Below are 137,755 nucleotides of genomic sequence, written 5' to 3'. Positions count from 1 at the left end.
CCAGCCCTGGAGGACGTGTAGACGTTATTTATCGAAATAGCCTATTTCGATGTCGCAACATCGAAATAAGCTATTTCGAAGTTGGGTGCACGTGTAGACGTAGCCACAATGTACACTGAAATCACTCATAGATGTCTACTTATACCAAAAGGCAGAATTTGGCTTTAAAATTGTGCCAGGATGTTAGTCCTTCATATTTCAAAACTGGAAAAGGTCCCTCTTCTCATGTCAGATATTATTGTGTAGATTTTTGATTGAAGGTCCAATCCTGCTTCCACCTAAATAAATGACAAAATTTCATTCAGTGTAAGAATAGGCCACTAGTGAAAAAACCTCATTAAGGAGTAGATTGCAGTGATATCTGGCATTTGGCCATGAACATTTTCTAGACCTAGAGTCCTAATTTCAGCAGGTATTTGGGGCATACAGGAATACAGGTTCAGTATGCTAATTTGGAATGCTTTTGTTACTCACTGAGTCTCCTATCCTATTGTACAGAAGTGAAGGAAGCAATTTCCTCAGATGTCATGAGTGCTCCTCAAATCATGTGGTTAAGATATAACTGTTCTCACTAGTAAGAAAATGTTATGGACCCACAATTCAAACCACGGAGGTGACAAGTATCACAAAAAAAAAGAAATTACAGTGATTTTTTACCCCTAAAAACAATTGGATGGGTCAGTAATAAACCACAGCAAAGAACAAACAAGGGGTCAAAAGAACATATTCTATCTTTGGTTATTATTTATCTGCATCAAATTACTTTTTAAAGACTCTTACCACTTCCTTGGACATTTATACAAACATTAAAACTGTGTGAAATGGGGTTCTATATTCCCAATAGTAAGACATTGACTCTGTATTTCACTTTGTGGTTAATGGGAGTTGTACATGTGTAGTTGAAGGGAAAATTTGGTGGAGGTCAGTGGCTAACAAAACCAAACAGTAGCCTGGGGAAAGAAGAGCATTCCAATATTTTGAGGCCTATCTTTCACAACTGTCACAGTGACTTCGTCTGTCCGGTGTTCAGCTATCTGAGAGTGTGGCATTGTGGTGTGGTCGGTCTCATTCCTGGGCTCCAGGCCCTCTGTTTAGTCCACCTACAGGGGTATACCTACAGGGTGAAATTCCGACCTTATTAAAATTCCTGAGAATTTTGCTATTAACTTTAGTGAGACCAGGATTTTAATTCTAGTATGTGCCCATAGTCCCTATAGTATGTGGCTATGTCTACACTAGAGGGTTTTGTTGACAAAACGCTGGAAGCATCCAGATTCCCAAGGCATTCTGTCGACAGTAAATTGACAGAACACAGCACTTTTGTCAACAGTCCTATCTCGCGCCCCATGAGGCGTAGTGCCTGTGTCAAAAAAGATGTGTCGACCGAAAGCCAGTCTGGATGTTCTGGAGTCCCTCTGTCGAGAGACAGAGCTCCTGGGACACATGGCAGCCCTGTTGGCTGTGCTTCCGGTGGACCATTTTGTCAAGAGAGCGGCTGGGCAGTCCAGCTGCTCTCTGTCAACAGAGTGGATCGCGCTTGCAATCCACATGGCAGTTTGTCTGCAATCTGTCAACAGAAGTTTTCTTGGAAGATATGTTCTGAGAAAAACTTCTGTTGACAAATCCCTGTAATCAAGACATAGCCTGTGTGTGGTATAGTAACTGTATTTTATTAAAATTATTTAGAAGGTGTTTCCCTGTTTTTCCATAAAATTTCCCTATTTACAAGATGGAAATATTGTGAAGTATGACAGTCTTCAACTGCTTTTTTTTTAATCTAACAGCAATTTTTCTTGAAAAATTACAATTTTTTTGTCAAAATTTAATAAACACATGTAATCACTTTATTTTCAGCTAAGGAAAATTTCGCTTATATTTTTACCGTGAACATATTTCAGTCATTTCTACTTTTTTAACTTTTAACTTTTCCCTGACAGAACTGGGCCTCAAGTTTTGTATCTGCATAATTATTTGTTTTAGTTGTGTGTGTTCAGTTTTTTTCCCACCTAGGTTGCTTCAGAGTGTAAGACAATGATTTGCAGGCTCAGTCCTGTTCTTCAATATCCAAAGCCCCGATCCTGCAATTGGATCCACATGTGTATCTTTGTGCATAGATGGAGTAAAACTGAGCTGTAAATGCAAGGATTTGTCCATGAGGATCTGACTTCAGGCTTGGAGCCTCAGAAACTTAAATTGCAGGTGGCAAGTTCTGTCCAAAGTTGCCAAATATAAAAAAGGAAGTTGGGCTTTCAAAATCGAACCATAAATACATACATAATGGAAGTAATTATTGTTTGTTATCACATACTCATAAGCATATCCCAGTAACTACATGCAATATTGCATAGCTGCTATAAAATACAGAAGACATGGCTGGATGTTGTAAAACATGTCCATACTGGAAGACCTAGGGAAGGGACAGTCTACAGCACAAGCTCCCATTCAAGCTGGTTGAAAATTTTCTGTCAGAATTATTTTCCAAAAGAATATGTAGTTTATGAAAAATTTACATAATCTGTGGAAAAATAATTTTTTTCCTGAAAAGTATTGATTTTCTATTTGGAAAAACAAAATAAAATATTTCCTTTCTGGTTGATTTAACCTGAGTCTGAGTATTTCCTTTTTAACTGACTCAATTTTTTCATTTTGAATAAGTTCGACAAAACATTACACTTCAATTCCCTAACAGCATGTTGCCGTACAGAAGTTGTAGTTCAGGTCCCCAGGGTTTCCTATAGGATGGGCTACCTGGAGGATTACATCTTTCTACACTGCCGTGTGGCTTTCCCTCTGATCAAGCTGCATGGTGCATCAAAGAAGTGAGTGCAAGAATGCTCTGGGTGCATTTTAGGACATGTAGTCTGCCCAGGCAGAGTAGTCTTTAGGGAGAATTGAGACAACTTCCATGATGCAATGCACTGCAATGGGAAAATGCAGTTTAATATTGAGCTGACTTGAAATAAAGTTTTCTGGTCTGTTCAGTAAACCAAAATGAAACATTGCAGTTTTGAGAATGTTGTGATTGAAAATAATGAAATTATATTGACATTTCCAAACTGAATTTTTAGATTTTCCATTCAATGAACAATTACAGCTTTTTGTCCTGATCTGTGATTAAACAAATGTTGAAATTTTGCTCCACTGTAACTTTCAGGAACATTTCTTGGTGACCCAGCCAGAACGCCTACTGAGGAGAACACACCAGTGTACTGACTACATCAGCTTTCAAAGTGCACAATGTGCTCTCAACATGAAAGTCCAGTTCTGTGGGATGGGGGGGTCAGTCCACAGCCTGTTCTTAACATGCAGGTGCAGTTGGGTTAAGCTGCTGCTTTGGTACAGAAGTGTCATAGGTTCAATTCCCTCTTCTACCAAAAGCTTCCTATGTCACCTTGAGCAAACCACATAGCAGTTTTCTACCTCAAAAGGGAGGTTGTAAGGATAAATATTTTGAAGTACTCAAGTGTAATGTTGATGGCACTGATCCTTGGACAACAGGGAACAGTGTTTGTGTCTCCCAGGAAAATTACACAGGGAGAGAGGAGAGTACCTATGTCCTCTCCTTACAGAAGCAGACAGAGTCAAGCCGGACAACATCTTATAATTAATTTGGCAGTGCTTACATAGTTATAATATGTACTATTTCCAATTCAGCATGCATTGATGATTATGCTGAGACTGTGGGTAAATTTAGCTGCTTTTAATTCCCAGGAGGCTGTATTGTGGGAGGTTTTCAGGACAAACACAACTCACCTCCACCACCCTCAGGAATATGAACATATACAGCCACTTGCTTCACTGGCACATCATGTGCATTAAGCAGGCAACCAAGACAGGCATGCGAAAGGCAGAGGACTAAAAATAACTGGCAACCTGCAATACTGCCTTAAAAATGAAAAATCAAAGAGATGCTCTAAGGAAGCTAAATCGTAGATTGCAAGTGAGAAGTACAAGCACCAAACAACTCAGAAGCATAAGTTAATAACATGGCTTTTCTGAAAAGGTCTGAATCACAATCTTGTTCTTGTCATTTCCTCAGTGTTATGCAATTGCGCTTCTTTTAAAGAAGCGGGCACATCATGGCTTGCGTAACTGGATTAGCCATAATGTAAATTTTTCTCCAGTGGTTGCATTAATGATCAACATATTTCCTGTTGTACTCCCACCATGCAGAATTCCAGCTTTTACCTATTTTTAGTTAGTGCATTTTATGTGCTGTTACGGGCTGATACTCCATACTGGCACCTTGGCAGCCCCAGCCACAGGATCCCCAGTGGGGTAGCAGAGAGACCCCACCAGCCCTGCAGCTCTAAGTTGGCTGGGATGCAGAGCCTCGCTGGCAGCTCCAGCCCCAGGGACATCCAGCTGGGGGACAGGGGTCTCCAGCAGCCCCATGGTGGGGAGCTGGCTCAGGCACAAAGCCTTGCTGCCAGCCCTGACATGTGAATCCCAGCAGGAGCCGGAAAGCTTGCTGGGCACTGGCTCCTCACATTTTACAAAAAAAGCACTGTTTTTAGTAACAGTGACCTTGCTTTAATAACAGCCGTGGTGTTCAAGTGTAATTTCTCCAAAATGATGCAATATAATTGCCACAAGTTGTAGTTTCTGGGACAGTTGTTGTCATACCCCCACCTCACTGCCTCCATCCAGCACCAGGTGGAGCTGGCTGAGCACCCGCTCCATTTTGAGGAGGGAGAGGCCAGAGGCCTGGGGTTTGTTTCTGGCCATGTTCCAGGATGTGATGGCCTCCTACCAGGCGCTCCTGGCCCGGCTGCCCCCTCCTGCCGTCCCCCCGCTGCCCTGCCTGCTGCCTCTCCTGCTACTTCTCCTGCTGTGGCCTCACCTGCCAGCCCCCCAGGACAGGACCCTGTTGGCTCAGACCGCCGGCCCAAGGCCGATCCCCAGCCCTACCTCCCTGTACTTCCCCACCCCAGCCCTACCGAGGATCCTAGATGGGGGAGGGACATGGGACCTGGGGCCAGCATGGGTTGTGCTCTTCCACCTCTGCCCTGGAGTGATGGCACACCGGGCAGGACACCTAGATCTCCCTCCCCCTGCAAATAGCTAGCCCCCTCCGTAAATAGTTAGCCCCTCCTGTATGTAGTTAGCTCCCCTCCTGTAAATAGTTAGCTGTACCGTTATGTTTAGCAGTAAGTATTACACACACTGTTGTTGCACTTACCAATAGTCCAGTTTATCTTTCAAAAACCCCTGTGTGCTGTGTGCAGGAGGTGGGGAGGAGTGTGTGGGAGGCCTGCTGGGGGGTGCTCACTAGAGCTTCTGCTCAAAGTACCGGCGCGGGGCCTCCTGGACGCAGATGCCATCCTGGTAGGCCGGGTGGCTGGGGCGGCAGCTGGCTGGGGGTTGCCCATGCCGCCCTCGGCTGCCTGCCCCTGCACAAAGGCCTGCCCCCTACTCTCCGTGATATTGTGGAGTGTGCAGCAGGGGCCCATGACGCGGGGGACATAAAGGATGCTCATGTCCAGGCAGGTGAGGACACAGTGCCACTGCCTCTTCAAGTGGCCGAAGGTGCACTCAACCACCTGGCGAGCATGGTTGAAACGGCCATGGAAGCGCTCCTGGCTGGGAGTGGGGTGGCCCATATATATGCGCAGCACCACATCGAAATAGGCACTGCGAGGGAACGTCTACACGCCAAAGTAGCACACATCGAAACAAGGGTGCCAGGCACAGCTGCAGACAGGGTTACAGGGCGGACTCAACAGCAAGCCGCTCCCTTAAAGGGCCCCTCCCAGACACAGTTGCACTAAACAACACAAGATCCACAGAGGCGACGACTGGTTGCAGACCCTGTGCATGCAGCATGGATCCCCAGCTGCAGCAGCAGCAGCCAGAAGCCCTGGGCTAAGGGCTGCTGCACACGGTGACCATAGAGCCCCGCAGGGGCTGGAGAGAAAGCGTCTCTCAACCCCTCAGCTGATGGCCGCCATGGCGGACCCCGCTATTTCGATGTTGCGGGACGCGGATCATCTACACGTGCCCTACTTCGATGTTCAACTTCGAAGTAGGGCGCTATTCCCATCCCCTCATGGGGTTAGCGGCTTCGACGTCTTGCCGCCTAACGTTGATGTTAACATCGAAATAGCGCCCAACACGTGTAGCCTTGACGGGCGCTATTTCGAAGTTAGTACCGCTACTTCGAAGTAGCGTGCACGTGTAGACATGGCTGTAGAGAGCAGAAAGCAACTAGCTAAGTCTGATGTCTCCCCATGTGATCGGGGGTGGGTTCCATTATCCATTAGTTGTGCTCAGAAGCTTAGGCTACGTCTACACGTGCACCCAACTTCGAAATAGCTTATTTCGATGTTGCGACATCGAAATAGGCTATTTCGATGAATAACGTCTACACGTCCTCCAGGGCTGGCAATGTCGATGTTCAACTTCGACGTTGCTCAGCCCAACATCGAAATAGGCACAGCGAGGGAACGTCTACACGCCAAAGTAGCACACATCGAAATAAGGGAGCCAGGCACAGCTGCAGACAGGGTCACAGGGCGGACTCAACAGCAAGTCGCTCCCTTAAAGGGCCCCTCCCAGACACACTTTCATTAAACAGTGCAAGATACACAGAGCCAACAACTAGTTGCAGACCCTGTATATGCAGCACGGACCCCCAGCTGCAGCAGCAGCAGCCAGAAGCCCTGGGCTAAGGGCTGCTGCCCACGGTGACCACAGAGCCCCGCAAGGGCTGGAGAGAGAGTATCTCTCAACCCCCCAGCTGATGGCCGCCATGGAGGACCCCGCTATTTCGATGTTGCGGGACGCGGATCGTCTACACGTCCCTACTTCGATGTTGAACGTCGAAGTAGGGCGCTATTCCCATCCCCTCATGGGGTTAGCGACTTCGACGTCTCGCCGCCTAACGTCGATTTCAACTTCGAAATAGCGCCCAACATGTGTAGACGTGACGGGCGCTATTTCGAAGTTACTGCCGCTACTTCGAAGTAGCATGCACGTGTAGACGCAGCTTTAGAGTTGTATTGGTACTGCTGATGCTGTTGGATTATTTTACAGCAGCATGGTCCAGGAAGGCATTAAAAAAGTCACATGAGCCTGGCCAGAAGATTGCAGCCACTTCTTTTAGATATGGAAGTTTGTACAATTATCCATTCCTTTCTCACTCCAAGACTGGATTACTGCAATGTGCTTTATGTGGAGCTACTCTTCAGATCAACCTGAAAGGTTAAAACTGGTGCAAAATGTGTGGACCAAGAAACCCCGCTGCAGGAAGCTGAAAGCATGCAGGCAGCAGCCATCACATGTGGTGCCCCTGCATGCCTCAGTGCGACTCTCAGCAGCCCCCAGAGAGTGATGTCCACCAGCCAGGCATGCGAGGACCCTCAGGGCTCCCCCTCCAAGTGTACCCAGGGCTCCCAAGGGTTCAGCTGGGGTGTGGCGGGAAGCGTGTCCGCTCCTGGAGTGAGCATGAACTACAGGACCTGCTGGGGCTCTTGCAGGAGGAGGAGGTGCTCAAGGTCATGGGGAGCAAGCAGCGGAATGCAGCTGCCTTCGCCTGGCTGGCCAAGGACCTGATTACCCGGGGTCACCCTACCCACACTCCTGACCAGGTCAGGAGTAAGGTGAAGGAGCTGCGGCAGGGTTACACCTGGGCTCAGGACTCAGCCACCCAGTCAGGGTCCACCCCCACTTCCTGCCCCTATTACAGGGAGCTCAGGAGAATCCTAGACCCCCAGGACACCTCCTCCGCACCGGCCCTCCTGGACACCTCGGCCAAGGAGTCCCAGCTGGGAGAGGAGCAGGAGTCGAGACCAGGAGCCAGCCTCACACCACCAGTGCTGGAGACGGAGCCAGCCTCAGCTGGGGACTGGTCCAGCAAGGCGGAAGAGCTGGCCATAGACCTCCCCTCCTGCACCTCCAGCTGGGCATTGGCCAGATGGCCATCCTCCGACCTCAGCAGTGGCCCCTCAGGTATGGACCCAACAGGGCACACAACCCGGATCATGGGGCAGGGGCATCATATACGACTGGGGGCCCCCCACACTCCTGGCAGACCCCACCCTTTCAAGGGGGAGCGTCTACACACAGTCTGGGGCTGGCACCATCAGTGAGTGCCATTGAAAGGGCCACATGCCACATTGAAAGGGGCCATCCAGGACATCGAAAGAGAGCGTCTACACTCACCCCAATGGCCTGTTTTGAAAGAAAGGGACAGGAAATGCTGTGACAGGGTCACAGGGCAGCCAAGCCCTTCCAGGGCCGCAGCAAGGCACTCCTTTAAAGGGCCCCTCCCCAACACCCTCGGCCTCTGCAGCACGAGGCCTGCGGAGCTGCCACAAGCCCTGTGGACACAGTGCCATCAAGAACAGACATGGAGCAGCAGCAGCTCGATGCCCTGCTAGCTGCCACCAGCGGAGTGGGTGCCCTGCTGGCAACAGCACTCAAGTGTTGAGCCTATGCTCAATCAGGGAGGATGAAGATTTCCTTGACGGAAGGGAGTGTTTAATCTTGCAAGCAAGGCAGGCAGAAGAACCGGGGAGGGTGGTAAGGGATGAAGCGGAGAACTGGCAGCATGTAACTTCTAGAAGAAGAAGAAGGCCGGTACACAAGTCCCCCATTGATATGGAGATAAGTAATCACTTTCAGTTACTCTCCACTGGTTCTGCGGTGGTGAATGCTTTGGAAGGATCCTCACAGGAAGAAAATCGCAGGAGAACTGCTTCTACTGAAGGACAGGGGATGTGTAGTCCTAGGGGTGAGGGTTCAATGACAACCATCCCCAGAAGAAAAAGATGGGTGGTGGTGGTAGGGGACTCCCTCCTAAGAGGGACTGAACCATCCATCTGCCAACCAGACCTGCAATCTCGTGAGGTGTGCTGTTTACTGGGAGCTCAAATTCAGGATGTGACTGAGAGCCTTACAAAACTGCTCAAGCCTTTGGAATACTACCCCTTCCTACTTCTGCATGTGGGAACTAATGATACAGCCAAGAATGACCTTGATCAGGTTAGTGCAGATTATGTGGCGCTGGGAAGAAGGGTCAGAGAATTTGGAGCGCAAGTGGTGTTCTCGTCCATCCTTCCTGTTGAAGGGAAAGGGCTAGGTAGGGACTGTTGAATTGAGGAAGTAAATGCATAGTTACGCAGGTGGTGTCGGAGAGAGGGCTTTGGATTCTTTGATCATGGGATGCTGTTCCGGTCACAAGGATTATTGGGAAGAGATGGGGTCCACCAAACCAAGAGAAGAAGGAGCATTTTCGCAGGTAGGCTTGCAAACTTAGTGAGAAGAGCTTTAAACTAGGTTCGCCGGGGGAAGGTGACCGAAACCCTGTGGGTAGAAAGGAACGTGGAGGCTGGCAAGGAATGCAAAGAGGAATGTACAACAAAAGTGGATCCTTGGTTCGAGTAGCGAGGGCGGGGAGATCGACTGTTTATCTAAGGTGTTTGTACACCAATGCCAGAAGCCTGGGTAACAAGCAGGAGGAATTAGAAGCCCTGGCTCAGTCCAAGAACTATGACTTGATTGGAATAACAGAGACTTGCTGGGATGACTCGCATGACTCGAGCGCTGCCATAAAAGGGTATAAACTGTTCAGGAAGAACAGGCAAGGGAGAAAAGGAGGAGGGGTTGCACTGTATGTAAGAGAGCACCATGATTGCTTGGAACTCCAGTACATACAGGGAGAAAAGCCTGTTGAGAATATATGGGTCAAACTTAGTGGTGTAGGCAGCACTGGAGATGTGGTGGTTGGTGTCTGCTACAGGCTGCCAAATCAGGATGATGAGGTAGATGAGGCTTTTTTTAGACAACTGAGAGAAGTTTCCAGATCGCGGGCTCTTGTTATCATGGGGGACTTTAATTACCCTGACATCTGTTGGGAGACCAATACCGCGGTACACAAGCAGTCCAGGAAATTTCTGGAGAATGTCGGGGATCACTTCTTGGTACAAGTGCTGAAGGACCTGACCAGAGGTTGTGTGCAGCTCGACCTGCTGCTTACAAACAGGGAGGAACTAATAGGTAAGGTAGAGGTGGGGGACAAGCTGGGAAGCAGTGATCATGAGATGATAGACTTCAGGATCGTGACCAAAGGAAGGAAAGAGAGCAGCAAATTACACACCTTGGACTTCAGAAAAGCAGATTTTTGACTCCTTCAGGAACCTGATGGGCAGAATCCCCTGGGATGCTACCATGAGGGGAAAAGGAGTCCACAAAAACTGGCAGTATTTTAAGAAAGCCCTATTGAAGGCACAGAAAGAAACTGTCCTGTTGCGCAGCAAGAGAAGTAAATATGGTAGGAGACCAGACTGGCTTAATGGGGAAATCTTTGGAAAACTTAGGCACAAAAAGTGAGCTTACAAAAAGTGGAAACTGGGACAGATGTCTCGGGGGGGCGGTATGAACATATAGCTCAAGAATGTAGGGCAGTTATCAGGAAGGCGAAAGCGCAACTGGAATTGCGAGTCATGAGGAATGTGAAGGATAACAAGAAAAGTTTCTACAGGCATGTTACCAAGAAGAAGGGGATCAGAGAGGGCATGGGGCCCCTACTGGAGGTAACCCAGTGACAGATGAAGTAGGGAAAGCTGAAGTACTTAATGCTTTCTTTGCCTCTGTCTTCACAGACAAAGGCAGCTCCCAGACTAATGCGATAAGTGATGCATTGTGGGATGAAGGTGGACAGCCTTTGGTGGGGAAAGAACAGGTTAAGAGCTATCTAAAAAAGCTAAATGTACATAAATCGATGGGCCTGGACCTAATTCATCCTAGGGCTCTTAGGGAGTTGGCGTATGTTGTTGATGAACCCTTGGCCGTTATCTTTGAAAAGTCATGGCGATCGGGAAAGATCCCGGATGATTGGAAAAAGGCAAATGTAGTGCCCATCTTTAAAAGAGGTAAGAAGGATGATCCAAGGTACTATAGGCCAGGCAGTCTTACATCAGTCCCTGGAAAAATCATGGAGGGGCTCCTCAAGGAGGTCATTTTGAGGCACTTGGAGGAGGAGAGAATGATCAGGAATAGTCAGCTTGGTTCATGAAGGACAAGTCATGCCCAACCAATTGATTAGTTTCTATGATGAGATAACTGGCTCTGTGGGTAGGGGAAAATCAATGGATGTGATTTATCTTGACTTTAGCAAAGCTTTTGATACGGTCTCCCACAATATTCTTGTCGGCAAGTTAAAGGAATGTGGGTTGGATAAATGGACGGTAAGATGGATAGAAAGCTGGCTAGAAGGTAGGGCCCAGAAAGTAGTGATCAACAGCTCAATGTCAGGATAGCGGTCAGTTTCTAGCGGAGTGCGCCAAGGTTTGGTTCTGGGTCCTGTTCTGTTCAACATATTTATTAATGACCTGGATGAGGGGTTGGATTGCACCCTCAGGAAGTTTGCGGGTGACACTAAGCTGGGGGAGAGGTACGCTGGAGGGTAGGGACAGGGTCCAGAGTGACTTAGACAAATTGGAAGACTGGGCTGCAAGAAATCTGATGAGGGTCAATAAGGGCAAGTGCAGAGTCCTGCACTTGGGCTGGAAGAATCCCAAGCATTGTTACAGGCTGGGGTCCGACTGGCTCAGTAGTAGTTTTGCAGAAAAGGATCTGGGAGTTGTAGTGGACGAGAAGGTGGACATGAATCAACAGTGTGCTGTTGTAGCCAAGAAAGCAAATGGCATATTAGGTTGCATCAAGAGGAGCATTGCCAGTAGATCCAGAGAAGTGATTATTCCTCTTTATTCGGCTTTGGTGAGGCCACATCTGGAGTACTGTGTCCAGTTCTGGGCCCCCAATTATAGGAAGGATTTGGATACACTGGAGAGGGTCCAGCAGAGGGCCACCACAATAATTAGGGGGCTGGAGCATATGACTTATGAAGAAAGGTTGAGAGAATTGGGACTGTGTAGTCTGCAGAAGAGAAGACTGAGGGGGGACCTGATAACAGCCTTCAACTTACTGAAGGGAGGCTGCAAAGAAGATGGAGAGAGGCTGTTCACAGTGGTCACAGATGGCAGAACACGGAACGATGGTCTCAAGTTGTGGTTGGAAAGGTCCAGGTTAAACATTAGGAAAAACTTTTTCATTAGGAGGGTTGTGAAACATTGGAATGGTCTACCCAGGGAAGTAGTGGAATCTGCAACCCTGGCAGGGCTGATTTGATGGGTTAGGTCCTGCTTAGAGCAGGGGGCTGGACTCAATGGCTTTTTTAGGTCTCTTCCAGCTCTATTGTTCTATGTTTCTATGATTCTATGAAAATAATGACACATGGGCTATTCCACCCTTCTCACCTTTTGGGGGTTCTTATAAAGAAAATACTTTTTTTGTGGGAAAATACAGGTGGATAAAGGCAAAGCGAGCACAAGTGAAAGGAGGATCTAACTTCACTAACATGGATGCCACCCCACTATCACGTCAGATCCACAATACATCATTGGCCTTTCTGATCCTGCTATCATGACCAGACAAGGCCAAGAGAGGGATCCAAATGACTTCACAACCGTCACAGGTCTGAACATCACCGAAGGTGAGAGATTATTGTCTCTGCTCCTGACCCTATGTTCTTTTCCTTCCCTTTTTCCTATCTCTCTCCTTTTTGCTTCTGTCTGATAAGAGTCTGACTTAGCCAGGCAAGACTGTGTATATTGTGATCCTGTGATCAGAAAGAGCCAACTGAAAGCAATGCCCTAAACCGCACACTGCTGATACAAGTTTGTGTGGTCTTGAAGTGGCTGATATAACCATGCACTGTTTCTGTTTATTCCAGCAGCAAGGTTGCAAGTGAGTGTTGACACCAGAAACAGAAGCTTCATTTTCTCCCTGTGCTGTTATTTTCTCTGTTCTTGTGTGTGTTTGTTTTCTAGGAAATGGGATCAGACATTAACAACAACAGATACAATCCATCTCAACTAACTTTAAATCACCAAAGGGACTACCAAATATGCAGCATTTTCCTTCTAAAAACTCTCTTCCACTTAAAGGGAACAAGGGATGCTGTGAAATGAAAGCCTTACTTAATATTTAACTGTTCGAATGCTTTAACCTCACCCTTTTATTTTCTGTATCTTTAATAAAAGGTTTAAAAGATGTCCAATATTGTATTTGCCATAGTACCAAGCAGAGTGAGATCTCTGTATACCAAACCTTGTTTAATATGGGCTGAACCCTCCAGGATTGTCCTGAACTCTCTAAGAATTGAAGATTAAGCTTATGTCATGAGATGAAACCTCCAGGAACACAGCCAAGTAGAACTACTTTTTACTCCAGGTACAGTCTTCCACAGGCCAGATGTCTCTTGGCCCTTCAGTTACAGTCATTTTGTTTCCGGGGTTTTTCAAGTATCTCCTTGGGGTGGGGAGGCAGAGGAGAAGGAAGCTTCCCCCCACCTCGTAGAATTTCCATCAGACAGGAAACCTTTGTTTGATTCCCTGGCACCAGAAGATTGTGTCCACACACAAAAAAGCCAATCAAAAGAGCAATCCGTGCTTTCGAAAGAGAGCATCCACATAGCCCCTGCACTCTCGTGAATGAATGGGCCAGAGATTGACAATTCCAATGCCATGAGGACCACTCTTTCGGAAGAAGGGGTCACTCAGTGTCTACACATGCTGTTTGCCAGAAGAATCTTCTGGAATAAGGCATTCTTCCTGGTTTGGGAATGGAGTAAGGACTCCAGAAGAGGCACTGCATTCTTCCAGAAGGAATTCAGAAAAGCGCATTTTGTGTGTGAACACTCTGCGTGTTCTTCCAAAAGAGCCCCAACTAGTCTGGAAGAACTTGCTAGTGTAGACATGGCCAAAATGCATTTTGAAGTAGCGCTCAGCTATTTTGAAATCCAGCGTTTACATACAATGGAGCCTATTTCGAAAGAGAGCCACTGGATGCAAGATGGCTTACTATTTCGTCTACATAGCCCCTATTCCTTGTACAATGAGGTTTACCAATTTCAAAATAAGGCATCTACTCACATAGGTATTTTGAAATAGTGGCTGCTATTCTGAAATAAGTTTGCTGTGTAGACATACCCTAAGTCTAGGGCTACACTATAGCTGCAACTGGAAATAACTTACGCAATTAGTGCAATGCAAACTAAGCAGCTATTTCGAAGTTTCCACTACCCCTTATATGACGAAGGGTACCGGAACCAGAATACTGCACTTGAAATAGCACTGCCGCGAAATAGCAGTGCTATTTCGAGCATGGTACTTAGCATTGTACTTGTATCCCAAAATAGCAACTGTAGTGTAGCCATAGTCTAAGTGTCCAGTGACAGGGGCTGGATACTGCTAGGTGGTGCTTCAGAGGAGCTCAGTGACTGGGGGCCAGTTGTGTTAACCCACAAGGTGATTTTAGAGCTAACAGAAGCCTAAAGGCGATTGACTGAATGATTGAAGGACTGGCAGTGTCAGGGAGATGCCATTCACTTATCACAAGCACAACTCACTAGGTGATAACAACAGTCCTGGGTTTCCCAAGCAAGAGCCAGTGTTAAAAATAGCAGCGTAGCCATCGTAACAAGGGTAGTTACATGATCTAGCTGTCCAAGTACGGCCTTCCAGAACCCTGAGGGTACATCCTTGGGTGGCTAACATGAGCCACAGCCCATGCTATCTACTCCTGCTACACTGATATTTTTAGCATGCTAGCTTGAGTTAGCACAGGGGCATCTTTTTGAGTGTGGACTGGTGCCTCCCAGCCCAAATGTAGACCAACTCTTTGACTCCATATGTTATTCCTCTTACCAGCACTGTGCCACAGAGTTCTGGGAATTACAGGTAAGTTTCAAAGCACAATCCCACTGGATGAGAGAAGGAAGAAGAGGGTGCAAGGTGTTGAACCGGGAGGGTGGGATGGAGGGGGTTGGGAATTTGGTTTAGAATGTTGTTTTGGGTGTAAATTCATCAGTCTGACCTGGGAATCTCTACGTTCACCCTCCATCCTAGACTACAGATGTTAGGAGCTAAAAAAGCTCTGTGTCTGGAGGTAAGTCTCGAGACCTGCAGCAATCACACTTACACAGTGAACAATACAACTGCAGCACAATTTTTATTGCAATCAATATTGAAATCGCACAAAGTTATATGGTTAGGGTGATGAACACAAATATGGGTTACATGACTCATAAGATTGATGTTTTTAACATTGAGATTCTGCTGCACAATTTTTCTTGTCTATCATACAAAAGGCTCCAGGCTGCCATCCTTAACGAGGCCAAACTATCCATTGACATTAATGGGGACTTGGCTACATGAAAACCACAGGATTAGATCTTCATTATTGTTACAACAATGACAAAACCTCACAGTCAATGGAAGATCAACATGAGTTTGAAGACTCAGAACCAGCTGAGAAATAAGGTGGGACATCATCAAAACACATACCAAGAAATTTCCCTGTTCTTTTTCCTACTCAGTGTCTCTCAAGGCTTCAGAGTGCAGTAATATACTCCACTCTATCTGCAATGTTGCTAAGCCATCTTTGAGCCACGAGTCATGTTTATTTTAGAAGACCTAGCACTTGATGGTTTTCAGTTGTGTCAGAGCTAAGAGAAATCATACTTCAGGAGTTACTAGAGCAGTAAATTATTCTGTTATAAAATAGTAATTTTTATCAGTCTTTTTCACAGATATTTTATATTACTTATCTCTTAAATACTTTGCAATTATAAAACACTGTGGTAGACTCCATTCATTCAATAGCACTAACATGATCTAATCTTATCTTGTTTTTATAATTATAATACTGTAATTAGGAATTTGTACAGCTTCTGTTATTGTAGGGCTTAAACACCTCACAATCTTTAATATGTTTATTATTGCAACACCCTTGTGAGGGCAGTGTTATTATGCCCATTTGACAGATCGGGAACTGAGGCACAGAGAGATTAAGAATGTGAACCACAAAAGGAGTTAGGTGTTGCAGTGCTGAGCATCATAGCATGCCTGACTTTTTAGGTACCTAGGAAACCGCAAAAACAATACTAGGACCCACAAAGCTGAATCAGATGCCTAGATTCCGTATACAGTGAATGGGGAAAGATGTGCACCTTAGAAATATGATCCACAAAGCCCAGCATGTTAGGTAGGGAGCTGCCTAAGCGAGCAAAGGGGAGATGCTGACTAGGAGTGCGAATGCATGGGGTAAGCTTCACCCATATCTCAGAGGTAGGTGACTGTGATGGGGTATAAAAAAAAATCCCATACTGGCATTGAAGGGAGTAAGGACCTGTTCTGGGCCCACATGACTCTGCCCCTGACCTCCACCCCCCATACACACTACACACATATACCTGCAAAGCTTGCTTCAGAGGAAAGAGGAGCTGAAAAAGGAGTCAGATAGGCCAAAACGGGGATTAGCTCTATCCTGAGAGCTGCAGGACAGGGGCCTATAGATGTTGCTGCTGACAGGAAGGGGCTGAGCACTGCCGGTCTCAGAGCTCAATTATTTTCTTTTTGCTGTCTTATGCAGGACTTTGAGGAGGAGATGAATGATAGCAGGTGGCTCTGGGAAGCAGCCTTGGGGCACTCCAGAGTGCCTGATACTGTTGACTCTTAGGGCTCTGCATTGGAGACTTGTTGCACAGGAGGGCCCAGGCTTCCTTGCCAACCATGTGACTGCTAGTTGTCTCTGACTGCACCTGGATGAGGGAAGAAGTGTTTATTCTCCCCAAGACTTGTTGGGTTCAAACACATTTTTGTAACACCCTACAAAGGGACTTCATAACTTCACATGTAATGGTAATAACTCATTGATTTTTCATAATGATTGATAACCAGCATGGTGAAGGTTTTCAGATGATACCTCACAGGACATACGTTGTACAAATGATTGCAGGAGAATGTGAATTCAGGAGTGCCTAAGATCATAGGTGCCCAATGGCCTAGTCATTAGCTGATGCCACAAGTAAGTTTTAGTGCCTGGCCTTAAAGAAGTGCCTGTCTGTTAGAGATCCACAAATGTGATCCAGTTGTCTGAGCTGCTTGCAGAAATGAATTAGGCGCTGGCCTCACTCCATTATACAATGGCCAGAGGAATCCATCTTATAATTTTGAGCTCAGTGCTAGAGTATGCATCTTGGATGTTGACCATCAGCTGGGAGAGGGAGAAAGGCTTTGTACAGGGATGTCTCACTTCTTCAGCAGAATGTTCTGACCACCGAGTTTGGTGATATTCCAAGGGGCTCCTTCCATTTCTCCTGTTGAAATTGCTGTTCGTTGGATAAATAATGAAGTGATTGGAGCAATGGTGCTGACCCTGGAGTCTCCCACATGTGTATCTTACCTATGGGATTGCAGAGTCACTTGCTCTCTGGCCCAATGATTGTTCCATGGTGGATAAATACTTAAACAGGCATTGTCAAGTTATTTCAAAAGTACCTGATGCATTATAATGCATTAGGTTTCATAAGAGGCTTGTTAAGTAGGTATCATTATCCTCATTTTGCAAGTGGGTAACTGAGGCATAAAAACTCTGCAGTTTGACTAAGGTTGAAGCAGAGTCAGACTCAAATCTCCTAATTTCCAGTAATAACTTATCCACAAGACTGTCTTGCTTTTCCTGACTGTTTATTCACCTGCTCCCTTTCTTGTCCTCAGGCTCTTGGTATAGGTGGTCAGTTTTTCTCTGAGAGTCCCCAGTCCTGCAAGCATCTATGCAACTACTTTCATTTGACCATCTCAGTAGCCCTATTGACTACACCACATGCTTAACCGAAAGCACATGCATAAGTGTGTGCAAGACCGGGGCCAAAATATTCCCAGAACATATCCCTTCAAGATCCCTGACTGTCACCTTGCAAGCTAACGGTCTACTTTAAGTATAGTTGGCAAGAAAAATAATGAAAATAAAATTGACCAACTAGGAAATACTGTAGAATTAGCATTAATATTGGTTTGAAAAAATTACGGAAATACTTCAAAAATTAGGCTGTTTATCATTCATATTTGGTGATGTAAGTTAGCGTGAAAATAATCAACTAATTAATGAATGTACGGAATTACTGCTCACTTATTGGTATAAATGTCAGAAAAAAGGTGGGGAGGTAAAAAAGACTGGAAAAAAGCAATTGTGTCACTGAATGAAGGGTGAGTCCGGTCATTCTAAATTCAACCCATAGAATAATATTGAAGTGCCATTGTCCTAACTCTGCCATGAAGCCACTGTGAGCTCTGCGCCAGTCCCAAGCCTGGATGAAGGAAGAGGGTTGGTCAGATGTGTGTCAATGTGCTGACTGTCAGACAACAATACGAATGAAATCTGATGCCAGTACAATTAAATGCTTAGAGATGCCAGCTTGGACGTCGCCCGGGTAAACAACGTCCGCGATACCAATCGAGCAATCGGGGTTGGGTTGATAAGTTGGCTACCAAAAGAAAATTACAGATAACACATATGTTATCCATTGGAACATGGAACATCCAAACACTGTGGGCAACTGGAAAATTAGAGCTGCTTCATAAGAAGATGGAGAGACACTGATGCGATATACTTGGACTGGCAAAGGTATGTTGGACGGCATCAGGAGAGATATGCCGTTGTGAAGTCATTTGGTCAGGAAATGAAATGAAGCCTGAAGCAGGAGTTGGACTCCTTCTTAGCAAAACAGCTAGAAGAGCATTATTAGGATACAAACCAGTGAGTGCGAGAATGATGGTAGCGAGATTTGAAGCAAAACCCTTCAACATCTCAGTCATTCAGGTGTATGCACTCACGTTGGACAGTATGGAGGAAGAGATCAAGCTATTCTATAAAGACTTGACAAAGACAGTGGAGGAGATACCAAAGAAATATGTGTTGATCATCGGAGGAGATTGGAATTCGAAGGTTGGAACAGATAATGAAGGTTGGGAGAGAGTCATGGGAAGGTTTGGATATGGAGAAAGAAATGAACAAGGTGAGAAACTGCTAGAGTTTGCTACAGAGCATGAGATGGTGATCTGCAACACGAGATCCCAACCAAAGGACTGTAGGAAGTGGATGTGGTGATCAAATGATGGGAAGTCCAAGAACGTGATAGACATGATTTTGAGAAGAAGAAGATGGATAACACCAGTACAGCAGTGCCAAACTTTCCAAGAAGCAGATATAGACTCAGACCACAGTCTAGTGATCACAAACATCAAGATAAAACTCAAAAGAAAATATGAGACACAGTTTAAGAAAACAAGAGACATGGCGAGGCTATGTGAGGAAGAAACGGGGAATGCATACAGAACACCGCTCGAAGAGAAGATTAAGAATATCACTGCACAGAAAGTCCTAGATAAGAGAGTCGCAGGGATAGCCATCGCTACAGAAGAGGCAATTGAGCAGACTGTTCCAGAAAAAGAAAAGATCAGTAAGAAGTGGGTTACCCAGGAGACACTGAAGTTGGTTCAAGAGAAGAGAGCGTTGAAGATCAGAAGAGATGTTTCTGAGATGTCAGAACAGTAATATGGGATGAAATGCAGTGAGGTAAGGAAAGCAGACAGAAAGGATAAGGAGAAATGGTTAGAGGAGCTATGTGAAGATATCGAGAGGTATTATGGCGAATTTAAGACCAGGGAGATGTATAAGACAATTAGGAAAATTAATAGGAAATGGCAACCAAAGCAGATGACAATCAAAGATGAGAACAAAGAAGTGCTCATGCACAGGGAGAAGATTGTGCAGCAATGGACAAGATATTGCATCGATCTGTGCAAAGCACAGTTGGACCCAAATGTCTCAGAGAGACTGATAGAAGAATTGAAAGAGATAGCTCCCCCGAGCATTGAGAGCAAAACCAACATTTCAAAGGAGGAAGTAGAAAAAGCAGTGAAATGACGAAAAGAACAAGAGCCCTGGAAATGATAAGATCATGGAGAGAGATCAAATACGGCAGAGAAAGCATGATTCAGGAAATACACCGACTATGTAATATAGCATGGAAAGAAGGGAAGGTGCCTAAGGAATGCACAAGATCTGTGTTAGTGACAATACCCAAGAAAGGAAGTACATTGGAGTGCAAGAACTACAGAACGATTGCCCTAATGAGTCATCTAGGTAGGATGCTGATGATGATACTGACTGAGAGACTAAGATTACAGATAGATAGATAGATAGATAGATAGATACCAGACGAGCAAGCGAGGTTCAGAAAAGATAGAAGTACCACACAACAGATATTGGCACTAAGACTGCTAGCAGAGAAAGCTCAACAAAAGAACAAGACTGTACACGCTTGCTTCGTCGATTTTCAAAAGGCATTTGACAAGATAGATCAGAAAGTGACTTGGGTGGTGTTGGAGTCATACAGAGTGGATAGCAGAGTGATACGGTTGTTGAAGAATATCGATGACAATGCAGAGGCAGCAGTGAGAACATGTGGGGAGTTGGGAAGTTGGTTTAAAACAAGTAGGCCGCGTCCATACGTGCCAGTTACTTTGAAGTAGCAGCGCCAACTTCGAAATAGCGCCCGTCACGGCTACACGTGTTGGGTGCTATTTCGAAGTTGACATCGACGTTAGGCGGCGAGACGTCGACGTCGCTAACCCCATGAGAGGATGGGAATAGCACCCTACTTCAACGTTCAACGTCGAAGTAAGGAACGTGTAGTCGTTGCACGTCCCGCAACATTGAAATAGCGGGGTCCGCCATGGTGGCCATCAGCTGACGGGTTGAGAGACGCTCTCTCCAGCCCCTGAGCTCGATGGTCGCCGTGTGCAGTGGCCCCTTAAAGCTCCCTGCCCCCTGCCTTCCTGTGCAGGAAGCTGAGAATGCGTGCAGGCGGCAGCACAGCCACGAGGCTGGCCTGCATGCTCCTCCACGCCCACACACTCCCACCCGCTGCGATGGCCGCCCCCCAGCCCCCTAAGCGCCCCGAGGGGACCCCCCGCAAGGGGAGCCAGGGCTCCCAGCCCAGCAGCCAGGCGGGGAAGCAGCAGCGGGGCCCCTCCTGGACGGAAGCTGAGCTTTGGGACCTGCTGGGGCTCTGGAGTGAGAAGGAGGTGCTCCAAGTAATGGGGAGCAAGAGGCAGAACGCGGATGCGTTCACTCGGCTAGCCGAGGGCCTGGCTGCCCGGGGTCACCCTGCCTGCACTCCGGATCATGTCCGGAGTAAAGTGAAGGAGCTGCGGCAGGGTTACGCCCGGGCCTGGGATGCGGCCGGCCGATCTGGGGCCGCCCCCTTCACTTGCCCCTTTTACAGGGAGCTCAGGGACATCCTGGGCCCCCAGCACACCTCCTCCCCTCTGGCCACTCTTGATACCTCGGCCGACGAGCCCCAACAGGCCCCAGAGTCGGAGTCCGGCCCAGAGGTAAGCCCTGCACCCCGGGGCCCCCCCCAGAAGCCCACCCCTGGGGCACCAGAGGAGGAGGAGGGGGACTCCTCCTCGAGTGACGGGGGCCTCCAGATCGTCCTACCATCCAGGAGCTCCAGCCGGGCATCCGCCCACCGGGTGTCCCCCGACCATGGGAGCGGACCGTCAGGTATGTACCCCCCCGGTGCGCACCCCCGGGGTTGAGGGGCGGGGACAAGAGACATGACCATGGCCCCAAGGACAGCAGTGGCATGTCCCTCACAGGAGTGCCTCAGCCCCTGCCCCCGCAGCACGACAGTGCCATGCCCCAACCCTGGGGATGGGGGGAGCGGAACCTAGGCTCCCCCGGGGGGAGGGGGTGGGACACCCATCATCAGCAGCAGCACCATCTCCCGGGGACGGGGATGGGGAACCTGCAGCAGAGGGGTGGGGGGACAAGGGCCACGGCTCGGGGCCCGCACTAACGGCTATCTCCCCTCTTCTTCCCCCCCACCCCGTCTTCCACAGCTGCACCATCGGAAGGACTGGAGAGCACCGGCGAGGTGTCAGTGGTCCCGGACAGCCCACCAGGGCCATCACTCCAGGCCAGCCCCTCGGCGGAGCCCCAACCAGCCCCACGGCGGGGACAACGGCAGAGCCAGCGGACCCCCAGCTGCTGGCCATCCATCGTCAGCAGCTGGAGGTCGCGGAGCAGCGGCTTCGGGTGGACGAGCGGCGCCTCCTGCTGCAGGAGCGGGCGCTGGCCTGGTGCCAGGAGGCATGGGGGACCTTCATGCGAACGTTCAAGCGCATAGCTGACGACCTGGCCCCCCATGCCGCGCCGGCAGCTGCTCTGCCCGCCCTGCCTGCTCCACCCGCTGTCGCACCGCCACCCGCCGCCGAGGGCCCTTCCGCCGAGGGGGACCTGGGGCCAGCTGACACCCGCCGGCCGTATCTCCCTGTCCGCCCGGCCCCCAGCCAGCCCCGGCGAGGGCTGAGGCCGAGGCGCGGGACGCAGCCGCCCACCCCCAGCACTGGACATTAGGGGGTGTGGGGGCCAGGACGTGCCCCCCCCTTTGTATATATTCCTCTCAGTTGTATGTTTGTGTTTGTAAATAGTTTCTAGTAGACCTCTGTTGTTATATTTTGTTGTTATGGATGCTGATACCTGCCCCCCCATGTACATAGTTCTTCCCTTCCTTGTCTTCCCCTTTTTTTCTTTCATCTTATTGGAGTTGTAATATATATATATATATATATGTAATATTTATCCAGCCTGTACATAGTAGTTAGTTAAGAGATTAATCATAAGGAGAGTTCTCTGCAGAGATTTGGTTTCACAAACAAATGTCTGGTTTTATTTCTTTTCAAGAAAGGTGGGGGGGGTGTGCTCTTGGGTGCTCTGTGGTGTGGGCGTAGGGGCAGGGAGTGTTGTGGAGGATGGGGGGGGCAGTGGGGGGCCTGCTAGCGTTCACCCCGCGGCCTCATCGAAATGGGCCCGCAGGGCCTCCCGGACCTGGGTCCCTTCGGGGTCCACCTGGTGACTGGGGGCATCGGGTGGCTGCACATCGGCTCTGCCGGCCTCCACAGCCCAGCTCTGAAAGAAGGCTTCCCCCTTGCTCTCCACGAGGTTGTGTAGGGCGCTGCACGCGCCCACAACCTGGGGGATGTTGGTGAGGCCCACATCCAGGCAGGTGAGGAGGCACCTCCAGTGCCCTTTGAGGCGCCCAAATGGGCGCTCCACCACCTGCCGCGCGTGGTTCAGGCGCAGGTTGAAGCACTCCTGGCTGGCTGACAGATGGCCCGTGTAAGGGTGCATGAGCCAGGGCTGGAGGGGGTATGCCGCATCTGCGATGACGCAGAGGGGCATGGTGGTGTCCCCCACAGGGATCTCCCACTGGGGGATGTAGGTCCCTGCCTCCAGCCGGCGGCACAGGCCCGAGTTCCAAAATACCTGGGCGTCGTGGGTGCTGCCAGGCCAGCCCACATAAATGTCCAGGAAACAGCCCCGGCTGTCCACCAAGGCCTGGAGGACCACAGAATGGTAGCCCTTCCGGTTTAAGTAGCGTCCTCCACTGTGCTCCGGGGCCCAGATGGGGATGTGGGTCCCATCCAGAGCCCTGAAGCAATTGGGGAATCCCAGGGTGGCAAAGCCCGCGATGGCTGCATCCGGGTCCCGAAGCCTCATGAGCCTGTGGAGGAGCATGGTGTTGATGGTGTGGACGACCTGCAGGGGAAGCACATGGGAGAGCACCAATGAGGGGTGTGCAGGGTGTGTGTGGCCCTCCCCTGCCAGGGCTCCCCTCCCCTGCCAGGGCTGCCTCCCCCTCCCCCCGTGGGTCCTCTTACCTCCATGAGGACAGCCCCGACAGTGGCCTTGCCGACGCCAAACTGCTGGCCCACGGATCGGTAGCTGTCTGGAGCGGCCAGCTTCCAGACAGCAATGCTGACCCATTTCTCCACAGTGAGGACACGCCGCGTAGTGGTGTCCTGGTGCCTCAGTACGGGGGTGAGCCACTGGCATAGCTCCAGAAATGTCTGCCGGCTCATGCGAAAGTTCTGGAGCCAGCGGTCGTCGTCCCACTCTCTAAGCACCAGCCGCTCCCACCAGTCGGTGCTGGTGGGGTAGCTCCACAGCTGGCGGCGTATGAGGCGGGTGGGGGTGCTGCAGGGTTGGGGGTTGCGTCCTCCTCCCCTGCGGGCAGCTCCTCCTCTGTGGCAAGGAGGTGCTCAGCTGCCTCCCGCACGGCATGGATCAGGGCGAGCACTGCTCCTACAGGGGCGGCTGGGTGGACCTCTGGCTGCTGCTGCTGCTGCTGCTGCTGCTGCTGGGGGTCCATGACTGCGTCGCTCGAGGTGTGCGTGCCTATGGCTCTGCAGACTGCGTGCTGTGCAGGCTGAGTGTGTCTGGGAGGGGCCCTTTAAGGGAGCGGCTAGCTGCTGCCCCGGAAGCACTAGTCCGCCCTGTGACCCTGTCTGCAGCTGTTCCTGGCACCCTTATTTCGATGTGTGCTACTTTGGCGTGTAGACGTTCCCTCGCTGCGCCTATTTCGATGTGGTGCTGCCCAACGTTGACGTTCAACATCGACGTTGCCAGCCCTGGAGGACGTGTAGACGTTATTCATTGAAATAGCTTATTTCGATGTCGCTACATCGAAATAAGCTATTTCGATGTAGCGTGCACGTGTAGACGTAGACATAGAGGTGCGAGACAAGGAGATCCAATATCGCCAAATATCTTCATCGCACATCTGGAGAGAGTGATGGACAAGATAAAGGAAGAGGCAGAAGGGATATCTGTGCATGGGAAAAGGATTAACAACTTGAGGTTCGCAGATGATATAGTTATCATTGAGAAAGATGAGGAGAAGCTAGCGAAAACGGTGCAAGTGTTAAACGAAGAAGGGAGGTGGTATGGACTGATTATGAACATCGATAAAACAAAAACAATGGTATTTGGAGATAAGGATAGAGGAAGGAAGATCAGTGTCGATGGTGTTGAACTAGAAAATGTAGAGAAGTTCACATATCTGGGGAGCAACATAACGTATGATTTAGACTGTAAAAAGGAAATAGCAACTAGAACAGCGAAGACTGTAGGAAGTGGACGTGGTGATCGAATGACGGGAAGTCCAAGAGCGAGTTTGAAGGTGATGGATAAGATTTGGAAAAGCAAAGCAATTAGCTTAAGAACGAAGCTGAGCATCTTGAAAACGTGTGTATTCAGCAGCATGTTGCACGGATGTGAGACATGGGTGATAACGAAAGATTCGAAAAGAAGAATATTGGCGTTTGAAAGGAGTTGTTGTGGAAAGATTCTGAGAATAGGATGGATGCAGAAGGTCACCATCTGAGGAATTATACAGGAAGATACAGCCAAAAGAGAACCTGATGCAGAAGGTTATAAAACAGAAGCTACAACTATTTGGACATATTTGCAGAGTGAACAACAAATGAAAAATCAAGAGTCTAGTATTTCCCTCATGAGTTAATGGCACTGAGAACAATACAGTTAGGCTGAGAGTGCATAAAAAGGAAGGTGGTCTCTTTGGGGGGCATTTAGTACTTCTTGTCAGTCCTTTTACATGTCAGTGTGATAGAGATTGGCATCTACCTTGAAAGGATCTAGAATGGTCTTGACTGGGAAGGCAATTCTTGACGAGGAAGAAGTCTGTAATATGTGCAGCAGTGTGTGGGGAGAGGCCTTTCATCTTTTTCAAAGGGGATTTGCAATGTATCAGCAACCCTCTTAGGCTATGTTTAGACTGCAGGTGCTATTTTGGGATAGAAAGGTATCTCGAGATATGAACCCCCACTGCTTTTTGCAGAGCCTGAAATAGTGATGCTATTTCATGCGCACTATTCCAGTTCCTCGACCTCTTGTCACAAAAGGGATAACGGAACTTTCAAAATAGCCCCTTATTCCAAACTTCCGTGCCATTTGGATAGCACCAAACAAGTTATTTTGAAATAATTTATGCAATTTGCATTGTGCAAATTGCGTAAATTATTTTGAAACAATGACACAGTCTAAATTTAGCCTTACTGAGGTACTATAAATCCTTAAAATCATCTGACAGCAGTGGCGGAGGGGGCATCATCTTACATGATGAAGGAGAGGAGTGTTTCCCAGTAGTGTTGCCTCCTTTTCTAGTCTGGCCTCCTGCTTCTCAAAAATTTCCTCCTGAGGGCCTAGGAAGTGATTGTCTATAGACTCCCTGAAGGAAACAGTAGATGCTTTGGAAGGATTGTGCCTGTACGTACATATCGCACTATGACCTCTGTGGGGAGGGAAGGAAATGGTGGCACCCATGTGTGGCCACACCAGGAAGGGTGGGGATGGCAACATGGGTGTAGTTGGAAGGGCCTTAATTGTCATAATGACCAGGCATGATGTGAGGCCAGGAAGATGTTGTCATCTTGATTTCCTGTTGAAATCAGGTGGAGCTTAAAAAGGGGCCAGAGATAAGTGCTCTGGTGCTGAGGCCCCGGTTTTGAGTATTAAGGATTCTTGGTGTTTCTGCAATAATAAAATCCCTGGAAAAGCAAAACTCCTGTGGTACCACAGTCGTTATGGTTACATTCCAGGGGCTGATGTTTCAGGCTTCTCTGTACTGATGATATTTTATGGGCGGACGAAGTTGCTTTGAGGCAGTTGGTGCCATAGTTTCCTTTATCGGTACCAATTTCACAGAGCTGGTACAGTCTCTACTTATGTCTTTGGAAGGCAGTACTGCTGCTTCTGCACCTGTCCTCTTCAAGTCTTTATGTCTTAAAAGGGAATTCAGGGTTCCTGTGTGTTTGGGGTACCATACTTGGGCACTGTCCACGCAGAGGTAATCAGCTGCATCAAAGATCTCCTCTGGCTGGTCAGGAGCTCACTTCCAGGGCTCTTGTTATACGTTTTGTGATGGAAGACAGAACAATTTTCTCCTCAGCTCTTCCTCCTGAGAAGCAGAAGGATCTGGGGACTGTCTGTGCTGCAGAGGGGTGTCAGGATTGGGATTCGATTTGGATTTAAGAGCAATTTCAGCTTTAACTCCTAGTTCTTTCTGGGTCTAGCCTTGAGTTGTTGGCAGAAGGTACACTTCATCAGGATATGAGCCTCTCAGGCTACGTCTACACGTGAAGCCTACATCGAAGTAGGCTATTTCGATGAATAACGTCTACACGTCCTCCAGGGCCGGCAACGTCGATGTTCAACATCGACGTTGCGCAGCACCACATCGAAATAGGCGCAGCGAGGGAATGTCTACACGCCACAGTAGCACACATCGAAATAAGGGTGCCAGGCACAGCTGCAGACAGGGTCACAGGGCGGACTCAACAGACAGCCACTCCCTTAAAGGGCCCCTCCCAGACACACTTGCACTAAACAGCACAAGATACACAGAGCCGACAACAAGTTGCAGACCCTGTGCATGCAGCATGAATCCCCCGCTGCAGCAGCAGCAGCCAGAAGCCCTGGGCTAAGGGCTGCTGCACACGGTGACCATAGAGCCCCGCACAGGCTGGAGAGACAGCGTCTCTCAACCCCCCAGCTGATGGCTGCCATGGAGGACCCCACAATTTCGACGTTGCGGGACGCGGATCGTCTACACGGTCCCTACTTCGACGTTGAACGTCGAAGTAGGGCGCTATTCCGATCCCCTCATGAGGTTAGCGACTTCGACGTCTTGCCGCCTAACGTCGAAGTTAACTTCGAAATAGCGCCCGACGCGTGTAGCCGCGACGGGCGCTATTTCGAAGTTAGTGCCGCTACTTCGAAGTAGCGTGCACGTGTAGACACAGCTTCAGAGGCACTGGATGCAGCAGAAGTGTCCCTCTGTAATCAGTATTGCCTGCTTGCAGGACAGGCACCATTTAAATACAGAAGAGACAAGCTTGCCCCTGCGTGGTGGACGAGCACTCCTGAAAAAGAGAGAGAAGGGGTATCAATCAATCAATCAATCAATCAATCAAATGTGTATTTCTAACAAAGTAAACTCTAAAAATGCTATAAAATAAACAAACTCTATGAGAAACCATAAACTAAACACTACTAACTCTAATAAAGGTTAAGCAAACTGGACCACAACTTGCTCCATATTAAGCCAACAGTGACTGAGAAGGAACTGAGGATGGTTCACCCATGTGGCACCAGATCACCTCAAGGCAGACCGCAAGGGACAGAGGGCGCTTGTTGGGCCTGAACAGACAAGCACAGGAGCACAGACACTTCTGCAGTGGTGTACCCACAGGGACACAGCTCACGAAAGAAAATCTGGATCCCAGCCCTGCCCGAGGCCTCTGGGAACTGCTTTAAATATTAATGCTACCAATAATGATTGTGTACACACTTTGAACTTGAGGAGTACTATAACATGGCTAAGTATTAATCCTCCAATCTGAGTACTATTATTCCATCCTGAGATCCTTTGTTCTTTTATATTGTTTGGGTTTATGTCTCCTAGCTGTTGGTGAGAAGTAGAACAACAGACGCATCAATGGAATGAATGAATGTATTTATTATTCTTTCCTACTTAATTGGAGTGTTGTGAAAATCAATACATACATACTGTGAGGTACTCAGATACTATGGGGCTGGAGATAATAGAAGTAGCATAGATCACCTGGGGAGGAAAAAGGAAATTGTCCTGTGGAAAATGAGCAACACCCAATCAGCTGGGGGAGTCTAGAGCGGGTGGTGTCCAGAGGGATGCTTGTGGAGAAATGCTATGAGTTTAGATGGACAGCAGGATCAAGATGTCAAATCACTAAGGCTATGTTTATACAAGAGGTTTTTGTCAACAAAACCCATGGGGTTCCAGATTCCCAGCAGTGTTCTGTTGACAGAACGCAGCACTTTTGCTGAGAGCTGTACCCCGCTTGCCACAAGGAAAAACACATCTGTTGACAGAAAGAGCTTCTGGGACACCAGGCAACCCTGTCTGCTGTGGTTCCAGTTGGCTGTTATGCTGATAGAGGATCTGGGCAGTCCAGCCGCCCTCTGTCAACAGAGCAGTCTGCTTTGCTGTCTGGACGTGATCTGTCGATGGAAGTTTTATCGCAAAATATACTCTGACAAAACCTCTGTTGTCAAATCACTCTAATCTAGACATGGCCTAAGAGTTAGGATTCTCAAATCATACTAGGGTTATATAGGAACCCATATGCCTAATCTGTGATGAACACCATCCTACCACATCTTGAGGTATATTAAGAGAAAAAGCTATCACCCCAACCTTTAACCAGTAGATTACCATGGCTGATTCTTGAATGCTTATGTAAAAGGGTAAAACAATTCTTTTCAAAACAAACAAAAAAACTCTGTTACAACTCTGGCTTTTCCAGAGCAAACAGAGAAGACCATTCTCCTGACCCGCTAATATTGCTATTAAAGGTGTCTACATCCCCACAGTGATTCTTTGTAACACAGCATACCCTGTGTTCAAAAATCCATACCCTAGTAACGGTCAGATGGCAATTCAGATAGATAATAGATTCAAGATAGTGGCTATTCAGGGCTGTTAACAATCAGATGGGCATTTCTGAAATAACTTAGGATATGTCTGCCTCTAAGGGCACTCAACAATCTCCACAACCTGCCTGTTGTACTCCAAATAATATCTGTGGAAGCAGGGATGAGATGTTTGATACACTAAAAGAGGAGGCCACAGGACTTGAAGCAAAACATGTACAGCTGGAAAATCAAGTTGGTGCCAGAAGATTTAACTTATTTCAACACACCCTGCTGGTGGCATGCACACCAAACCCAATATGTTCTGTGCACAGGTTTTGCAGGTGTAAGGTGCAGGTAAAGGATTAAGGTGTCTCGTATAGATTGATGCTAATGTTAGAAGTTGTTGGAATTAACTGGGATTGTTTCATGTGGTAGATTTATTCTTATAATACAAGTAGGGTTCTCTTCAGTGACTGGTGTGGAATTTACAGTCAAATCTTTCAAAAGTGACTCATGACTTTTGGATACCCAAAATAAGACTCTTTTGAAGGGGTTTGATGTTTTATTCAGGGTTAGATGCTCAGCACTCTCAAATTAGAGAAACCATAATCACTAGTCACTCTGGAAAGCTTTGTAATACACTTGACACAGATGTCAAAATCAACTCACACACTTCCAGGCCAGCTACAATACATAAGTGCGGTACTGAGTGGTGATGGTGGAAAACAACTTGTGGTAAACATTTCCACATTATCCACATGTAACCCCTCCTGTTCACTAGCACAGTGTGAGGTTAATCAGCATAGGGGAAGCCTTGCAATTTCTTACATAACTTGGGAGACTAGGCCTAAGGCTCCTTGGTGTACTCTGTGTTATGTATTAATGTGTGTGTACCTCAGACCAGACCCACTCAGACAGACCACCAAGAACAGGCTCCCCAACTGAACTGACTTGATTTGTGCTCTCTTGATGTTCACAACTCCACATGAAAAGCTTATAATGGGCCACGTCCTCCGTGACTGAGAAGAACTTGTCAACTCTGGCCTTCCTCTTGAATGAGACTCCCACTATACACCCTCCTCTGAAACCCCCACACTCATACATCTGACGAAGCGGGTCTTTGCCAACACAAGCTTATGCTCCAAGTTATCTGTTAGTTTATAAGGTGCCACAGAGCTTCTTATTGTTCTTGAAGATACAGACTAACTCCGCTGCCTCTCTGAAACTTGTTTTCTCTGTGTATGCTTATTAAAGAGAGACGAGATGGGTGAGGTACTATCTTTTATTGAACCAGCTTCTGTTGGTGAGAGAAACACACTTTTTAGACACATAGAGCTTCTTCTGGTCTCTTGGAGTTGGAGTCATACACAGTGGTCAGAGGGGTACAGCCTTACACCATTTATGCCATTTGCTTGCTTTCTGCATTTCTCTCAGCTTGGACAATGGAAACGGACTAGTCTGTACTCAACAAGAGTCTTGTCAGAGTAAGATTGTATGGAAAGGACAGATTATGCTGACTATTAATTGAAAATTCTGATGCATAATAGCTACGTCTACACGGGTATGCTACATCGAAATAAGCTATTTCGATGAATAGTGTCTACACGTCCTCCAGGGCTGGTGCCGTCGGTGTTCAATGTCGACATTGGGCAGCACTACATAGAAGTAGGCACTGCAGGGGAGCGTCTACACACCACAGCGGCTCACAACGAAATAAGGGTGCCAGGAACAGCTGCAGACAGGGTCACAGGGCGGACTAGCACTTCTGAGGCAACAGCAAGCCACTCCCTTAAAGGGCCCCTCCCAGACACACTCAGCCTGCACAGCACTTGGTCTGCAGAGCCACAAGCACGCACACCCCGTGGAAGCAGCATGGACCCCTAGCAGCAGCAGCAGCAGCAGCAGCAGCAGCAGCAGCAGCAGCAGCAGCAGCCAGAGGTCCACACACCCGCCCCTGCAGGAGCAGTGATTGCCCTGCTTAGTGCCATGCAGGAGGCAGCTGACCATCTTTTATTTGTGGAAGAGGAGCTGCCCCCAGGGGATGAGGAAGCAGCCCCAGACCTTGCTGCCCTCCGCTCCCGCCCCCCGCCGCCACACACGCCGCCGGCTGTGGAGCTACCCCACGAGCACGGACTGGTGGGAGCAGCTGGTGCTTGGCGAGTGGGACAATGACCGCTGGCTCCGGAACGTCCGGATGAGCTGGCAGACATTCCTGGAGCTCTGCCTGTGGCTCACCCCTGCCTTACGGCACCAGGACACCTCCATGCGACGTGCCCTCACCGTCGAGAAATGGGTCGGCATCGCTGTCTGGAAGCTGGCCACTCCAGACAGCTACCGATCCGTAAGTCAGCAGTTCGGCATGGGCAAGGCCACCGTCGGGGCTGTCCTCATGGAGGTAAGAGGACCCGGGGGGGGGGACATACCCTGCACACCCCACTGGTGCTCTCTCATGTCCTTCCCCTGCAGGTCATCCGTGCAATCAATGCCCTGCTCCTCCACAGGCTTGTGTGGCTTGGGGACCTGGATGCCGCCATCGTGGGGTTTGCCACCCTGGGCTTCCCCAATTGCTTTGGGGCTCTGGATGGGACCCATATCCCCATCTGTGCCCCGGAGCACAGCGGAGGATGCTTCCTCAATAGGAAAGGATACCATTCCGTGGTCCTCCAGGCCTTGGTGGACAGCCGGGGCCGCTTCCTGAACATTCATGTTGGCTGGCCTGGCAGCACCCACGGTGCCCGGGTATTCAGAAATTCAGGCCTGTGCCGCCAGCTGGAAGCGGGGACCTACATCCCCCAGCGGGAGATCCCTGTGGGGGACACCACCATGCCCCTCTGCGTCGTCGCAGACGTGGCGTACCCCCTCCGGCCCTGGCTCATGCACCCTTACACGGGCCATCTCACAGCCAGCCAGGAGCGGTTCAACACACGCTTGAACCATGCGCTCCAGCTGGTCGAGCGCACTTTCAGCTGCCTCAAAGGGCGCTGGAAGTGTCTCCTCCTCACCCGCCTGGATGCAGGGCTCACCAACATTCCCCAGGGAGTGGGTGGTGATGGGGCAGCAGTCAGGGCTGGGTGGGCAACCATGGCCTGTGTCAGGGTGTCAAGGTTCGCCACCACCGGGTCCCAGGCCTGCTGCTCCATGGCTAGCCACTCCCGCAGCACACCGGTAAGGTCCTGCAGTGCCACAGTAGGGCCAGCGTCCCCCACCTCCTCCTCCCCACCCACTTGGCACCGGCAGACGACCCAGCGGGGGGCCCATGCAGGGACGGCACAGGGTCCAGGTTGCTCCATCTCACCCTCTGTGGTTGGGCTGGTCCGGCTGCTGGCTGCAGGAGCTGTGGAGACAGAAAGGGAGAGCGGAGGGGACCATTAGTCCCGGGCACAGAACCTTGTGCCCCCCACCGAGGGGGCCCTGTGATGCCCATGTCCCGGGGTTCCCTGCGTGTGTGCCAAAAGTGCAGGTTCCCCCACTGCTGCTCCCCCGGTTCCTCCATGACCAGCTGGCCCATGGTGCTGTCCCAGCCACAAGGTGCTGAGCACCACGCATTGGCCCCTCCCCAGGCCCAGGGAACACAGCCGTCTGGAGTCCACAGGCCCCAGGGTGGTGGCTATGTGGGAAGGCTGTGGCCACCCCAGGCAGGACCAGATGCCCCCTCCCAAGTCCCCCAGGTGGCTGGTGTGCGGGCCACCTACCTGTGGGTCCCTCCAGGAAGTCGGGCAAGGCACAGGCAGATGGGGCCTGGCTGGACGGCCAGGAGGGGATGTCGATGACGAGGGCCCCCTCACTTGAGCCCTCATCATCACTGGTGGTGTCCAGCCTCTGTGGGTGCCTGGTGCTGGCCGCAGGTCCGGGACCATCCTCTCCATCAGTCCCCATCTCAGGCTCCTGCTCTGTCCCCAGGTCCGCAGCATCCAGCAGTATGGCCAGGGGTCCCACCTCCTTGGGCCCAAGGAGGCAGTCCAGGTCCTTGTAGTAGGGGCAGCTGTGGGGGGCTACCCCGACCACCCAGCCATGTCCGAGGCCCTGCAGTAGCCCTGGCACAGCCCCTTCAGCTTGGACCTCACCTGCTCTGGGGTCCAGGTGGGGTGATCCTGGCCGGTGAAGCCCTTGGTGAGGCGCCGGAATGCTGCTACATTCCTGTGCCGGGCCCCCATATGGTGCAGGACCTCTTTGTCTGCCCAGAGGGTGAGGAGGTCCTGCAGCTCGGTTTCCATTCCTCCTGGAGCTTGGGGGACTGGCTCCCCTCCTAGGAGGGCTCCCCAGTGTCCTTGGGGGGACCCTGAGGTGGGCAGGGGTCAGGGTCACGGGCCATGGTGCCAAGGAGGGCGCTGGACTGGCTGGACTGTCATCACAGGGAGCGTATTGTACAGCAGTATGGGCTCCCTGCTGCCTGCATGCTCTCAGCTTCCTGCCTGGAGGTTTCTGGAAGACTGCTTCCTTAAACATGGCCAGATGCTGGAGCCGTAGAGCTCCGCTTGTGCTGTGAGCGGCGCTGCCGCATGCCAGCAGATTGCTGCCAGGGAGGACTCTCTCTTTCGAAAGAGCGGGCCACGGAGCGTCCACACTTTCTCTCTTTCGAAATAATCTTTCAAAGGAGGGCGCTCTTCCCACCTTGGGAACGGAGGACCAACTTTGAAGGAACTGTGTGTGTAGACGCTCTGCGGGTTCTTTTGAAAGACTGTGGTCTTTCGACCTGGATTTCAAATGCACTTGCTAGTGTAGACACACCCTTTCTGTGAAGCCTAAAGTTTTAGCAGCAGTCACTTCTCATTTTAATTGGTTGTCAGCTAAATCAACTAACATATCTATCCATATCACCCACATGAAAAAACTCCAAAATTTCAAAAGTCAAGGCTTTATTTTTAGAAATAAACACAACCCACGACTCAAGTGACAAAAATACAGTCAGACTTGATATGTTTTATTGGTAATGTTTTTTTGATATGTTTTTATTGGTTCAACATCTTTATTAATGACCTGGATGAGGGACTGGATTGCACCCTTAGCAAGTTTGCGAATGACACAAAACTAGGGGGGAGAGGTAGATAAGTTGGAGGGTAGAGAGAGAATACAGAGGGACCTGGATAAATTGGAGGACTGGGCCAAAAGAAATCTGATGCAGTTCAATAAGGCGAAGTGCAGAGTCCTGCGCCTGGGGTGGAAGAATCCCAAACACTGTTACAGGTTGGGGACTGACTGGCTCAGCAGCAGTATGATGGAAAGGGACCTAGGGGTTATGGTGGATGAAAGGCTGGATATGAGTAAGCAGTGTGCCCTTGTAGCCAAGAAGGCTAACGGAATACTAGGGTGCATTAGGAGGAGCATTTTGAGCAGATCTAGATAAGTAGTTATTCCTCTTTATTCGGCACTGGTGAGGCCACACCTGGAATATTGCGTCCAGTTTTGGGCCCCAATATAAAAAGGATGTGGATTTGCTGGAGCAGGTTCAGCGAAGGGCAACAAAAATGACTAAGGGTCTGGAGCACAAGACCTATGAGGATAGGCTGAGGGATTTGAGCTTGTTTAGTTTACAGAAGAGAAGACTTAGAGGTGATTTAATAGCAGCCTTCAACTTCCTGAATGGGAACTCTAAAAAGGAGGGTGAGAAACTGTTCTCAGTGGTGTCAGATGGCAGAACAAGGAGTAATGGTCTGAAGTTGAAGAGGGAAAGGTGTAGGTTAGATATTAGGAAAAACTACTTCACCAGGTGGGTGGTGAAGCATTGGAATGCGTTGCCTAGAGAGGTGGTGGATTTTCCATCCCTTGAGGTTTTTAAGTCCCGGCTGGACAAGGTCCTGGCTGGGATGACTTAGTGGGGGTTGATCCTGCTTGAAGCAGGGGGCTGGACTAGATGACCTCCTGAGGTCCCTTCCAGCCCTATGATTCTGTGATTCTGTAAAAGGTGGCCGATTGTGACTTCAGCTACATGGTGATTAATTGCTTCATTTAAATAGCTACCCTTTTTAGAATGACATCAACAGGATGTAGAAAACATTCACATTTAAGTTTATCTTCTATATATTTAATTTCTAACTCAGCGACTGTCATCCTTCAATTTACGTAACAGTGGTCACATTTTTCCAGAGACCTCAGTGCCTATTTTAGGCTCCAAAATGAAGGGCCCAAATTTTTCAGAGCTTTCAGTACAAACAGCACCTATTGGGATTGTCATGCTGTCTGGAGTAGCCCATGACTGTGACTGCCAACTTTAGGGCAGACTCTAAGGAAAGAGGGCAGAGACCCCAAATTGGTTGTATGTTCTATAATTACATTTTATCAACCCAGTAACAAGTATGAACTTCTAACACATTGTAACAGTCTTACCTGGGGATCACAGACACTCCACAGTCCATTCTGATCTATCTTGCTACCCAAGAAGCTTAGTGTAGTGATAGGTAGCTATTATACAACAAAGATCACAAAATATTCAAGTTACTCCTCGTCCCAAAGGACTAATCCTTTACCCCAGGTCAATTTGCACCTTAAATTTCATATCATAGACAACTATTTAAAGATTTATCAACTAATAAACTAAATGAGTTATTACAAGGTGAAAGCAGGCAACCATATGTACATTAATGAGCTAGAGTGTATGGTTCCAAAAGATGACAGAGTATAATAATCTGCCAGCTCTGAATGTTTTTAAGAGCTAACCCAGGTTGTCCCTCACCATCTCTGTGTCTATTTGCAGCTCCAGCCTCGTCAGAGTCCAAACGGGAAGAAATGAAAAAGTTTTTTGTTGGCATTTCATTTCCCTCTTTCCGAAATCAAGCTGATGAGATGAGTCCTTTTCACATTGACTCTTCATGGTTGCACAAGGGCAATTCACAAAATCTTTGTACTGTGATGTCCCACAGAGGCCCTCTTAGTTTCTATAGGCCTTTTTTATGGTCAGGAGACTATTTATCGTGAGTTCATAGTTTCAGTGCAGACATATTTACTGTTACAAAGCAAAAATTTAAACACTACTTTATTGCATGTGATAAATATTATGTGAGGTTAATGCATGCAGGTTTTTACAAGCATTTCACTAAGTCTGAACACTAAAGTCCTTGTAAATGCAATACCATATTGACTAGAGTGTCCTGAAGCGGAGCTGTTTGTGTGGGTGTAAGGCAGGAGTCAAGTGGGAGAGAGAGAGAGGGAGACTGTAAAGAAGAGCTCACAATGTCTTTTGTGTTTTTAATGAGATCATTTCCCTGTCAGAATAGAGTTTGGTAAACTTACTTAATCCCTCGTACTCTGAGTGGAGCGTAGGTCACCTACAAGTCTCCTCCACTTCACTCTGTCTCGGGACAAAACTTCTAGCTGACTCCTGGAGTGTCCCAGTTGTTGTACTTCAGTCTCAGTAGATCTTCTCCACATTGTCCGAGGTCTTCCTCTCTTGCGTTTTCCTTGCGGGTTCCATGTGAGAGCTTGACAGACTGTGCTGGATGATGGCTTTCTGAGAGTGTAGCCCAGCCATCCTCACTTTCTTCTCTTGATTTGAATGTCAAGTGGTTCTTGTTCTGCTCTGTTCCAAAGCTCCTCATTTGTGACAGTCTTGCCATTTGAAGTGAAGGATGTACCTCAGGCGTCTGTTTATGAATGTCTGTAGCTTGTGATTTGAGGACTTTTTAGTCCACCTGGTCTCACATCCATACAACAGCACACTCTTCATATTTGTGTTGAAGATCCACAGTTTTGTGTTCACAGATATTTGTGAACTCCCTACGGGATGAGGAGTCTTGAATGTAGCTGTTGCTTTCCTTGTCGTGGCATTGATATCCGTGTCTATTCCTCTGTCTCTGCCCATAATACTCCCCAAGTAGGTGAATTACTCCACATCTTCCAGGTCATCCCTTCCCAGTGTGATGGTGTTGTTGTTGGACTGTTCTTGATCACAATGGACTGGACTATGAGCGAGACACTAGATGGCCATCTATGGGGCATTCAGTGGATGCTCGTCAAACAGCTAGAGGACATTGATTTTGCTGACGATGTCACCTGAGTATGGCAAAAGTCTGCTTAAAATTCCCAATTTTCCTCTTCCTTATTGACTTCTTAAATTTGGATGCTGCTGCTCTGACAAACTTATGCAGCTCTTTTCATTTGCCCAGACATGGACCTATTTTCCAAAAGACACAAAGGGCTATTCTACCTTGAATGACTTCTCATCTATTACTGAATCGAGCCATAAAATTTACAATATACTTCCCAGCATCAAGTAGAGTAGCTGCCTACAAAGCAGGAGCCTTTAAAAGTGATTATCTGAAACCACTTTGATTTTGTTTTGTTTTGTTTTTCATCTGGATTGGCAACATCTACCTTTGCACCTTAGGTCAGCAGATGACTGACCCTTTTCTATGTGGATTGGAATTTCAGTTTATTCAGTGGTTTTTTTGTAAAAACAAAAACAAAACCAAAAAAAAGAGGAACCATTATGGTTCCTTGCACCCCTTCTCCCCTGCCCACTAGGTTCCCATGGCCGGGGTTGACAGAAGGGCAACAGGGGCTCTGACTGCGTCCCCGCTCTGAAAAAAGGTGGCAATACGCTGTACTGGCACGTACTGTCACAAAAAAAGCACTGATTTTATCTGATGTGTTCTGCGAGAAGTTCCAGTGGACAAGTGAGCAGATGCGTTCTGTATTAGTTGTAATTTCAGGCTGCAGATCCATATCGTGTGAATTGCAGTAGTTCAGCCTGGAAGAGAGCCATTCCGTTCACAGGACAGTTCCAGGTGGCTGCCCCAGTCCCCATAATTTGTGAAGGTCCCACCGTGGCTGCCTCAACAGTGCCATGGACAGGACTTGCATGGCCAGGGAGGCCTGGAGGATTACATGGGGGTTCCGGCATGGGGTCAGGCTCCCCACATTCACCACAGGCTCTGGAACTGCCCAGCAGCCTGCTCTGTTCTGCCACTACCTCCCAGCCCATTAAACTCTGCCTCACCGTGGTGGCAGCAAGCGGAGCAACCTGGCCCAGCGCCAGCCCACACTGCTACCCTAAGCAATGCAGGGCTTGCAGGATGAGAGGGGAACAGCCTGGAGCTTGGGCACTCCTCTTACTTCTGACACAGCAAAGCAGAGTGCAATGGGCTGGGACAGCACGTGGAGCAGAGCAGACTGCTGGGTCCTTCCAGCTCCTGCAGCTGTGGTGAGTGTGGGGAGGCCCAATTCCTGTTGCTGCCCCAGGCCAGGCACCCCAGGTAACCCCCTGTGTCCCATCGCTTAGGGAAGATGCCTTCAGGGAAGGGGTGCAGTGGGGCAGCAGGAGGCAAAACAGGGGCAATAAGAGGCAGGGCAGGTTCCCTCAGGACCTGTGGGCCCCACAGGAATGCCACTGCCTGGAGGCACTCAGCTTTTATTACTCAGGTGCACAGAGAGAACCAAGTCACCTCTGCTGTTTCTGCTGGCTGATTGTGCAGTATATGGAAAATGGTCTCAAAATAGTCTCTTTTAATTTTCACTTCCTGGTCATGCTTGCAAGCTAGTGGGCTCTGTAAGGAAATACACATGCTGGTTTCCTATATTCACTTTTTTTAGCGTGGTTTCTTGTTTGATGTGTAAATGATGGCACCAAACATGAGAGGTTAGAGCAAGAGACCAGATGTCAGGATTTTTGGGTTACTGAGACTTTATTAAATCACTTTGGGTCAGTTTTTCAAAGATAGTTAGGTACTTAAAGATGCAGATATGCTTCTAAAGGACTGAAAACATGGTCTTTATCCTTTCTATGCTTGTTTCTCCATTTGTCAAATGCATGCCTAACTTCACATGGAACGTGTAAGCTTTGTTTGAAATCATCAGAAGAAAAACAATATAGCACTTCAAAGTATTATGAGATTATCACCTTACTATAACTTAAATTCTTCTAATGCTTTGTACAGTGCCTGTTCTTAAAGCAACTCATGCAATACAAATTAATATATAAAGAAGTATAACATGTTCCTGTGAGCATCTGATAACCAAAATAATTGCTAAATTTGCAATTTCCTGTTTTCACAGGATGTATTTGTTAATGGGTTCTGCTACAATTTGGCAGAATTTGTCTTGCAGATACAGCTTTCCCTAACAATCTTTACAAATATCTGAGCATCTGACCCTTCCTCTTGGCTCATCGTTAACAGTGGATAAAATTATTCTACTGTCCTATGTTACCCAAATGTTAGACCATATCAAGTTCATATTAGGATTTGTACTTCTCCTTATTACTAGTCTCTATCAAATTCACATTTATTATTGATAGCATCTGTATGACCATCATGAGCCAGACCCTTAGTTGCAGGCTTTGTGGCAGAAAGGTTTTTTTGATTGATTATAGTCTATGCAGGTACTGGGGTGACTGTGGAGCCAATGGCTACGTCTACACGTGCAGCCAACATCGAAATAGTCTATTTCGATGAATAACGTCTACACGTCCTCCAGGGCCGGCAACGTCGATGTTCAACTTCGACGTTGCTCAGCCCAACATTGAAATAGGCGCAGCGAGGGAACGTCTACACGTCAAAGTAGCACACATCGAATAGGGATGCCAGGCACAGCTGCAGACAGGGTCACAGGGCGGACTCAACAGCCAGCCGCTCCCTTAAAGGGCCCCTCCCAGACACAGTTGCACTAAACAACACAAGATACACAGAGCTGACAACTGGTTGCAGACCCTGTGCCTGCAGCATAGATCCCCAGCTGCCGCAGAAGCAGCCAGAAGCCCTGGGCTAAGGGCTGCTGCCCACGGTGACCATAGAGCCCCGCAGGGGCTGGAGAGAGAGCATCTCTCAACCCCCCCAGCTGATGGCCGCCATGGAGGACCCAGCAATTTCGACGTTGCGGGACGCGGATCGTCTACACGGTCCCTACTTCGACGTTGAACGTCGAAGTAGGGCGCTATTCCTATCTCCTCATGAGGTTAGCGACTTCGACGTCTCGCCGCCTAACGTCGAAGTTAACTTCGAAATAGCGCCCGACGCGTGTAGACGCGACGGGCGCTATTTCGAAGTTGGTGCCGCTACTTCGAAGTAGCGTGCACGTGTAGACGCAGCTAAAATGTGCTATTCAGCTTCCTGGGCTCATCAGGAATCTCCCTGGACACTGAGGAGATTAGTGATGAACTCAGAAAGCTGAGTAGTAAATACCTTCTCCTTAGCGGCCCTGGACACTGCATGGAGCATAGAAAAGCATCTTCTGGACTAGAGATGCTTTTCCCCAGGTCAGTTTGGGGTCTGGAGAAGGGGAGATGCAGCCTCTTCTTGGATTACTAAAACTCCTATGCTGCTTTTTCTACAAGGAGTTAAGTTTTAGTTTCCTAGATAAAATTCAGTCTGAGTAATTACTCTCTGACCACTACCATTTTGCATAATAAATCACACTGGATGTGTGACAAGATCTCTTTCCATCCGGGGTTGTTTCTCACAATACTTTGGTAGCAACCCCTCCAGGCAGTTACCACTCAGCACAATCACATGCAGAGCCCAACACCCATCCAGATTGCAACTGAGCAAAAAGCCACTCAGAAATCTCTAAGAATAAGGTACCTGCCAAATCCCTCCTCCCCTCACACAACTCTCATTATGGTACCTCATTAATACAGTGCCCAATTTATTAATTGGTTCACCAGTTTTTCTAAAACATGAGTAGATTTGCTGCACCCTTTATACAAACTCACTGGTAAAGATAAAGAGTAAAATAAGTGTATTGACTATAAAGATAGAATGTAAGTGTTAGGCAACAAGTCAGAGAAGTTACCAAAAGAAAATAGCATATAAACATGCAATCTAAACTCTGTCCTATTAGACTGGACCACAAGTAGATCAAGCAGTTTTTCTCACACCACTGGATATTACAGTCCACCATGCACAGATTTCAACACTGAAATCTGGACCAGTGCCCTCAGTTGGAATCTTCAGTCTCTTCAATATCCTGGATGCTTCTAGTGTAGGTGGGTGAAGGAGAAAGGACCAGAATGGGTCCCCTTGTTTCGTTTTTATACCCTTAATACATGTGCTTGGAGAATACAAGTCCAGGCATGTCTGGGGACCTTGCTGAGTCTCCAGGCCAGTCTCATCAGTTCCCCTGGTATGGTTTCATGCAGGTGAATGGCTGATATATAACTCTGTTGGACAATGACTGTTAGTTGGTTCTTTCATGTCCTGCACAGGTGCTGGCTACTTTCCTTGTTGTTTCTTCCAGGGAGCTAATGTCTGAGTGAATCCCAAGTTTATAATATGTTTTAGTGACAGCCATACAGCATAATTTTAATAACTTTGTGTGTGTTAATCATATCCATTTATGGACCTAGAAATTACTTTCAGCAAATCATAACTTTTTCCTTGATACCTCACGTGACATATTTTATATACGATACCACAATTATACACAGATGAGAAATATGGGAGTTACTATGTTCTCTTCCCAAGTACAGAACATCACAGGATGATTAACATGACTGAACGTAGACTGAAGCTGAGACCTTATTCAACTTTTGTGCAAGTAACCTTCCACTGAATTCCATGAGTACAGCATAGGTCAGAGTCTCTGGTTTTGACTCAAATAGTACTAACTTATTCATCTGAGACTGTGCATTGGTTAGTATCTTGAAGTAGTTGGATGACAGCTTAAATATTTTCCATCTCCTCACAGATGAAGATTAATGGTTGCTCTAGTCAAAAACAGTAAGCCTGGATTTGGTCTGGTTCTACCAGTCTCCATATTAAGTCATAGAATCCTAGGGTTGGAAGAGACCTCAGGAGGTCATCAAGGGCAAACACCTGCTCAAAGCAGAACCAGTTCCATCTAAATCATTCCACCCAGGGCTTTGTCAAGCCAGGACATAAAAACCTCTAGGGATGGAGATTCCACCACCTCTCTAGGACAGTGGTTTTGGCACACTGGTGTGCCAGGAGAACTGTCCAAGTGAGTTGTGAAACTTTGTCAGTATCCCCTCACTGTGTGTCTTTGCAGCAGGACCCTGTTCATGACAGAAGGCAGCTGAAATACTGCTTCCTGGCCCAAATGAGCTAGCAGGGAGTCCACTCCCACTCCCTGCTGTGCCAAGAGGGAGGGAGGGCAGGAGCCAGGTGGAGCTGGTTTTAAATGATGCATCCCGGCTCTAATTGGCTGGCAGGGAGGGGAGCCTGCTTTCAGCAGTTACTCATTTACTCAACATCCCTAGCATGCCATTGAGCAGATATTGAAAATATGTCTGTGCCTGCTATCTCAGATGCGTCTGTGGTGGATTTGAAACATTCACGAATTTGATCCTTGTTTAGCTTGTTGTATGCACTGCTGTGTTGCAAACCTTTCTAGTAAGACTGTAACCATAGTAAATTTGACATTTATGAGCAATCGATTCCACTGAAAAAAGTGGGTGAGCCGATGAATTGTTTGTCTCATTGAAGTGTAGCATGTTACTGAAAAAGTTGAACCACTGCTCTAGGTAACGTATTCCAGTGCTTCACCACTCTCCTTGAGAAACAGTTTTTCCTACTATCCAACTTAGGCCTCCCCCACCGCAACTTGAGACCATTGCTCCTTGTTCTGTCATCTGTCACCACTAAGAACAAACTCTCTCCATCCTCTTTGGAAACCTTTCAGGTAATTGAAGGCTGCTATCAAACCTCACTTCACTCTTCTCTTCTGTTGACTAAATAAGCCTAAATCCCTCAGCCAGTCCTCATAAATCATGTGCTCCAGCACCCTAATAATTTTTGTTGCCCTCCACTGGACTGTCTTCAATGTGTCCACATCCTTTTTGTAATGTGAGGACCAGCATCGGATACATATTCCAGATGTGGCCACCCCAGTGCCGAATAAAAGGGAATATTTACTTCCTGAGATGTGCTGTCAGATCTCCTACTAATGCAGCCCAATATGCTGTTAGCTTTCAAGGACTACAAGGGCGCATGGCTGACTCATATCCAGCTTCTCTTCCACTGTAATGTCCAGGTTCTTTTCTGCAGAACTGTTGATTAGCTAGACGGTCCCCAACCTGTAGCAGTATTTGGGATTCTCATGTCCTAAATGCAGGACTCTGCACGTGTCCTTGTTAAACATCCTCAGATTTCTTTTGACCTTGTTTTCCAATTTGTCTGAGTCACTCTGGACCCTATTCCTACCCTCCAGCGTATCTATCTCTCCCCCTAGCTTAGTGTCATCTGTAAACTTGCTGAGGGTGCAATCCATCTCCTTGTACAGGTTATTAATGAAGATGTTGAACAAAACCAGTACAGGAACAACCTTTAATACTGATCACCAACCAAATACTGAGCCGTTGATCACAATCCATTGAGCCGGACAACCTAACCAGCTTTCTATCCACCTGTAACAGGGTCCACCTGCTCGAGTGCCCCTCTGTGGCCAAAGGTGCCATGTAAGGTCTCATCTTCAGGGTTCCAAGGGTGGGATCTGACTAGCTCTCTCCAGGGTTCTGTCAGTCCCTCTAGTAGGCCTGTGGCCAGTCTCTGACCACACAACCTGGGCCTTGCCCAAGTCAAAGCTCAGCTCATACTCAGAGCTGTCCAAGTGCTGCTGGTCTCCCAGGCAGCATAGTGGTCTGCCTAGGTAGAACACCTGTAGGGAACTGCCAGGGCTTAGCCCAGCAGTTTCTTTTATACAGGCGTGCTGGGTCCTGATTGGCTGCTATAGGAACAGCTGCTTCATCCTGCGTGGAAAACCTCCTTCTGCTCCTCTTGCTGGGAAGGGGTGTAGCAAGGCCTCTGGCCTCCTGTAGGAGGCATCAGGGTTAGTCCACCCCATCACACTACCATACAGTCCATCTATCCAATCCATACTGCCTTAACTTGCTGTCAAGAATGCTGAGTGACCATATCAAAAGCTTTGTTAAAGTCCAGTTATATGACATCCACCTCCTTCTCCCTATCCACAGAGCCAGTTACTTCATCAGAGAAGGCAATCAGGTTGGTCAGGCCTTTGGTGAATCCATGTTGGCTATTTCTGATCACTTTCTTCTCTTCCAAATGCTTCAAAACGGATTCCTTGTGGATCCCCCCAATGATTTTTCTGAGGACTAAGGTGAGGCTGACAGGTCTGTAGTTCCCTGAATGCTGCTTCTTCCATTTTTTAAAGATGAGCACTACGCCTTTTTCCAGTCATTTGGAATCTCCCCCAGTTGCCAGGAATTTTCAAAGATAATGCCCAATGTCTCCACATTCTGCAAGTCCTCTTTGTTACCTAACAGACCTGACAATGTTAAAAATAATCTTCCTTTTCATATTTCTTATGCTTTTAAAACATTTTATTCTGCACCCAATCAGCCTGGCACATCAAACAATATCTCCTATTGAACTCCTTTTATTCACTGCATAAAACATATTCAGGTTGGTCGTGGCTACAATTTTGTTTCCAGCATCCTGAAAAGTGCAGAATCTTCATTTGATGTATGAGCCCAAATTTGTTCATATACCCATTTTCATACCCTGGGATGATGTATTTGGGAAAAATACTGAAATTCCCCTGTGGTTGATGAGGTTTGGGGAAATATTTTCTGTGATAACTTTTGCATTCTGCCTTTGCTGTTATGTTGGAATAATTAATAAACTATACAGCAATATAAGCACGTAAGACCAAGTATACAGTTCTTGCCTTAAAACATTTACAGTCTAAAGCCATGTTCCTGCAATCCATATTCATCTGGTCAATTCCATTGATTCTCCCCAGAAAATGGGTTGCAGGCCTGGGCCCTAAAAGTATGCATGAGTGCAGACAACAAAGGAAGGCCATATATTTGTAAGAACCAAGGACAAGCATTTATTGTGGTTGTTCAGTTTAGCTTTGCATCTCACTGGTTCATGTCTAAAACATATATTTTGTGAATTTAGAAAATAAAGACTCAACCACTGACACTCATGGGGTATGGGCCTATGACATTCTACTTCATATTCTTCACAAAGATATAAAAGATCTCTAATCCGGAACACTCTAGTCCAGCAATATCCATAATCTGGTATGATTATCATACCACTTATCAGGGGTGTGACCAAGTTTCCCATGGTCCCATAAGGTTGTTTACAGCCACCAGCCCTGGCTGTGTTCTGTCCTGTTATTTAGTTCTAATTTACTCCTAAATGTCTTCTAAGAGCTCAGTAAGCAGTGGAAATGTTGGTAATGTGCAAGAAAATATTGACTTCCCATGGTCCAGCAAATTCTCTGGTTTGGAATGAGTCAGGTTCCTGATGTTGCTGGACGAGAGAGATTCAACCTGCAATATGGTATGACTGCAGCATAGTGATATGTTTTTTGAAAGTCATATGAAACGTCATTGAAAAGGTTATCATTTGCTGAATATTCTATTTGCATGCATGTATCATGTTTGGTATCCAAAGTGATGAATATTGATTATGCATCTGCATTCCAAATATATTTGCAGCTGGTAAGGCCTGCTTGACAGGAGCTTGGAGTGGGAGTGGGAGTATGGTGTGCTGGCTCTGGGAGGGGGCTCAAGGCTGGGGATACAGGAGACAGCAAGCGGCACTGGCTCCAGGAGGAGTTTAGGGAAAGGAGTATGGCCTCCTGCAAGGCAGCACTTACAGTGTGTGTGGGGGGGGGTGCTCCTCATTGGCAGCACAGTGAAACTACAGCAGGCTTCCTGCCTGCCCCTGCCTCATGCAGCTCTTGGAAGTGGCCAGCATGCCCCTGTAGCCTCTAGGACTGGGAAGGGGACATGTGTCTCTCTGTGCTGCCCCTCTCTCCTGGCACTGCCCCCTCAGCTTGCACTGGCCATGGTTGCCTGTTCCCAGCCAATAGGAACTGCAGGGGTGTTGCTTGCAGGCAGGAGCAGCATGTTGAGACCCCGATGAGCCCCAGACACATGGGGCCACACCGGTCACCTCTGGGAGTGGCGTAGGGCATGAAGAGGCAGGCAACAAGCTTGCCTTAGCTGCAACCCTACTACACCACCAGAAATCACCATGATTGGGAAAGTCCCAAGGATCAGCCAGTCACTAGGGTTAGTGACTACTACCCCTCCGATACTTCACTAGGGTTAGTGACTACTGCCTGAGGAAAAGAGTAGGAGAAGCTCCTACTTGGGAAACCTTCCTGAAAATGCTGTCGATAGCATCCAAGTGATGGCTGCTATGACTCTACAAAGACATGTGCTGTAACCACTTCCTCAGAGTATACCGTTGGGATATCAGTGTGTTTCCACAGAGCCGTCTGGGGAATAAGCTTTGAAACAAAGGGTTTCCAGAATATGAAAAAGGCTATATAAGACAGGGAGTGATATCATCTGATGTTCTTTGCTCCCCATATGACTCCTGGAAACACCTGAGGAACAAAGACTGAACTGGGGGAAGTGCTGGCTCCAGGGTAAAGGAATTTTTACCCTGGGAATGGAACACCTGGGGATGCCAAGCTGTAAAGACATACAGTTTGCTCCTTAAGAATCTGCAGCCTGCTTGTATCATCTCCTAAACTGAGAATCTGCTACTCATAGCCAATCTGATTAGTATATTAAGCTTAGTTTGCATTTTCTGTTTATTGCCTAGATAATCTGCTTTCATCTGCTTGCTATCCCTTATAATCATTTTCATCTATTGTTTCTAGTTAATAAACTTGTTTTTGCTTTATCTAAATGAGTGGGTTGGAATCATAACTGGGAAAAAAGACTTGCATGTTTTTCTCCACATTGAGGGCAGAGGACAAATTTTATGAGTTTACACTGTACAGTTCCCTGTCCAGTGCAAAATGGTCTAATTGAGGGTTTATACTCCAGAGGGTATGTATGCCCTGAGGACCTAGGGGTATGTTTCCCATACAGGGGCTGGTCAGAGAGACTGCTTATAACGGCAGTTAAATTTGTCCTTACCTGTACATATGTTGAAGGTGCAGGCTGGAAGGCTTTGTAGCTTGTCACAGCAGTGCAGTGTTGGAAGGAGCCCTGGCTGGTGAGTCCAGGGCTTATTGGTAACCCAGTTCCAATTGGCACCCACGGGAGAACTAGTCATAGACCACACCACATTCACAGTCCATTTTAGTCATTTTCATGGTCACAGGATTTTAAAAAAATCATAAATTTCATGACTGAACTATTTAAAACTGAAATTTCATTGTGTGGTAATTTTAGGGGTCCTGACCCACAAAGGAGCCGTGGGAGGATGGCAAGGCTATTGTAGGGAGGGTTGCAGTGCTGCTATCTTTACTTCTGTGCTGCTTTGGCAGCAGCTCTGGCTTCGAATTGGGCAGCTCTGGCTTTGAATTGCCACCTTTACTTCTGCACAGCTGCTGGAGGAGCACTATCTTCAGAGGCGGGTGCCTGCCTAACCTTTGCCACTCCCCAGTGATCCACAGCTAAAGGCAGTGTAGAAATAATGGTGGCAATACGGTGACTCTTCTAAAATAGCCTTGTGACACCTGCCACAATTTCCTTTTGGATCAGGACCCCAATTTGAAAAACCATGGTGTCTCCTGTGAAATCTGTATAGCACAGGGTAAAAGGACACAAAAGAACAGATTTAAAGATCCATGATGCATTTTTCATGATGTCAAATTTGGTAGGGTCCTACGCATGGTTATAGGAAAAATGGTTGGTAATAATTACTATCCATCAATGTTCCCTGGAAACTGACCACTTGGGCAGTCCCGGTCACAGCCACGTTACTTGGCTGTGGACAAATTCCCACCCCACGCTGCCCCTGAACTGCCCAGTGGGGCCAAGAGGCTGGGAAGCGGATGCCCCATGAGTCTGGCAGGGAGCATGCATCTCCTACAGCGCTTCCCCAGCCGGCCCCTTTCACCAAGCTACTGCTTAGCATGTATCAGAGAGGTAGCCATGTTAGTCTGTACTTCGAGAACAACAAGAAGTCTTGTGGAACCTTATAAACTAACAGATACTTTGGAGCATAAGCTTTCGTGGGCAAGGACCCATTTCATCAGATGCATGAGTGGGGGGGTGGTTTCAGAGGGGTATTTAAAGAATGGGGTCCCAGAAAAAGGGAGGGCCACAGCTGACAAAGGTCTATTCAGCAAGGTGGAAATGGCCCATTGTCAATAGTAGGCACCAAAAGAGGAAAAAACAAGTCAGATCAGACAGGGGGATATGAGCCATTGTCAGAGTCTAATGGGGAGATCTTAAGACCCAGGGCAGAGAAGCTGCCTTTGCAAGCTGCGAGCCACTCCCAGTCTCTGTTTAATCCATGGTTAATGGAGTCAAATGTGCAAATAAATTGCAGCTCAGAGACTTCTCTCTCCATTTGATTTCTGAAATTTCTTTGTTTCAGGACTGCCACCCTTTACTCTGCCACTGAGTGTCCAGGGAGATTGAAGTGTTCCCCCAAGGGCTTCTGTACATTATCGTTTCTGATATTTATGGCCATTTGTTCTTTTACGTAGAGACTGTCCAGTTTGGCCAATGTAAATTGCAGTCGGGCATTGCTGGCACATGATGGCATATATTATATTAGTAGATGTGCAGGTAAAGGAGCCCCTGATGGTATAGTTGATGTTAGGTCCTGTGATGATGGCACTGGTGTAGATATGTGAGCACAGTTGGCAGCGAGGACTGTTGCAGGGGCTGGTTCCAGGCCTAGAGTCACTGGTTTGTGATTTGTAGTGGCTGGTGAGGATTTGTTTAAGGTTGGCAGGCTGTCTGTAAGCGAGGACAGGCCTGCCTCCCAAGGTCTGTGAGTGAAGGACCATTGTTCAGGATGGGTTGCAGATCACTGATGATGCACTGGAGAGGCCTTAGGTGGGGGCTGTATGTGATGGTCAGTGGCATTCTCTTGTTTTCCTTGTGAGGCCTGTCTTGCAGCAGGTGGCTTCTGGGTACCCGTCTGGCTCTGTCAGTCTGTTTCCTCACTTCCTTAGGTGGGTATTGTAGTTTGAAGAAAGCTTGGTAGAGGTCTTGTAGATGTTTGTCTCTGTCTCATGGATCAGAGCAAATATGGTTGTAATGGGCCTGTTCCACCTTGCTGAATAGACCTTGCCAGCTCTGGCCCTCCCTTTTTCTGGGACCGCACTCTTTAAATACTGCTCTGAAGCCACCCTCCACTCAAGCATCTGACATAGTGGGTCTTTGCCACGAAAACTTATGCTCCAAAATATCTTTTAGTCTATAAGGTGCCACAGGACTTCTTGTTGCTCTCTACTTAGCATGGTGGTAGGACCAGAACCGGCCTGCAAGGGAGACTGGCTGGGAGCACGCTGCACCGCTTGCAGATGCAGCCCAGCGCTCCGGAGCCGGCCCGGCTCTTCCTCACAGAGGCATCTTATCAAGCCCCCACCTTCCCCTCCGGCTGCGAGCTTATGAAGCAGCCCGAGCGGGCGGCGCCGACGGCAGCAGCAGGCGGGTAGAGGCGCGATGGGAATCGGGAAACGCCCGCGCGCACGGGTCCCGAGCCGCTGCCATCTCGCCCCAAGCGCACGCGCGCGCGTGTCCCGGAAAAGCCCCGCCCGCCCCTGAGGGCAGCAGCGCGCGCTCTCAGACCGCTGTCGTTCCCGCCTCCGGAGCTTGGCGGGGCTTTGTTATTTGCATATCGCCGCTGATTGGCTGAAGCGGCTGGTGCCATCCCGGCCGCTCCCAGGCTATCGCCAAGTCCCCTTAAGTGACCGGCCGGCGAGCGCTGCCGGCTCCAGTGACCGGCTCCTTGCCTCGGCCGCCGACCAACCTCATTGTGACCTGGGCCGCTGGGCCGCTGTCCCGTCCGCGCTCCGGCCCCGGCCTCGTGCGCAGGGATGTTAGACCGCGAGCGCGGCTGGAGCTTCTCGTTCGCCGGCTGCGGCTTCCTGGGGGTCTATCACATCGGGGCGGCCACCTGCCTGCAGGAGCGCGCCCCGCACCTAGTACGCGGCGCCCGCCGCGTCTTCGGCGCCTCGGCCGGGGCCCTGGCCGGGGCCGTGCTGGTTGGAGGCGGCTCTCTGGGTGCGTCAGCCCGCCTGGCCGGGCTGGAGCGGGGCGGCGGCGGGCGGGAGGCTGGGGGCAGCGAGTGCGAGGTTGTGGGTTGTCCCCCCGGCTCTTTGGGGCGGCGGGGGGGCGATCTCTGGTGTTTGGCGCTGGGCGGGAGGTCTGAGCTGAGTCTGTCCCTGACAGAACCGCCCTAGTGGAGCCAGAGCGCGGGGGTTTGAGGGGGTGGGTGGGCATGGTAGGGGGTGTGGGGGTATGGTGGGGGTGCGATTGGGGGGTGATTGGGCGTATGGCGGTGTGCGATTGGGCTGTGGAGGGTGTAGGGATATGGTGGGGGTGCGATTGGGGGGGTGGGAGTGTGTTTGAATGGAAACTTGTGCCAAAATGTTCGTGTTAGCAAAGTGTTTCCATCCATGTTGCCCATCAGGGCTGGATCATGTCTGTGCGGGGGCCCCAGCTGCGTAAGTTACGGACTGAGGCCGCGGAGTTGTTGTGCTGATGTTGTCGGTAGCATCACCTGGAAGCCGCAGCTTCCGTGGTTCAGGCTACTGCCAGAGGCAGGCATCTCTGAGCTGCCTGCTCTGCTACTGGCCAATCAGCAAGTTCCCCGCCCTGCCCACATCCCGGCAGGCAGCTACAGCAAACCCTCCATCTCTCTTGTGCCAGGACTGGAGTCGTAGACGTTGGGATGTCAAAGATGCCAGTCGCCACCTTCCTCTGCAGCAGTTAAAGCCAAAAACTTCATTGGTAGTGTTAGGGAGACTGCGCAGCTGATAGATTTCTGGATCCAACTGCCATTTGTGCATATAACTAAAAATCTCCCAGCATAACACTCCAGGCACAAATTAACACAGCCATCCACCCAGTATAAGATGTAGACAGTAATCTGTTTAATGCAGCCCATGCACAGTAATCCAAAAAATCATTCTGAAGGCTGAAATGTGAGTGGACTCAGTATGAAGCAGTGGAAACAGCTTATAAGAATGGTTGAGAGCTCTTTTTGTTTAGAATATTGCCATGTTCATCATTGGGGTTTGTGGTCTGTCACCGTTCAGTTTTTAAGTTTTCAGCCTTTTTTGCCCTTTGTTACCTATGATGTTACAAATCACATCCATGTGGGGACAGCACTTGTTCTGGAGTAAGAGTGGATTTTTACAGGTTGTCACTTTGGAAGCATTGTAAGCTAAATTGCATAAGGGTAGTTGTTTTAGTCTGTTTCAGCAAAAGCAATGAGAAGTTCTCTAGCATTTTTAAGACTAGCAGATTTATTTTGTTCATCTTTAAGGTGCCAAAGGACACAGCGTTTTTAGCGTAAGCTTAGTAGTTTGGGAAAAGACACTCTTAATCTAGAATAAAAGCCTCTATCTGTTGAGTGATACTAGTATAATTAGAGCTATAGATATATCAATGTAGTTATGCTGGTAAAATTTCCCATGTAGTTACCTCTTACCTGTATGTGTGTGTGTGTGTGTATAAATAGGTATATGTATTTATGCCTTTGAATATAAGACATATTTCCAGTGGAAGAAACTTCTAAAAATCTGCTTTAAAATTAACTCTAACAGAGAAGACTCTTGAACGAATGAGACCTGCAAGGATTGTAAAACCTTCTAGTCTTTTTTTCCACTTTAAGGATGAGAGGAATTTAAAATTTTTGAGTCTATGTGTGGTGCACAGAGGAAAAAGTCCACTGAAGTAGTATATTTCAGTCAGAAGCGCCCAGCGTTGGAGGAAGTGCTTATCATCTACTTTATTACATACTCTTCTGTAGTTACTAGGTTACTCACAGAATCACGGGCACATTTTCATGTTCATCAACTAACATCATATATGCCATCATGTACCAACAATGCCCAGATGCTTTGTATATTGGACAGACTTCAAGCTCCCTTAGACAAAGGGTTAATGGGCACAAAACAGACATAAAAACACTCCAGATCCACAAACCGGTTAGTCAGCATTTTAATAGAGGAGGCCATTCTGTTAATGACTTAAGAGTATGCGTGTTACTGAAGAATTCACGCCACTCTTGAAAGGGAGACTGCCGAACTGTCTTTTATATTGAAATTTAGCACATTAACATGTGGTTTGAACCGGGATGGGAATTTTCTGAGTCACTATAGGGACTCATTTGCATACTTGGCTTAATCTAATTCTTGACCTCCCCTCTCTTCTACTGCTCTACTCTCTGATTTGCTCACCTTGATAATTTTTTTCTGATTTGTCCACCTTGCTTACTGTTTTTGGTTCTGTGTGCCTTAAATATTGAGTCTATTCTGGCATGGCTATGGTCTGAAGAAGTGGGTCTGTCCCATGAAAGCTCACCTAATAAATTATTTTGTTAGTCTTTAAAATGCTACTTCACTGCTTTTTTGTTCTTCTGTAGTTGGTTATTTTCAATTGCTAAATATATTGTGACACAATGAACTATAAATATTGCAGAGGTAGGTATAAAAATAAGAAAATAGTTTATTTTGTTTGGGTATGCATATGGTTTTCATGAACGTCTCCTTTACAAGAGTTACAGTCTTGTTCCTCCTTGTGGCTTAATCCTATAATTGTTTTTGGATTCAGCTACCACTCCTAGGCTATGTCTAGATTACAGGTTTCTGTCGACAAAACCCACAGAGTGTCCAGATTGCAAAATGCATTCTGTTGACAGAACGCAGCACTTTTGTCAACAGCCAGACCTTGCTCACCATGAGGAAGAATGCCGCTGTCGACAGAAATCTGTTGACAAAATGCCAGTCTGCATGTTCTGTAGGGGCCTTCTGTCAACAGAAAAGTCCTTCAGGAGAACATGCATGTGCCATTTTGCCAATAGAGCAGCCAGGAAATCTGGCCACTTTCTGTCAACAGAGTGGATTGCTCTTTTAATGTCTTTGATCTGGGGATGTGATTAACGAGAGCAGTTTTGTTGCATGATATCTTCCAAGAAAAACTTCTGCCAACAAAATACTTTAGTCTAGACAGAAGGAACAACAGTATCTAGGCCAAGGACTTTAACTCCTTATCCCTGTAATAATAATTGATAAACATAAAACATAACAAATTGAATAATCTAGGAAGAGAGAGGTAGCTGAAACCCTATTTCTATTCCCCGCACCTAGTTCCAATTGATTCATCTGTCAGCCATAGCAGACGTATTGAGAGTTTAAAGTTCTCGTCTGCTCCCTCTGTCTTAAGCAGAGGTGATTCTCTCACTTTTCCTGTCATTCTCTTTGACTGACTCTGTGTAAGGGTTTTGGTTACCTTTAACATGCTTTCTCTAAAGCTTTTCCTTTCTTGGGGTACGGACAGGGTTTAGAGAGAGTTAAGGTCAGGGCTTAGGCTAGTTTTAATGTGCTTTTCTGTGTGAGCCAACTCACAGTGCTTATGTAGCGTAAGGGCATTAGGAGCGCATGCCTAAAAATATAGGTTGAACCTCCCTAGTCTGGCACACTACAGACCTGACCGGTGCTGAACTAACGAATTTGCTGAACCCAGGGAGGTCAATATTGTCTAGCACATTACCAATACTTCTATTGCTAACTGGGCTCTAAGAAGACATTTAGGGAGGAATTACAGTGAAGTAACATCATAGAACACAGAGCCAGGACTTGTGGTTGTAAACAAAATTTATGGGACCCTGGGAAACTTGGCCACACCATGGTAAGTGATCTCCTGGCTAACTAAAATCATGCCAGATTATGGATGTTGCTGGATGAGAGAGTGCTGGACCAGAGGTTCAACCTGCTGTAGCCCCACTCACAGCCAGGCTAATTTGAGCTGGAGCTGCCCCTCTAGCCCATCTCTCAGGCAGCATTTGGTGCTGGCATCGGAGCCACGCCTGGGAACCTAGTGCCACGGTTGCTCCGGCAGTGCGTCTCAAATGAGTGAAACAGGGATGAAGATGATTGTGCCGGGTGGGGCTGGGCCCGGCCACCTGCTTTGCTCTGGTTGAGGGGCTCTGAGCTCCACGTGGATGGAGAAGGCTGTGAGGCCAGTGTGGCCAGGCCTAGGCTGGAGCTTGGAGTGTAGGCTGAGCTCCCTAGAACAGGTCTGGGAGTGTGGGTCTAGGGGCTCAGATCAAGGCTTGCAGATGGGGCTCGCATGTCCTTGCCTTCCACAGCAACTCTGCTCACTGCGGTATGTGCCTGAAGGATTGGTGTGGCACCTGTGGATCTCTGCGTCCCTGCTGCGTGGTGGGGTAAGAGGTGCAGGTTGAACTCCCACCTCATGTGCCAAGGAAAGCTGGCTTAGTGCCAATCTTGGAATGTTTGCTAGGGATTGCTGATCACATTATAAACGAACAAAACTTATACTTTTTTAAATCTTGTGTCAAATTTCTGGTTTCTCCTAACTTGACTGATTTTTTTTCACTGCTTGAGGGATTCTTTTTCATTACTCGTATTTACATAGGCTAAAACAAAACAGGAATAAATGTGTTGTAGGAGACAAAAATAGGACAAGGTTATCCAGAGTATTAGTCATTTCAAAACTATTGTGTAGCTGAGTTTGAGTTAATAGAAGATGGAGAAGAGAGATTTTGAAGTACTCTCGAGTGCTGGCATAACTTTTTTCTTGTTGTCAATAGTAAAATCTGTTCTGGTTTCACTGAAGGTAGGGTAAGGTCAATGCTGAGTGCTTTTAAAAATGTCACCTAAAAAGTACAGTGTTTTATTATTGTTACAAGTAATTCGCTATTACTTTAACTTTCTTGTGCTGAAACGAAAATTACTTTACTCAGATTTCTAACTTGGAACAGGTGTGTGAGCTTTTCTGCACATTGAAAGGTGCATGAGTCTTAGCTAAGGATCTTAGAGGATTAAACTCTTACTTATTCAAATGACTATTTCACTTAATTCGTACGCTGATTAAAAAGTGAAAAGAACATCATTGCCAAATGACCACTAAAATATATATTTATAGTCTTTTGAGTAAAATTTGGCCTTTAAAAATTTCTATTCTACAAATTTGAAAATAGTCTTCTATACAGGTGATGCCTTAACTGGGTTTTTTCACACTGTTTAAAATATGCTTATCTGGCATTCTAAGCATATACACAACAGTTTAAAAGAGGACTTTAAAAGACTCCCGCCTGCTCTAGCTGAAATTTCATTCTCCTCCTGAAAGATCTGGGAAAATAGATAAGTTGTACAGCTTCAATTATGTTTTTATATTTTGTAAATGCCGCTGTTGTCATTGAGGCAGTAGATTCTAGAGATCAAGTCCCTTTACTGGCAATGGTCTGCACCCAGGCTCATCACATTTAAACTATTAGGAAGGGAGTGTGTAGGGGAGTAAATTAGCCTGAATGTTGCAGCTTTTGATGCACATTACAGTAAACTTGTCATTGTGAATATCTTTGACACAGTTGTACAAATTTTAGCCTAAGATTGCTGGTGGGAAGAGTGAAGAAGATGCATCTAACATAGAGGAACAATGGGTCTGACATACACAGTTCCCTTAATTCTTGTGGAATCCTCTCTGTAGGTATGCTGTGAGGACAGAGCTCCATGGAGCTAGAAAGGATGAGTTCAGAGGGAGACCTCTTTCTCACCTTTCATACCCTAGGGATGCTGTGGTATATGTTTGTTAGTGAAGCTTCAGTGTGAAGCTTCAATTAATCATATTATGGGAACTCTGCTTTTGATAGAGGATTGGACAATAGTGCAGATGCCCTATAATAGGCAAAGATTTGCAGACTTTCACTGTGGCTTTTGGGGCATTTGTATGTGTGCAGATAGAAGTCATCTTATCACTGTTTATTTTTTATTAATATTTTCTGTGGAGTCTGGACAAGACTCTTGATCGAGAGATTTGAACACTGACAGAAGATATTGGCTACCCAGATCTGTAGGAATCTTCAGTTTCTGGGTCCTGGCTGTTTCAAATTTACAGCAGGAGAAAATAGAGAAACTTGGAAGATTCCTTATAAATACCATTTTGGCTTAGCATTCAGTATTATACTAGAAAACAGATCTAAATGTCTGTAGAGAATAACTTAATTGATTTTCTTTAAGGGCAAGGTTTGAAAACTAGAAACATATCAGGATTTCGGACAAAACAGTTTTAAAAATTGAGAGACACTGCCTAAGTTTAATCATTTTAGCTGCATATTACTGAGTTAAGAAATACAACAGTTATTAAATGGCAAAATATTTATTTGTAGGTTTTCCCAATGTTTACTATTTATGTTTAACTAGTACAAACTTCTTATACATGAGTTGTATAAGCTTTTATTGATTTAAATTTCTAGGTTAAATTCCATTCTGATGGGTAATTTAACTTCCTTTATGGAAGTTAAGCCAGGGAGAAGGACAAATGTCAATCTGATACTGAGGAAAAGCAGCCCTAATAAACTGTTGGAGGTTTTCAGCCCTGTGATTGGACCAGAAGGGTTGGCTGTGCCTCAGGTGACTTGTAGTATGACCTGACACTGTAGAAAAGGTTACTATAGGCTATTGACTTGCTCCAGTTTCTGCACTGTAGGGTCAACATGGGAGAGGAAACACAGACCAAAGATGTTAGCAATAATTTCAGAAATGTGAGGACTTAAACAAAAAATTGAATGATACTTTGAATTGAGAATACTCCAGTAAAACCAGAAATCCAAGCTTATATATCTGTTTAAAAACTTTTAGTTTGCAAAGAATTATTTTTTTCAAGTGATATGTCTCTGAGTGAAAGTGGAGCATTTTTTTTTGTAGTGTGGATTTTATGTACAATAGAATGCAATGTTTAGTTACTACTAAGAATATTATGGCTGCCAAACTGTTTAGTAATTAATTTGAGTCTCTGTATGTAGACTAAGATTTAAAAAGTCAGTAATGATTTTGGATCCCAGATTGATATCTTAAATGGCCAGATTTTCAAAGAATGTAAAAGACTTGACTTTAGGAAACCTAAGATGCCTAATTTTAAAAACAGGCAAATTGAGTTGCCTAAAATCATTAGTTGCTTCTGATTATATTGGCCATAGTGTGAATGCCATGAATGTGCATTGAATTTACTGTAGATCTGCTACCTTTGATGTGAAACTTCCATCCAACATTTCGTTATGTTTTAGTGTGAAATCCTGATATCTGTAATAGAGAAAATTGAGAATGAATTTATTTTCATGGTTATGAAGTTTGTATGTAGTGTACCCAGGAATACTTTTGTTCAATACTTTAGCAGATTTCTTTGCTGTGTATTTGTTTAGGAGCTTGCAGTCTACAATTCTTAAGCAGCATACCATTTGACACACAATATACTTTTAACATGGGATAAAATAATTCTTTGGGTGCACGTATATGCATGCAGTTGAAAATAAAGCTAGTGAGCTAAGTAGATGGAATGAAAACTAAAGTTCTTCCTTAAGGCATGAAAAAACACTTGTTTTTTGTTTTTTTCTTGCTTAGACGACTTCATAATTTTTACTTTTCAAAGAATAAATATGTAAAGATGGAAGCGCTAACTCTTCTGAAAAAAGCGTTTTAATATGAAGGTAAACCATGGACTAGTACTGTATTGTGTAGCAGTACTGACATGCTTCCAAGATCAAAAATGAGTAATCGCTATCTTAAAATTTCTTTGACTTTGTAAAGGAGAGAGTATTTGTCTCAATAAGCAGTTCCTAGGAAAAAAATACACAAATGTAAAAGCAATTGCAGGTGTGCTAAAAATCTTGAGTTTAAAACACCACTGAACTTTGTAGTTCTAAGCATATCCAATTCTTGTGTCTAGAGAGGAGAATAAAACAGGCTTAACTCTTCAATAGAAATTGAGTGTTCTTGGTGAATCCAGCCAATAGGGTGTTTCCAGAATATTTTTTAGTATCGGGATTGGCTTCATTGAGCTACACATAAGTAAATTTCAAACAGCAGTATGTCATATGCAAAAAGTGTAAGCAAAAAGCAGTTACTTTCATAAATCAGCTGACCCATCTGAATAGAAGAGTAAAGGTCCTCGAGGATAGTCTGCACACACTTTTATTTCAGTGGAAATACTATAGTTTTGTACACTTTTGTTCCACTGCTCATTTCTAAAATAGGTAGGTTCTGGGGAAAAAAATAGCTGTGGTATAAATGATTGAGTGCAATGACTGAAATAAGGGTGAAATTTCTGTGAACGTGAAATCTATCACTTGGGAAGATACACTAAAACAAAAATTCCGGGAGTGAAAGTAATTGAATCTTTCTGTAAAATATTTGTCGAGCAGATATATCACTGGCATGCTGTATAGGTCTGTATACTAGCTTTTCTCCTATATAGGTGTTGAACAAAACGGGTGGGCATTTCCCCTAAAATTCCCTAATATAATCAAGTTTTTAGTTAATACACCATCTTAGAACCATACAGAGATGTAGACAAAGTTCAGATACCAGTGTCTTGGATATGGTGTAAGATGAATACTGCTGCCTTGTCCACTGATTGAATATGGAAACAGCACTGTTGTCAGCAAGTTGTGTGCGCTGGAGACGGATTATTATAAGTAAGGCTATGATTATGTCATGATATTTGCAGATTTCCAGACTTCTGTGGCCTTCATGACATTTTGTGCCCTGGGGCTGAAGATCCCAGTTCCTCAGCGGTGGGAACACCCCTTTGGCATTTTGTCATAGAAATATATAACTTGTTTTAGTGAATGTCAGGGACAAGTCATAGAATTCTGTGAATTTTTGTTTGTACTCCATCACCTGTTCCTGATTTTTCACTTACAAAAAAAAACTGTGACACAGTCTTAGCCTTAATCATAAACAATAAAAACATAAGATCATAGAGCAGATAATTTCAAATTACATTGAGTCGGTATGTTAAATGGTTAACCAGTTAAACAATAGCAGTTATCCATTTTAACTTAGGTCCCTCTGCAGATGTGGGTTCCTGATACTGGTCTACTATGGCCCTGGGCTCCTACTGCCTGGACAACCAGCTCCCCAGTGGCCAGGGCTGCTCCACAGGCAGAGTTTACTGGCAAAGGCCAGTTAACCAGTAGGCATACTGGTAAGCTTAGCAGTTAACCATTTAACATCCCTAATTCAGAGATTAATTGTATGATGCCCAATATCAGTGTCCAAGTTCTACTACAAGATGACATGTTTGTGTTATTAAAGTGTAATTTCTGCAAAAATCAAAGGATACTATCTTGGTTCTCAGATGTTAACACAACCCTCTACTCACTAAATGGGATATTCCAGAACTGATGCAGGATGCAGCAAAACAATTGGTTTCTATTGGTGGTGGTAATTTTAGGGACCATGTTGCATTTGTGTTTTGACTTGTTAATTGCCTCTGGGTACTGTTGAAATTACTGACTCATTTATAAAACAACTAGAAGCTTTACCTGGTGTTGCTTGGGTCCTTCAGGGCAGGAGGCTGGGGGTCTGGGGGGATGCAGGAATTGGGGAAGGGAGTTTGGAAATGTGGGGGATCAGGACAGGGATTGGGAGTGGGGGATGCAAGAGTGGAGGCTGGGGGTTGGGATGTGGTGGGGGTTAGGGCAGGGGAGTAGCCAGTGGTGCTGCTCCTCAGGGCTGGCCCAGCTAGCCTGGGCTGGCGCTGTCCAACCAGCAACATTGCTCCCCAGGACCAGTTTGCGGTTCTGCTGGCTGGCCAGCAACGTTGCTCTGTGGGGCTGGCCTGGGGTGGCAGACGTTCCTGCTTGCTGCCCTCCTGTGGTCATTCTGGAGTATAACTGCGCCTGCTACCAGACCCCTCCCTTTCCATTTGATGAGAAACATTAGCATTCTGAGGACATCCTATTGTCTGGTCACAATCAATCCCTGACCTTGCTTTAAGTTATTATAAGAGGAAATTGCATACTAAATTTGGTGGTCCTAGCTCTTACCGTTTAGGAGGAGTTTGTGAACAAATGGACTCACGAATGGACACGCAGACAGATGCACAAATTATCTCAAATATATAGTAGATATATGATGTAGAGCTTAAGTAGTCCTTCCCATGTGTGCTGGGTACAGTTGGGATCTTGGGGGACTGAGCTAATATATAAACTTCTGATTCCAGGAATTCCCTTGGTAGTGGGAGCTCAGACTCTGGAATTAGCTTCCATTACTGAGCATATATGTTGACTAAAATAAATGTCTGCTAACATGCCCCCAACTCCTAGTGTTACACAAGGCAAGATGTATTTCTACAAGTATTACCTGGTTGAGGGGTACCCTAAGTTTTCTGGTATCTTCACTTATGTTGTGGAATAATCACTTCAAAATGTGCGTGGTGTATGTTTATAAACTTTCATTGTCTTTTCCATAGTTACGTACTTAAGAAAATCTATTGCACTTGTCCTAGTTGCTGTCTAAAAGGGCAGACTTCTGAGTATAAACTCTACAATACACATGATAATGAAGCACCCTAATATTTATGCATGCTCTTGATATAAATCACATTTTTAAAAGAATTTGCATATTCACTAATCCAGTGGCAGCGTTCAGTATTCGAAGTTTAGCAACTTGTATTAAGTCTAACCTTTCAAGTTCTATTTACGACTCATTTAGTTTATCACTGTACCTTTGTACTAAGTTTTTTATAGTAGTACTCTTAACAAGCATAAGAAAATCTAGAAGCTTGAGACAGTGTCAATGGAGAATTAGTCAGAATGCTTTTATCCTCTGTACAAATTGTGTTCTGTGTCAAATGAAGCATACTATATTTTTCAGCTGAAGCTTGTACGGATATTCTGGCATTAGCCAAAGAAGCCAGAAAGCGAAGTCTTGGCCCTCTTCATCCTTCTTTTAATGTGATTAAGATAATACGAGATGGACTATTCAAAATCCTTCCAGAAAATACTCATCAGTTATCATCAGGCAAGCTGTGTATTTCGTTGACCAGAGTGTCAGATGGCAAAAATGTGTTGGTATCCAATTTTAACTCTAAAGAAGAAATTGTTCAGGTATGTGTTCCTGATCACCATTATGACAATTTTTAAAACTCGCCATAACTTTCCAAGTTTTAAATCCAAGCGCAGATTGATTATTGGGATTTCATTTTACTTAGTCCTGGAATAATCATGGAAGAGGCGCCTCAATGAAGGAATGGTTGCCTCATCTTTGTGGGGATGTGTGTTCTTGAGGCAGTGTTTACTGAGAGAACTAAGCATCAAAAATGATGCCATACATGTGCTGTTACAACATATTACTATTGCACAATGAACATTTGCTTGAAAATGCTGCATACCTAATTAAGGTGCAACTGTTTATAAAAACTGAAAGGCCATTATGTAAGGAGCAAAAATGACTGAGAACCTACTAAGAATACTGCTGCTGTTTTGAGCTCTTATTTCATCAGTAATGAAAGAAAAAGCATGGAATGCCTGTAATCTTTTGGATTTGTACCTAATAAGGTTGAACCTCTCTCATCTGGCATCCTCGGGATTTGACTAGCGCCGAATGAGAGAATATGCCAGACCACGGGAGGTCAATATTGTCAAACACATTATTAACGCTTCCACTGCTTACTGGGCTCTTTGAAGACATTTGGGGGTAAATTACAGCTAAATAACAGCACAGAACACTGAGAGCCAAGATTGGTGACTGAAAACAAACTTTATGGGATCACAAGAAAACTTGGCCACATCCGTAATAAGTGGTTGCCTGGCTAAATAAAATCATGTCAGATTACAGATTTTTCTGGATGAGAGTGTGCTGGTAGAGAGGTTCAGCCTCTACTGTACTTACGCTCAAGAGCATCTCTATGAAGATGGAATAATTAATTTTTTGGCTTCATAATGGTAGACATCTTTTGATAAAGCCTTTGTACCCCAGTAGTTATCTGGAGACCTACATTCATCTTACTTAGAGGGACACTTTAAAAATAATTTCTGTTTGGAAACTTTTTTACATCCTATTGTTAAAATAATACTTTTCTCCCTCTGATTTCAATTTTTTAATGTTTACTGCGTGTATTTGACAGCATGGTCTCTGTACAGCCATTCATTTCCTCTAGTGTTGTGGAGAGAGGGCAGGGGCAGCAGTATTTTTAAACTAAATCAAAAGTGAGTTAGAAATGTACTTGAAATAAAGTTGATAATGTCCCTTTAATATTTATCATCAGCTTCAACATTAAATGGAGGCATGAGTGTGTTGTCATAAAATATAGAGAAATTTACTGTGTAATTTACATATATAATCTCATTTCTCCATAGGCTTTAATTTGTAGCTCGTTTGTCCCTATTTATTGTGGCTTAATTCCACCATCTTTCAGAGGTGTGGTAAGTCTGCATTGTTTCCTGCTAACGTCTTAGATTTAGCTTGATAACCAGCTAGGAAATTTTGACAGATAATGTACAAACACAATTTGGTTAGTCTACTAAAATGGGTACCCGAAGTTCCTGATACTGAAAGTAATATCTGGCTTTAACTTTTGTGTATACTAAAGTAATGAAGATATGGAAGAGAAGATAATGGCCCTGTTTAGAGCAGTTATTTCTCTTTAAATTTCTGTCCATGCAGAGCAAGGTGATTTACTTGCTGTAAAATGCTCTTTTATTTAAACTAGCCCTTAGCCGTTACAGGATAGCTTAAGAAAAATGTTTAATGCAAACACAGCCAGTGAGACCATCCCTGTGAGTAAAGGTGCAGAGCTGGGCTCTTAAAAACTTGTCAGAAAATACACATTCTAGAAACAGACCACATTGCACTTCTAAATGTATCAGCACAGATGTACTTAATATGCAGTGACATGAATGCAAGTAGCTGTTTAACGCACATTTAAAATTGCATATTTAAATAGTATACAACTTAGATGAATTTTAAATTTAATTTCAGTATGAGGAGATTGCATCAAAGGTGAGGTGTTTAATTGTTCTCCTCTTTCAGCACATCCCAAGGAATAACACTTAAAAGGCCTTTTTTTCCCCTAAACAATGTAATTAACAGCCATCCTTAGAATTTTGCAATTTCCCATACATTTTCTTCATCAATCTTTGAAAGGAACCATTGGTTGGAATGGCTCAAGTTTTCTTGCAAGAACTCCTTTGTTACCCCTTCACTTCCCTGTTTTTTGTTTTGTAAACAAAACAACAAAAAAAGAGGGACATTAAAAGCCAGTCAAGTTATTGCAACATGATTTAACACAAATCGCATGTGCATTGTGTGGAAGTTAATCTTGCTATCTTAACTCTGTGTGTGTGTGAGAGAGAGAGAGAGAGAGAGAGAGAGAAAACATAATATTGCATCAACTTAATTGTTTTGCTTTCATCAACCCTTTTTTTAAAGTAAAAACAACAGGGAGAAGGAAGAGGGTAAAGTGTTCAAAGAAAATTGAGGGTATTTCACATAATGGTTCATTGCAACTCTTGGGTCAAGCAGCCTTTGTATAACTTTCATTTTTAAGAATACATCTTGAAGTACGTCGCCTTGCAAACATTGTTCTTTTGGCGTTGCTGAAAGATAGAGAATAATATCCCTTAGAACACTGTCTCTCTGTATTTAAATAAAAGCAGAGAGCAGCAATGTTAAAGTTGACTCAGAAGCATTTTTGCAAAGCTGCCTGTTGCATGTTTCTAAAGCTTTCCTGCATCTTTACCTCTTTAATCTGGAGCAAAGTCTTATGAAATAGGACATTGAACTGGATCCAAGGTTTAGGTGGATCCAGGCTAATCAGGCTACTCAGTCCTATTCGGTTGGACAATAATGTTATCTAAAAGGGCTTAGCTGAGAGTACAAAAACACAGAACTCTTGATTCTCTGAATATCCACTCTGTGTAAAGGGAGCTACCTCCTTTTTGACATATCCTGTGCAATAAAGATTCCATAACAGGCCCTTGGAGTCTTGTTTTCAGGGAAAATGAAGTGAAAAATTAAATGTCTGTGTCAGGATGGAAACTTTCTTGAGGACTCCAAGTGTTCTGGAAATTGACTTTTCCGTTCCATGTGTAGATAAGAGAAATAGGAGCTCTGTTTCTGCCATGAAGAGGAGATTTAACTTGCTCATTTATGGAGGCAAAGATTTCATAATTTAAGGTCCCAGTTTTGCACATTGCTGACTGCTTCCCTGGGGTAGGGTGGGGGCAGTGGCTGAGTCCTATAAGACTGTTGCTGTTGAAGCCTCAGTAAACACACAACCATCATACAGAAATTCCTCTTTGCTTGAAACTTTGGAAATGTGGTGTCTTGTAGGAAGGTGATTTGTGATCAAGAAGACTTATTTTGGATGTGACAATTCTGGATGGGTGTGGGGAGATTTCTCACATCATGAAAAGCTGGATTTTTTTGGTAATATCCTATCATATGGGATATTGTAGAAAGTCCAAAATGATTTATGAGTTGGTGCATAGGAACCCTCTGAGGAGGCTCGGTGGTACAATTTGTAGTCATTTACCTTGACATTGTTAACCTTGAAGTTGGGTAGTCTTGGTAGAGCTTTTAAACTTAATTTTTGTGGAGCTCAAATACAGCAGGCTGTCAGATCTGTAAAGTTCATAGGTTTTGTAGCCTGACTGAGAAGAATTTAGCAGCCTCATGTAAACCAAACCAATAAACAACTTTTGTTCAGGACATACTGCGAGAATATTTTAACAGTGAAAAGCTATTTGCTAATCTGCAACAACATTAGTTATGTTTTTTAAAAAAAATATACATCAGGAAATATAAAGTTGATATTTTTACAGCATATTCGCTTAAAATATGTTTATCCTATGTCAGTGATATATTAAACTCTAAGATTAGAAAGCATTACATACATGGAACATGGATAAGTTAGATGTACAAGACAGAGGCTTGCCAAAACTGGAAGTTGGATTTGGTCTGATCAGGTGTAGAACCTGAAACCATTTCTAAACTCACATTTTGAAAATGACTAGTTCACAACATGGTGTAATTTTTTAAAGGTTTCTAGAGTGTTAACAGTTCACTGATAATTTTTTCTGTTTCAGAAGTTTGCGGAGCTTTATAAAATAACTATTCTTACATAGTTCCTTCTGAAAATACAACATCTTTTATAGTTATTAAAGCAGTTACTTTATGGTCAAGGAACTCAACTTCAGCTTTCAATATTTAGAATTTCTTTTAAAGAGTCAATTTTATCATGTAGTGGGGTAGTTTTTTTTTTCTTTTGTGGGAGAGCGCTTTGGGTAATTCTTGGATTATGTACTGGTCTGGTGAAGTGGTGTCAGCTCCTTCCATGCCTTGAGCAGAATTATGACCCAAAGAATGAAGCAATTTCTTCTCCATTACAAAATTTCAAGCAAATATGCTAACAGTATTTTAGTTTGTCTGAGAACTAGGAAATATGTTTGCTTTAAAACTCCAGCCAGGATGCATATATTTATTTAAAAAAAGTTTAAAAAATCGGCTTTGGTGCATATACAGAGACAAACTTACTGACATTCTTTTTTAAACTCTTATGTACTGTTTAACTAATACAAGGAGTTTGATTTTTGTTGGAATTGTTGGTCTTTAAACTCTCTCCTTTTTATTGTTCTTTACAGCGTTATGTTGATGGTGGAATCAGTGACAACTTACCACAACATGACTCTAAGACTACCATCACGATTTCTCCTTTCTCTGGGGAGTGTGATATCTGCCCAAAGGGGAACTCTGTAAACTTCCATGAAATGAATGTTACTAATACCAGCATTCAGTTCAGTTTAGGAAACATTTGCCGTCTAACACAAGCACTCTTTCCACCAGAGCCCAAGGTAATGCGTGTGCTCTTACATGGTTCGTAATAGAATACTTTGCATTTAAGGGCCAAAAAATTTTTTGCAGAGGTAATTTTAGTGGCCATGATCTTAGTTTAATATAACCAAAGAAACTTTTTTGATATCTGTTGTCTTTCCTTTCATCATTTCCATGAATTCTTACTTCTTTTTAAGTTTTGTTTCTAAGACTAAAATAAATTAGTTTGCTTTTGGGTTTCTGTGTTTACCTTTTGTAACACTGCAGGTAGCTCTGTATGAGCAGCAGTATGCACATCTGAAATAGTGCGTGGAAGGCTGCAGTATTTTCATGCCCAAACACCAACCAGCACAGGCTTTGAAAGTGGTACCATTAAAGCTGAAAGTCTTCAAAAATCTATTGATGCACCCCTAATGCAGCCAGAACATCTCAAAAGTGGTTATTGACCACCACAGAATTTGAGGGGAAAATTCTCTTTCTCAGTGACGATTGCTGAAGGTGACTGGGGTAGGAGGTACTGGGTGAAAAATGGGTGTTTTAATAATCAAATACCTGATAACTTTGGATGCTTTAAAATCAGATATATATTTTTTTCTTTCTGTCTAGTTGCAAACAAACATTCTCTTATAGGTGATAATTTTATCTGTACTTTTGTTCTTAAACTTTTCTGCTTATGTGGGCTTAAACATTCTGTTTTTTTTTTTGTTTGTTTGTCTAGGACTTTGAAAATGTGCAATACTAGGTGGCCTGGTGGTTCAGCTGGTAACACCGGTTATCTGGGAGACCCAAGTTTGGGATCAATCATGAAATTCATTCCCCCTGGGAGAATTGCACAGTTGGCTGTCTTTAGTTTTCAGAAGTGGCAGGAGGGAGGAAATTGAAGGGGAAAGAGCTGTGTGTGTGTTTTCAATTTGAAAAAAAATGGGTATTTGGGAAGACAGTGAGGAAAGAAGTTCATACAAGCTTAATCTGTTCATTTGGTTCTTTGGTACAACTGGAACAGCACTGACAAGTTAGCAATGTTGGTGAAGGGCATATGTTTGCAAGTTGAAAGAGGGTTTCATTTAGATATCATCACAGCACGTGTGAATTCATCACTTCAAAACTGTTTTTATAGTTTGTCAATCTTCAGGTCATGGGAATTTCTTCTTCATATGATTAGTGCAAGTGAATGCAAAAGCCATTAGTTCTGTAAACTGGTGGTTTGCACTTTGTCTCTTCCTTCTGATGGCTGACTGACATGCTGTATCTTACGTTTGCAGGTACTAGGAGAAATCTGTGAACAAGGCTATTCAGATACACTTAGATTTTTAAAAGAAAATGGTATGTTAAATTTGTTTCTATTCCAATACTTAATGGCTGTGTATACACTTGCATGCCTCTTTCGAAAGAGGCATGCAAATAAGGGAAATCGAAAATGCAATTGAGGTGCAGATTTACATATCTGGTGCCTCATTTGCATATTCTTCTTTCAAAAGAGCTTCTTTCGAAAGAAGAAATGCAGTGTAAACATGGCTCTTTCGAAAGTAAACCCCATCTTCGAAAGAACCCGTCTTCCCATGAGAAAAGGGAAGATGGGTTCTTTTGAAGATGGGATTTACTTTCGCAAGAGCCATGTCTACACTGTGTTTTTCTTTCAAAATAAGAATATGCAAATGAGGTGCCCGATGTGTAAATCTGCACCTGATTTGCATTTTTTATTTCCCTCATTTGCATGCCTCTTTTGAAAGAAGAATGTGAGTGTAGACACTGCCAGCGTGACTCTTCTTATCATTTCTTGGGTGGAACAGGAGGACAAGTTAAAACAAACCTCCTTTAAGACAAAGTGAATGTCACCATGAAAGATAACAAATTTTGTTCAATGATTGAGTGGGCAATAATCTTTTAATAGTAGTAGTTTACTTGAGCAGTTGTATTAAGTTGGTGAAATTGCTGTCATTTGAGGTCATACCTTAAGTCTGATTTCTTACAGTCTGGTTCTCAACTGTCTTTTTACCTTACACAGTCATGTAAACCTGTCCAAAGGAGGATGTAAAATGCCACCTGTTATATCTACTTTGTACAGATGTAAATGACTATTCAGAAACACAAATATAGTACAAGTGTAGTAAAGGTATTTGGGTGTATTATAGAGGAATACCAGAGCATGAAGTTGGGAGGCTTTTATAACCAAAGTGACTGTGTTCTAATTTCCCACTAAACTTCAGATCTGTCTGCAAAGACAGAGAAATAAGGACTATAGTCTCGTTCATGGAATAAGTTTACTGACTGTAGCATCCTTAAATCTGTTTGTTAGGACTTAAATCTTAGGTCTGGTCTACACTGGGAGGTTGGGTCGAACTTAGCTGACTTAAATTGATTTTTTAAGCCATCAGTCCACACTACAAGGTCCATTCCACCTAATTTAAGGGCTCCTTAGGTCAACTTTTGTACTCCTGCTTTTCACAAGGATTAATGCCAAATTTGACCTTTCATGGTTGACTTTAGAGTAGTGCAGATGAAGCACTGTGAAATTCGACATTCTTGGCCTCCTGCAGGGATCCCACAGTGACCCAGTGTGACCTCTCTGGCTACCTCTTTTAGTGCTGCTGCTCTCCAGGTGTGCAGAAAATGGCCCAGAAAAATTCTAATTTCATTTCATTTCTGGTAAGTGTGGTGACCAGAGCAGGCAGCACACCTCAGCACTGCATCTGGTCATGAATTCCCAGGATCACAGATGAGCTCCAGCATGGCCCATGGAGGAGATCCAGGACCTCATTGCCTGGGCAGGAGTGGGGTGGGGTGCGGAAGGCTATGCAGGCAGAACTACGAAACAGCAAAAGAAACACAGACATGTATCTTTACCAAGATCTCATAGGGCATGGCGGAAAAAGGATACACCAGGGATGCCCAGTAGTGCCGCATGAAAATAAAGGTGCTCAGGCATGTGTACCAGAAGACAAAAGAAGCAAATGGATGTTTTGGGTCATTGCCGCAAACATGCCACTTCTGTGAGCAGCTGCATGGGATTCTAGGGGGGCACCCAACCACTGTCCCCAGACAGTCCATGGATACTTCCCAAGACCTTCTTTAGGCAGCATCAGGCAACAGCAGGAAAGACATGGAGGATGAGGACAACAGTCATGGTGAGCAGGGGAACGGATCTCATCAACAACCAGGAACTTTTGTAACCTTCAGGACGTTTCACAGCCAGACCCTGATTGTGGGGAGGGCATCTCTGGTTAGCTCTCATGTTTAATCATGCTACAAGTGGGGTAAGGCAGTTGGGTGAGCTGTGGCAGATGCTGTACCTACACAGCCTGGGGCCCCCGAGCAAGCTGTTAATGTGCCTGGGGTGGAATGCCAATCCTCCCTGCACATCTCCATAAAGCTCTCAGCCAGGTACTCTTTAAACCTCCTCATGGGGTTGTTAGGGAGACCTGCCTTATTCTGACCTCCACGATAGGACACCTTCCACGCCAAGCTAGCAGTAAGTAATCTGGTGTCAATGCACTACAGAACAGCACAGCATACTGACTAGCCTTGTGCTCACATTCAGTCAGCACCCATTCCTCATCAGTGTTTGTTATTCTGAGCAGGTTAATATCTCTCATTGCAAATTGGAGGAAGCAGAGGAAGGAGCATTAAGCTATGATAGCACAAGCCATGCCTGAGCCATCCTGCTCCCCTCCTTTTCCCAGGCTTCTGGAGGAAAGGGAAAATGTCATTGTGCCAGACAAGGGCAAGGGAAGCACATGGCGACTGTGAGAGGTACACAGACCCGGTAGCAAGAGCTGCACTGCCATACCTTGTACCACTTCCTCTGAGCTCCTGAGGGAAAGGAAACTCTCAATGCCCCAGCATAGCTGGGAGGGGAAGCATGTAGTGACCTCCCCATGCCAAGCCCTGAAAGCCACTATCTTCTCCCACTCCTTGCTTGTGGCATGCACAGCTGCAGAAACTGCTTATGGGATCACAGGCTTAAAAGCAGGCCCCAGTCTGTGCCTTACCATGACTGGAAGCGAACTGAGTCAAACAGATCTCTTAAGATCTCTGTGTAGAACCTGCTGCACAGAGGATGCTTAAAAGCCAAAATTTGTCCTTCTGCATAACACACCCCTTTTGTTTGCCACAGAGGCTCTTTCATGAAATTCCTGTGTGTGTTTTAAAACTTATCTACAGTAAATTTATCTCCCAAATGTCTGGTGTTCACTTCAATTTTGTTGCAGTTTGTGCAACAGCAACCTCTTTGAGCACCACTTCCAACTCCTCTCCAACTGTTAGACTGGTACAGATCCAAAGGGGAAAAGGAACCTCGCTGGAGGACTGGAGGTCTAATCGGGAGAGTAGGAAAACACTCTCAGAGCATGAAGTCCAGACCCAGGAGGAGATGTTGCAGCTGGTGAAGCAGCAGACAGAGCTCCTGAGGTGCCTGGTACAGGAGCACAGAGCCCCACTGCAGCCCATGGTGAACCAGATTCCCTCCTCACCATATTCTGTACCCTCACCACATCAGCACCCCAGGATGCGGGATGGGGGTCAAGGGCAGCTGTGCATTCCACTTCCAGGGACACTTCTGAGAGCAGAAGACTGACATTCCCCCACTTGTAATAGCAAAATGCCTCTTGCTTTTGATTACCCACCTCAGAGCCCCTCCCATGAACTCCTTTACTGTCTCCTGAATAAAAATGATTAAATTCGCAAAAACAGTGTTTCTTGCTTGTTTTGCAAGAGGAGGAGGAGGTGTGTTTTACAGGCCAGCACACATCATACAGAGGGCTTCTCATCCCTGGGCAATGGTAGAGGGAGGATTTGCCTATGCAAAACCAATAAATATCTTTTAGTGCATTGTTTGGTAGCTTTGACCAACAACACCACATTAAGCTGTTGAACTAAACTGAAACAGTAAACACTGTAGTTATAGTTGTATTTCAATGTTTCTGGAATGAAAAAAATGGCATTTTCTCATTTTGGGTACATTTGTTTCACCTAGCCTGCAGGCTTGCTAACATGCTTCATTTAAAAGGACATAAAATAAACTTTAAGATGATTTATTATGTGTTGCATAGGTACATGAACTCTAAAAATAAGGCCCTTTTTTGCAGAAGTTCCACCTGCTTGAAAAGGTCCTTTGCCCATCTTATGACTTCAATGGTTGATTACATATATTCCCATTCTAGATTCAGTTGACCGCTTTCATTGTTTTCTTCAGCTCCTTTTCTAAGATGGTGATTGATTCTCCAAGTGATCCAAGGGTCACATGTGAATAAGGATTTGGAAGATCGCCCAACCAAAGAATCTGCTAAATGAGGGGAGGTTAATTCTAATCCCCCTGTTGCTTCCAGCTGTGAGGCTGTGCTCCGCTGGCATTGACCAAGCAGAGTTGGGGGAGAGGGCACTTGGAGAAGGGACAAGGGTGGCTGCAGAGCCCTTTAGGGCTGCACTCCTGGCCACAGGGCTCTGCAGCCACCTAACCTCTCACCTTGAGCTTCCCCTTGTCCCTGTTCCTTTCCCTCCCTCCATTTCACTTTAGAAGCTCTGCAAGAGTGCAGGGTTAGTTGCTGACTGTGGGCTTTTCCATGTGAGTGTTTCAGCATGGGGTGCACATAAGAGGGATGCTGGACAACAGATGTTGCTGGACTATAGACGTCCAGACTGTAGAGCCTGAACCTGTATCATCTATTAAAGTCCCACGTGTCATCTCCAGTTTGTAAAACAGTGGTTCATAACTAGGGATTTGATGCCTGATATGGGGGGCAGCAAGCAGTTTTTTGGGGGAGAGGCAGGGTAAAGGTGTCCTGCCAAAATAAACCAGAGAGCAGGGCTGGCATTAGTCACTGGAGCCCTGGGAACAAAGCCAAACCTTGCCACATGGAGATGAAACCAACTTAGCTATGCAGAGCTCCCTGTGGCATGGGACCCTGGGCTGTTGATCTGCTTTCTATCCCGTAACACTGGCCCTGGCTTTTAATCTACTGGATATGCAGAAAAACTTTTTTTGTGGTAGAGATAGATCATGTAGTTTTATAGCATGATGGGTGTGAAGCTGCAAAAGGAAAAAGGTTGAGAGTACCTGTTGTAAAGGAGCTGGGAATCTTTCAAATGAGAGCTGTCATAAATATAAGTTCTTGCTTTCTTATTTCCTCAGACATTCTTAGCGAATCAGTTTATGTCGACTTGTCCTTAACAAGGAATAACCCTGAGGAACTCATAGAAGCCGCTGACTCTATAAATAAGAAAACTGTTCAAGAGAGGAAGTGCACAGAGAAGATGTTGAAGGAAGTAAAGCTTAGCAGCCAACTAAAGCCAAACACGTGGCCATTGGATGAGAGAATTTTTGAGCATCTGCCTCCTAGACTTCGTAAAGGTATAAGCTTGATAATATCTTTTCAGTAACTTTGATAGTTTTGAACTTTGTCTTATCAGAAGTTATTGTCAAGATGAGAGTTAGTTTAAGTCATTTATAAAAAACCATCATGCATAAGACAACAACGTAAAATCTACTGGAGATTGTAACTGAATAAAGTAACCGAGTTCAGTTCTTCAAAATACTTTTATAAGGAATGATCACGTAAGAAAAATAAAGCTGTTTTGGCTTCAGAAACTGGCAAGATGGAAGCTAGTTTCATAAGTCACTTAACTGTAGTTTAGTAAAGTGTGACACAAGTGCAATGCCATAAGTTGGACACTGATTGTTCATAAATCCAGAGAACTAATCCTATGTGTGAAGTATTTCAGATAATAACTTCTGGATTAAATCTTTAGTCACTAATATTTTAATTATGTCATTAACTAAAATTGGATAAATAAGAACTTAGTGATGTAATCAAAACACACATTTTCTAAATAAAATGTGTCAGAGAACAAAACTGAACAGATGTATATGCTAAACATTTCTGGGATACTCTCTTTATGTTTACTTTAGGTTACGTAGGTGCCTGTAGACCATGACCAGCAATTTAAAACCTGACATTTGTGATTTCGGAAAACAAGTAAATTACATGAAGAAACACAAAAATTGGGAAAGCTAAGTTGTTTAATGGATAAAACACAAAAGTAGAATTTGGGGAAACCTGGATGCTATTCTCAACTGTTTTATATCAGTCAGTAAAATAGGGATGCTAATGTTTACCCATCTTTGTAATGTTTGATGTTTAGCGCTTAAAAGCATTATAGAAGGGTTAAGCATTATTGTTATTACTATTACATTATCTGTATTATAGTTAATTTTTAAATAGAAGAAGCTTGTTGTGGTACTAATATTGTATGACGTAGGGCTTGTCTAAATGAACATTTTAGTTCATGGTAAACTAGGGTGTAAATGTATATTGTACGAGCATTACATTCACTAAATGTCTTTGCACACCTAACTGCTGTGAGCTAAAAGTTCTCTAAAACAGGAGTACAGTAGATCAAAACACATTAGAAAACTTTCAGTGTGCAGCAGCCAGGTCTATGTAGACACTTAGTTTTTTGGCAAAATAGCACATTAAGTGTTCGCTTAGTTAATGTTGCTTGTTAGTTGTGTGTCAGTATTAAATACCTTTCTAGAACACTAAAAGACATCACCATATATAGACTAATTTGTTTGAACAGTATATATATATATTCTAATGGCTGTTTTTTCTTTTGCCTTTTTTTTTTTTTCAAATCCTTATTTTCCAGCATTACAAGAAGCCTGCCAAGAGAAGAGTGGGTTCTATGCCCAGCTCTCTAAACTCTTACCAATGCGAGTGATGTCTTATCTGATACTACCATATACATTGCCGGTGGAGTCTGCCTATTCTTTTGCTTTAAGGTGAGGTTCTGTTTAAGAACCATTAAAGAAGCCTTACTTCTGGCTCGTGAAGACTTCTTTTGAAACTCTTTTTTATTAACTTTCTTTATAGTCAGAACTAACAAGCAAACAGTATACTAAGTGTTCTCAAACACACTGAAGACTTGACTGAGTTCCAGAACTGTTTCTAGCATGTATAGTAAATTGTAGCTTATGTTCCCTTCTCCATATTGTTTCATTTTTGCACGTGCTTTCTGTGCACAAATGACAGCCTTTAATGAATGTTTGGTAACTGAAAGATGGATAGCCAAATGGAAAAGTGGAATTCTAGAAATCTGCCGTATTCATTTCTTCTTTTTAATATATGAAGTATAGTTTGACTGATTTTAAAAAACTGTAATTTCTAAGCAACGTCTAAAAAGAGAGTTCTATAAGTAAATATTTTGAAAAATTAAGAATTTCCTTTGCCCTATTTATAAGTCTCCTCAACAAGGGAGAAACTGATTATATACAAAATATTTCAGAATGGGCCAGGTTTCTTTTGTTTGCTAACTTTTTTCAGCTGTTGTAATCAGCTATAGCAGATAAAATGCTTTTCAGACAAATTTCCTTTTAATGTGCTACCCGTAGCAAAATATAACAATTTAATTTGCACTGTTTCCTACTCTGGTGATAGTTAATCTGTTTCCAGGGACACTTATGTTTTTAAGTGATTACAACATATCAAAAATCTTTATAGAAATGAAGTGAAAATGGCACTGAGGGTGTGTTTATATGGAGCATGCCAGCTGGGGGTTATATTTTAGTGGACACAATAGCATGTCATGCACCATAAGTTCTCTGGTGCACATGCATGTAGTACTACTTGAAACAGTACTATGTCAGTGCTCACTAAGTAGTTTTTAGTATGTACCAGGGCAGGTTCCTCACTAACAGTTAGTGTGAGACACACTGGTGCATATTAGAGTATACACCCTAATTGGTGTAGGTGGGCATCCGTCAGTCCCGGAGGACTATGGTGTGTTGTTGCATCCAGGGTTGGATCGACAGCAGTGTCTAGTGTGGCTGTAATGTCCGATTCTTGAGTGAAACCTAATTGGTGTGAGCAAAGCCTTATTGCTCAGACAGACTCACTTATGGGAACAGAAGTCTTCCCTTGCAAACAAAACACAATTTACAGCCTATGACGTGTGTACTTCTGACAAAAGATGAAGAAATATACTGTCCCAAGATCCTAAATTTTGTACTAGGGTAAAAGGCATTCCACTGCATGAGCAGCAGAACCTCATCACATTAATTCTCTGCATAAAATACCGGAAGGGATTAGGAAGAAATAGCTCAGCCAAAAGTTGTTCTTTGAGTGACTCATGCACCTGAGCCTGGAAATTCTTCAAAGCATTGTCTATTGGCCCACACATGCAAAGTAGCTGTCCTGCTGCTCCTGGCTGAGGGTACAGGAAGCAGTGTGAGTTAGCACTTCTCAAGGTCCTTCTTACTGCTCCACAGCCCGAGTTAGAATTGTGTCTTCCTTCATGTCACTGCATTGCCTATAAAGAAGACATTTATAAACAGTTATTCTTACGTTAGCAGCTAGTAGTTATAAAGTTTATAGTGGTGCCAGTACGCTCCAGAGTGTGGCAAAATGCAGCTCAGCAGAGCCACACATTTGGAGCGCTCTCTGCTCCACACATATGGAGCGCCACTCCCATGACTTGGTCGGGCAAGTGTGTGGCAGCAGCGGCAGAGGCAGCTGCTGGGGCCTTGCAGCTGCAGCCTGCCATGTGGCTCCAGACACAGTGATGGTGGCTCACGCGAGTGGTTTGCGTGGCAGCTGCTCCAGCCACAGTTCGGGCAGTGGCTCCAGCTGCAGCACGGCTCTAGTGAGTAATCCCGGGTGTGGGTGTGCCTGGCTCAGTAGGGGGGCAGCGCCTTGCTGAGGGGGTTGGTGCCTGGTGGGCGGCGGGGCTGTTGCGATTTGTGAAATATCTTTTGGACAGCACTGGTATAGTTATTTTCCCTGGTGGGGGAACCTCTCCCCATCTCTGGGACCATTTCAAGAAATGTATCCCCTGCCCCCAGTCTTTATTTGAGTGACGAACATCATAGGGGAGGCCCATATATCTGCAAAGGGTAGCATCTGTCACTCTTGCCCACCCTGAACTCAAGAAGCCTGGGAGTTTTGCCCCATGGAAGCACCCGATGCAGATGGCTAAAAGGCTGCCCTGTGATCCAGAGCAGGGAGGCCCCTCTGTATATCAACCTCTGCTGCCTTCTGGTGCCCCTCCAATCCTTGTGCCTTGAAGCAGAGCACCAACATGTAAGCTCAAGACCTCTTCTTTTGGGGCTCCCCATTAATATAAGACACCATCATGGCAAAGACAGATCCTCATTCAGAACTGTCCATAAGAAACACGCTTTCTGCCTGAGCCAGTGTAGGTCAGGTGAGACCTCATGAATGGTACCTAGGCACCAGCTCCAATGAATGAAAACTGGCAGAACAGTCCAGGTCTGCTGACCACAGGTTGAACTGCCAGAGGATTTTGCACTGCCATTCAAAAATTTTAAGGGTTTCAAATGAAAAATGTGTATATAACATGAGTTTTCAATCTCCTGGTCCTGCAGACTATCTTTTTGTGATTAGTGTTTTCGTTCCTCTAGAGAAGGATGCTGTGTTTTACGCACCCAGCTAGACTACAATTCATGAAAGGCCTGATCAGGACTTTTTCACCAGTGCTTAATATTATCCCTCAGTGGGAGCTTAACTTTGTCCTGTCCAGACTCGGTATGTACCATGGTCCACCTATCCATGAAAGTGGTTTTCTTGACAGCTATTACCTCAGCTAGAAGAGTTAGTGAGCTCAGACAGGAGACTCCAATTTCCTGATGTCCAGCCTGCGCCAGCACTTTACCTTCAAAGAATCAAATAATTTAGGAAATCACTCAGGCTCTATATCTTCATCCCAGAGAGGTTGCCCCGGGTAAGCCATATCCTCCAAGAAGGTTTCAAAACAGGTCTCACTTAGAATGCTACATACAGGTTAGCAAACATTCCTCCCTCCATGAGTGTCAGACCTCACTTGATGCAAGCACATGCTGCCTCCCTGTCATATGCTCCACTGCAGGACAGCTGCAGAGTAGGTCCCTGGAGTTTGAGCCACATATTCACAATGCATTATGCCTAGTTCATGCTTTGACTGCAGATGCAGCAGTACGATCAGCAGTATTACAAGCATCTTTGCTACTACGAATTCCCTCACATTCATCTCCAGGCTGAACACTGCTTACCCATCACCCACACATTGAATACACATAGGGACCATCACTCGGAGAAGAGGAGGTTACATACTGCAGCTGATGTTTCATCAAGATATGTCACCCCTATCTGCATTCCTTTACCTCCTCTGCTTCAGATCCTGTTGGATTTGCAGGGGAAAAAAGGAAGTGGCTAGGTGCTTACTCCCACTGCTTCTTAATACCCCTGAGTGGGATCACTAGGGCTATGTCTACACAGCAGAGTTAAATCACAGCCATTATTTCAAAATAACTTTGCGAGCATCTACACTACACACACACTATTTTGAAGTAAATTTGAACTAGCAGGTGCATTATTTTGAATTTCGTAAACCTTATTGCAGAAGGAATAACGCCTATTTTGAAATAGCTTTTTTGAAATAAGCACTGTTAAAGACATGGAATATCGCTATGTCAAAATCAGCCATAATGGCGTCCACATTGTGTCTGGACTTTAAATTTCGAAATAGCTAGGTGCCATTTCAAAATGCATTTTTGTGTGCAGCTGTTATATTTCAAAACAATCCATTCCAGAATAGCTATTCTGAAATAACTTATTTCAAAATAATGCTGCTGTGTAGACACAGCCTTGGAGAGTTATTTTGCGTGTGCAGGACAACGGACACTTCTTTGAAGAATTTACAGATTCAGGTGCGTGGCTCATGTGGAATACAGAAAGAGACCACACATCTGTGAGCCTCCAGGTACAGTAAGTACCCTTCACATTGGCAAGATGTGTTCATGTCGTAAAGCTTGCATTGGAAAACTTTTGTGAAACTTCCAACATAAATTCAGGTGTGCAGAAACATTTTATTTTTTAATTACTGCAGGTTAGTAGACTGGTTTCCTGATATCCCTGATGATGTTCGATGGATGCAGAGACAACTGTGTCATATTATTAGCACAGCTTATTCTCGGGCAAGAAATAAGCTATTCACTACATACAGGTAAATCATTGTGTTGCTATGTGCAAACTGCTGCATCTTTTACATTTATTTTATTTTACCAATCAAAAACTTAGTGCAATTATTAATACCGTTGTGCGAGCATTTAACAGAAGGGTAAGTAGAAATTTGTTTCACTTCTACCAAAGCACTGTTATGTCTGTATTACAGTATATTAAGGGTTGTTTTCCTGCTTTCTCTTTATTAGATGTGATATTAATCACCATGTTTAATCAAGAGGTTTCTTCAGTAAATAGCTTCATGCTCTTTCCTCAGGACTAATAGCTGAGACAGTCGCAGCAGGGTCTTCTAGCACCTGTTCTTCTCCTGCCTCCACCACCACTTCTTTTTTCTCTGTCTTTTCTCTGCTTCTGAAGATGGACTCAATGGGCTACATATGCACTACAAGATAAATTTGAGTTTGAGGCAGTTAGCTTGATATTATCCTGTGAATGTCTTCACTGTAAATACCATTAACTCAACTGAGGGAGCACTAATATCGATATCCTAATATAGTCGGTACCTGCTGGATGTAGCATCAAGTTCATATTTGAAAGGCCAAATAAAGGCCAGTGTGGAAGAGCCATGTCTTAAAATTTAATTTATTGGCCCCCAAAGGTGTCCCGTATGTAACCCACAATGCTCCACAGTGCTCTGCTCTGGCTGCCGCTCTGCAGGTGCACAGGACTTAGGTAACAGGAGTACTGTGAATTTTAAATCAGGACCAGGAAGCCTGTGACTGTGGGCTGTTGTTTGCATGAGGCTGAGAAGCGTCTTTCTTTCTTTGCTATTAGTGCTGCGTATGTATCTACCCATTACAAATAGCCCCTACAGGAAGTTCATGGTTCTGTCTCTAAACTTGGTATTTTTTGCTGTGCTGCCTGGTGTCAGCCGCTGCCCCACTGCACCACATGGCAGCAAGGCTGTTGTGGGGATCGTGCTTGCATAACAGACCAAGAAACTTCTTCTCAACAGTTTACATTTGTGTGCACCCCCTTCCATCCCCCACAGGCACCATGCAGTCAGGGTCTTTCCTGAGCTCAGACATATCACATGGGTAGCCCCCAACCCAGTAAAAGGATGTGCCTGCCATTCGGTGCTGACCATGCCACCAGGCAGCATGATATCGTGGCTTGTGTGTGATTAGGGCTACAAAGACAGGAAAGAATGTCAGGGGCTTGCAGCCGCCAGGGGCAGTCTCCCCCGGTGGCTAAGATTTTTGGGGCCTTTCTGCTGCAAAGGGAGACTACTTCACCTGTCCCTCCCACTAAAACCTCCCATGCCTCTGCCTCAATAAGGACCTGGGGGGGGGGGTTTGCTGCCGCTGGGGTGGAAGTCTCCCCCAGCAGCTAAGATTTTTGGGGTGTTGCTGCCATCCACCGTGTTGGCAATTTCTGTGTAGTAGACAGGGAAGACAAAAATATTTGTTCCTAGCTTTTTCTATCCTCTTTCTTCTAACTTTGCACCCTTTCATGCAGGGAAGAGTGGGTGGAGGGCCATTTGAGAATACAGACTGTGCACAGAAGCTGTATAATGAATGGGGAAGGTAAACACCCTCCCCTCAGCAACTCTCTTTTTTCCAAATCATTACTATCTACTCTTTCTTCATGCTTTTCATTGTTCCAGTTCTTTACAGGGATCAGGTGCAATTTAGGGAGGGAGACAGTCAGTGGAAGGCCAGTTGAGAAGACACAGTTGCTGATTTTTATAAAATCCTTGATAATTCAGTTACAAAAGAAAGAGATTTCTGTTAACTTTGCCATCTTTGTCGATGTCCTATTTTTTTTTCCTTCCCCCTGGAAAAATGGACATTTGCTTACCACAGGAGAGGAGTGAGGGCAATGCAGTGTGGGAAGATGTCAAACACCAGCGAGTATACCCAGAATGCTACAGGGATGAGGGAACTGTGGGATAGGTTTCCATAATGCAGTGCTGCAAGTCTATGTTTATTGACTGCATGTGGCAGCAATAAGTTGACTTTGTGAGGAGCATGTGCACAGCTGAGGATGGTCAAATTCGAAGTTATAAAATCCAGCATTACAAAATCGATATTAATGAATTTGAATTTATCTCGTAGTCTAGACATAGCCCATCAGAAGAGATTTTTTCAATATTTTGCTTTGAGCACTGGGAGTATTATGAATTCCTTCATTCTGTTAGAAGGATGGACTGCCCAGCTGGTGTAGCCCTTTTTTCTCTGTCCACTAGTGGTGGAGTGGAAACATCACTCCAAGCAACTTTGTGCACAGAGATAAAGACTGCTGACTGGGAAGCAGGCTGCTCACGGGGAGAAACAGAAAATGCCTGTCCCCAGGGGAACTGGGACCTACTGAGGAAATTCTGATTGATAGTGGGGAACTAAGTTATGTTCTTTTAAATTAAAGCAACCCACTACATACAGCTTCTAGAGCTGAGGTGGCAGGAGGGGCCATACTCAATTAGGGCTTTCTCAGGATACTTGCTCATGGATAGCTAGCCTGTTGGTTCAACCTCTCCAGTTTTTCTGACCACCAGACTTCCTGCTGTGATGCACCACACCTTCTCCCATAATGACCCTAAGTCTGAATCTTTTACATCCTTTTTTAAAGCACATCACAGAGAAACAGTTAGCAGAGGCAGCGAGTGGGTACATCAGATACCTGTCCTTTGCTTGAAACTACAACTTCCTTCCCATCTTTAAAATAACTGAAAAGAATAAAACTTTGTCCTACTCCTCCTTTGCTGTGGTTGACTCTATGTTCTGGTGATGACTTCTTAAAGCTCAAAGTCCTGCTTAAAGGACTTTGTGCTCTGGGGTAACTTGCTCTTGTGCGAATCTCAACTCCTGTTTAAATTACTGGATTTTCGGCCTCGCAACGACTGATGGTATTTTTCCTATAAACTCCTACTTTCTTTTTGTTTGTTTTTCCTTTTTCTCCTTAAGATAACAGTCCCTATCTCTCAATTCTCAACAGGAGTCAAAATTCAGACTTCCATGTGAATTTTATGCAGTTAGGAAACTTAAAAAGGTCCCCTAAATATTAACTCTGTGGTTAGCACAACATCCAAATTTCAGCTAAAGAAGTAGCCATCAAAATTAAGACTCTCTAGGGAGAGAGATGAAATTTAAAGGAAAATGGTGCTAAATATCTTTTCATGATTGGTTCTCCATGTCTGTGTCTAAGAAAAGAGGAATAACTTACTAATTGTGAAAATGTAGGAAACTAATCAACAGACAAAACATTTCTGTTTTTGTTAGACTTAGTGATATTTTAAGTAGTCCCTAAGTGAGGAATAAGAACCATGACTGTGACACATACAGCGCTTTATAACGTATGTCAATTGAGAATATGTAAATTATTTATAGGAAGTCCATTTTTAAAAAAGCTATGCTGCACACTCATTCATACTGGTAATTAACTTTATAAGAGAGGTAGGAAACAGACTTCACAGCATTTTCTCACTACAGAATCTCCTCAGTTGGCCATTTTTGTTCAGTAGCATTGGAGAGGAGTTGTTAAAACTTAGCATTGCTAGCTGATGCTTATCAGATCATCCTAATGACTGTCCATGCACAACCATTTCATACTTACGTTGTACCACACTTCAAAACTATGCAGACACCCTCAGTAGGATGTGATCCATTCACATTCAGACTTTTGATATCTTATTTTCTGTTACCCCATTACAAATAATATATTTACATTTATTTCCATGGGGGGGATGTTACAGTTTCATCTAAGTTAACCTTGCATAGAGGAAGAAATCCTACTCCATCATAGTTTGAGACACAGAAGCCTTCTTAAAATATTGCTAATACATATTTTGTTTTTGTTTTCTCCCCTCACAGCAATGACAGCTCTGCATTACTCAGAAAATGTGAGACTGTTCCACCTAATGTAGAATTGTATTCTCCCTACTGCCATTCTAAAGTGCCACATTCTGCTGCAGACCTTGAAGGTTGGCTCTGGGATTTTCCGTACTACAGAGACTCAGCAGAGAAGCAAATTTATGTTGGTGTAAAGGGGCTCTCATACTCTGATTCTCATAATATTTTCTTCATGAACTCTGAAGAATCTGGCTTGGAAATGGATTTTGATGCCTCCTCAGACGAGAGCTTCCAAACTGCTTTAGAAGATTAGTTTTGAAGGCTCTGAAATCTGTTTGACAGAGAAGCTTAATCTTGTGACGCAAGCTCATTCTTCCATCTTGCCTATAAGTATTAGAAGACTGTTTTGTTTACAGCTCAATGACTAATTGCCTTTGAGGCCTTGACAGTGCTACAGATTATACAAACTAGTCACTGTACTACATAAGTCACATTTTTGTTAATATATTAAATCACTGACTTCATTTCAAAATGACAATAGAACAATATCTGGGAAGAAAATTCCACTCCAAGCAACCAGCCATTAAAAAGCTACAAAAAAATCAAATCCTATAAATAGCTTGTTCTAGCCTGAAACTAACATATATAGAAAAGTTGCATTTTAAAAGGCATACTTTTAAATGTGGATAGTGTTCTTAGGTACTTCTTTAGCACTTGCATGAAATCACACAATTTGTACTTTTTAAAAGAAAGTATATATAAGGAACTTTTTAAGAGCCTCCAATATCTGTTTGCCTTATGTTTAAATGTACTTTTTTGTGAATAAAAGGCACCAACTTTGATTGCCTTATAACTGTAATCCAAGTTATCCATTCCTAACACATTTTATGAAGGAAACTACTTAACTAATGAGAAGGAAAGAAGTCACAAAACTGGGTCATCTTTAGCCTTAAGTGTTAAAAGGCATAAATATACTGACTTCAGTGGAACTGTGTATGCTTAGCAAGGGCTTAATATGAACTAATGCTTTTAGATTATTTTAAAAAGAAAAACAGCTAGACCAGTGATCTTTTGAAAATACAGTATCATTCAACAGAGCTGTGTAGAGCAACAATTAATGAAGTTGTCAAAACAACTTTGTGACATTACGATACTAGTGTCAGGTTTGTGCTTTGATGTGTGGATTACATACATTGTCCTCTGGAAAATGAAAAGGGAGGCCTTCCTTTTTTTATTTCTTGAAAGAGCAGAAAGGGGATCCCAGTGATGCAATTCTGTTTGTTTAGCACTTCCTGTGCTAATTCATCTCAAGCAGTGTAGGGAAATTTCCTAACATATGAATTTTTGAGATCAGAATGAATAAGCCACGCTCAAAACAAATGTATGATATTGTTGTCCTCATGTGATACTTTAAAAGGCTGCATGCAGGTCTAAAACTACTTTACCCAAAAAAACCCTCCCCCCATGCCTCAAACTCTCAAGTGCTGTCAATTCTAACAGTTTCTAAAAGCGTTTCTCAATATAAGTGCCATTGTGGTTTCAAATTTCAGTACATACAGGGCTTTAAGTATTTTATGAGCTCATCTGCCAAAACTCTGATAGTTATGAAGATAATTATTAAACCACTGTTTTAATTATAAGGTTTTTTTAGCAATATGTTTTGGCCTAATGATTGATTTTTTTTAAAGACAAGTAATTTCTTGTCTTTTTCTAAAAAACCACCTGGCACTTAAAGGGCAAATACTATTTCTAGTACAGTAGTGATTTACTCCAAATACACATCTGTATTGCAGGGAGAAGAGAACTCTCTTGAGCATTTATTGGGAGTGGCCTGTAAAGAAAAAGTTACTGGAAAGGGAAGGGAGAAAAGAATTTATTTTTTGCTAACAGTATAGTGCAATTTTTTAATATTTATAGGTCTTTAAGTTGTCAAAACCTTGACATTGCTAACTTGAATTAGAAGTTGAACAGTTTTTATGTTTGCAGAGAAAATTCACAAGTCAAAGTGCGACACATTAGGAATAAACCTAAATTAAAATGCTATAAAAACATTGTTAAAATATTGCAAAAGTAAAATGTATTCTCTCCCCCCACATAGACTATTAAAGCATTCTTTATGTTATACTCAGTGATTATTTTTACATCTTTGATGCTATTTCATTTGAAAAAATGGTGCTTGATTTTGTTGTTAGACTCTTGTACGTCTTTGATTCTGCACAGTAACCTGTTAAATAAAAAATATTGGTATAACCACTAATTTTTTCAAAAAATAAAACATAAGTTGTGGTTCTGTAATGTCTCACTTCTCATGGCAAACTGCAATTATGAAATGCTCTTTTTTCCCCTCCTGCCACATTTTAGGAAATACTGTTTTAGTAAATTAATTAATTAACATTAGGCCACAATTCTACAAAGACTTGCAAATGTACTTGGCTTTACATTTATGAGAAACCCCACTGACTTCAATGGGACTAATACACATTCAAAAATCTTTCCAGGATTGTTGCCGGCATTTCCTGTTAACACCATTCTTCTTCAGGAAGTGGCCCTGTGGGTTCTCCACTGTAGGTGTATGTGCACCCCTGCATCTCTAATCGGAGATTTTTGGTAGCAGTGTCCTCTAAGCTTATGCATGTGCTCTCCCTCCCTTGTGGTCCACCTCAAGGCTATATAGCACTGCACCAGCAAAGCCCCACATTTTCTTCTCTGCTGCAGAGCCCTATAGAGAACTCCAAAGTAGAGGGGAGGAAGGTGGGTTATGGAGCACACACACAGACACGCATCTCGAAGATCCATTGTTACTCCACAAGGTGAGCAACCTCCTCTTCTTCGAGTAGAGCAGAAGGTAGGGTATTCAATTGCATTTTCTTTTAGCAAACTAATACGCCTGCACTTACAGTGATTGCTCTCATGCCTCAGCACAATGGTATAAAAATACCTTAGAAATATGATTGAGCCTTCATCTCAACTACTCTCACTGCAATGTGGCAGTTATATGGTCAACATTCTTTTATTTCATCAATCCCACATGCATAAGCCACTGTGCTTACACACTGTTAACATACTATATAACCATCCCTAAAAGTCCTGCTTTACTTCACTGGTTCAAGACAAGCCCCATGTGCAGCAGCTAGACTGACTGGGTGTAGCTGCCGCTTGTGGACTGCCAGTATAGTTCTCTGCCATGGAAGTCTGTATTTCTTCATCCTTCACTAGTGCAATACAAGACCTTACTCTATGCAGCTAGTGTAACCTACCCACCTGGGTGTGGTTTGCTATACTATGTAGTGGCACCCAGATCACACACAGAAGAGAATAAGTCTTGTCTACCGGCAGCTGGCTTTGAGCTCAAACTGTGGAGCTGTGGTTACACTAGCAAGTTCTTCAAAAAGATCTTTTGAAAGAAGGCGGATCTTCCAAAAGATCCTGCAGAGCGTCTACCCACAAAAAGCGTTCTTTTGAAAGTAAATCGACAGAATAAGGCGCTCCTTTCGAAATCACTCTTCTCTTCCCATTTCAGGAGGGGAGCCCCCTTTTGAAAGTTTCTTTCAAAAGAAAACATATGTAGATGCTCCACGAGGCCCTTCTTTTGAAAGAGCAGTCTTCATGGCACCTGATTTGTTTGATTCCCTGGCCTGTTCTTTCGAACGAGCAGGGATGCTCTCTTTCTAAAGAGCAGCATACTCTTTTGATCTGCTTTTGTGTGTGTGTGGATGCACTCTTTCGAAAGAGGTTCTTTGGGACGTGGTCTTCCAGCAGGGCTTCTTCTGAAAGATACTGGGGTGCAGACATAGCCTAGCCTGCACTAAGCTCCAGAAGTCCCAGGTTTGAGTCTGTCGGTGGTCAGTTACACTAAGACCATGTATCAGAGGGGGTGGCTGTGATAGTCTGTATTGATAAAAACAACAAGAAATCCCGTGGCACCTTGTAGGCTAACATATTTTGGAGCACATACTTTTTAGAGTAAGACAGTGGCTCTGGTGGAGGAGGTGGTGGCTGGCTCCTCCAGGCTGCACCAGTGGTACCTCGGCGGGGGGGTGCAGCAGCCCAGGAGGCGTGCGCAGGGGTTCAGGAACCTTGCCAATGGAGGTATTGGAAACAGGCTGGGACGGAGGGTGCTGGGAGAGCTGTGAGTCAGGTGGGTGTTGGGAGCAGGCTGGACTGGGCTGGATGGTGCAGGGGGAAGCTCTGGAGCATGGCTGGAGGTGCCTGACTGCATGGCTGCGGGTGCCCCACCATGGAGCTGGAGACACTTTGCTGTGCACACCTGGGCTACGTCTACACGTGCACGCTACATCGAAATAGCTTATTTCGATGAATAACGTCTACACGTCCTCCAGGGCTTGCAACGTCGACATTCAACTTCGACGTTGGGCAGCACCACATCGAAACAGGAGCTGCGAGGGAACGTCTACACGCCAAAGTAGCACACATCGAAATAAGGGTGCCAGGAACAGCTGCAGACAGGGTCACGGCGGACTCAACAGCAAGCTGCTCCCTTAAAGGGCCCCTCCCAGACACAGTTGCACTAAACAACACAAGATCCACAGACCCGACAACTGGTTGCAGACCCTGTACATGCAGCATGGATCCCCAGCTGCCGCAGCAGCACCCAGAAGACCTGGGCTAAGGGCTGCTGCACACGGTGACCATAGAGCCCCGCAGGGACTGGAGAGAGAGTGTCTCTCAACCCCTCAGCTGATGGCTGCCATGGCAGACCCCGCTATTTCGATGTTGCGGGATGCGGATCGTCTACACATGCCCTACTTCGACATTCAACTTTGAAGTAGGGTGCTATTCCCATCCTCTCATGGGGTTAGCGACTTCGACGTCTCGCCACCTAACGTCGATTTCAACTTCGAAATAGCACCCAACACGTGTAGCTGTGACGGGCGCTATTTCAAAGTTGGCGCCACTACTTCGAAGTAGCGTGCACGTGTAGACGTGGCCCTGGAAATACCGGTGGCTCCTCCAGGCTACACCAGCAGTAAGTCCTTACCTTACCTGCGGGGGCGGGTGTGTGCAGGGAGCGGCGGGCCATGGGGGCTCAAGGACTGGAGCAGGGTGGGTGTGAGGAGCAGGGTGGGTGTGAGGAGCAGGTTGGGCTGGGCAGGAGGATGCGGGGGGAGCTGTGGAGCGTGGCTGGAAGTGCCTGACCATGTGGTTGTGGGCACCCGCCACAGGGCCAGAAACATTTCGCTGTGAGCAGCTGAAGGTACCGGCGGCTCCTGTGGAGGAGGAGGAGGTGGAGGATCCTTCAGGCTGGAGCAGTGGTGAGTCCTTACCTTACCTGGGGGTTGGTTCGGGGACTGGGCTGGAGTGGGTCTTGAAAGTGGACCAGACCAGGGGATGCAGTGAGGAGCTGCGAGCCAGGGGTTGTTGGGAGTGGGCCGGGCTGCGGGTGTGGAGGGGGGAGCTCAGCGACAGGGGAGCAGGTGGTGGCAGGGAGGATCAAGCCAGCCCGATCCTCTCCACCATTTGCCATGTGTTATTTCTTCTTGCTCACATGGTCCTCCATGAGCCCCAAGCAGGGGCAGCAGCAGCGCCAGCAGCCCACGGGCACTGGGTGGGCAGCATGGACCCCCGAGCCTGATGGCGGGTGGGCGGACTGAGGGGCTTCTGCCCCTCATACTGCATGAGATGAGGGCCCGGGATACTTGGGTTCCTGGATTATTTTGATTAATCCAACGGGTGTATGAACCATGATGTGATCACTGGCATCCAAGGAAACGTGACTCCTTATGTCACCCCAGGGAAGACAACCCTGTTATAAAATTCCTCACTGTCTTCTGGGTAGGTTTGGGAGATCCAAAGGATATGGGAGTAAAGCCAGACCCAAAATCTGGAGTGGAGACCCTAAAGCGGTTAGTAGGGAGGATTCGTCAAACCTGCTTTCTGGCATCTCCTTGCAGTCACCTCAGTTCCACACGTGTCGACTTCTATCTTTCCTTTGGATTCAACTGCGGTGACTGAGACGGTGAAAGTACCGCTTGGGCAATGCACTTGCTCCATACACTAGTCCAGGCAATGCAGTGTGTAAGGGGGTGCCAAATGGAGAGGACACTCCATCCCTAGCTGATAGCATGGAAACAACACAGGAAGTGGCAGTTATGGGTTATAAGCCCACCTCAACTGGTGAAGAGGACGCTGCCACGGGTCACTTTTGTCAGTGGGAGGAGTCATCACGCTCCACTGGTCAGCTACAAACCGCCTCAAACTGGCAGTCCCCAGTCAATAAGGTGCTGACCTGCCACATCTGCCTTCCCCATTGGGTGCATGGGGAAAGACCAAAAATCAAAAAGTGGATATAAATGACATACCCACCAAAAATGAAACAATAAATCAGCTTGCCTCTGGCTCAGTAGCTGGAATGTGCAGACCATGCGTCCAGGACTTGAATCTGCCCATGACCTTATGGACACTGACTCAGTATGAAAAACAGCAGTCATAGATCAACAGCTACACAAACACAACATTGACATCGCTGCTCTCCAGGAAACCATGCTGGCAGATGCTGGATCAGTGAAAGAAACCAACTATGGTTTCTTCTGGGAGAGCTTGAGTTCAGAGGAACACCGCCTCTACGGAGTTGGATTTGCTGTTCAGAACAATCTGCTGAAATCTATCAGTAGGCCCACAGCTGAATCAGAAACACATTTTCTTCTTCGAGTGGTCCCCATGGGTGCTCCACAGTAGGTGTCGGGCTCGCCCCGGTGCCGCAGATCAGAAATTTCCAGCAGTCTCCATCGGGTTGCGCATGCGCCGATGCGCGTCGGTCCTTCGCGCGCTTATGGTCCCGTGCGCGATCTGGTCCCCGCCAGTTCCTTCTCAACCGCCAACGGCTGCAGACAGAACCCACTCTGGCTCCAACGCCCGAGACAGATAAATTCTGTTTTACTTATTGTTAATAGTTATAGCTTGTTAATTAGTTGTTATAGCAATTTTAGGTAAGCGTGTACATAGTCTTAAAAGTAAAAGGGAGTGAGAAAAAGGACGGAGGCGGTCGCCTTCGGCGGGTCCGCTATCTGGAAGCCTTGAACGTTGTTTGTTGACTGTTAACGGTTATCTGTTGCCAGATTGATTGACTGCTAAGTGCCCTGTTAGCACTTAAAGACCTTAAAGACTTTAAAGCTTAAACAATGTCCTCACCGGGTTTTAAGAAGCATGAATCATGCCGGGAGGCCATGCCTGCCTCAGACGGACATAGTAAATGTATTCGGTGCCTCGGGGAAGCCCATGTCCCCCGGAAATGCCCTCATTGCTCTAAGCTTACAGCTGGAGCTCGAAAGGACAGGGAAATGAGGCTCAAAATGTTCCTGTTCGACAAGGCCCTCCAGCCTGGGACATCGGAAAAGCCCCATAAGGAGGGCTCTTCGGGCTCACACAAGAGGAAGGCGGCCTCTCTGACCTCCTCTGTGCAGAAGAAGAAAAAGCTTTCGCCAACTCGATCCCTGCCAGTTACTTCTTTGAGTGGGACGAGTGGAACATGGGGCCCGGGCCCGCTGGCCTCTTATGGTGGGAAGGCCGCGGCGCATGTGCCCGTGCAGGGGCCTCCGGTTGTTAAGGAGGCGGCACCAAGGGCTCTGCAGGCACTGGAAAGGTCAGCACCAGCTTCTGCGGCACTGAGCCTTGCGGCTCCGATGGCACCGGAGCGAGAGCACCCGGCACGGAGCCCAACGGTGCCAGAGGAGATATCCCGAGCGGCACCGAGGACAGCGGCACTGAGCGCGGCACCGGGGGCAACGGAACCCAGCACGGCACCGACTATGGTGCCGCCCCCTCCGGTACCGATGAGAACATCTGTGGCGCCGGAACAGGGAAAAGCGTAGGCAAGGACCTGGCACCGCAGCCCTTCCCCTGAGATCATTGCGCTGCCATTATCACCTCGCTCTCCCCCAGAGATTCAGCGGGCAGCAACTCCAACAGCCTGCCACAGGCCTCCATCTCCATTCCTTCAACCGCCATCTCCTGGACTTGGACATTTTTCACCAACTTCAAGCAGGGATCCCTATGAATACTATCACAGGGGATCCCCGCCTATGTCAGTATCATCTCGACTGTCATGCCATTCTACACATCATGTCTACACTTTCAGGTCGTGGTCCAGGTGCCCATCACCAGGCCCTTGCCCTTGTTGCTATGGCCGTCCTTACCATACGGGATATCGGCACAGGAGATCTGGGTCTCGGCGTAGATCCCCGTCAACGCCTCGTCAACATCACAGCACACAGCCTCACCCTCGGGGAACACCACAAATTTCCCAGTCAGAGAGTGGTTCAAAGGATCTGGAATCCCACCTGGAAACCTTAAAAGTACAACCATGTGAACAGAGTCAGGAACCTGCGGACTTAGAGGAGATGTATCACAGCGATGCCTCCTCGTCCTCCCCAGATGAAGCAGTTGTTCCGGGAGATATCTCTCCCCCAGATGACCTAAAGCAGTTTCAAGAGCTGTTCAAAAGGGTGGCTCAAAGACATTCAAGTGGCGGACGTGCAGGAGAAACACCACAAGCTCCTCAAAAATCTCAGACCTCTAGCTTCATCTAAGATAGCCATCCCATTGGATGAAGCGATTATGGAGTCAGCCACCAACATATGGCAGACTCCAGCCTCCATCCCTCCTACTAACAAGAGGGCAGATAAGAAGTATTTTGTTCCTGCCAAGGGCATGGAATTTCTGTTCAGTCACCCACAGCCTAATTCACTAGTGGTTGAATCCTCGCAACACAGAGCCAAAACGTCCCAGTATAAATCCAGGGGTTCAGACAAGGATATAAAGAAATTAGACCTCCTTGGCAGAAAGGTTTATTCATCATCTATCTTACTGCTACGAATGGCGAATTACGCCGCTCATTTGTCGAACCACAATTTCAACAACTATTCTAAGCTCACCTCACTCATGGACTTCCTCCCAAGCTGCGTCTACACGTGCACACTACTTCGAAGTAGTGGCACCAACTTCGAAATAGCGCCCGTCGCGTCTACACGCGTCGGGCGCTATTTCGAAGTTAACTTCGACGTTAGGCGGCGAGACGTCGAAGTCGCTAACCTCATGAGGAGATAGGAATAGCGCCCTACTTTGACGTTCAACGTCGAAGTAGGGACCGTGTAGACGATCCGCGTCCCGCAACGTCGAAATTGCTGGGTCCTCCATGGCGGCCATCAGCTGGGGGGTTGAGAGATGCTCTCTCTCCAGCCCCTGCAGGGCTCTATGGTCACCGTGGGCAGCAGCCCTTAGCCCAGGGCTTCTGGCTGCTTCTGTGGCAGCTGGGGATCTATGCTGCAGGCACAGGGTCTGCAACCAGTTGTCAGCTCTGTGTATCTTGTGTTGTTTAGTGCAACTGTGTCTCGGAGGGGCCCTTTAAGGGAGCGGCTTGCTGTTGAGTCCGCCCTGTGACCCTGTCTGCAGCTGTGCCTGGCATCCCTATTTCGATGTGTGCTACTTTGACGTGTAGACGTTCCCTCGCTGCGCCTATTTCGATGTTGGGCTGAGCAACGTCGAAGTTGAACATCGACGTTGCCGGCCCTGGAGGACGTGTAGACGTTATTCATCGAAATAGACTATTTCGATGTCGCAACATCGAAATAAGCTATTTCGATGTTGGCTGCACGTGTAGACGTAGCCCCAGAGGATAAAAAGCCGGTCCTCAAAGCAATCGTCCAAGAAGGCTATGCAGCTTCATAAGCAGGAGTCCAGATTGCCTTGGACATAGCAGACACAGCGGCTCATTCCGCAGCCACTGCGGTGGTAATGCGCAGGGAATTGTGGTACCAGATGTCCGGCATTCCCAAGGATCTGCAAGTAAAAATTGCAGATCTTCCTTTTGACAGGCAGAAATTATTTGCGGAATCAACTGACTCGGTTCTACACTCTAGTAAGGACTTGAGAGCTACACTTAGGACCCTGGGTATATATACCCTGCCGTACAGGAGGAAGAAGTTTTACCCTCAGCAATGGCATTACACTTATCAACCACAGCGCACTCAGTATCAACGGGGGTATGATCAGGGGCGCCAACAACAGCCACAGCAGTAAAAGGCCCCTAGACATCGGCCACAGCAGGGCCGCGCCCCCTCCGGACAAAACATAAGACAGCAGGTTTGACAGGTATGTCAGGGACTGCAAAACCAAGACCGTCTCTCAGTGCCAATCTCAACATATGTTTCACCATCGACTCAAGCCATTCTACTCTCAATGGCAAAGCATTACCACAGACAGATGGGTATTGGAGATTATAGCCATGGGGTACACAATCCCTTTTCAATCATTGCCACCACCGAACCCTCCCACCAGGCCACTTTTCAAGGATCCCTCTCACCACATAAAGTTAAAACAGGAGGTGGACCATCTCTTGTTCATAGGAGCGGTGGAGAGAGTACCGGAACAATTCCAGGGCAAAGGCTTCTACTCCTGGTACTTCCTGACAGAGAAGAAGACAGGAGGTTGGAGGCCCATCCTGGATTTACGGGCCCTCAACCAGTATCTGCGCAAACAGCGCTTCAAAATGACTACAATTGCTTCCATAATCACAGCACTGGACGATGGAGACTGGTTTGCAGCCCTCAACTTACATGATGCGTATTTCCATATAACAATTCATCTGGCGCACAGATGTTTCCTCCAGTTCACAGTAGACAGAGAACATTTCCAGTACAGAGTCCTTCCATTCAGTCTCTCTTCGGCACCCAGAGTTTTCACCAAAACTCTGGCAGTCGTATCAGCGCATCTACACGGACAGGGCGTCTTCATTTTTCCGTACTTGGACGACTGCCTGCTGAAAGGAACTTCCAAAGCGGAGGTCTTATGAATGATACGCATTACCACAAACACATTTACCTCACTGGGCCTCATCATCAACCTCTCGAAGTCAAAAACCTAGCCCACACAAAATACAGAATTTATAGGGGCCTGAATAGACTCTGCTACATTAAGGGTATACTCGCCCGATGCCTGTTTTTGCGACATCAAATCCCTGGTACAAGTAATAACGTACAGCCCCACTGTTCCAATCCTAACATGTCTACAGCTGTTGGGGCACATGGCGACCACCACGTTTGTGGTACAAAACACCAGACTGCACATGCGAGGCTTGCAGCATTGGTTGGCGAGTGTGTACAAACCAACAGCTCATACTGTTCACAGGATGGTATCACCCACAACAGAGGTGCAAAGGTCACTGGCATGGTGGGCAAACCCCAAGAACCTACTAGTATGGGTGCCTTTCCGCCAACTGCAAATTACCGTTTTTCTCACAACAGATGCATCCCATATGGGATGGGCAGCACACATGGGCAACGAAGCCACTCAAGGTTTATGGTCCCCCATGGAGAAGACACTGCATATAAACATACTAGAGCTCAGAGCAGTGTTCAATGCGTACAGGCGTTTTCGGAATTACCTGCAAGGAAAAGTAGTCGGGATAAGTACTGACAACACCTCCACCATGTTTTATATAAACTGACAAGGAGGGGCCAGATCTCGTGCACTCTGTGCGGAGGCTGTCCGATTGTGGAACTGGTGCATTGCCAACAATATAACCCTAAGAGCTTCATACTTGCCGGGTGTCCACAATGTAAAGGCGGACCAACTCAGCAGACACTTTGTGCCCACGCACGAGTGGCAGATCCGTTCCGACCTGCTCTGCCGAGTGTTTCGCAAATGGGGGTTTCCCCAAATCGATTCGTTTGCCACTCACAACAACAAGAACTGTCCCCGGTACTGCTCCAGAGCGGGCATAGGACAGGGATCCTTGGGGGATGCCTTCATGATCCCATGGAAGGGCCCTCTAGTCTATGCGTTCCCTCCTACAACACTCATACACAAGGTTTTGGAGAAAGCCAAAAGGGAGAGAGAACGCATGATACTCATAGTTCCAACCTGGGATCGACAACAATGGTTCCCGCTGCTTCTGCGCATGGCACGTCACCGGCCGTTTCCCCTACTGGCAGTACCAGACCTTCTCACACAGGCTTGGGGGTCAATACTGCACCCACACCCGCAGGGACTCCGCCTACAGGCATGGTTAATCCATGGCTCAGCGCCCTAGAGAGTACATGTTCGGAGGGAGTGAAGCAGGTCCTGGCGTGAAGTCGGAGGACTTCCACCAGAAGGACTTATGAGCACAAGTGGACACGATTTACCTCCTGGTGCTCTTCCAAGCAGTTGACACCTCTGGATACCCCTATAACTACAATTCTGGACTACCTGCTAGGACTCAAACAAAAGGGGCTCTCTCTATCCTCGATCAATGTTCATCTCGCGGCTATATCAGCTTTTTGACACGAAGAGGAGGGATCAACCACATTCGCCCATCCTGTTGTCACGCGTTTCCTAAAGGGGTTGGCAAATCTGTATTCCCCTCGGAAACTGATACCACCATCATGGAGTTGGGACTTGGTCCTCCACATGCTGTCGGGACCACCCTTTGAGCCATTGGCTACGGTCCCCCTCCAGTTACTTACCATGAAGACAACCTTCCTTCTTGCGATTATGTCAGCCCGTCGGGTGAGCGAGCTTGCAGCAATAATGGCCACACCGCCCTGCACAGTGTTCTCAAAGGAAGCGGTGGTCTTGTGATTATACCCAGCCTTCATTCCAAAGGTCTCTTCAGACTTCCACATTAACGAACAGATAGTATTACCCTCGTTTTATCCTAAGCCTCACAACTCCAGCAAGGAGGCACGGCTGCACTTATTAGATGTGAGAAGGGCTTTGGCCTTTTACATAGATAGGACTAAGCCTTTCCGGAAAACGGACAGACTCCTGGTGTCCCTCACACCCACGTCGAAAGGGGAAGGCCTATCTTTACAGAGGATTTCAAACCACATCGTATGCTGCATAAGACTGTGCTATGAGCTTCGCAAGACTCCTCTGCCAGTTCTGCCCAGGGCTCACTCCACTAGAGCGATGGCAGCGTCGACAGCCTTCTTCAAGGGAATCGCGCTGAGAGACATCTGCAGAGTGGCAACTTGGTCATCCTATGACACCTTTGCCAAGCACTATGCCATGCACTGGGTGTTTGATGAGGATACACGCCTGTCGACAGCAGTCCTTTCAAGGGCAAGCTGCGCATAAACCGGCTACCCACCTCCTTTTTTGGGGTTACTGCTGGGTAGTCACCTACTGTGGAGCACCCACGGGGACCACTCAAAGAAGAAAGAGATGTTACTCACGTGTGTAGTAACGATGGTTCTTCGAGATGTGTCCCCGTGGGTGCTCCACTACCCACCCGTTCCTCCCCACTTCAGAGCTCTGTTTCGTGTTTTTCAGAAGCATCCGGAGTGGTTGATCAAGAACTGGCGGGGACCGGATCACGCACTTGACTGTAAGCGCATGAAGGACCGACGCGTATCGGTGCATGCGCGACCCGATGGAGACTGCTGGAAATTTCCGATGTGCGGCACCGGGGCGAGTCCGACACCTACTGTGGAGCACCCACGGGGACACATCTCGAAGAACCATTGTTACTGCACAGGTGAGTAACTTCTCTATATCCTTGAAGCTCTGCACCAAGTCAGGATATATCAACACCATCAGTGCTTATGCACCCATGTTGGTACTGTGTACCGAACACAAGAATAGCTTTTATCATAATCTTCAGAAAGTTATCAACTCCTTTCCAACTGGTAAGCAACTGTACATCCTTGGTGACTTCAATGCAAGAGCTGGATGCGACCATCAATCCTGGCCCATCTGCCTCAGTCATCATGGTATTGGGAAAATGAATGAAAATGGTGAAACGCTTCTTGAATTCAGCTCTCAGAATAAGCTCTGCATCACTAATACTTTCTTTAACTTGAAAGAGTGTCCCAAGGTCTCATAATGCCACCCCAGATCCGATCACTAGCATCAACTTGACCTTGTACTGGTGTGCAGGAAACCTCTCAATGCCATCAAATATACACACATGTCACAGTGCAGATTGTTACACTGATCACTCCTTGATCAACAGCTGAGTGAAAATCGTCCCAAAGAAACTCTATATGAAAAAGGAATGCAATAACTCAAAAAGCAATACTCTCAATACCAGAGATGCACTGAAATGCTCTGTCTTCACAGATGATCACACCCACAAAATGGAACACAAACCTGACCAACAAACCATTGATAAAACATGGTTCATGCTGAGAGATGTACTATACAAATATGCCAAATCTGCCTTTGGAACACGTAAATTCTCTCATAAAGTTTGGATCAATGAAAATGTTGACATTGGTAGGCCTCTTCTTGAAAAACTCAAGGCACATCTGAATAGCACAAAGAACCCTTCTCAATGCACAAGAGATCAACTTTGACATGGAAGATCGCTTCTTCAGAGAGAATCCAGGTGGTGTGCAAACAAATATTGGGCCAATCTATGTTCTAATATTCAAAAGGCATCTGATTTGGGTGCCCTGAAAACCAGGTATGATGGATTAAAGAAAGCACTCGGACCAACATTACCAAAGTTGCCCCACTGAAGCATTTAAATGCACAGGTAATCACAGACAAAGAGCTGCAGATGTCCAGATGGGTGGAACACTACTCAAGTCTTTATTCCCACAAGCATACAATACACATGAACTTGACAACCTCATCCCAACTCTTCCAGAAATGTCTGAGCTGGATGCAGAGCCTATGGAGGGAGAACTTTCTCAAGCTCTTGATGACCTCTCCAATGGAAAAGCACCAGAAACCGACAGAATCCAAGCTGAAGTCCTGAAGGGAAATGAGGCTGTGCTCTTCCCCTTCATCTATGATTAACTCCTAAAATGTTGGAGATCGGGAGATGTTGCACATGACATGAAACATGCAATCACCAACAAGCTCTATAAAAACAAAGGCAACAAGGGTGACTGCAACAACTACACAGGCATCTCGTTACTGAACATCCCAGGTAAAGCATTTACCATGTCATTCTCAAACAGCTGCAAAAACTCACAGATGGAGTCTATCCAGAAACACAATGTGGTCTCAGGGCTGGTAGGTCAACAGTGGACATGACCTTCTCACTTTGACAACAACAGGAAAAATTCAGAGAACATGGAAAGCCATTATTCATAGCATTTGTGGACTCAACAAAGTGTTTGACACAGTTAGTAGATCAGGACTATACAGAGTATTAACCAAGATTACCTACCCACCAACCCTACTCAAACACATGACATCCTTTCACAAAAACATGAAAGCAACGGTGCAATATGATGGATCTATCTCAGAACCATTTGCAAAGAACAGCGGAGTCAAACAAGGGTGCATTCTTGCCCCTACCCTCTTCAGCATATTCTTCTCAGTTCTACCAAATTGTGCATTTCAAAATGTTGCATTTCACGCAACAACGTATTTCTCAATCTATTAGATGGATCTCTCTACAACCTGGCAAGACTCAAGGCCAAAACTAAGGTCAAGAAAGTCCTCATTAGGGAACTCCTCTTCACACATGATGCAGCTCTCATTGCCCATAATGAAGACACACTACAGTCTCTGACGGATTCTCTGTCCAGAGCCTGTAAGTTGTTTTCCCTTGACATAAGCATGAAGAAAACTGCTGTATTCACTCAAGGTATACCTCAGCAACCCAACGTCATTCTGGGTAACAGCCCATTAGATGTGGTTCAACAGCTCTGTTATGTTGGCTCTACTGTCACCGCAAACCTATCCATGGATGAAGAACTGAAGATCAGTATGGGGAAGGCAGCTACTATTTTTGGCAGACTTGAGAAACAAGCATGGAACACTCCTAAACTGACAGTGTAAACAAAGTTACCAATCTACCAGGCATGTGTATTGAGTATCCTGCTATATGGTTCTGAGGCCTGGATCACCTATTCAAACCAGGAGAAAAATCTGAATAGCTTCCATCTTTGCTGCCTCTGCAGAATTCTGAATATCAACTGGCAAGATAGTTTCAAGTAGAGATGTCCTGTCAAGACCTGGCATACCCAGCCGCATAGTGATCCTCAACAGCAGAAGACTACGATGGCTTGGTCATGCGAGAAGAATGGGTGAGAAACGTCTTCCTAAAGAAATCCTCTTCAGTGAATTGCCGTGTGGGTTGAGAACAAGAAGACCAAAGCTAACATTCAAGGATACATGCAAAAACGCCATCACAAAATTCAACACCAATCCAAAATTCTGGCAATCTATATCATCTAAATACCTGGTGATGATTGCTACGACAGAGCACATCATCCTTTGATAGTATATGTGCCAGCCACGCAAAAGAACTTTGTCTTAGAAGGAAAAACTCTCAGCCTCAAGAATTCAGAAATAGATTGATAAGCCATTATTGCAATTGATCCTGCAAATCCACTACTGGTCAGATAAGCCAGGAGAGAGGCTGCAGAGTCAAACACTGCCCATAGATCCTCCTTGCCAGGGCTAACCACCCTCTCTCGAGAGGAAAGGGGCCATAGTAAACTTTTGTGGGCAAAGCCCCACTTCGTGAGATGCAATGGAACATGCAATAAGGTTGGCAACCGATGCCAGACTCTGCACTGTAGCCGTCCCACGCCAACAGATACCTCTTGGTGCATGTGTGCTCCCCTCAGGGAACAAACACTCCTCTTTCCCACCCGTTTGAAACGCTCTGCTCGTCTTCACTGCCGCCCTCGGCTGCGCCACGTGTTACGTGTCCCGTTTTACCCCTTCAAGGCCACCGCCTTCCCATATAACTCGCCCTCCTCCCGCAGCGGGGCAGCAACGCGGCCCGCCGCCACCGCTCTGGCCAGCCGGCGTCCTCCCTCCCAGCTCCTCGGTCCCCCTCCCACCTGCCTCGCCCTGTGCGGGGGCGGGGCTTCCTAGTCCCCGCCCACCACAGCCGGGAGCTTCCCCGCTTGCCCCGCCCCCCTCAGCTGCTCTGGCCAATACGCGCAGTGGGGGCGGGCCGGGGTACCAGGCTGTCATGGCGGCGACGGTGTCGCGGCCTCTGCTCTGCGCCCGGCGCTGACCTCACCGAGGGATCGCTGCTCTCCCCGCCCGGCGGCGGCGCGGCCATGGGGACGGTGCACGCGCGGGTGAGGCCGCTGTCGGGCGGTGGCCCGGGACAGAGGCGGAGCTGCCCCCGGCCGGGGGCCTTGTTCCCCGTGCGCCTTCCGCTCCTCGGCCCGCGGGCTGCGGTGCCCCGGCTCCCTCCGTTGGCCTGGTACCGGGCCCGGGGCGGCTCCTGCGGAGCGTGTCGCTCACCGGCTGCAGCAGCGGCAGTGGCCCCTGCCCGGGGGAGGCAGTCCGCGCGGCAGGGGAGTTAACCTCCGTGTTCCCCACGTGCCCTGCGGGGGTTGCCCGGGACACCAACTCTGGGGGACGGGCAAGGCCAGTCCGGGCCCTCTCGCAGAGCTGCGGACGTATTTAGTATTTAGCGAGAGACTGAGGGTGCAAAGGCACCTGGGGCTGGCTTTGCTGTCCACACTGATTTCCCCAGGAAAGGGTGCACTCCCTGTCCCCTTTTCTTCTTGCTCTCGACGGCCCCCGGTTGCCTGGCTCACGCCTTTTGGCTGCTGCTAGTGCTGCTTTCAAACGACTGCTAAGCTTTTTGTAACCTGAAACTGGGAAAGGAGTAATAATACATTGAAAGGGCCGAGATCATAGAAGAACCCAGATCAGAAGAATAGAGGAGGGGGGCTTTTATGCAACTTGGGTTGTTGGGTTTTTTGTTTTTTTTTGGCCGGGTGGTGGTTCATGCTGCACTGATATCCCCAAAACAGAAAGTCATTTGGCTTTTCTGAATACCATTCTAAAGTCAAGAAACTTGGAGTTAAGTTTCCACACCTAGATTCAAGTTGGGTGAGATGCATAAAAACAGCTGTAGGGTTACATATTGGCTGAGTCGTATAATACTATACTTTTAGCATACATGTAGCCTTAGCTTATGTTTTTCTTTCTGGTTCCAGAATCCCAAGGTGATAGTGAAATTAAAATATAGTAAATTTTAAACCTATAAAGCATATTGTTTTTCACACACTATGTAATAAGCAGAATTTTTTGTTACTGAGATTGAGTTTACTAAGAGTCTAAAGGTGATTGGGCATTTATGTGTCTGTCAAGACTATCCATAGTTACCTGATTAATGATACACATTTTGAACTCTCATACTTCATGGTTTAAATAAATCTCTATTAGAGATTTGAATAAAACTTAAAATGTGGACACATTATCCCACGTCTTCCTAATGCAATGTTCTTAAACCTTCCTCTGATTAACTGGTGCCAGGAATAGGATACTGAATTGGATCTTGGATTTGATGCAGTATGGCATTTATACTTTTCTTTGAAATGATGCGTATACTTCGTTGGTGACTTTGTTGTAAAGATTGTTGCCAAAGTGTAATCTCAGTAGTAAGGTTTAGACAATACTCTGTGGATTTCTGAAGTTCTTAGTGTTCTTACTTTATACTGCTGCAAGTTGAAGCAAACAACCCCATTTTTGTTGGAAAACTGAACTGGCTTACCTTCTTATCTCAAGTAGCTTTCGACATTGGTGAGGTTATGTTCTTAGAATGATGTTAAGGGGATAGATGATTAGGAAAGGAAACTTTTGTGTTCACAAATGTGGAAAGATTTAAGGTACACAACTAAGTAATATGCTGAAAAACTCTTTTCTTTGGCACCAATACAAAATATTAAGATATCTTAAATTTTATGCATAGTGAAAGTGTGTCTTAAAAATAAGATGACTGTTAAAGCATACATGTATTTTTGAAGGCCTGGTGAACAACTGAAAAGTTTAGTGTTTGAAATTTTTCCAACGAAAGAAAGTTGTTCTCTTGCAAAACTGTCTATAGATTTAAAGAAACATACTGTACTGTCTAGACAAGTGGAACTTAACTATATATCATCTTATTGATGAAAACATTCAACATGGAAATTATTCAATATAGAGTAAAAGTTCCCGCAAATACATGCTGTACAGGTACATTAATGAAATGCCCAGTATTTTCTTTTCTGTTTATACTAGTCATTCACCATAATATGATGCAGAGAGTGTTGCGAATTGTCCTGACAAGAAAACTCTTCCAGATGGGATACAAAATGTTTAATGTGTTAAATAGAAATGATAGACTTTTTTTTTTTTTTAAATCTATTTTATTCAGAGTCTGGAGCCTCTTCCAGTGAGCGGATCTGATTTTGGTGCTTTAGGAGATGAACCAGAACTAGTTGAAGTTGAACCTGAAGCCAAGCAGGAAGTCCTCGAAAACAAAGATGTGAGTATCTAATCAGTGGGGCTGGGCCTACATGGCGCACCGCCCAGCACGGCTATAGGCAGAGCTATGCAAAATGAGCTTCCTGGGATTGCAAATGGCATAAGGGACTGGTGACAGAGGCAGGTTTAGCTGGCAGAGGCACGTCCACATGGCCTCTGCAGTGCCGGCACCCCCTTCTGCCAACACCAAATTCTCACGGGGATATGGTAATGAGCTTCAGGAGTATGCAAATACCAAGCCATCTGCAATCCCGGGAAGCTCATTTTGCATAGCTCTGCTGGCAGCGGCGCTGGGCGGAGCGCCCTGTAGACGTAGTCTGGGTGTAAATGTTTATTAAGCACTTTCTATTTATGGGGAGTATCCCAATCTAATTTGTGAGTTATAAAAGAAAATGAACCTGAAGATGCCTGGTTGCCTTTGTTGTTTTTTATTTGTGTTTTAATTTATAGCATGAAACATTCTGTCACCATGTGAATATTTACTCACCTATTTGAGACTTATTTAAACTCATTACTTACGTGTAAAGGGTAAAGGACGTATACAGAGAGCTATGTGTAGTTATTTTGTGTTCAGGATCATTGTATGATTACAGGAAATGACTAACTGATTTGTTCTTAAGGATCTGTATCTAAAATCCTAGCAGCTATAGACTCTTACTGTAGTCTTTTTCTGGGGCCCGTTTCGATTTCGAGTAAGGATACCTGTTTTTGACATTCTTGTTAATGGAAATATTAACTACAATCCACGGTTGATGCTCACATTGGTCCCTGATACTATAAATTTAACAGTATTGTAATTCACACATGAATCCTATAATCTTGTACCCTCAGTCAGATTGCAGTATTATTTATCTCTAGGTGATTTTCATTCTTTGTTCATAAATCATCTTATGTTTAGGTGGTGGTTCAACATGTACACTTTGATGGACTTGGAAGGACTAAAGATGACATTATCATGTATGAAATTGGTGATGTTTTCAAAGCTAAAAACCTCATTGATGTAAGTATTGTATGGATGGCATACGCTTTGGAAAAAACTCCAGAGTTGAAAAATTTACCTGGCCTTGACAGGTGATAGATGAATAAATCTACAAATCAAATGTAGGTGGGTTTTTTTAATTTTAAATAAAATTGGTGATATTCAGGGATATTCCATCAGCCCAGCTCTTGTCTCTTGTATTGCTAGTCTGCAATGTCATTGTCACCAGTGGTTCCCAAGAAAGAGGAACCTAGTTTGGCTTTCAGATCAGGTAAAGCTGATAGAAAAATGCTGCTGTTAATTGAAATACCACACGCAGAACACCATGATTTTTCAGACGCTTTTAGGCATGGAATCACACTTTACGTATTTGTTATGGCACGTTGGTGGCGGCGTCAGCCGGGGTTGAAGTCTCACCTATCTCTACAGTACCTCAGGAGATTGACCCACTCAGGGTCAATCTTCCAGGGTTCAGTTTTGCACATGTAGTATAGACATTGAAAATCAACCTCTTGAGGTCACAGTTGACCCCTGTACTCCTCGCGAGATGCAAGGAGTAAAGGAGGTTGACAGGAGAGTTTCTCCCATCGACCTTTCCCAGTACAGACATCCAGGTTAGCTGAGTGCAGATACACAATTCTAGCTACAACAGTTGTGTAGCTAAAATCGACATATGTTTGGTTGATATACTTTGCTAGTGTAGACGTAGCCTAAATTAGTATGGATATTCTTGCTCTTCAGTAAGCGTATGTCTAGAATAACGTTGTCAGGCAATGTGGGGAAGGTTTCACTGCTGCTACCCATCTTCATATTCTAGAGTTCTGCTGAGGTAACTTCTCATTTTAGACCAGGCTCTGTTGGTGAGAGAGGCCTGCTTTTGCGTGTACAGAGCTCTCCTTTGGGTCCTGTAGGCTTGTCTCTGTCGTGAAGAGAATTAGTCTAATAAAAGATACATCACCCATCTTGTGTCTCTAATATCTTGGAACTGACGTGAATGCACCGCTTTATACAACAGTTGTGCTGATCAGTTCCCCTTGGTAGACAAGCTCTGATTTGTTTATGCTGAAGGCAGATGTTCTTTATATATAGCTCTTTGTGTAAGTACTCCAGTTCAGTAATTAACATACAGTTTTTATCTGTACTTTTGAGTTAACCATATAGTCAGTAGATAATGTCTCATTTGTATTCCTTATGTTTTAGATCTTACTTTGTCAACTCTGATATGTTTCAGAAGAGTGGTTTTTTTTTTCCCTTTTACAAAAAAAGTTTTAAAGAAAATGATGTGATGGGGTTAGTCCAGAAAGCTAGCTCCAAGAGAGAGCCAACACCTGGCAAAGGAACAGAAAGTTACCCTAGGGCAGTGAGGAACAGCTAAGCTGGGGAAGCAGCCAAGGAGGGGTTGCTACAAATGAATCCGAGCCAGCTGAGCTCACTTGAAGCTGCTCTGGGACTGGTAAAAGGCCTCCCTTGCTGGGAACCAGGGAAGAGAAGGGATGAGGAGGTTGGAGTGGTGAGCACAGGGGAGGTGAGAGCAGAAGTGAACTAGAGAACAGAGAAAGAACTTCAGAAGTGCCTGAAACAGCAAGGGGAGGTGAAGAGTCCTTACCAGGAAGGTTCAGGGCTTCCTTCCCCGTAGGCAATGTGGGGAAGGGACTTTTCCCCCAAACCTTTCATCCCACAGGCAGTTGGGATCGATTGTAGCCCAAGCCTGTAGGACCAAGTTGCTGGTGGGACACTGAACAGGGCGAGGGGTCTGGAGCTCAGGAGCAGAGCTGACTCCACCACAATGGATAAACAAGGATGTTTCAGTATAGCACAATTGGTGATGCAAGTTAACAAAACCGGGAAGTTGAGGTCAAGGCTTTGTATTTAATTTATTTTCTTGCATTTGGATATTGAAGCAGTACCTCAATCAACTTAAGCTGCGGTGTGTGTAAAAGCCCTTTAAAATCTGTGAATGACATGACATTTATCTCCTTGTGCTGTTTAGCAATTGTACAATCTAATCGTTGGTAATGTTCAATCTGTATTCGTTCTCTCTTTCAACAGGTAATGAGGAAATCGCATGAAGCTCGTGAAAAGTTGCTCCGTCTAGGAATTTTTAGACAGGTGGAAGTTCTGATTGATACATGTCAAGGTAAGAATTGGATTCTATCCTTTCCTCCATCCTTGAGTTCCTGTATGATGCCACACAAGTCACTTAAAATAGAATCTTCATAGGTGGTAGTTAATTATGTGTTCCTCACTTTTTGGCAGCTTATAGTGAAACACCTGAGGCTTAGATTTACCAGACTGTTCAGTATTCCAACTGCAGCTGAAATGGTTGGAGCAGTGATATGAACTTATAAAGTACTACAGAAATGCTAACAGTACTTTGAAAAATCAGGTCCTAGATTTCTCACATAGAGTGTGGCCAGGACAGCCCCTGCCGCAACTGCTATGCTGGGCTGGAGCACTTCCCGTCCACAGCATTTAAACCTTTTGAGTGCTTGATCTTGCAACCTTAACATTTTTGTTTTATTTTGTAAATATGAAGCTTTCCTTGTGTGAGCCTCCCACGTACAATGAGATTGCACAGTGGTAAGAGGGGGAAAAAAAACCCTAAATTTTCGGCCTTGCAGTAATCTGTTATAACTTACCCAATATGACAGATTGCTGACAACTTGATATGAAAGACGAAGGTTTGGGCCTTCATTGATTTGTGCCTCTGTGGTAGGAAGGAATCCTTCTGTGATGGGTTGGATCACAGAGGTTCCCCTGAGGATGCCAGTTGATGGACTGATCATACCAGTGGGCCTGCCTGCTTGCCCACAGGGCACCCCATCAACCTCTTCTGCTGAGTCAGAAGTTCTGGTCTCCACCAAAAAGGTGCAGAGTTGGGATAACATCTCCCTAGCAGATTAATACAGAAGCACTGAGAACAGGTCAGTTGTGAGAGGGTTAAGTTACAGGGACTTCACACAGCATCCTATAGCACAGGTCCAATGGGCCCAGAACCATAAATAAATTTCTTACTCTGTATAAATGTTTTACACAGAGAAGGCTCATAAAGTTTGCTCCCTTTAAGCAATGAAAGAAAGAAATGCACAGCTGCTGTTTCCCCTCATCCCCCGCTGTCCTTAACGATTGTTTACGCTGGGTTTGAGAATAAAAGCTAAGTATAAAAAAGGAGGGTTTAAGTGGTTGGAAGTGTTAATTGATCAAAGTAAATGACTAAACTAACAAACACACCAACCAAGCCTAATACTGTAAGAGAAATGGTTACAAATCATTTCTCACCCCAGTTCTTATTTCAGGTAAAGCTCTTCATGCCAGAGTTAATATTTTTTTCTGACCTTTACCCATTTAACAGGATGCTGGTGCAGTTTATTCACTAGCCTAGATAGACCTCAGTGAAAAGCAACATTCCTGTTGTTGCCGTGTGCTGCATAATACTTGTGAAAGTAAGGAGAAAAAATTTCTGTCAGAATAGGGGTTTGAGGCAAATGACCTACTGGCTAATGATAAGCAGTCAGTCACCAGGACAACGAGAGCACATTGAGATGCACTACACATCAGAGAGGCTTTGAAAAACAGTTTCTTGAAGAGTGACCAGACAATCATGTCACACTTAACATGCATTCTTATTATGCTGCCCCCGTTATATGCGTACTGTCCTGTAAACCAGCCTCCACTCTCAACCGCATTTGGCACAATGAATAAAGATCTGTTCTGAAATCATGCCTTTTTATCTAGGGAACGGGCATGACTGAATAGAAGTGGAATTGTGGGCATAGCTTATACCTGATAATGGGGCAGTGGGGGAGTGCAAGGACGTGTGGCTCTTCACACTTGCCCTGTGTAGCGGTCAGAGCTGTGAGAATGACAGCCTTTTGCTCCAGCAACCGTCACTAGGAGTTGAGTTAAAGGCTTGCTGGGCCTTCCCAGCCGTATATGCCAGGGGGTTATGGAAGTTGGTGAAGACGGCAGGTGGTTTATCCATGGGTGCTCTGTGCTGCAGCTGCTTTTCCTGCACCTCTCTTTGGCTTTGTTTGCTCCCCCATGAGCCTCAACATGTCCTCCTGAATCTTGCACTCATGTTCCCTTTGTGTTTTCCTGTCCTTCTGTCCCAAGCAAATGACCTGTGACAGCATTTGTCTCCATATATGCAGTTGAGCTGTATCAGTGTGGTGGATTGCATGCGTACATTAAACATTTCATCCTGTGCATATTTCTCCCCCCGCCCTTCTAATCTGTGATGGCCTAATTGCTGGAGGAGCAGGAGCAGGTATCAGAAGACTGATGGCTCCAGCTGTGTTGGGCGGGGGGTGGGGGTGAGGAACAAGGTTAGAACTTAGAGAAGACACGTGTATAAAAACCAGATGGTGAGCCTTTGGCACAGTGAATGAAGCACTGTATAGCACAAAGAATGTGTTCTGTACAAGGCTGAATCTTGCATTTTAACCTGAGCACGTATCAATAAGGTGTAACCCACGGCAGAGCACTGGGCAGCTGAACACAGTTTGAAGGCAGGCATGGTAAGCAACAGGTTAGAAGAGCACTTTTGCTTCCACTTTGAAAACATGGGAATGAGTGCTTGCAAGCTACAGCCTTCATTCATGCATGTGCAAAGTGTGGGCTGCGTTTGCGAGGGGCCCTTGCCTCCTGCACCCCCATACTAGCGTATTGCTGCCCTCGTTTTCTTACATTGACCTGAATTGGAAGATGGACTGCAGGCAGGGATGTAGGGGCTCATAAGTGTATGGTTGCCCCCTCTCCCGCACTGCATGGCTGTTGTCTTAAAGCATCGTAAAGAGGGTGGCAAACCCAAGTCAATTTGTTGGAGATGAGTAAATGAGGTCAATTGCCTCAGTGCTAGCGATGACAAAACTTCCCCCCCTTTCAGCCATGTCACCATGCATGATACCAGTTTTATCTGATTCAGAGAGTGTGATAGGGGAGTAGATGCTGTATGAATGTGACCGGAAACCTTAAGCTGCTCTTGTTTGTGCTGCAATAATGCCAGATCACTTACTGCTAGCTTGGCATGGTAAGGCACCCTCCCATGGAAGACAGTAAGGCAGCCCTTTCCAGAAACCATCTCAGAAAGGTTGAGCGTACCTTGTGGAATTTTTTGTAGAGATTTTCAGGGAGTATTCTTGCTTCATCTCCGGGTGTGTTAACAGACCTTTTCAGAGAGCCCCTGCTGTGTAGGCAGACTAGTCACCAATGTATCCCAATTGCTCAGAGCAGATCAAAGATTAAACCCAACTACATTTAACCACTCTATGATTAGAAATGTGACCTCATCAGAAATGCCCATCCTGACTCATGGTCTGGTAACACTAGGTCCTGAGAGGGAATTGGCTCCAAAATTTATGGAAGGCTCCTGGTTATTGGCTAGATTGGATCCTCCACTTCCTCATCTATGGTGTCCCCCTCGTTCATTGTTCCCCAAGGCTGCCTGAAAAATCGCTTGGAGCAGGATCCATGGATGCTTCTGGAATAGTGGTTGGGTCCCCTCTCCCTAGAATCCTGTGCAGCTGCTCATAAAAGCAGCAAGCCTGACGCTCTCACCCAGACTGACTATTTGCATCTTTTGGCTTCTGGTACGCTTGCCTGAGCACCTTTATTTTCATGCAGCAGTGTGTGGAGTCCCTGCTATGTCTTTTTTCCACCATGCTCTATGTGACTTTGGCATAGACATCAGCATTTTTTGGGATGCTTCAGAGTTCCTCCAGCACAGATTTTTCTCCCTACACAACAAGCTGGTCCAGTACCTCCTGCATGTGAGAGCTCGTTTACAACCCTGGGCATTCATGGTCAGGTGTGCTGCGAGCTCCTCCTGCTGGCCAAAAAGGATTGAAACTCAAAATTTCCCAGGGCTATTCCTGTGTACCTGGGACAGCAGTGGAGTTGAAAGTGCTGCCCAGAGCAGTTCCATTGGAGTACTGTGGGACTCCTTCCAGGGTCCAAGACCATTGAGTTAAACAGTGCTGCAACACACCAGATTTTACCCTGGTAGGTCAAATTTGGCATTCTTCTTCTTGTCAAGGTAGAATACTGCAGTTGATTTTAAATGTCCGTCAAGATGCATAAGGGACTTTGGTGTAGGCTCATTCGTTGTTAAATCAACCTACACAGATAACTCTGAATTAACCTCATAGTGTATGCCAGTTCTAAGATACATAATCAAGGCAGAGTAGAGAAACATTTTTTATTTCTGGGAATTTTAATGCAATTGCACATTTAATATTTTTTTGCTGCCATATGTATTCGTAGGAAGAATCTGAATTTCCTCCTTTTATAAGAATGGTGCTTCTGTTGAAATAGTCTGCTGTTGCCAAGAGACTGTTTAATTTGGGAAATAACATGTTATTGAACGTGAAAGGTCAGTGTGACATGACAGATTGTTTCATAAAAACATGCTGTCTAATTGGCTAGGGCAAAAAGTAGATGTCCTCTACCATCACGATTTAGAGCAGCTGAATTAAAAGACAAGTAGTCCAAGAGGTTTTATCTTTTAAAAGGGGTAAGAAAATGCTTTCGTTGCATGATATTTTCTCATGGAGTTTAGGAGCACTGTATTTCCAGTAGTTATGTAATATAACTATTTTTTTCTTCGAAGATAAAATCTGTATAAATCTGTTTTCCAAGCGTAGGTTCAAAACATATGTTAAACTACTTCATAACTGAAGGACTAATGCTGGAGTAACCAAATGTGTAGTGGAATCAAACTCGTACGTGCAAATTCTGAGATTCTATTTAAGACTTGTAATTTCGTGAGGTTATCTTTCTGGATAATGTCGCTCTTCATGAAGATTTAAGACAACCAATTTTTGCTTTCTAAAAAGTTTTATAAAGTGCCCAAGTTGTCTTTTGTATACTGAGAAATATTGAATTCATTACTTAGCAAAAATTGATTAATTCTGCAATTTTCACTAATGTATGCTTTTATTTAGGAGATGATGCCCTTCCAAATGGCTTAGATGTAACATTTGAAGTAACGGAATTGAGACGAGTAACTGGAAGTTATAACACTATGGTTGGCAATAATGAAGGCAGCATGGTATGGCTGATTTTTAAAGTGTGCCAAATTTCATTTTTTCTGTATAACTTATTTAATCTGAGAGCGAATTTCATACTCATGTAATGATGTGATCCTCACATACGTACTTCTGTAGCGTATCTTTGCCAAATACCTTTATCGTGATCTACAGATGTCCCTGCCGCCTCACTGTTCTCACTCTAGAGTTGTATTAGGTGCATCTGACAGATTTTCCTCAAGTGAGTATATTATTTATTGTGCCCAAGTGGGTACTAGACTGAGATTGTAGTTTATTTTCACTTGCAATTTAGGGCTGCAGCTAAATTTTCAGAAGTTTGCCTAGGAAGCTAAGGCACTAATTCAGGAAGACACTCAATCGTGTGGTTAAACATGTTTTAAATTTGGGCTTAATACACAGTGCCCCAGCCCAGTAATTTGTGTTTTATCGTTTAGTCACAAGTGTATAATGCAAATATAAAACTCACAAATATGTTAAATGTTGTTTGAAATGTTTTATGTGCTTAGTGTGGGAAAGCCTGAGTAATTTTGATCTCTAGCAGATCAGTTCATACAGTAAGCTTTTAACTGGTGTTCACTCTGCTGGAATTCTCAAACAACCGGCACCAGGTGCCATCCCGGCACCTAAAATACTTCCTCCAGAATCCATCTGCCGCCCAGGGAGCGGCACATGCCCAGTGGCCGTTGCCAATGGGGCTACCCTCAGCTAGTGGCCTGCGATTAGGTATCCCTGGAAGGGGAGGTACTGCATTATCTGGGCACGGCAGGCTGCTCTGGATGGTGGGGGGTCTGAGAGGCCCCCATAAGTGCCCTTGAGTGTGTGGCTGACCTCAAGGGAGGGGAAGCCCCACCATTCAGGGCAGGCACAATGGGAGCAGGAGTGGCACAGCAAGGCAACACCATGGGCCCCTGTGGGAAGGAGGCACCGGGGAAGGAGAAGGGCAGCCTGGCTATGCAGCTGTTGGTGGGAAGAGCTGCTGCACTGGTCGAACCACAAGCAGCAGGCATTTCCATTCCACCATGAGGTGGAGAAGAAGCTGCTGAGCGAGACCATGGTGCTGCAGCAGGAGTGGGCCAAGAGTGTCCTGCAGGGTGCCGCGTCAGGGACCAGGGGAAGATGTCTCCACCGTCTGACACGTTTGGATAGCTGGCAGCCTCCCGGTGCCAGATATAAAAGAGTTTACTGTGCTAGGCTTTTCTTGAGGAAATAAAAGGTGTTTAACCATTTTTGTTCATATAGTTTTGAAGACCAATTCCAATTCCTGTTCTGGGCTGGAATCTATAGGACTTTTCGGGGCCTCAAGTTTTGTAAAATGTATTTGTATTACATTCACTTTTTTATAGTTAAGTGTGATTAAATGTGTATATTGAATTATAATCTTGTCTGAAAACAATTTGCCGACTGGTATTATGGGTCGCACAGTAACTGAACGAAATGACGGAGAAAAACTGTTTAATTCTAGTAACAGAGAGTAAGCCGTGATAGTCTATACACTATCAAAACAAAAAGCAGTCAAGTAGCACTTCAAAGACTAGCAAAATAGTTTATTAGGCGAGCTTTCGTGGGACAGACCCACTTCTTCAGACCATAGCCAGACCAGAACAGACTCAATATTTAAGACACAGAGAACCAAAAACAGTAAGCAAGGAGGACAAATCAGAAAAAGATAATCAAGGTGAGCAAATCAGAGAGTGGAGGAGTGGGGGGGAAGGTCAAGAATTAGATTAAGCCAAGAGATGCAGACTGCATACTCATCTGCCTACTTGGCTTAATCTAATTCTTGACCTCCCCCTCCACTCTCTGATTTGCTCACCTTGAGTATCTTTTTCTGATTTGTCTTCCTTGTTTACTGTTTTTGGTTCTCTGTGCCTCAAATATTGAGTCTGTTCTGGTCTGGCTATGGTCTGAAGAAGTGGGTCTGTCCCACAAAAGCTCACCTAATAAACTATTTTGCTAGTCTTTAAAGTGCTATTTGACTAGGTTTTGTTTAAATTCTAGTGCATTTAACAAAACTCCATTTCTCTTAGGGTGTGTCTACACTTGCACCCCTCTTTTGAAAGACGCATGCAAGTGAAGTAAATAAAAATGTGAATTTGGTAGAAATTTGCATATTTGCCTCATTTGCACATTCTAATTTCAAACTGTACACTTTTGACATTAGAATATGCAAATGATGCACCAAATATGCAAATTTATAACTTACTTGCATTTTCAATTTACCCCATTTGTATGCGTCTTTTGAAAGAGGAAGGCAAATGTAGACTCACCCTTACAGTCAGCTTCCCCATCTGTTTGTTTGTATTTCACGCAAAGCAATGGAAGAGAGGAATGTTTTCAAACAATTGTATAGTGTGACTTGTAAACATACCCTTTTTGGCTGTTGGTACTGAAATCACTTAAGTTTTTTTTTTTTTTAAGAGTTCCCTAGATTTCAAGTTGATTCTTTGCTTTTTAAAATTTGTTTATAATATATAGAACTAGAAATTTGTACAAATACCCTTTTATGTTAGTATTTCGTAGTTAGTTGGAAAATCCTCTAGGTCTTAATCTTAATTCTAAAAATAAACTGTCAGTCTGATAGGGTTGTAAACTTTCTAATCACATAAAGCTCAACTCTCTAGCCCTGCCCTGCCTCCACTTATTCCATCCCCCTCCCTGTAGTGTTCACTCATCCCCACCCTCTCTTGCTTTCTCCAGGATGAGGTGCAGGCTCTGGGAGGGCATTTGTTTGGGCAGGGGGTGGGGCTGCGGGTTCCAGCCAGGCGGTGCTTACTGCAAGCAGCTCCCTGTAGGTGGAGGGGCTAGGGGGCTCTGCCACAGCTACCCATTGCTTAGCTGAAGAGTCAGCTTTTTGGGATTGGACCAGCACATGGAGTCCCCATGTCTACCCAGGTGCTTAAGAGCCAGATATGCCAGCTGCTTCTGGGGCTTCACAGAGCCAAGGAGGGCAGGAAACCTGCTTAGCCCTGCTGTGCCACTAAGTGGACTTTTAACAGCCTGGTCAACCTTGCTGACCAGAGCCGCTAGGGTGCCTTTTTAATAGGATGTTCCAGTCAAAAACTGGCAATGGACCAACCCTAAAGTTCGGTGGCTCTTATTGTCATGCTTTCCCAAAAGCTGTTAGAACAAGGCAATCTGGATCTGGTAAACTGGACATGTGGCTTTCAGACCTTGTTTAGCTTTGCAGTCCTTTTTTGTTAAGACCCTCTTAAGCAAACTTCAGTGAAACAAAACAAAAATGGTAACAACTCGGGATGAAAAAGACCTACTTCATTTTCCCAGGCAAGAGAGTGCCACTATCATGAAAAGGGTGCAGCTAGTATTCTAACGTTGCAATAGAGAAGGGCATTAGCGTAATGCCTTAGAGAGGAAAATTTAACTTTTTAAAATGGTTTCATTATGGGAAATACCTTAAATCTCCAGTTTGTAAAGCCTGTGCACTTTCTGGGCGCCTTTCAAAGGGCATTATCAACTCAAATTAGACATACAGTTTACATGTTGTAAAAGCAAATAATACAGTGATGGCTCAGAATTTCAATAAAAGCAATTGTTTTTAAAGAGCTAGAAAAGAAAAGAATATATAGTACAGTGCTGAGAAGCAGAAAGTGATATTGATTATAAACAAAGGTAAAATTAAGGTAATGAATTTTTAGGGCTGTGAGAAATGCAAAAAAAGTGAAGAGCATCAATAATAAATAAACTGGCTTTTTAAAATGCTGTGTCCAACCTTGGATGCTATTAGTACCATATATATATATTTTTTTCCTACAACATATAATTATCAGTATCTTTTTAATTTTTCTATCAGAATCAAATTTTCTTATTCCTTCTAGGTCCTTGGACTCAAACTCCCTAATCTCTTTGGACGTGCAGAGAAGGTGACCTTCCAATTTTCCTATGGAACTAAGGAAACTTCATATGGCCTGTCATTCTTCAAACCACAGCCTGGAAAGTTTGAAAGAAAGTAGGAAATGCACAATTTCTGAATATGGTGATATTTTTTTCATACAGTGAAGTTATTCTCTAAAAAAAGTAACAAATGGAATAGAAGAGCTCCCACACTTTATTTTTCGGTGACCCAAGTTCACTTTGTGAAAGTAGCTTGTGATGCTCGATATTAAGGAAGTCCTGTTTGCTTATGACAAGATGAATTAGGGCCATTGTCTTAATTTCCATGTGTAAAGATGTTTTTCTTCATACCAGCCTTATGAAGTCAGTTTGGAATCTGAAATTGTATTCTTCATGGATAATGCTTAATTATCAGCTTCATAGCTTAATCTTTTGCCTCCCATGCTTGTGATGTGATGAGAGATATAATGGCAAATTAACTTACAGGTAGTAACATTATGGTCTTGTTTTGAAATGTTGGCCAATTAATGCAATCACCACAGGGTAATTTTTTCACTGTTGTGCATGGAGAGCTAATACAATTCACAATCTTTCTTACTCTGATACACTCAGTGGTGAAAATTGGCCTTCTGTTTCAGGGGTTCACATACTCCTGGGTATGCCGAGGCTTTTCAGGGGTATCGGCTCATCTAAATAATTGTGTAGTTTTACATTAGGCTACATAAAAGCACTAGCCAAATGAGAATATACTAAAATTTCATATAGACAATGACTTGTTTATACTGTCAAATGTAAGTACCAAATATTTATATTTCAATCAATTTATAATTGTATGATAAAAATGAACAATTTTTCTGTAATAGTGTGCTGTGACACTTTTTTTGTCTGCTTTTGTAAGCATGTAGTTTTTAGGAGAAGTGAAATTTGTGGTATGCAAGATGTATCAGATCCCTGGAAAGTTTATAAGCCAGTCGACTATTTTGTGTGTCTATAACTGTGCCACAGCTTCTGTCCGTCTATTGCAAACAGCAGGAGCACTCGCTTGAAAGGGCATCTTGTTCTAAATGAATGTTAGTAGTCATTGTTCCCTCTAGTGTTTTTTTTTTTGTTTCTAACAGTAAGGTTCTAAATTGAGCCACAGTTCTATACTCGGCATAGATTTCTTTGACATCGACAAAATAAGGCTGTGAAATTGCTAATAAGGGTTAGCTTGAGAGCTTATCTTTTGATAAGTAAATAATACGCTTAGTTAATAAGATCTTTCATAGTACAGATCAGCTATTTAAATCTATTTAAATTATTTTTATGGCTCATTCCAATAGTGAGGGCCTCCTATTGCCCGGTTACGTTAATGTCATGGAGATGGTTCCTGAAATGCATCATTATTTCAAAACTTGTTATAAAATTTTATAATTTCAAATTACCATGTATTTCTTTTATTTAGTTTTTCAGTTAACGTGTATAAAGTAACTGGACAGTTCCCTTGGAGCTCCCTTCGTGAGACTGACAGGGGAATATCGACAGAATTTAATGTAAGCACACTTGCTCCTCCCTTTGTGTGTATTGCTGCAAGTACTTGTGGAATTGAAGCAACATTTAGGTGTGACTTCAGTTCAAGGTGCTCTCTTAAAGCTATTTTTTCTGTAGATTTCTTAAATACATACATTTTTGCATTAACGTGAAATATGACAATTCTCAGATGCAGTCTGTCAAAAGGACAAAAGTATTGCATGGAACTGAATCTTACAATGATGTTAGTGCTGAAGCTGCTCTCATATCTGAGAGTTGCCTACCTAGGGCACTGGAGTCACACAAATCAAAATGTGTGTGTTTGGGAGAATTAGTATTATTTACCCATTCATAAAGATGGAATTATCTTGGCTTGTAGAACTATATTATTCTGATGGGGAAGAGTGGCCTGCTTTCCCTTCTCTAGTACAGGTAGACAGTAAAGAAAGAAAAGAATGAGGTATTAGAAATTTGTGAGGAAAATGTTACATTTGTACTTTGTAACACTTCCTTTGTTCACATGTCTTTATTCATAGTTTCCCATCTGGAAAACCAATCACACACTGAAATGGGAAGGTGTTTGGAGAGAGCTTGGTTCTCTTGCAAGAACAGCATCCTTTTCTGTTCGAGAAGAAAGTGGACACTCCCTTAAATCTTCTCTCTCTGTAAGGCTTTTTTCATATTGTAAATTGTATATGCATGCTTTTGAATGCCAAAGGAATTATGAATGTTACCAAAGGAATGCTCTCTGGTGCTGGTGATCGAAAAATTAGTAATAATTATAGGCCACGTGTCAGTGTTCCCTGTTAGCTGTGTGCTTGTGCTAAGCAGAAATTCCAGTGCTGCCTTGCTGATTAGAGAAGCATCTAACGAAGTGGATCTTTGCCCACGAAAACTTATGCTCCAAAAAATCTGCTAGTCTCTAAGGTGCCACAGGACTTTTCTCACTGTTTTTATGGATACAGACTAACAGGGTTTCCCCTTTGAGACTATAGCATAATGTGACTTCTCTCAACAAATCACCCCGTAGGTCAATAGACCAAGTATTTATCCTCAGTGACCACTAGTTTTTGCAGGAAGGTTAGCTCCCTCCTACTTGTTCTGCAGAGCTCCATGCGGGAAATTCCTATCCTTTCTTTCCATGTCTCTTTTTTTTTTCTATTTTTTCTTTGCAAAGCTGCTGAACACAGTACAAGAGAGGGTTTCTCTCTCCATCCAGGAGAGTTCCTGTGTTGCTTGTAAGCATTGTACCACCTCAGCACTTTGCAGTCTTTGATTTTAACTGGCAAAGTGCAAGTATGTGAATAGATTTCAGGAGGGTTGCCATAGGACCAAGTAATTTCTGCTGAGGTATTGTATCAGTGCCTTTCCAGGGCCTATCACAGTCAGTAGAGTGGATGTGTCTTTAATGCAGGCTCTTAAGATAGAATTGGTTATCCTATGTAGGTACATAGTTTTCTGTTGGCTCTCCAACCCTTGTATGTGGCCTAGCCTTACCTTGAGAGTGCTTCTTGTGTCCCAGCATGTGCCCAGTTTCTGATGGCAAATAGCTCATCCTTTGCTTACAATATTTCTAGCTTCCTGCTTCATTTAAACAACTGTGTCTTTTCAGCATGCCATGGTAATCGATTCTCGGAACTCTTCAATCTTGCCAAGACGAGGTGCTTTGCTGAAAATTAATCAGGTAGTGTCGACTCCATAATTAGTGTGTGCAGCACATGCACATGTTTGTTTTGCCGGTTGATACGGATCTTTTTTTTTGTGGGGGCGGGAGGGAGTAGGGGATGGGATAGGATTTTACGGACCCCAGAGTTCTCCATTGTTCCTGAAGTCTGCTAAATCAGGGCCTGTAAAATCAAGGGTCAACTGTAATTGAAATGTTACTATCTCACAGAAAAAGCTTTAACTGTTTAATGTTAATTGGACACTGTCACCCCATCACATCAAGCTCTTGTTGACAGCAATTGGTGTAGAAAGGGACAGCCATGTTTAACACCTGTGGTAAAAAGTATGATTGACCTTTTATTTCTCTAGGGCTCAGCTGTGCTTTTTCCCAGGGGTCGACCTTGGTTGCCCAGCCATGCCAATGTGGAAAGTGCTATTGCCTTTGTGCAGAGCATTGCAGGTGGTGACAGCCTTAGAGAAATTGTGTTGGAAAGAGGATATGTCCAAAATGTGTGTGTGTGAAAGTTTCTGGGTTTTTCCAGGAGCTAGCTGGCTACTCTGGTGGAGATGTTTCCTTTCTAAAAGAGGACTTTGAGCTCCAACTGAATAAGCAACTTTTATGGGATTCAGTAAGTATTTAGATGTTTTCAGCTGTATGGCTAAGATCAAATTGCATTGTTTGAATATTCATCTTGATCCTTTTTCACCAGGCCTTCGAAAAGGCATAACTAGAGTTAGATATATTCCTTGATTCGTCTGAGAATTCAAATGTGATATTTTTTTTCACTGGATTAAGTAAAGGATTATTATGTGACATTTCTGGTATCCATCATGGAAATTCGGAAGGTGGGCTTCTTGAAAGGAAAGGACAACTCAAACAACTAGGTGTGAAAATTGTTTCAGTTGAAAAGAAATTCAGTTTGAGGCATCTACAGTATGTGGCTTTTCTGTCCATTAATATTAGTTGGTTGCTTTTACTAGCTTGTCTTGATGTCTGGACTCCTTAGTTCATATGTTTTCTTCCCTTGATTATAAATCTTCTGGTCATTCTTAACCTTCCTGGATTTTAGTTATACATTGTTTTTATTTTATTATAATAGTACTGAGGATTTGTGATTATGCACCTGTTATCACCATTATTCTCTTGATTGCTTTCTTTTATCTTTGATTAGCTTTCCAGTTCACTGTCCATAGTAACTTCAAAATTGAACTAACAATATTGTATGTTGAAGCCCCCTATAAACCAAGCTGTAAAGAGCATTATGTACATGAATACGTTTGTATTTATCTATTTAAAACCTCTCTTTATTCTCTGTGGTTCTGTTCTGTTGGGTCCAGTGCAAATGCCCTAGAATATGCTGAATAGAGACCAAAGTTTCAGTCAAATACTGATGCTTCTTACATCTAACACCTTGGAGTTTATCATTTTTGTGGTATCTTTAATGGATAAATTGGAAGGTGTTGTTCAAGGCCCCCTATTTTAATAATGTCAGCATAATGTTATGTGCTAAAGCTTTTTTCAGACTTTCACTAATGTGATCGAAATGAAGAATTTCAACATGAAGTACTCGAGACTTTAATATAGGGTGACCATCTGTTACATTTTAGCTGGGACTGTCCCGTTTTTTAGCTCCATGGACAGCGTCCAACTTTTTTAAAAAACAGACTAATTGTCCCATATGGTTCAAAGCAGGGACCTGAATTTTAAAGAGACAGTGCTTTAAACAGCAGGGGCTGTCTCATGTTTAAAGCGCTAGCTGGGGAAGGTGGGAGGGCTCTTTAAATGGACTGTTTAAACACGCTGTTGCCAGCATTCCCCGAGGCGATTTGGGGGTGGGGGGTAGAGAATCGTTAAGGTATCAATCTGCATAACTGCTCTGCACTCTGCTCACACTGCCTGAAAAAGACAGGAAGCTGTGTCTAAGATACTCGCAGCCCCCCGAACACTGCTGGCAGGTAATAGGATTGAGGTAGGGAGGGCAGGGCCCTATGGTAGGGAACAGGGGGCAGCCACTCAGGGAAAGGGAGGAGGACAGTTGCTGGGAGGTTGCACTTGGCTTGGTAGCCCACAGACCGTGAAAACAGGCAAGTCGCTGAAGTAAAGAGCAGCTTGACTCAGGCCAGGTGTTAGATAGGGGACCATGGGTTTCGGGGGAGTCCCAAGATTGATGGGGTACAGAGCTCAGGAGGGAGCAGAGACAGGAAGAAGGGGACAAAGAAGGTGAATCACAGCAAGGTTGGTAGGGCTAGGTTCACTTTTCTGGAGGCCACAGCTGTTAGATTTTGTGGGGTTCTCTAGGATTGGAGTGAGCACAAAAATCATGGGTTCAGAATGTGGGAGGGAGGTATTCCAGGTGGGTCCAGAAGGCTGGAGTGAGATGGGGTGAAGGCGCTCCACCTAGGAGTGCACGCTCTGATGTAGAGCCTGGGATGAAGGGCTTCGGGTGCAGCAGGAGTCCAGGCTGGGGCACAGGGGCTTTGAGTGTGGGAGGGGGCTCAGCCTGGCCCACTGATGGATGGGGGACAAAGAGGGCAAGTGTCCAGGGCCCCTGATAATTTAAAAGGGCCTGGGAAACTCGGAACCTTTTAAATTGTTCAAGCAGATGTGGCAGGTGGCCATACCTCCTGTCCCCTTTTGGGGGGAGGATGACCCCCCCCCATTCCATTCTTTCTGCCTGTGCCTTCTTTCAAAGGTCAGAGCCTCAGACCCCACCCTTCAAGAGGTGGTAAAAAAAGGTGAGTTGTTGGGAGAAATAGGGTGGGTAGAGAGTTTGGCTGCTCCACTTTGCATAGGTTTAGAAGTGAAAGGGTTTTTTTTTAAAACAACCTAATTCTTTCTTTCGGAGTTTTGTAGCTGATTTGATAATTTTTTTTAAAAAATATTCTGTTACTTCACTAATTGATGCATGGTAAATTAAAAACCGGAAGTACTTTACCATTGTTCCTGTTTATTTCTTTGACTTTTCAGTTAGAGTTGAATTTCCACATAAATGATTTCCATCAAGTTTTAGCATTTGTTTGGAGAGGGGTATGTGAACCAGTAAGCTGCAGCCCTTCTCTTAATCTGGCCCTGCTCTGGGGAATGAGGGACTGCAGGGGGGAGGTGGGGGAGAAGAAGAGGTGGCCCACAAGCAGCAGGTAGGAAACAAACAGATGCCAAAATTTATCTGTTGTAAATATTGTTGCAAAAGTATCAAATGGCTTACACTGTTCCAGAACCCAGCACCATGGCTCCTCCTCGCTTCCAGCCTCCTATTGACTCCTGCCCTCCTGGCACACACACCCAGCCCTGATTTTTCAGCAGCTCACTCCCATGCCCCAGCCCTCCTGCACAAACCCCTGACCCCCTGCTCTGGCTCTGGAACCTCTCTCTCTCTCTCTCTCTCTCTGGATATGTCTACACTAGGAGATAAATTTGACTGTATTAAAATCAACTTTATAATGCTGTTTTTATCTAAATTTGACTTTGAGTATCCTCATGTTCCACAGGCTCCTAACAAATTTGACACATTTCTTCCACTCTGAAATCTCCAAACATCAGCTGTTTCAGCAGTGCATTGTGGGAACCTATCCCACAGTTTCCCCAGTCCCACATCCTGAGTCAGGAGCAGCAGCTCTGTCAGTTTCCCAGGTCCAGTATCTCTGGGGTGTGGGGACCCAGGAAACTGACAGCACAGCTGCCCTTGTCAATTTCCCAGCTCCTGCTAGTAGAGTAAACTTTCCATTTTAATGGACTAATAGAAGGGAAGGGCTGTCTGTTCTTCCCCATGGTCCCTTAAATGTGAGGCTTTGCTCACCCCTCCCCACAGGCTCCCCCAGCCCCAGTCCCATCCCAACTTCTCCCCAAAAAAGAACCTCCTGAAAACAAACCCCCCCCAAAAGAAAAAAAAACCTCTCCCAAAAAAAACCCAAACCCCTGCCACTCAGCGGCTCCAGTGGAAGAGCTGCTGGAGCCCACGGGCTGGGGGTGCCTGGTTGCAGGTGGCCAAGGGTGCCTGCAGGGTGGGTGCCTGCCCGTGAGCGTCTGGCCCCACACCGCTTGAGCTATCTGGTGATGGGGTGCCTGGCCCCCGCCACAGGAGTACAATAGCCTGGTCAGTTTCCCAGCTCCCACTAGTAGTGGGGAGCTGGGAGCCAGGTGCAGCACGCATAGCTTTGTGGGATTGACTGGGGACACTTCTGGAGTTTAATAAATTCGATTTTAGGATGTGGCGCTTCCACACTGGCCTTTAATCGAACTTCTGAATTCAAGCTTGACGCTGTACCTGGTGGGTAACTGCAGTTTTGTAATCTTGAGATCAGTGCACCCTAAATCAAGCTAATGGTATTTTCAGTGAAGACACTTACCTGGTGATATCAAGTTAACTGTCTTAAATTCAAATTTATCTCATAGTGTAGATACAGCCTCTCTCTTTCTCTCTCACACACTGCCAGCACTCCTGCTACCAGCCCACAGGCTGGAGGACAGCAAGATGAGGAGAAGGCAGGCACTTCTTTACAGCAATAACCACTTAACTGTAGGTACATATTATTCAGTTTTAGCTATTTTTGTTGTAATAATGCAGTATATCATTTAAATGGGTGCTCAGTCAACTGAACGTTATACTGAATGTTTGTACTGCCTAGTTCTAATGGATCGCCTTTGGACTCACTTAATTCCAAGCAATTTTACCAGGTGTCCGGTATTTCACATAGGGAAATGTGGTCACCCTACTTTAATACGTGAGGGGAATGGTAGTAGAAAGGTAGTACTTGCTCAGCCTGTGTGTAGAGGATAGCTCATTGCAGCATTTTCCATTGACCCATTGGTTGTCTTACATGGAAGAATGTTATTGATTTGGGAAGTGGTTCCTCCCTGGTTAAAAGAAATCTCTGAGGTCAGGCATGTTTGGTGGGAAGGGGAGAATATACCATGGAATACAAATGAAGGCATCTTCTATGCTTCAGACTTGTGTCAATACAAGAGGTAGGGGGTCATTGCTTTGGGGAAGCAAAATGAATGTTCTGAGAACACAAGTTGCAAACAAAAAGCCTTTAGGAACCCATTAATGTGGTATCATGATGATTCTTTAGGAAATTCAGTTAAATCCCTTGCTGTTTTTGATTATGATACTGCACTGTTTGAGTTAGTTTAGTAGTGCTAATGTATAATCAGTTTGCTTATGTATGTCATGGTGTGACTGAAAACGGATGGGTAGTGGAAGGCAAATGATATTATTTGGAAGCTTTCAAAGCACTATGTTCAATCTTTAACCCCCTATCTCCCATTAAATAAATTAATACGCAGTGCATAGCAAGTGGAAAATAGAGAATAATTAATATAGGTAAGTTATGAATTTCAGAAAACTGATCAGAGAAGCTTAACACATCAGGAAAATGACTGGGTGATAGGTCTCAGGACAATAAAAAGTAGGTTTTAAGTATATTGGGAACAGACAAAATATAGCAGTGGTATAGATTTGTTGCTAGATGGAGATGGTAAAATTGTAAATAGCTTAGAAAAGGCAGAACTGCTCAATAAATATTCCTGTTCTGTACTTGTGAAGAATGTGAGTGATGATCATGTGAAAATGAAGTTCTTTCCAGTTCATTAGTAACTAATGAGGATGTTTAACAATATTTATCCCTAGTCAATAATATTTAATTAGCTGGCCTGGATAACTTGCAGACCTCTGAAGCACTGATGTAATTTTTAATAAATCTTGACTATCAGTGACATGTCGGGTGACTGGAACAATGCTAATGTTGTGCCAATATTTAAAAAAGGGCAGTCAGGAGAATCCAAATGACTATATGCCACTGAACCTTAAACCTGTCCCGGGGAAAGAATGGAAAAGCTGAAAGTGCATTCAGTTGATAAAGAATTAAAGGATAGGAATATAACTGATGCCAATCAGCATGACTTTATGGGCGAAAAAGAACCTGGTTTTATTCTTTGTTGAGATTACAAGATTAGCTGATGCAAGTAACTGCGTAGGTATCATATGCTTAGACTTTTGTAACGTGTTTAACATTCTGATTTTCAAAAAACTGTGTTTAATGTTTTGATCATACTACACAGTACCATAGACCCTGTGTCAAATAGATTAAAAATGACTAGCTGACAAATTTCAAGCAGTTGTTGTCAAGAGAAAATCACAGTTGAATGGTGGTGTTTCTGCTGTGGGTGTTCCACAGAGATCAGTAGTAGGACTGATGGTATTCATCCCTTTCATCAGTGATCTAGAAGTGTAAATTTGCAATCACTGCTGATAAAAATTTGTGGATGACATACAGATTGGGAGACTAATAGGTAATGATGGGAGCAGTGTAATCACAAAGCAATCTGGATGGCTTGGTATGATGGGTCAATGCAAACAAAATTTATTTTAATATGGCTAAATGCAAAATCATACATCTGTAAACTAGGAAAGCAATCTATACTTGCAGTGCAGTGTTGTGGCAACAAATATGTTTGCCTGTATAATCAGGAGACTAGTGACTGGAAATATTGAGGTGTGTTTTACCTCGGTGCATGGTATTGGTGAGATTGATACTGTGATACTGTAATACTGTATACAGTGCTGGTGTCCATATTTAAAAAAAAATCGAAGATTAGATAGAGTGCAGAAAAGAACTATAAAATGGTTACAGGGCTGGAGAAGATAACTTGGATTGAGACACCTAAAAAGCGCAGTTTGATTAGTTTAAGAGAAGAGATTGAGAAGTAACTTGATTACAGATGACGATCTGCCGACCTATTCCGGGTGCCGTGGGTGCGCGTGGGGTTTGATACAGCCGGGGGAGTCGGGTGGACCAGGACTGACCAACCACCCCACCTTTATAGCAGCCTTATGTAGTGTAGCAGCAATATGTGATTCAGTGTATCTACTTTAAAACCTAGGTTTCCATGGTATTATGAGTACCAGGAACAATAACACTCCGATTGTGAACACCACAATGTACTGTGGCTGTTCTAAGTCCCAATAATTCTCTATACAGTGCCAGCTAGTCCATCTAGTGGTATTTACCAATAATGACTGATTCATTTGTGCGTAGCTACAACTACTTAACACTTGTCTTATATATATTTATTTATTTGGCATAGGCTAAATACTAGGTTACATATAGTTGTATATAATTACATGTGACTTACCAACAACTACGTTACAGCGGCCCTTCAAGTGAGAGATACGGCTTGGTTGGGACCTTTCGTGGTGGTGACGTCTGGGTGATCAGGCCGGGGTCTGCTGTCTGGACTGGAAGTTGCTAGCCTCCGCCTAGTGTCCAGGAGTCCAGTTCCTTATTCCTGCTAAATCACCTTTTATACTGTTTCTTACTTGGGGGTTCAATACCTGGCCAATTAAAGCGTTTGTTACCTAATTCGGGCTTTCTATCCTCCCAGCCTGTCAGAACGTGTTACAAGATTTCCTCTGTCCTTGGTCATTTTCCAAACCTCTCCCCAGGACCCTCTGATATTGCACAACCAAGATGTTCTCTTTGGGGGGCTTCCAGCTACTTGCCCCAGCTGTTCTCTTTGGGGACTTACTATCTGCTTGTCAGGATGTTTTCTTTGGGGACTCTCCAACTACTTGTCAACTTTCTAATTTCTTTCTCCTGGCCTGGCTTCAGACCTTCCTGCCGTTGTATGATAGCGTTCCAAGATGGAGTGTATGGTCATTCTGCCTTGCGAGTGAGGTCCGGCCACCAGATGCTCGTGCTCCCACAACAGACTATAAATACTTTTATAGGGATGAAATACCAGATACTAAAGGGCTCATTTAATCCAGTTGAGAAAAATATAACAAGAACCAGTGCCTAAAAATAGGAGCCTCAAGTTAGAAATACGGCATATTTTTAACATTGGGTGTGAACAACCCCTGGGATGAGCCACCAAGGTCAGTGGTGGATTCTTAATTTTTTGATATCTTCACATCAAAATGGACTGCCTTTCTGTAAGATAATGCTTTAGAGATACAGAAGATATAAAGGCTGAACACTGCTTCTTTGTTGCTGTTGCTTGTTACAGTCTGCTAATTCAGTGATTTACCAGAAGGTAAGTTTTTTTGAGTAGACTTTGCATAACATGCATTACAGAAGTGCACAGGTGCGATCTGAGTTGCGGTCTGCTTGCTTCCTCCATTGATCATTCTGGGCCAGATTCAATCACCCATTCAGAGTGGTAATTTGCAAGTAGAACCACTGAAGGAAATGGTTGACGTATTAGTCAGCATAATTGAGTGTGTAAAAATTTGGCCTTTTCTGTTTAGATTGTTTATGTGCAGTAAAATTGTAGCTTTTTATAGTCTAAACTGTCTATAGATTTTTATAGTTTTGGGGAGAAATGGGCTGTGTCTGTACTACAAAGATAACTTTGAAGTTGCTTACTTTGAGGTACAACTTAGAAGTAAGCAACTTTGAAGTTGCGTATCTACACACACCCTACTTCCAAGTTAAACTTCGAAGTAGGGCACTACTCCATTCCCGGGAATGGAGCAAGGACTTCGAAGTTAACTTTGAAGTAAGGGACGATTTGTGTAAACTCTCTGCTGGATACTTTGAAGTAGTGTGTAACTTTGAACTTAACTTCAAAGTTAGTTCCTAGTGTAGATGCACCGCATAGTTGCCCAACAGTATTTTCCTTCTATTTTGTAAGCACAGTGCAGGCTATCATTACAGTTTATTATTGTGATTTGGTTACCTGAACATTTACTTGATACTTTATGCTAGACTGGGAGATAAGGGTTTTTTAGTTATAGGCCCTTATGGCTTCCATTCTTAATCAGTGTTCTCTAGGGAGGAAGTGCGTTCTAATGTTGAAATCACAGGGGACAGCTGATGTGAAAATGATTTTATTTTGCAGAAAAGTGTAAGAGTCTAGATATGAAAGTGGCTGAAAGCAGGAGTCAGATTTTAGCCTTTTAAATTGAAAAATAGCAGAGTTTTATTTTGTGTGAACTTTTTTGCTACTGTAACACTGCATACTTTAGAAAGAGGGCAGCAGTGGCTGACAGTTCTTCTGAAATATATTTGTTACAGATCAGAAGAGATTTAAAACACTTTATTAAAGCTAACGTTAAAGTACATAATACACAGCTTAAAGCAAAGGAGGTTCTGTACATCTTACTGTGTACAAACATATGCTGAGCTCATGTAGCTTTTATTTAACCCAGTGAGAGTTTTGCATGTGTGTTGGATGGCAGAATTTGACCAACACTCTTGTACAGTGTCCCAGTAATACAGAATTTCAAAAACCAGATTTGTTTTTTCCTAAGGTGTTTTCAGCATCTCTCTGGGGTGGAATGTTGATTCCTCTTGGAGATAAGCCCTCAAGTATTGCTGATAGGCAAGTAATGCATTTAATTCCTATTGTCCTGTTGACTCAGTATTCATTGTCTTCTGTGAACTTAAACAGCATATTTAAAAAATCTGTATAGTTGATGTTTCTTTAGCATTAAGAAGGGGGAGGGAGATTTGTTTATTTATTTTTATGTGAGTAGAGTACTCAACAGGGCGGGATACTATTTAATTTGAACACCACATTGCAAATATACCTCATTTATCATTTCCCAAATAAAGGTTGCTAATGTACTTGCAGTGGTTGCCATTAAGTAGCAAATGCATGTCACCTGCAGTAGTTGTAAATTCACAACAGTAATTGCAAAATGATTCATTGTAAGTTTAGGAACTATTGCAGAGAGGAGTAGTAAACTCAGCTAGTGATGGTGTTATATTCTAGCTCAGCTTTAAAATAGAACAGTTTACTAAAGATCTGTTACAGTAAATATGTAAATGTTGATATTAGTTAAGAATAATATAGCTAAGCAGTGTTTAGGTATTGTATTAGAGGTGCAGTAGTAAATCCTAAGTCAGTTGGAATTTACTGAGAGCTGCAGTCAGGATTCTGCTTTTCTCTTTCATTGGCAGATACCACCAGTACTTAACTCTGCAAAGGAACTGCATTCTTTACCCTGTTTGTGACATAAGCCATAGCAAAGGAAATGCAGACACCCATATTTGGTCTTGATATATAAAGACTGATTTTTTTCCCCTTCAAATACTTAAATTAAAAGATAAAATTAAGCCTAAATATGTCCTCAGTGACTTGGGTTGTTTCAATCTTTTATTTTTTTAAAAAAGCATTACTTTTGTAAAGAGGGTTCATGTAATTCTAAAGACAAATTTTAAAGAATTGATAAGTGTATATTTTATAATTTAACTGAACATTTTTACTAAGGATGAGTTATTTGACTAAAAATGATTTTTCTTCATTAGGTTTTATCTTGGAGGACCAACGAGTGTACGTGGATTCAGTATGTACAGCATTGGACCCCAAAGTGAAGGTCTGAGACTCTTTAAATTCCAATCTAATAGAAACACAAGAATGTTAATCATTTTAAGGCTAGGATTTATATTTTTATTGCCCTTCCTACGGATTTCAAATCTGTGGAAAATGCTCTGTGTGTTTCTGGCCTTTTCTTTCAGAATGGGTGGGTATAATGCCAGGTCTGAGAAGTTGTAGGAGTCTTTGATCTCTTATTATATTACTAGTTCAAGTGGAACAATGCCATTATTCCTCAGTTATATTTCTAGACAGCTTATATGTCTCTAAGCTGACTGTTCATGTGGACTCTTTTACGCTGTTGTACCATTACTCCACATTCTACTCCAAGCTTTCTCACCTCGAAAGGAATATTTAAAACCTACCTATATCCTTCAAATGGTATGAAGATACTGTCTATATGTCTAGAACTAAAACTAGTTGAGGGTGAGGCAGAGTTCATATTGCTTTAGTAACCCTGCTGCTTTCTAAAACCTCATTGCAGGAGACCAGGCTAGCAAAACGTCTTTGGCTTTTGAGAGCCTGATCTGAATTTACTCACCTCTGTTTATGGGAGTGACCTAAATTTGAGTCCTCAGTGAGTCACCTTGATTTTCCTCAAACTACTGTCCAAGATTTAAAAAAGAAGTGTTCATAGTAGTGATCATACTGAATCTATATTTGGAGCAGCATCTGCTCGTGTGGTTATATATAGCAAAGGGTTTTTGTTTAGGAGAGAGGTAGCGTAAGCTGAGACGTGGTTTTGCAAGGCAGGAGCTTCCTCATTTCTAATCCTTGCTATTCTTCTGACTTACTGTGTTGATAAGCTAGTCATGTACTCCTATAGTTTCCCTTTCTTTAAAATGAGGATACCTATTTCAGAAGTCTACAGCAATTGGACTCTGCTGAATGTCTAATCAGTCCCTGCTCCAAATAGTTTATCTAAAGGCAAAAAAAGGCAAGAGTACTTAGGAGAATTAGTGTCAGGTGAGTGTTAATTTATCTTTGTGGAAGGTGGGGATGGGGAGAGTTGGGAACCAGTGGTGAGTGCGTTGTTGCTAAATAAAAGAATTTAGCAAGTTCCTCTTGTATCATATGTAGAAAAGTTTTCCTTTTGGTATATTCAGTAGTAAAAGATGGGTCTTGTAAAGTTCTCCCCTTTGTAGGTGATTACCTGGGAGGAGAAGCTTATTGGGCTGGAGGCCTGCACTTGTATACACCTCTCCCTTTTCGGCCTGGTCGTGGGGGATTTGGAGACCTCTTTAGAACACACTTCTTCCTCAATGCTGGAAACCTCTGCAATCTTAACTATGGTAAGAAGCAGGGTACTCATTAACCATGATAACCTGATCCTCCAAGTGCACAGAACATGTTACAGTTTAAACCTCTCTTGCCAAGCACCCTTGGGTCCTGCTGGACAAATTGGATTTGCATTTAATACAGGTTGAACCTCTCTCGTCTGGCATCCTCAGGATTTGACTAGCGCTGAATGAGCAAATTTGCCAGACCACAGGAGGTCAATATTGTCAAGCACATTACCAACACTTCCACTGCTTACTGGGCTCTTAGAAGACATTTTGGGGTAAATTACAGCTAAGTAACAGCACAGAACAGTGAGAGCCAGGACTGGCATCTGTACACAAACTTTATGGAACCACAGGAAACTTGGACACACCCATGATAAGTGGTCACCTGGCTAACCAAAATCATACTGGATTACAGAGTTTGGCAGGCAAGAGTTCTGGATTAGAGACATTTAATCTGCGGAATCCTGTGATCAGCTGGATAAAAAAAGTACTAGTACTATAACCTAACAGAGTTTGATAACTAGTTTATTTTTTGTCTTTACTATTTCAGCTTCTTTTCCTTCTGTAGTCTCTTCAGCAATTTTGCTGGAGATAGTGGATGAGAAATTATTATAGCGATGTTTTTCCCCTATGAAAGAAGAGGTGAATTAACTCATGCAGTGAAGGTGCACTGTGTATACAATTGAACATGATAGGACTCTGATTTAGAATTAGAAAAACTTACTGAAGGTGTTAAATGCTGTCTTTAATGCTAAATACCAAAACCATGGAAATTAGAAAATGGCTCTTAAACACCAGAAAGGAAGTGCAGAGTAGTGGTTCCTTAATCTGAGGTGGGTGTGAGATGCTGAGGATCAATGCGAATTGGGGGTACAGTAAGGTCTCAGAGTACGCGAGGGTTCTGTTCCATGCACGCTTGCGTAAACAGATTTCGCACAAGTTGGGGTCTGGCTTTTTCCAGGCAGAACACATGTTCTGCAGCCAGGAAAGCAGCAGAAAGGTAAGTGCTGGGGTGGGGGGGGCAGTTCGGGAGGGTTAAGCCTGGGGTGGGTTAGGGCTGCAGGGGGTTGAGGGGTAGAGTTGAGCGTGGGTGGTGAGCTGGCCTGCGGAGGGAGGTAGGGAGTTGAGTTGGAACCAGAGCCGTGCCTGGGTGGTGAGCTGGCAGGTGGGATCACGCTGGAGCCGCGTGGGGCAGGCAGGTAAGTAGGCAGCTTGTGAGCTGGCAGGGTGGGGGCGGGGGTGGGGGGTGGGCAGCTTGTGAGCTGGCAGGGGGGATCACACTGGAGCCGTGCGGGGTGGGCAGCTTGTGAGCCGGCAGGGGGGATTACACTGGAGCCACGAGGGGCGGGCTGGCAGGCAGCTTGTGAGCTGGCAGGGGTAGTGCCAGACCCACACGGGGCAATGGCGGCAGCTTGAACCAGAGTCGCTTGCAGGTGGTTTAAACGGGGCTGGGGGTGGGGTCGGGGTCAGATGCATAAGAGTGGGGTCACGCACTCTGAATTCGCGTATTCTGAGACTTTACAGTACTTCGTTCCATGGTTAGACTTTATTTGTAGTGGATATTCTGAAGTTCTGCGTGTACTGGCCCTGAAAATTTAATTGGTCCTTGAACTTTTTGACGGTTTGGAATTTTTTTTTTTTAAATTTCCATTCTCCAAATGTTTTATTCACTTCTCAGGTGAAGGTCCTAACGCTCATCTCCGGAAGCTTGCTGAGTGCATCCGATGGTCTTACGGTGCTGGAATAGTACTCCGACTTGGAAACATTGCTAGATTAGAACTTAACTACTGTTTCCCTATGGGAGTACAGAGTGGAGACAGGTTTGTGTTTTTTACAGTGTATTTTAGAGTATTAACTACTTAATTGTATCTGGAATCTTACTCGTCTGCTTCAGTGAGAATTTTAGCTTATTTGTTTGTTGAGACCTCAGCACTGAAGCATTTTTCTTTCAGCCAACTTGTTCCACGTTGGTTTCAGAAGTACTTCTCAACTTAGAGCCATTCATATCTCAAGTTTCAAAGTTCACTTAAGCTTTCAGCTGTTGAAATTGTCTGAGTAAACATGACAATAAGGAAACAGACTCTAACAGCTGATTTATTTTTTTCCTTATTCCTCTAAACTTTAACAATTATCAGATGTGGAATTTCAAACCTGATAAAGTGAATTTATTTAAAGTTAGGCATTGATAATGGGAGGGTGGGATTATAATTGCTTTTTGCAGCTTGACTTACTTGATTTAAACCCTTGTACGCCGAGTAGAGCATAGTTCATCTACACGTCTCCCCCACTTCACTCCATCTTGGGACAAACCTCTTAGCAGATGCCAGGGCTATGTCTACACTAGAGTGGTCTGCCAACACCTTCTGACAAAACTTTTGTTGACAGATTGTCGCCAGACTGCAAAGCGGATTGAAAGAGGGATACACTCGATTGATAGAGTGCAGCCGAACTGCCCAGCCACTCTCTAGATAAAACAGCCAACTGGAAGCACAGCAGACAGGGCTGCCTGGTGTCCCAGAAGGCCCCCCAGAATGTCCAGATTGGCTTTCTGTCGACAGAGGTGTTTTGCCTCATGGGGAAGTGGCAGAATACTGTTGATTAAAGTACCGTATTCTGTTGACTGACTGTCAACAGAACACCTTGAGAATGTGGATGCTCCCTGGGTTTTGTCGACAAGACACCATTTTTTGTCAACAAACTGTTGAGTGTAGACGCAGCCCAGGAGTACCCCAGTTGTTGTCCTTCAGTCTCAGTAGATCTTCTCCACATTGTCTAAGGTCTTCCTCTTTTGCATTTTCCTTTTGAAGTTCCATTTGAGAGCTTGACACACTTTTCCTAGATGATGATTTTCTGAGAGTGTAGCCTAGCCATCCCCACTTTCTTCTCTTGATTTGAATGTCAAGTAGTTCTTGTCAAGCTCCTCGTTTGTGACAGTCTTGCCATTTGATGCAAAGGGTGTACTTCAGGCATCTATTCACGAATGTCTATAGCTTGTGGTATGAAGACTTTTTAGTACACCTGGTCTCGCATCCATACAATAGCACACTTTTCACACATGTTGAAGATCTGCAGTTTTGTCTTTGCAGATATTATTTGTGAATTCCATATGGGAGGAAGAGTCTTGAATGCAGCTGTTGCTTTCCCTATCCTGGCATTGATATCCTTGTCTCTTCTGTCTTTTCCCATAATACTCCCCAAGTAGGTGAACTGCTCCACATCTTCCAGGTTATCCCCAGCCCAGTGTGATAGTGTTGTTGTTGGACTGGTTGATTCTGATTTCTTGGTCTTTTCCTTGTTAATGGTCAGTCCAGTCATTGAGGCAGTTTTGTCTAGTGTTTTGACCTTTTTCTTTCATGTCAGTGTGAAAGGAGGGCAACATCATCAGCAAAATCAATATCCTCTAGCTGTTTGAAAAGTGTCCACTGAATGCCCTGTTGATGCTCATCTGTTTTTCTGTTCATAGTGCAATCCACTGTGATCAAGAACAGGAAGGGTGACAGTAGGTCCCCCTGCCACAGTCCTGAAAGTTCATTAAAGGGTTATGTCAAGACACCATTGTGAACAACTTGGCATGTCGAGGGTTTGTATGTTGAATGGATCAGGTTAATAATTTTGAATGGGATACCATGATATTGCAGTAGTTTCCACAAAGTGTCTTGATCAGTGCTGTCTAAGGCATTTCAAAGTTTATGAAGGTTATGCACAGTGGGGATTTCCACTCAAGCGACTGTTCTGTGATCGCTTTGAGAGCTGCAATTTGGTCAGTACAAGATGTCTCACTTTGGAAGCTGGCCTGTACTTCCTGAGCTGTTATCCATTTCTGTCTTCATTCTCTCCAAGAGAATCTTACTGAACGCTTTTCCTGGAAAAGATAGTAATGTGATGCCCCTCCAGTTCTCTCATTCCTTCAGGTTGTCTTTCTTTGGAAGCTTGATAAAGTAGCCATGTTTCCAGTCTTGTGGGATCTCCTCAGTGTCCCAGATTTTCCCAAATAGATCATATGTCATTTTAACTGTTGTCTCACTGCCTTGTTTGTTTGCTTCTGCAGGGATGTTGTCTGGACCAGGTGGTTTTCCACTTTTCAGATGGCAATGGCTTTTCTGATTTCTTCTTTAGCAGGTCTGGTCCTGTTAATTTGCAGAGGTGTATTTGCAGGTGGTAACTCTGGAGATTCCATGTGGGCAGCGTGGTTCAGTAGCTCTTCAAAGTTTTCCTTCCATCTACTGAGCTGATTGCTTGGATTTATTAGCACGTGCCCCTCCTTGTCCCATAGTGGCTGGTCCACTCTGTGTCATGACCCAACTAGCTTCCATGTGAAGTCATACAGCTCTGTCAAGTTCTTCGTCCTGCATCTTGTTCCACTTGCTATGCAAGGTTTTCCACGAAGTTCTCCTTGTCCCATTTTACAGCCTTTTAAACGTCTCTGTTGGCATCTGAATACAGTCTCCGAGCTTCCACCTTGACAGCTCTTGTTTTGCTGTGGTTGACTGCTGCATTTCTGTCTCTTTGTTCCTCCACCTAGAGTTTCTGCTCTGATCCATTCTTTGTGATACCTTGTCCTTTCCCAGTGTTTTATCACAGTTCTCTTTCCAGACTGTTTTGATGTGTTCCCAAATTTGTTCCACAGTAGCCTCTTTCAGGATGAGGTTTGTCCAAAGTGCATATCTGTTGGACAGCTCCACTTAAAAATCACCTCTTGTTTCTATATCATTAAGCTGCTCTGTGTTGAATCTCAGTCCCTGCTTGGTCGATTTTGTGGTGTATCTCTTGAGCTTGAACTTGAGTTTTATTGTGACCATATGGTGGTTTGAACCTACATCTGCTCAGCTTGTAGTGCAGACGTCCTGCATCGATCTTCTGAAAGAACTGTTGATACAGATGTGATCAGGCTGGTTTTCTGACTGGTGGTCAGATGAAACCCAAGTGACCTTATGGATCCTTTTGTGTGGGGGGAAAAACACAACCATCTATCACCAATCTGTTAAAGGAACAAAAGTCTTTGAAGCGTTCTTCATGTTTATTAATGTTACCCAGGTCGTCTTTTCCCATGGTTTGTTCTCTGCCTGCATTTATGCTTCTAATTTTCACATTGATGTTTCCCGTCAAAATCAAGATCTCCTTTGCTTTCTGATTCACAACATTTTTGTAGTTTTCTCAGAGAAGCCTGTTTTATATCCCTTGGCTGCTTCATTGGGTGTTGCAAAACATTGCACAATCAGTACCTTCTGCACTTTGGTGTAGAATCTGGCTGTGATGATGCGCGATGATACTCTGTCCACTCCATTAAAGCACCAGATGCCTCTTTTGATAACATCAAGCACAGTCCGTCTGTGTGTGTGGTGCACCTTTTTCTTCATGTCCTGAGTAGATGAGTTTCACCTGTTGCCAGGTGCAGCTGCTCAGATTATGTCCGTCGTGTGTCACACAGCTAGTTGTGACATTATCTATCAAGCAAATGGCACAATACACAGTGAGAGAACGTCAATGGGAATGCTGTTTCAAATTTTGCAGATAGGCTTTTGCTCATCTTGGATTTTATTTTTCTCAATTGTTGACATAGTTAAGCTGGATTCTTAACATTTTGTAGAGCCATATTCATCGGGGCTTCAGGCGACATGAAAGAGTGCAGAATTTGGCTTGTAATCTTCCATTATTGATAAACTGTTCCACCCTTTTCAGCCTTAGGATAGGGATTTTTTGTTTTGTTTTTTTAAAAGGAAACTTTGTGAGCAATTCTGAATTGTAATTTTCAAGGATGAAAAATAGTGAAAATATGGGTGGGAGGGAATTCTCCAAAGAAAACCTAATATCTTATGTGCAATGCTAATACTGTGCAATGTATTGCTTTTTCCTTTCAGGATATGTGATGGTGTCCAGTTTGGAGCTGGAATAAGATTCCTTTAGTATTACAGAAAGACTTCACACTGCTGTCGAAAAAAGAGAGCACTTGAATAAAATATGGCTCATGATGGTTCCAGTTGTTTTTCTTGAAGTACAAATATGCCTTTTGATTGATTAACCAATGACACTTCAAAGGAAATGACATTAAAGAATTATGCTAGAAAGGTGGACTATAACTCTTTTTAAATTATTAAATCAAAGGCAGGCAGACTCTTTCATGGGATTTAAAAGCTATTTTAACTTTTACTTAGGCTGATATTTAAAATGAAAAAAGTGCATTGAAAAGTAAGTGCTGAGATTAACGTCACAGCCTTGTAATTGTCACTGGACTGCTTATCTCATAAAATCTTAATGTTTCAGTTGCAAGCCAAACAGGCATATGGATGGTCCTACTACATACATAAACCATTTAAACCAGGGGTGGCCAACCTTTTTTCACTGCGGGTCCCCATGGCAATTTTTACAAGTTCCAGGGGCCAAACACAAAATAGCTCCAAACCCGCCTCCCCCACCCTCCTGTCCCCAGGTTTAACCCCTCGCATCCCCAAGCTCAAGATTAACTTACCTCACACAGGAGCTCCACGTGCTGCTGACCTTTGTTGGGTCCCTATCTCCTCCTCAGCATGGCTGCGCTGCTTCCCCCTCCCCCGCCCTTCCCCGCATGTACAGCATGCAGCTCTCTCCCCTGTCATGCTGGAGTAATGGGACTCCTGCTGGCTGTTAAACCAATTAAATTGAGTTCTACTCTTTCAGCGCAGCAGGGCAGGAAGCCAGAGGATGAGTGAGCAGTATCAGCTTGCAGAGCCGCTTGGAAGGCTTTCAGAATGGCTCTGCAGGCCGGATGAAAAGGCTCTGTGGGCTGGATTCTGACCTGTGAGCCACATCTGGCCACCCCTGGTTTAAATGTTAACACATTGGGATATTCTTTTGCTGTATTTGCCTTTATGCCATGTTGGAGGAATAGGGACAAGGGCATGAAAAATTTCAGAAGTGAGCACTTTTCAGTGTGTAGCAAGTATAATGGGTATATCTGGGCGAAAGTAAGCTGATATAAATACTGCTTTTGAACATTGTGGAATCAGTTGTACCAGAAATTGAGCCCTGCCCATTTCAAAAATTTTAGTCCAACTGTCGTGAATGAATAAATAGTAGAATTCAAAGAATTAGTAAATGTTCTTGATTCAGAAATAGCTGATTTCTTCAGACGCTCAATGAAGTAGGCAGTTAAAATAATTTGTCCTGTTTTCTTGTAGTGTCTGGTTTACAAGCTACATTTTGTTCTAATACTTTCTGTAACAGTTGCAAAACAATTATCTTCTATATTTTGAGATCAGATACACTATCCTATTACTTGATTGTATATCAGAGGCCAATTTTTACTTTATATTCTCTAATGACCATTTCACTTTAAAATTGCTGTTTGCTAGGATGGCTAACCATTTTTTAAAACTTAAAGGAAAAAAAAGGCCTTCTTATGAGATGATAGTGTAAATCACGTGCTGTGTTCTAATGACTGCTTTCAAAACACTTCAGTAGACTCAGGTTTGTTAAATTGTCATTGAATGTACCCGCACAGGCATGAAGTCTGTTCGCCTTGCATCAACATTTACTCTTTTGCTAGTCATTGAAAAAATAAAATTAAGTAATAAAATGACTCCTCCTGGAAAAGTAGTCTTGCATGTGAATTAATGCAGCTCAATTGTCTTTGGTTTTCCTAGTGCTTAACTCTTTTTGAGCCATTGCCCAGAACTGATCCTAGACCAGAAAATCGTCAAGGGACTAACCAAACATTGAGCATAGATATGGTCTATTGACTTGCTCTGTCCTGCTGGAGGCTCATGATTACCACACTTGCAAAATAACTTTAATAGCTAAATCTGCAAATCCTAGGAGTGAAATTTTGTTTCCAGTTAACTTAATGACAACATTTTTAGTGACTTTAGTCAGGCCAAGATTTCACCCTGCATTTTTTGATGTTGGTCAAAGTTGCTGCACTACTCATTATAGCCCACTGAAATGGTATTGATTTGCATAATTGTGTGAAGTTCCAGCTCTGTTTTAAAATACTGCAAGAGGTCAGCAAACTTGAAATGGACTGCATAGATTATAGCTAACACTATAGTTTTAAAGAATCTTTACCTGATCAAGTTATTAATAGCATATTGAAAAGCAAATGCAGTATACTTCTTGAAATTAAAATTGACCACATAATAAATTAATTTAACAAAAACAATTAAAATGGACAACTTTTTTTTTTTTTACTATTAAGTCTTACGGTAATGGACTCAGCAAATGAATATTCAGCTGTAGTGCTTGTGTATTTTGACATAATAGAAGATCTTTTTAGTAGGGGTGGGGAGAGGTGGAAAAAGTACCCAGGAAGTTACTTGATTAAAAGTGCAGCTGCTTTGTCTTCTGGGTGCACGAGTACAATAAAAATCTGGTATGTTTTATGTGTCTGTTTGTACTTTTACTCAAGTAGTTCTCCAGAGGGACACCAGTGACTTGTGTTTAAGTATATCCCCTCCCCCACACCACAAAAGCAGCTGTAGTTTTACTCAGGTAACTTTTTGGGTACTCTTTCCACCTTTGGGTGTAGGAATATTTGCATAATAAAGGATAACATAAGCATTCTTTCATGGGAGTTAAAAGTATAATTTGTCCAAGTTGTTCAAGTTAGCTTCTATGCCGAGGTAACAGACTCTGTGGACATGAGTAAGTCAGTGGATGTGATATACCTTGACTTCTTCAGCAAAGCTTTTGATACTGTCTCCCCTAACATTCTTGCCCATAAGTTAAGGAAAGATGGATTGGATCTTTGGACTATAAGATGGATATAAAGCTGGCTTGATGGGCAGGCCCAACAGGTAGTAGTCAATGGCTCAATATCTGGATGGCAGTCGGTTTCAAGCGGAGTGCCACAAGGCTCAGTTCTGGGGCTGGTGTTATTCAACATCTTTATTAATGACCTGGATGAGGGACTGGATTGCACCCTCAGCAAGTCTGCAGATGAGACAAAGCTAGGGGAGAAGTAGATACTTTGGAGGGTAGAGAGAGAATCCAGAGTGACCTGGATAAATTGGAGGACTGGGCCAAAAGAAATCTTATGTGGTTCAACAAGAAGTGTAGGGTCCTCCACTTGGGACAGAAGAATCCCAAGCATTGTTATAGATTGGGGACCGACTGGCTCAGCAGCAGTGCAGCGGAAAGGGACCTAGGGGTTATGGTGGATGAAAGGCTGGCTGAGTAAGCAGTGTGCCCTTGTAGCCAAGGAGGCTAACGGCATATTAGGGTGCATTAGAAGGAGCGTTTCAAGCAGATCTAGAGAAGTAGTTGTTTCCCTCTATTTAGCACTGGTGAGGCCATATCTGGAATACTGGGTCCAGTTTTGGGCCCCCCAGTATAAAAAGTATGTGGATGTGCTGGAGCAGGTTCAGCAGAGGGCAACAAAAATGACTAAGGGGCTGGAGCACAAGATCTATGAGGAGAGGCTGAGGGATTTGGGCTTGTTCATTTCACAGAAGAAAAGTCTGAGGGGTGATTTAATAGCAGTCTTCAACTTCCTGAAGGGGAGCTCAAAAAAGGAGGGTGAGAAACTGTTCTCAGTGGTGTCAGATGGCAGAACAAGGAGTAATGGTCTGAAGTTAGAGGGTGAAGTGAAGGTTGGATATTAAGAAAAACTACATCACCATGAGAGTGGTGAAGCATTGGAATGCGTTGCCTAGAGAGGTGGTGGATTCTCCATCCCTCAAGGTTTTTAAGTCCCAGCTTGACAAGGTTCTGGCTGTGATGACTTAGTGTGGGGGTTGATCCTGCTTGAAGTTGGGGGCAGTTAATGCTAGCAGGATTTTAGCATGACTTCTCTGAGCACAGCGTGAGGATATCGTTGCAAGAACCTTTTTAGCTACCCCATACTGTGGATGTCCTTATTGTGCTGAATGGATTTTGTGCCAGTCTGTTTCTTACACTAATCTCCTAGGGTGGGGAAGGGAATCCGCGTGCATCCAGTCAATTTCACAGATACAAAATAAAAATAATCTTCGTCTATGCATAATCTGATTTTTGATGTAATACTGTGAAGAAAGTAGCATCATTTAACTTACAATCACTTGTTAAAACAGAAAAAAAGTATTGTAGCTGTCATTGTCTACCTTAATGGCTCTCAACTTTCCAGACAATTGTACCCTTTCTCAAGTCTGATTTGTCTTGAGGACGCCCTCCCCTGCAAGTCCACCTCACTTAAAAATGAGTTGCTCACAAAAATCAAACATAAAAACACAAAAAGGGCAGATGAAGGGGAGGAAGAGAAGAGTTCATGACACCAGTATTGTTTAGCCTAGAAAAAAATCTACATTGTTACCTTATTTACTGGCCCCACAATTCCTTTGACCGACTATTCATTAGAAAATCTGCCAGATAATGTCTGAAGAGCTCTGTGAAGCCTGAAAGCTTCTCTCTCATCAACAGAAGTTGGTCCAATAAAAAATATTACATCACCCACCTTGTCTCTCTCAGAGCATATATGTCCTGTTAGCAATAAAGGGCACTTGGTTCAGGACTAGTTTTTGATTTCAGCATAGCTCAGTGGTGTGAGCATTAGCCTCCTTTTTAAACCCAGGG

At 44.7% G+C, this 137,755-nt stretch overlaps 2 protein-coding genes across 2 annotated transcripts; both read left to right on the top strand.

The window, feature by feature from the left end:
• Positions 1-49,739: 49,739 nt before the first annotated feature.
• LOC142018198 (1-acylglycerol-3-phosphate O-acyltransferase Pnpla3-like) lies at positions 49,740-83,869 on the top strand. Its single transcript, XM_075003761.1, has 9 exons — positions 49,740-50,020; positions 60,646-60,878; positions 62,130-62,195; positions 65,415-65,624; positions 66,867-66,927; positions 71,732-71,950; positions 73,249-73,381; positions 77,482-77,598; positions 81,425-83,869. Exons 1-9 carry the CDS (start codon positions 49,834-49,836, stop codon positions 81,714-81,716), a joined length of 1,518 nt encoding a protein of 505 aa, XP_074859862.1. The 5' UTR covers positions 49,740-49,833; the 3' UTR covers positions 81,717-83,869.
• Positions 83,870-98,271: 14,402 nt separating this feature from the next.
• On the top strand, positions 98,272-133,258 carry SAMM50 (SAMM50 sorting and assembly machinery component). Its single transcript, XM_075003775.1, has 15 exons — positions 98,272-98,397; positions 100,470-100,580; positions 101,478-101,579; positions 103,608-103,695; positions 108,500-108,606; positions 112,438-112,568; positions 113,898-113,985; positions 114,499-114,627; positions 115,575-115,646; positions 116,170-116,256; positions 124,882-124,952; positions 125,882-125,949; positions 127,094-127,240; positions 128,913-129,054; positions 133,093-133,258. The coding sequence occupies exons 1-15, from the start codon at positions 98,377-98,379 to the stop codon at positions 133,136-133,138; spliced, it is 1,410 nt and encodes a 469-aa protein (XP_074859876.1). The 5' UTR covers positions 98,272-98,376; the 3' UTR covers positions 133,139-133,258.
• The last annotated feature ends 4,497 nt before the right edge of the window (positions 133,259-137,755 follow it).

Source organism: Carettochelys insculpta, chromosome 1, assembly GCF_033958435.1.
Source record: "Carettochelys insculpta isolate YL-2023 chromosome 1, ASM3395843v1, whole genome shotgun sequence".
Taxonomy (NCBI): Eukaryota; Metazoa; Chordata; order Testudines; family Carettochelyidae; genus Carettochelys; species Carettochelys insculpta.
This window is presented reverse-complemented; position numbering and strand designations above follow the sequence as displayed.

Bases quoted from the DNA above. Each gene is read 5' to 3' on its own strand.
- SAMM50 (XM_075003775.1), top strand. From the start codon at position 98,377: ATGGGGACGGTGCACGCGCGG. The intron at 113,986-114,498 runs GTAAGCACACTT...CTTTATTCATAG, and splicing joins GAATATCGACAGAATTTAAT to TTTCCCATCTGGAAAACCAA. The intron at 127,241-128,912 runs GTAAGAAGCAGG...TTCACTTCTCAG, and splicing joins CCTCTGCAATCTTAACTATG to GTGAAGGTCCTAACGCTCAT.
- LOC142018198 (XM_075003761.1), top strand. From the start codon at position 49,834: ATGTTAGACCGCGAGCGCGGCTGGAGCTTCTCGTTCGCCGGCTGCGGC. The intron at 62,196-65,414 runs GTAAGTCTGCAT...TGTTCTTTACAG, and splicing joins CACCATCTTTCAGAGGTGTG to CGTTATGTTGATGGTGGAAT. The intron at 73,382-77,481 runs GTGAGGTTCTGT...TAATTACTGCAG, and splicing joins GCCTATTCTTTTGCTTTAAG to GTTAGTAGACTGGTTTCCTG.